Source organism: Argopecten irradians, chromosome 3 (assembly GCF_041381155.1).
Source record: "Argopecten irradians isolate NY chromosome 3, Ai_NY, whole genome shotgun sequence".
Classification (NCBI taxonomy): domain Eukaryota; kingdom Metazoa; phylum Mollusca; class Bivalvia; order Pectinida; family Pectinidae; genus Argopecten; species Argopecten irradians.
In genome coordinates, this window is record NC_091136.1 from 43494265 (window position 1) to 43633229 (window position 138965).

The 138965-nt window shown below is 36.5% G+C and overlaps 5 protein-coding genes and 1 pseudogene across 6 annotated transcripts; 2 read left to right on the forward strand and 4 right to left on the reverse strand.

Annotated features, from left to right (window-relative positions):
• Window positions 1-12406: 12406 nt before the first annotated feature.
• Window positions 12407-25228, reverse strand: LOC138318698 (sodium- and chloride-dependent GABA transporter 1-like; annotated as a pseudogene).
• An 11678-nt stretch (window positions 25229-36906) lies between these two features.
• Window positions 36907-55168, reverse strand: LOC138318700 (acylphosphatase-1-like). The gene is made up of 4 exons (XM_069261321.1): window positions 55034-55168; window positions 44117-44133; window positions 40881-40990; window positions 36907-37297 (listed from the first exon to the last, which is right to left on the reverse strand). Exons 1-4 carry the CDS (start codon window positions 55092-55094, stop codon window positions 37183-37185), a joined length of 303 nt encoding a protein of 100 aa, XP_069117422.1. The 5' UTR covers window positions 55095-55168; the 3' UTR covers window positions 36907-37182.
• Window positions 55169-55822: 654 nt separating this feature from the next.
• Window positions 55823-74070, reverse strand: LOC138318699 (adenylyltransferase and sulfurtransferase MOCS3-like). The gene is made up of 12 exons (XM_069261320.1): window positions 73894-74070; window positions 71167-71287; window positions 70620-70712; window positions 69897-70017; window positions 69735-69809; window positions 69318-69435; window positions 68955-69063; window positions 67814-67876; window positions 67316-67479; window positions 67005-67052; window positions 64606-64705; window positions 55823-57031 (listed from the first exon to the last, which is right to left on the reverse strand). The coding sequence occupies exons 1-12, from the start codon at window positions 73978-73980 to the stop codon at window positions 56796-56798; spliced, it is 1335 nt and encodes a 444-aa protein (XP_069117421.1). The 5' UTR covers window positions 73981-74070; the 3' UTR covers window positions 55823-56795.
• Window positions 74071-75164: 1094 nt separating this feature from the next.
• Window positions 75165-90135, reverse strand: LOC138318701 (transmembrane protein 62-like). Of its 2 annotated transcripts, XM_069261323.1 has the most exons (14): window positions 89740-90135; window positions 89404-89515; window positions 88967-89101; window positions 87624-87669; window positions 87108-87255; window positions 86133-86260; window positions 85777-85899; window positions 85243-85395; window positions 84644-84803; window positions 84416-84526; window positions 82439-82532; window positions 80457-80588; window positions 80066-80184; window positions 75165-79095 (listed from the first exon to the last, which is right to left on the reverse strand). In XM_069261323.1, exons 1-14 carry the CDS (start codon window positions 89974-89976, stop codon window positions 78811-78813), a joined length of 1983 nt encoding a protein of 660 aa, XP_069117424.1. In that variant the 5' UTR covers window positions 89977-90135; the 3' UTR covers window positions 75165-78810. The 2 variants fall into 2 exon arrangements, with proteins under 2 accessions (XP_069117424.1, XP_069117425.1); XM_069261324.1 differs by lacking the exon at window positions 89740-90135 and having other exon boundaries at window positions 87191-87255.
• Window positions 90136-90209: 74 nt separating this feature from the next.
• On the forward strand, window positions 90210-101962 carry LOC138318702 (JNK1/MAPK8-associated membrane protein-like). The gene is made up of 7 exons (XM_069261325.1): window positions 90210-90388; window positions 94842-94915; window positions 95070-95224; window positions 95514-95717; window positions 96248-96417; window positions 98722-98798; window positions 99351-101962. Exons 1-7 carry the CDS (start codon window positions 90292-90294, stop codon window positions 99570-99572), a joined length of 999 nt encoding a protein of 332 aa, XP_069117426.1. The 5' UTR covers window positions 90210-90291; the 3' UTR covers window positions 99573-101962.
• Window positions 101963-104102: 2140 nt separating this feature from the next.
• Window positions 104103-105790, forward strand: LOC138318703 (phosphatidate cytidylyltransferase, mitochondrial-like). The gene has a single exon (XM_069261326.1). It carries the CDS (start codon window positions 104205-104207, stop codon window positions 105195-105197), a length of 993 nt encoding a protein of 330 aa, XP_069117427.1. The 5' UTR covers window positions 104103-104204; the 3' UTR covers window positions 105198-105790.
• Window positions 105791-138965: the final 33175 nt, after the last annotated feature.

Below are 138965 nucleotides of genomic sequence, written 5' to 3' on the forward strand. Positions count from 1 at the left end.
TTGCTGCTCTTTATTCTTTTTCGAATTTTCTTCGCCAGTTTTAACATTTCATTTCGTGAAGTCCATCATAGGTAATGTGCATTCACTCCGGATATATACAGCGTAAAAGGAGAAGCAAACACGTGGCAGAACCCTATTAAGGCGTTATAATCTAATATGGAAATGAACACAATATATTTCCTTTACATTGCATCGTTACCGTAAAAATATAAATCCATGGATATCATACACATTGTACCTTGGGCAACATATCAAATTTATTGTATACACTACATAAGTAACTTTTACTAAATATACACTGGTTACATTTTAACCATGGACTAAGTTAAGATAGATGCCTGGCCAATATACAGTTTTGTTTCATCAACAGGTCAAAACTCCTTTCCCGAGGTGTTGGGAACCACCCCGATGAACTGGTTGATAAGGATCGTTTTCTAACACCGAGGGAAACAGTTTTCGACGGTTGACTGAATGGGCATAAAACCCAACTGTATTTGTTACCTGAAGCCGCAATCTTAAACTTATCACTAGAGCTTCTGGTAGAGAATACCGGGCATCTTGGGTCGATCCGGCGCGCCCGGTGTTTTTATGACGTCAAATAAAACTAATGAGCACAGTCAATAGGCGAAATTCTTCATTACAATTATAAGAGAGTCCAGGGTACATTGTAAGCAAGTAAATTAGAGTATTGAACATGGTTGGTGGGATTTTTTATATAGGTATAGACACGGTTGGTGGGATAGATTTTGTATAGTTTATAGACACAGGTTGGTGGGAGATTTTGTAAATATAGGTATAGACACGGTTGGTATCTTTGTATAGGTATAGACACGGTTGGTGGGATATTTTGTTTATAAGGTTATAAACAGGGGTTTGTAGTGGGAGATCTTGTAAAGGATATAGACACGGTTGGTGGGATATTTTGTTATAGGTATAAGACACGGTTGGTGGGAGATTTTGTATAGGTTATAGACTCGGTTGGTGGGAGATTTTGTTATAGGTTGGTGGGAGAATTTTGTACAGGATCCGTTGGTTGGGAAGTTTTTTGTATAGGTATAGACACGGTTGGTGGGAGATTTTGTATAGGTAATAAGACACGGTTGGTGGAGATTTTGTATAGGTATAACTAGGATTGGTGGGATATTTTGTATAGGTATAGACACGGTTGGGTGGGAGATTTTTGTATAGGTATAAACAGGGTTGGTGGGAGATTTTGTATAGGTATAGACACACGTTGGTGGGTGATTTGTATATGTATAAACAGGCTTGTTGGTTGGTGGGTTGGTTATTTTGTATAGGTATAGACACGGTTGGTGGGTGATTTTGTATAGGTATAAACAGGACTTGGTGGGATATTTTGTATAGGTCATAGACACGGTTGGTGGGATATTTTGTATAGGTATTAACATTTTGTTTAGGTATGGTTGGGAGAATTTTTTGTTTAAACAGATGGTGGGATATTTTGTATAGGTATAAGACACGGTTGGTGGGATATTTTGTATAGGTATAAACACGGTTGGTGGGAGATTTTGTATTGGTATAGACACGGTTGGTGGGATTTTGTATAGGTTGTATAGACAAGGTTGGTGGGGAGATTTTGTAGGTATGTACACGGTTGGTGGAGATTTTGTATAGGTATAGGACACGGTTTGGTGTATAGGTATAGACACGGTTTGGTGGGAGATATTGTTAGGTGTATAGGTATAGACAACGGTTGGTGGGATAGTTGTATGAGGTATAGACACGGTTGGTTGGATTATTTTTGTATAGGTATAGACACAGTTGGTGGGAGATTTTGTATAGGTTATAGACACGGTTGGTGGGAGATTTTGTATAGGTATAGAACAGGATTGGTGGGAGATTTTGTATAGGTATAGACACGGTTGGTGGGAGATTTTGTTTAGGTATAGACAATGGTTGGTGGGAGATTTTTGTTTATAGGTATATGACACGGTGTGGGTGGGAGATTTTGTATAGGTATAGACACGGTTGGTGGGAGATTTTTGTATAGGTATAGACACGGTTGGTGGGAGATTTTGTTTAGGTATAAATACATTGGGTTGGTGGGATATTTTTGTATAGGTATAAACAGGTTGGTGGGATATTTTGTATAGGTATAACACAGGTTGGTGGTGAGATTTTGTATAGGTATCAAACAGGGGTTGGTTCGGAGATAAACAGTATATGTATAAACATGGATTGGTGGGAGATTTTGTATAGGTATAGACACGGTTGGTGGGATATTTTATATAGGTATAGACACGGTTGGTGGGATATTTTGTGTTAGGTATAAACGTGATTGGTGGGATATTTTGTATAGGTATAGACACGGGTGGTGGGTTATATTTTGTATAGGTATAAACAGGCTTGGTGGGAGATCTTGTAAAGGTATAGACACGGTTGGTGGGAGATTTTGTATAGGTATAGACACCGTTGGTGGGAGATTTTGTATAGGTATAGACACCGTTGGTGGAAGATTATTGTATAGGTATTAAACAGGGTTGGTGGGAGATTTTGTATAGGTATAAACAGGGTTGGTGGGGAGATTTTGTATAGGTATAAACAGGATTGGTGGGAGATTTTGTATAGGTATAAACAGGGGTTGGTGGGAGATTTTGTATAGGTATAAACAGGATTGGTGGTATAGAGATTTTGTATAGGTAGTTAAACAGGGTTTGGTTCGGAGATTTTGTATAGGTATCAAATACAGGATTGGTGGGAGATTTTGAATAGTATAAAACACGGTTGGTGGGGATATTTTTGTATAGGTACTAGCGGACACGGTTGGTGGGATATTTTATATTTAGGTATAGACACGGTTGGTTGGGATTATTTTGTATAGGTATAGACGAGATTGGTGGGATATTTTGTATAGGTATAGTCACACGGTTGGTGGGATTTTTGTATAGGTATAAACAGGGTTGGCGGGAGATTTTGTATGGTATAGTAACGGTTGGTGGGTGATTTTGTATAGACACGGTTGGGGTTGGAGATTTTGTATTTGTATAGGTTATAGACACGGTTGGTGGGATATTTTGTAAAGGTATAGACACGGTTGGTGGGAGATTTTGTATAGAAACGGTTGGTTGGATATTTTGTATAGGTATAGACACAGTTGGTGGGAGATTTTGTATAGGTAATTATAGACACGGTTGGTGGGAGATTTTGTTTAGGTATAAACAGGACTTTTGGTGGGAGATTTTGTATAGGTATAGACACGGTTGGTGGGAGATTTTGTTTAGGTATAGAGACACGGTTGGTGGGAGATTTTGTTTAGGTATAAACAAGGGTTGGTGGGAGATTTTGTATAGGTATAAACAGGATTGGTGGGAGATTTTGTATAGGTATAAACAGGGTTGGTTTGGAGATTTTGTATACGGGTATAAACAAGGTTGGTGGGATATTTTTGTATAGGTATAGACACGGGTGGGTGGGATATTTATATATAGGTATAGACACGGTTGGTGGGGAGATTTTGTATAGGTATAGACACGGTTGGTGGGATATTTTATATGGTTTTAGACACGGTTGGTGGGAGATTTTGTTTAGGTATAGACACCGTTGGTGGGAGATTTGTATAGGTATAGACACGGTTGGTTGGAGATTTTGTATAGGTATAGGACACAGGTTGGTGGAGATATTTTGTATAGTTATAGACACGGTTGGTGGATATTTTGTATAGGTATAGACACGGTTGGTGGGATTTTTTTGTATTGGTATAGACACGGTTGGTGGGAGAGTTTTTGTATAGGTATAGACACAGGGTTGGTTGGAGATTTTGTATAGGTATAGACACAGTTGGTGGGTGATTTTATATATGAAAAAGAGTACACAGAAGTTGGTGAGGGATTTTTGTATAGGTATAGACACGGGTTGGTGGGAGATTTTGTATAGGTATTAGACACGGTTGGTGGGAGGAATTTTGTATAGGTATAAGACACGGTTGGTGGGAGATTTTGTATAGGTTATAGGACACGGTTGGTCGGGGATATTTTGTATAGGTATAGACACGGTTGGTGGGAGATTTTGTATAGGTATAGACACGGTTGGTTGGGATTCTTGTAAAGGTATAGACAGCCGGTTGGTTGGGATATTTTATATAGGATATAGACAACGGTTGGTGGGAGATTTTGTATAGGTATAGACACAGTTGGTGACGGATTACTGTATAGGTATTGACACGGTTGGTGGGAGATTTTGTTTAGGTTTAGACACGGTTGGTGGGAGATTTTGTATAGGTATAGAGCACGGTTGGTGGGAGATTTTGTATAGGTATAGACACGGTTGGTGGGAGTTTTGTATAGGTATAGACACGGTTGGTGGGAGATTTTGTATAGGTATAGACACGTTGGTTGGTGGGAGATTTTTTTGTATAGGTATAGACACGGTTGGTGGGAGATTTTGTATAGGTATAGTAGACACGGTTTGGGTGGATATTTTATATAGGTATAGACACGGTTGGTGGGAGATTTTGTATAGGTATAGACACGGTTGGTGGGAGATTTTAGGTATCAGACAACGGGTTATAGGCATATTTTTTATTACGGACACGGTTGGTGGGAGATTTTGTTATAGGTATAGACACGGTTGGTGAGGAGATTTTGTATAGGTATAGGACACGGTTGGTGGGAGATTTTGTATAGGTATAGACACGGTTGGTGGGAGATTTTGTATAGGTATAGACACGGTTGGTGGGAGATTTTGTATAAGGTATAACACGGTTGGTGGGTGATTTTGTATAGGTATAGAACACGCGTTGGTGGGATATTTTGTATAGGTATAGACACGTTGGTGATGGAGTTTTTGTAATAGGTATAGACACGGTTGGTGGGATATTTTGTATAGGTATAGACATAACGGTTGGTGGGATATTTTGTATTAGGTATAGACACGGTAGGTGGGAGATTTTGTATAGGTATATAAAACAGGATTGGTGGGAGATTTTGTTAGGTATAGACAACGGTTGGTGGGTAGATTATTGTATAGGTATAGACAGGGTTGGTGGGATATTTTGTATAGGTATAGACACGGTTGGTGGGAGATTTTGTTTAGGTATAGACACGGTTGGTGGTATATTTTATATAGGTATAGACACGGTTGGTGGGAGATTTTGTATAGGTATAGACACGGTTGGTGGGAGATTTTGTATAGGTATAGACACGGTTAGGTGGGATATTTTGTATAGGTATAGACACAGGGTTGGTGGGAGATTTTGTATAGGTATAGACCACGGTTGGTGGGAGATTTTGTATTTTGTATAGACACGGTTGGTGGGAGATTTTTGTTTAGTGTAGGTATTACCACTCGGTTGGTGGGAGATTTTGTTTAGGTCTTAGACACGGTTGGTGGGAGATTTTGTATAGGTATACAACACGGTTGGTGGGAGATTTTGTATAGGTATAGAACAGGTTGGTGGGAGATTTTGTATAGGTATAAACAGGTGGTGGGAGATTTTGTATAGGTATAAACAGGATTGGTGGGGGAGATTTTGTATAGGTATACGAACAGGGGTGTTGGTGGGAGATTTTGTATAGGTATAGGACACGGTTGGTGGGAGATTTTGTTTAGGTTTAAAACACAGGTTGGTGGGAGATTTTGTATAGGTATAGTACACGGTTGGTGGGAGATTTTGTATAGGTATAACACGGTTGGTGGATTTTGTATTGGTAACCAGATTTTTTCTTGTCAATTCGGATATTTTATATAGGTATAGACACGGTTGGTGGGATATTTTGTATTAGGTATAAACACGGTTTGGTGGGGATATTTTGTATAGGTATAGACACGGTTGGTGGGAGAATTTTGTATAGGTATAGACAGGGTTGGTGGTGGAGATTTTGTATAGGTATAGACACGGTTGGTGGGTGATTTTTGTATAGGTATAGACACCGGTTGGTGGGAGATTTTGTATAGGTATATAGGTATAAACACGGTTGGTGGGATTATTTTGTATAGGTATAGACACGGTTGGTGGGTGATTTTGTATAGGTTTTAACGGTATTGGTTGGCATATTTTTGTACTACGGTATTGACAGGGTTGGTGGGAGATTTTGTATTGGTATAAACAGGATTGGTGGGAGATTTTGAGGTATAGACATGGTGGGTAGGTTTAGACACGGTTGGTGGAGATTTTCTTTTTGTATAGGTATAAACAGGTTGGTGGGAGATTTTGTATAAGGTGATAGACACGGTTGGTGGGAGATTTTGTTTAGGTATAGACACGGTTGGTGGGTATTTTGTATAGGTATAAACACAGGTTGGTGGGAGATTTTGTATAGGTATAAATCACAGGTTGGTGGGAGATTTTGTATAGGTATAGATACACGGATTGGTGGGATATTTTGTATAGGTATAGACACGGTTGGTGGGAGATTTTGTATAGGTATAGACACGGTTGGTGGGAGATTTTGTTTAGGTATAGACACGGTTGGTGGGAGATTTTGTTTAGGTATAGACAAACAGTTGGTGGGAGATTTTGTATAGGTATAGACAACGGTTGGTGGGAGATTTTGTATAGGTATAGACCACGGTTGGTGGGATATTTTGTATAGGTATAGACACCGGTTGGTGGGATATTTTGTATAGGTATTAGGGACACGGTTGGTGGGAGATATTGTATAGGTATAGACACCGTTGGTGGGAGATTTTGTATAGGTATAGACACGGTTGGTGGGAGATTTTGTATAGGTATAGACACGGTTGGTGGGTGATTTTTATTATAGGTATAGACACGGTTGGTGATGGGGATTTTGTATAGGTATTAGACACGGTTGGTGGGAGATTTTGTATAGGTATAGACACGGTTGGTGGGATATTTTTGTATAGGTATAGACAACGGTTGGTGGAGATTTTGTATAGGTATAGACACGGTTGGTGGGAGATTTTGTATAGGTATAGACACGGTTGGTGGGAGATTTTGTATAGGTATAGACACGGGTTGGTGGGAGATTTTGTATAGGTATAGACACGGTTGGTGGGGAGATTTTGTATAGGTATAGGACACGGTTGGTGGGAGATTTTGTATAGGTATAGACACGGTTGGTGGGAGATTTTGTTTAGGTATAGACACGGTTGGTGGGTGATTTTGTATTAGGTATAGACACGGTTGGTGGGAGATTTTGTATAGGTATAGACACGGTTGGTGGGAGATTTTGTAGGTATAGGTATAGACACGGTTGGTTGGGAGATTTTGTATAGGTATAGACACGGGTTGGTGGGAGATTTTGTTTATGTATAGACACGGTTGGTGGGATGATTTTGTATAGGTATAGGACACGGTTGGTGGGAGATTTTGTATAGGTATAAACACAGGTTGGTGGGGAGATTTTGTATAGGTATAAACAGGGTTGGTGGGAGATTTTGTATAGGTATAAACACGGTTGGTGGGAGATTTTGTATAGGTATAGGAACACGGTTGGTGGGAGATTTTTGTATAGGTATAGACACGGTTGGTGGGATATTTTGTATTAGGGTATAACACAGGGTTGGTGGGATATTTTGTATAGGTATAAGACAGGGTTGGTGGGAGATTTTGTATAGGTATAAACAGGGTGGTGGGAGATTTTGTTTAGGTATAAACACGGTTGGTGGGCGATTTTGTATAGGTATAGTCAGGGTTGGTGGGATATTTTATATAGGTATAGACAGGGTTGGTGGGTGATTTTGTATAGGTATAGACACGGTTGGTGGGAGATTTTGTTTAGGTATAGACACGGTTGGTGGGAGATTTTGTATAGGTATAGACACGGTTGGTGGGAGATTTTGTATAGGTATAGACACGGTTGGTGGGAGATTTTGTATAGGTATAGACACGGTTGGTGGGAGATTTTGTATAGGTATAGACACGGTTGGTGGGAGATTTTGTATAGGTATAGACACAGTTGGTGGGAGATTTTGTATAGGTATAGACACAGTTGGTGGGAGATTTTGTATAGGTATAGACACAGTTGGTGGGAGATTTTGTATAGGTATAGACACGGTTGGTGGGAGATTTTGTATAGGTATAGACACGGTTGGTGGGAGATTTTGTATAGGTATAAGACACAGGTAAACATGGGTTGGTGGGAGATTTTGTATAGGTATAAACACGGTTGGTGGGAGATTTTGTATGTATAAACAGGGTATAGAACATGGTTGGTGGGAGATTTTTAGGTATAGGTATAAACAGGGTTGGTGGGAGATTTTGTATAGGTATAGACAGGATTGGTGGGAGATTTTGTATAGGTATAGACACAGTTGGTGGGAGATTTTGTATAGGTATAGACACGGTTGGTGGGAGATTTTGTATAGGTATAGACACGGTTGGTGGGAGATTTTGTATAGGTATAGACACAGTTGGTGGGAGATTTTGTATAGGTATAGACACGGTTGGTGGGATATTTTGTATAGGTATAAACGAGATTGGTGGGATATTTTGTATAGGTATAGACACGGTTGGTGGGATATTTTGTATAGGTATAAACAGGGTTGGTGGGAGATTTTGTATAGGTATAGACACGGTTGGTGGGGTTTGATTTTGTTTGTATAAACACGGTTGGTTGGAGATTATAGGTGTATAGGTATAGACACGGTTGGTGGGAGATTTTGTATAGGTATAGACACGGTTGGTGGGAGATTTTGTATAGGTATAGACACGGTTGGTGGGTGATTTTGTATAGGTATAGACACGGTTGGTGGGAGATTTTGTATAGGTATAGACACGGTTGGTGGGAGATTTTGTATAGGTATAGACACGGTTGGTGGGAGATTTTGTTTAGGTATAGACACGGTTGGTGGGAGATTTTGTTTAGGTATAGACACGGTTGGTGGGAGATTTTGTTTAGGTATAAACAGGGTTGGTGGGAGATTTTGTATAGGTATAAACACGGTTGGTGGGAGATTTTGTATAGGTATAAACAGGTTGGTTGGTGGGAGATTTTATATAGGTATAGACACGGTTGGTGGGGAGATTTTGTTTAGGTATAGACACCGTTGGTGGGAGATTTTGTATAGGTATAGACACGGTTGGTTGGAGATTTGTAGAGGTATAGACACAGTTGGTGGGATATTTGTATAGGTATAGACACGGTTGGTGGGAGATTTTGTTTAGGTATAGACACCGTTGGTGGGAGATTTTGTTTAGGTATAGACACGTTGGTGGGAGATTTTGTATAGGTATTAGACACGAGTTGGTAGTTAGACAGTTTTTTTGTATAGGTATAGACACGGTTGGTGGGAGATTTTGTATAGGTATAGACACGTTGGTGGGGAGATTTTGTATAGGTATAGACACGGTTGGTGGGAGATTTTGTATAGGTATAGACACGGTTGGTGGGGTGATTTTATATAGGTATAGACACGGTTGGTGGGGGATTTTGTATAGGTATAGACACGGTTGGTGGGAGATTTTGTATAGGTATAGACACGGTTGGTGGGAGATTTTGTATAGGTATAGACACGGTTGGTGAGAGATTTTTGTATATGTATAGACATGGTTGGTTGGGAGATTTTGTATAGGTATAGACACGGTTGGTGGGAGATTTTGTATAGGTATAGACACGGGTTGGTGAGGAATAGAATTTTTTATAGGTATAGACACGGTTGGTGATTGATGGAGATTGTCATTTGTTAGGTATAGACACGGTTGGTGGGAGATTTTGTTTAGGTATAGACACGGTTGGTGGGAGATTTTGTATAGGTATAGACACGGTTGGTGGGAGATTTTGTTTAGGTATAGACACGGTTGGTGGGAGATTTTGTATAGGTATAAACAGGGTTGGTGGGAGATTTTGTTTAGGTATAGACACGGTTGGTGGGAGATTTTGTATAGGTATAGACACGGTTGGTGGGAGATTTTGTATAGGTATAAACAGGGTTGGTGGGAGATTTTGTATAGGTATAGACACGGTTGGTGGGAGATTTTGTATAGGTATAGACACGGTTGGTGGGAGATTTTGTATAGGTATAGACACGGTTGGTGGGATATTTTGTATAGGTATAGACACGGTTGGTGGGAGATTTTGTATAGGTATAGACAGGGTTGGTGGGAGATTTTGTATAGGTATAGACACGGTTGGTGGGATATTTTGTATAGGTATAGACACGGTTGGTGGGAGATTTTGTATAGGTATAGACACGGTTGGTGGGAGATTTTGTATAGGTATAGACACGGTTGGTGGGAGATTTTGTATAGGTATAGACACGGTTGGTGGGAGATTTTGTATAGGTATAAACAGGGTTGGTGGGAGATTTTGTATAGGTATAGACACAGGTTGGTGGGTGATTTTGTAAGGTATAAACAGGATTGGTGGGAGATTTTGTATAGGTATAGAACACAGTTGGTGGGATATTTTGTATAGGTATAGACACGGTTGGTGGGAGATTTTGTTATAGGTATAAACAGGGTTGGTGGGAGATTTTGTATAGGTATAAACAGGGTTGGTGGGAGATTTTGTTTAGGTATAGACACGGTTGGTGGGAGATTTTGTATAGGTATAACACGGTTGGTGGGAGATTTTGTTTAGGTATAAACACGGTTGGTGGGAGATTTTGTTGTATAACAGATTTTGTTAGGTATAAACACGGTTGGTGGGAGATTTTGTATATAGGTATAGACACGGTTGGTGGGAGATTTTGTTTAGGTATAGACACGGTTGGTGGGAGATTTTGTTTAGGTATAGACACGGTTGGTGGGAGATTTTGTATAGGTATAGACACGGTTGGTGGGAGATTTTGTATAGGTATAGACACGGTTGGTGGGAGATTTTGTTTAGGTATAGACACGGTTGGTGGGAGATTTTGTTTAGGTATAGACACGGTTGGTGGGAGATTTTGTTTAGGTATAGACACGGTTGGTGGGAGATTTTGTTTAGGTATAGACACGGTTGGTGGGAGATTTTGTATAGGTATAGACACGGTTGGTGGGAGATTTTGTTTAGGTATAGACACGGTTGGTGGGAGATTTTGTATAGACACAGTTGGTGGGAGATTTTGTATAGGTATAGACACGGTTGGTGGGAGATTTTGTTTAGGTATAGACACGGTTGGTGGGAGATTTGGTTTAGGTATAGACACGGTTGGTGGGAGATTTTGTATAGGTATAGACACGGTTGGTGGGAGATTTTGTTTAGGTATAGACACGGTTGGTTGGAGATTTTGTTTAGGTATAGACACGGTTGGTGGGAGATTTTGTTTAGGTATAGACACGGTTGGTGGGAGATTTTGTTTATGTATAGACACGGTTGGTGGGAGATTTTGTATATGTATAGACACGGTTGGTGGGAGAGTATTTGTATACATGTAGGTATAGACACGGTTGTATGAGAGATTTTGTATAGACACGGTTGGTAGGAGATTTTGTTTATGTATAGACACAGTTGGTGGGAGATTTTGTATAGGTATAGACACGGTTGGTGGGAGATTTTGTATAGACACGGTTGGTGGGAGATTTTGTATAGACACGGTTGGTTGGAGATTTTGTATAGGTATAGACACGGTTGGTTGGAGATTTTGTATAGATATAGACACGGTTGGTGGGAGATTTTGTTTAGGTATAGACACGGTTGGTGGGAGATTTTGTATAGACACGGTTGGTGGGGGATTTTGTTTATGTATAGACACGGTTTGTGGGAGAGTTTGTATAGGTATAGACACGGTTGGTTGGAGATTTTGTATACATGTAGGTATAGACACGGTTGGTGGGGGATTTTGTTTATGTATAGACACGGTTTGTGGGAGAGTTTGTATAGGTATAGACACGGTTGGTTGGAGATTTTGTATACATGTAGGTATAGACACGGTTGATGGGAAATTTTGTATATAGACACGGTTGGTGGGAGATTTTTTTATAGGTATAGACACGGTTGGTGGAATTATTTGGTTTGATAAGTTTTACGTTCTCTTAACAACCATTTAAGGACGTGCCAGGTTTAGATCGGAAAGGAAAGCCGAATCACACAGAGAAAGAAATCACCATTCAACGGTCAGTACCTGGCAACTGCCGACATGGGATATCTCGGGACATCTTAACCATTCCGCCATCGCAGGATCTGAGGTAGAATTATCAGGAATCATCTTAAACGTTTCTCACGTTTATTTCAATGTTCATCTTCTGAAATGTTTCGAAATTCTTTGATAAGTAGGGATCTGTGTGTAAGACACAAATGACCCGATTGTAATGTATTTGATATATTTTTATGCACATATTTATTTGATGCACATATAACTTTGGCATTAGCATAGATTTGTCTGAAAATGTCCGCTTTCACCTTTCCTTAGAGCAAATGCAAACATCAATAAAGATGATCAAATCGAATTTTATTAATCAATAACAAATCGTTTTCTTGTCAAGAAAAAGCATTGCATATATATGCATATTTTACATTATAAATTTCTCATTTTCAAGTATTTTTACTCAATCTTATCGTCACAATAATTTAAATACATACAGTACATATGATAGATAGTTAATGTTATATATTCAATATTTAAAATATTTCGAAAAGTAAATTATTATGTATCGTAAAAATGTTTCTTATGAGCTTGATAGCAATGTCTTGATCATTTTTCTAATTTATTTTTATATATAAAAATATTATTTCTATTCAATGCAGACAAAAAAATAAAGATATGCATATACACATGTTTATAGTAGTGGTCAAAACATTTTTTTAGTCAAATTATATAACATGGTTTTTTCTCAAAAGCAACTTTTAACGAAATCTCAAAAACACTTAATAAAATACTTTTGAATGTGGTATACATTGGTTTACTGTTTAATAACCATATGGTGAATTTTACTGTATACAGAATATCTACCACAAATCAGGATTCCACAATATATTCAGTACAACCTGAGTAAGGTATATAACTCAATACATAAATATTTTGCACATCTTCTATGTAAAGAGTAAGATATAGCTTTGGAAGACAAAATTTCATATTTATTTTAGGCTGAACCAATTTTATGACCATGAAACATTTGGGGATCGATCCCGAAAATCCTTTTGGTAGAAGCACTGATGAAACATAGAAAAATTTCGGGATCGATTCCAAAATCAGTTTTAGCTGAAATAATTTAGGGACCAACAGACATTTTGGAAGAAATTTTGAAATAAATCCTGATTTTGGTGGCTTTCAAATCGTCAGTCCGAATGGTATATCAGATACATTATGGAATACAAAGCTATTGATAAAAAGTTATTTAACTTTTTGCACAAGCATCAATCACTTCTTAGCAAATGCATAATCCTTATCATACACGAAAAAGGGAACGCCATAATATTTCCCTCTTTATAAATAAATGTCATTTGTCATTCAGGACACGAGTTATGTCCTTGCGAAGCAAGGTTGATGGAGAGACGACCGGACGGAAGAACGGCGGACTTCACCGTATGGCACAAGCTGAGTTTAGTCCTTTAAACCAAGTAAGTTAAAGATAACACACACAATTCCGATATATTGATATGATAATCAATAATACACTCTACTTAGTTTGTCTCCTTAATCCAAGGTTAATGAGGATTTTCCGAGGGAAAGTTTCTTTTGTTTCCACAGGAAGAGCGAGGTAATCAGCTTTACCGACTACCGGGTGCCATTCCTCAGTCGGTCTTATAGAGTGACGTAGTTTCTGTATAACAAAACGGAATGTCAATATGATAATAGCATCATCGTCCCAACCCCAAAAATCAACAAGATAAACATTAACTAAGCGCTGATTTCAAAGCAAAATGTTTTTTAAACGAGTCATGTTTTGGTGAGAGATCATTTTAACAAACAGGATCCACGATCAACGAAAATGGTTTCAATGTTCGGTATAAATAAAACGCATTTTGCATAACTTGGTAAAGTGGATATTGACATTTGTAAGTCAGGTTTGGAAAATGCTATTCGAGAAATCAGTTTGACCCTTATTGGACATTTAATATGTAAATGGGAGTTGTTTCCTTTGTCAATTCACCATGCCTTTAGGTGTGATATAATATGACGTACAAAGTTTTTTCTAGTTCAAAGGTATTCAAGTAGTTAGGCAAATTCTGCAAAGATTATAAAGAAACTTTTCACAGTATTGCTATATTTCACCTGATAGATTGAATTTCCTGGCATGTAAAATACAATTCCGACACCTATGACGATGACTAGAACAATCGGCAACAGTGAAGCGGTCCAGCCAGTCACAGCAGCCCATTTCGGGTAGACGTAGTCCCCGTATGTAGGTGGGACATATGACACGAGACACGTGACCAGCAGGCTCTGTAACAATCGAATACATTAGTGCCTTCACTTTGCAGAATTTTTGTGAGAGTTTTATTTAACGATTAAAGGTTTGATATATTGCATTTATTGAAGATATAAATGCAATTTGTGTGGCAGATAAAAAGAATAGCGCCCGTTAGGGCGCTATGGATATTTATCTGCCACACAGATTGCATTTATATCTCCAATAAATGCAATCTAACAATCCTTTTATTGTTATATTTACATTTTACGTTCTAGTTCAAAGTAAAAAATAATTTAGATGCGAGTGAACATTTGAATTTCCCGCTTCAGCCATTTAACCTCAACAGCCAAGTTCAATGTGATAAAAAATAATCCCTATAAAAATTGAAAAGATAACATATTTTGAATGTTTTTCAATAGCTCCTTAGTTTACTTTAAATTATCCAGACATTTACAAGATTTTTTTTATAGTTTTATAACCTAATTTCTTCTTTCAACTACAATGCCAATTTTCCCGCGCGGACTAACACGGTGTCAGTAAACAAGACTCACATCCATTTATATAGATATTACTACACCATGTTTAGGCTGCATGTATTGACTCATAATGCAGATCAAGACTATCATTAGAGTAATGGGAGTCGGTGGTAAAATAAAAATATGTTACAATATAATATCTACATTCGGTTTCGTTTTACATCGTTACCAATCGCCGAACATCATGCAAATCAATACAATTTTCAGGTTGATAAAGATATGTATTCCTAAATTCAGGTGTTAAAATACGAACAAAAAAGGGTATCGAAATATCAAGGAAACAGAAACCAATACAATGATCAACAAAAGATAACTTATATTAAAACGATTTACGGAGATGTATGATGTATTTATATATTCTTACAAACAAGAGCAGAGGGGAGAGAAAAGACCAACAAAACTTGATATAGCTCGGTACTCTTCTGCCAATCATCATCTCAACATCTCGTGAAAACCGCTCGGCACCTGATGAACAAGATGTTAAAATAATGCCTACCAATGTCATTGAAAACTATTTAATAACTTAAGAGAGATTGTGTGTTTTGTGCAACAATGAAGTTGAAATCAAATCGAATATTAGTAACCTAGAATGTTACAATCTGGCCCTATATTATCATAGAAAAGAGAAAAGGACGTAAATCCTAACAAAATAGATTATAAAATATTTAAGTCAGTCTGATCTTCACCAAGATACACATGAAACAAACATGGTCACGTGATATAACATTAACAATGAAAAATGCAAGAAGACAATGGACACAAATATTAAAGTAAAGTTGAACGCAATATACCCTTCGGCGAGCGGAATCTAGCTGGATTTAGCCATGATGGTTCAAAAGAATGCTACAATGGAAACCGTTGAAATGACCGAGATGTTTGATAATATGGAAATATACTACTATAGACATATGTATTTTACTTACCATACAGCCAAGCTATCGAGAAACACTCGATCAGTGTGAAAACAATGGAGGAAGAGATCCTATATACCAATCAAACAGCTGATAGATATAAACTCCTGCCTGTAATTAATATAAATATATCGATAAATACTTAAATTTGAGGATATTCCTAGCATGTTTCGCTTTTGGAGAAAATTCATCAAAATGAACAGGAAACTTCATACAATGCTTAGATTTGCATGGACAAGCTTAATAACCAGATTATTATGTTACAGAATGACCTATTATACACATAAATCACTAGTATTTCATATAAATCTTACCTGTGTACAGAATGGCAAACTAAGCACAATGCCAATCATGGTTAAACATGCTCTAAAGAGAATTTGTTTCTTCAGCAAAAATGGGAAGGAGTCTTCCAAATACACAAATATTATTTCTGTTAAAACGAACTGAAAAGTAAAAAAATATGTTTAATGGGAATTAATTTAATGGAAACAAGTACACGTATAGTATTAAATAATACTTAATGCATTACCGTGATGTTGACATCAGTTTTGATTGATTTATAATACAACAGTTAATCCTTCTATTAATTCCATTAATTGTCTAATTCATCGTCATAGTGATATTTCCACCAAATCATATATCAAAATTTGCGATTTACGCGTGTAAACTGTCACAAAAAAAATCAACTTTTATTTCATTTATGTTTTGTATTATAATCATTGTACTTGACCGTCCACTCCCAGTGTAAGCATGGCAATGAAGAACAATACTGCCCAAAGGTTTGGAATGGGCATCTGTGCTAGAGCCATCGGGTAGGCCACGAATCCTAAACCGGGACCTGTACACACAAGATAATGATGATAAATAGCAACTATTAATAGGTTAGGAAAGGCCAACTGTGACAGAGCCGTGACAACTCTTGAACCGGGACCTGTAAACAAAATGACCGAAGACCAATACTCTCCATGAGGCATCTGTGCTGTACACGAGTCTTGACAAACTTTAAACGGAAAGCCAAAAACAACAAAATCCAATTATATTAATTGATATTCACGCCAAAGTCTTTTAAAGATGCTCCACCGCTGACAAATGGTATTTTTTAACTATCAAAAACAGGAATTTTTCTTCAGTTACAAAAGTTACTTACTTTACATCATTACCACCATTAGAAAGTTTGAGCTTCTAATTTTACTTCAAGATAAAAAATATTAGAAATAATTAACTGCATCCCGAAAAAATTCTATGGCACTATGTTCTATATAAAATGAAGTTCTGACTGCGCATGCACCAAAAGCAAAATATATTATTTCATATGATTTTTTGTGTTAATTAGACATATATACACGATTAAACACCAATTGTTGTTCAAATGATGAGTATCGTTTATGGTCTGTCGGCGATGGAGCATCTTTAAGTATACTTTACAATTATAGTTGATTATTTTACTTTGAAAATAATCTGTGAAACATTGATTAGAATAGCTGACCTGTCTTGGCGACTTCAGTGATGGGAACGTTCGCCTGGTGTGCCATGAATCCAAAAGCAGAGAATATAACAAACCCAGCAAACACACTAGTTCCTTCACTGGCGATGGTCATCATAAACGTGTCTCTTTGTGGATGACAAAAACAAGTGTCAATGTCTATCTATACAACCTTTTACAGCAAATGACTCTACAACTTATGGGATAAATAGTGCTTCTCTTTAAGCATGAAGTATTTTGGTAAACAAACGTAAGTGCTTTGTAATTATTTATCGAGAAGAGGTGAATCTCTGTCTGCCTTTCACTAACTGCTAGCATTGAAGGACATTGCATCTTTGACGAACTGTATACTATTACAGATCGAACAGTTCGTGTTGTCATGCATTTATCAATTTTATTCCATTTATTAAAATTCATACGGAGTTTGTTAGTATGCTTTGCTCGGAATTTTCAATACATAAATACATAGGTTTCTGAAATACAAAATTACAGCCGTCATTTGCAGGAGTATTACCTGAGACAGTCATTGTTGAATTTGTTGTATCTGGATAACGTTGTATGTATACCCCATCCGATACCCAAGGAGTAAAAAATTTGTATAGCTGCTTGTATCCACACCTATGATGAAAAGATACAAAACAGTAAATTAAATTTAACATCGTTTTATGTTTTGGGGGTTGTAGGCATATATGTAGCATCGTGCAAACAGACTAATTAAGATAGTATATATACATGATCATGGTTCAACACTCTGTCATACTCGAGTGTTATTTCCATGAATGCTATATACTTTTCTTTCGTGGAGATTATGAACCCCTCTATACAGTATACGTGATAAATGTTCATTGTAAAAGTATGTTAAACTCACCATGTATGGTATGTGCTGTACCTTTTAAGGAACAAACAAATCATCCAAACCATTCATGAATACAAAACAATAATAGTTACTCACTTGTATATCTAATAATGTCCTGAAGTCGGGTTTGATGAAGAACACAATTCCGTCTACAGATCCCGGTAAGGTGAGGTTGTGGATAAGTAAGGTGATTAGGAGTAGGTATGGAAGAGTAGCTGTCAAATATACCACCTAGTAACCAAGGGGAATACAGGTATGTATAATAAGGATATGGTATTGGAAGTCGTCACATATACCACCTAGTAACCAAGGGGAATACAGGTATGTATAATAAGGATATGGTATTGGAAGTCGTCACATATACCACCTGGTAACCAAGGGGAATACAGGTATGTATAATAAGGATATGGTATTGGAAGTCGTCACATATACCACCTGGTAACCAAGGGGAATACAGGTATGTATAATAAGGATATGGTAATGGAAGTCGTCACATACACCACCTGGTAACCCAGGGGAATACAGGTATGTATAATAAGGATATGGTCACATATACCACCTGGTAACCAAGGGGAATACAGGTACATGATGTATGTATAATAAGGATATGGTATTGGAAGTCGTCACATATACCACCTGGTAACCAAGGGGAATACAGGTATGTATAATAAGGATATGGTATTGGAAGTCGTCACATATACCACCTGGTAACCAAGGGGAATACAGGTATGTATAATAAGGATATGGTATTGGAAGTCGTCACATATACCACCTCATAACCAAGGGGAATACAGGTATGTATAATAAGGATATAGTATTGGAAGTCGTCACATATACCCCACCTCGTAACCAAGGGGAATACAGGTATGTATAATAAGGATATGGTATTGGAAGCCGTCACATATACCCCACCTCGTAACCAAGGGGAATACAGGTATGTATAATAAGGATATGGTATTGGAAGTCGTCACATATACCACCTGGTAACTAAGGGGAATAAAGGTATGTATAATAAGGATATAGTATTGGAAGTCGTCACATATACCACCTGGTAACCAAGGGGAATACAGGTATGTATAATAAGGATATAGTATTGGAAGCCGTCACATATACCCCACCTGGTAACCAAGGGGAATACAGGTATGTATAATAAGGATATGGTATTGGAAGCCGTCACATATACCCCACCTGGTAACCAAGGGGAATACAGGTATGTATAATAAGGATATGGTATTGGAAGCCGTCACATATACCCCACCTGGTAACCAAGGGGAATACAGGTATGTATAATAAGGATATGGTATTGGAAGTCGTCACATATACCACCTGGTAACCAAGGGGAATACAGGTATGTATAATAAGGATATGGTATTGGAAGTCGTCACATATACCACCTGGTAACCAAGGGGAATACAGGTATGTATAATAAGGATATAGTATTGGAAGCCGGCACATATACCCCACCTGGTAACCAAGGGGAATACAGGTATGTATAATAAGGATATGGTATTGGAAGTCGTCACATATACCACCTGGTAACCAAGGGGAATACAGGTATGTATAATAAGGATATGGTATTGGAAGCCGTCACATATACCCCACCTGGTAACCAAGGGGAATACAGGTATGTATAATAAGGATATGGTATTGGAAGTCGTCATATATACCCCACTTGGTAGCCAAGGGGAATACAGGTATGTATAATAAGAATATGGTATTGGAAGCCGTCACATATACCCCATCTGGTAACCCAGGGGAATGCGGGTATGTATAATAAGAATATGGTATTGGAAGTCGTCACACATACCACCTGGTAACCAAGGGGATTAATATTTCAAGCAATCTTATAGTTAAAAGGTGGGAAGTCAACACATATACATCCTAGTGAACTGAAATATGTTTTTTCTCGATTTTCAGTTTGGATTATTTATTCGATGTCTTTATTTCCTAATATCATTTCATAATTTATATTGCATTCAAAATTAGGCAAAAGAGAGGAAGGAAACGCATGTACATAATATATATATACTACATACTTTCTAACCATCGAAATTATGAAAACAAAATGTGTTTTTACTGAAAACGGTACTATCAGGAAGACAGCCTTTATTTTCTGTGAATATCCGGTATATTATTTATTTTTTATTATTATTTAGACCTGAGGGCACGGAAGGGCAAACCCCTCCTAAATCATTATCAGTCGTACTTGCTGGGCGTTATTCAAATTTACCCATATATCCCATAAAATGAATACTTTGGTGGTAAGGACCGAGTCAGTTCGTATTATTTCAAACTTTCAGAACCTATCTTGGCAAAAATGAAGATGACAGGTTTTTTGTTGATGGTGTTACCTTTCCTGATGATTTGATGCCTTTGATGATACACAGGTAAATGATAACCCAGGCCAAGATCAGACTTATTACCAGGTTTACGTTTAGGGAACCAACGTCTTCTAGTCCCGACGATATACCTAGAATCTGGTACCTAAATAAAGGAACATACATCATACGTACATGTACTTTAGTCTCATTTTAGACATTGTGTCATCTTCTTTCATATATTTACACAACAAGGTTAGCATTTAATGGATTAAATTTCTGTTTTGATATTATTTATCTGATTTACAGTTGATATACGATGATTTATCAGTTGCCTTTTTCATGTAAACTACATGGTTGCCATGAATTCATGTTTAATAGGTGGTGTAATATTAAAAAAGACATAAATTATGTTTGCTTGAAAAGACTTTATGCCAATGTATACATATATTACCAGTATTGCAATAGTCCATAATTACCCATATAGCAACTAAGCGATATAAACAAAATTTGTTTCGTCGAAACTAGAATGTTTCCCATCGTGTTTTACATTTGAACTGGATACTCAAGACAATTTATCATTAACGGTTAAATAAACTTACTACCAAAACTCTTCTGCTGCACTATGACCTGTTTTTGCGTGCAGTGTTATGCTGGTATTTAACAATTCTGACATGATATTACTACCGTTATCAGCTGAATGCTGGTCTTGGTCCGTGATGTTGCTACTCAAGGAGTTTGATACATTTGTCGTCAACCGTAAGCCTAAGTTGTCCACGACACTGAAACACTCGGGCGTGTTCCAACTGTTTCCACACGTGCTCCAGGGTAGAGGGGATTGGAAGGTGTAGTACATATAGTTTATCACCCACGTCATTAACATGATGTAGTAACATACAGTTGGAACCAGCATAACCGGCATACCGAAACCCATTCCTGTGTGGGAAGTAGAATTTATGAATGCGTGAAGACCCAAATGCTAATGAATATACGAGGAATCGGTCCAATGAATGGTACGATAAATAGCATCAATGGACAAGGCCAGTTTTGTGGCTGCGGTTTACATAGGTTATGTTGGATGATCTCGATTGAACCGAGGGCCTTACTATTTAGTAACACATTGTTTCTTTTAACGATATTTTTACTTTTTCCATTTCAATTATATTTTGTTATTGTTTAATCATTATACTAAGAATCTAGGCTTTTGATTTGGATATTAGATTTATTATAATTAGTTAATGATCTTCGCGTCATACAAAGGACGGAAGATATCCCATACATTAAAGAATATCTTACATAATGACAAAATGTCCTCTTATTGGATAGGTTATCAAATGAGTAATCAGAAGAAATAACAACTGTGCTTGCTAGTGCCTGCTTGCAGAATGATAATAGAAACCTTTGACGAGAGGACAGTAATTCCAAACATCCCTGATGGCTTTTCCGGTAAACTGTCCGAGTGACGCTTCAAGGAGGTAGACCGGGATGACCATGAGGAACAGGATCAGCACATAGGGGATCAGGAAGGCACCTGGAGATAAACATTCAAGTTCATATCAATTACATAACAGAAGTAAGTAGGACCTAAGTCTATGGGTAAATAATACAGCGCATTATTGTGATCAGCTGTCATAATATTTCTAGATTTGGCAGCCTCCTCGGAAATATTACAATGTTCACAGGAAATACATTTATGTATGATTATTGTTTATTCTTAAACCATTATACATTTTTTCAAAACAATGTTCTCTTTTCATAAGTATATATGTTCCTTTCATTCCAAGTGCTGCACTATTACAAATGTCCAGAGCTTGCAGTATGCTAAATTGAATACTTAAAAAAATACTAACGATAAGCATTAAACAGCCTTTGTTTGCCCGAACTGCTATACCGATAGACAGGTGAAACAAAGAACATCATCAAGAAATGTATTTTAGTTATGAAACAATTAAATGTTTCAAAGAGTCCAGAATACCATCTATCAGGATGGAAATTAGGATTTTTAAAAGAACCTCGGTGGGATGATGGATTAATTTTTTTTTCAAAACAATGAAACCATTGTAAATGCATCAAACTGTAGACTTCATTTTTTTTAAATTATAAAACCATTGTAAGATCACGATAATATTTTTAAGGCTCTGCGATTATACTATTCTTGGGTTGAGACAGCCATTTCTTCTCTTTTTTGCAGACGCATTGTACTGCATATATTAGACATAACATCTATACTGCCCATGAATTAAATTTTGTAATTAAATTTGAGCATATAGACATTTGTGTTAATTTTATAGAAGCAACATGGTTACTTTGTAACTCACGTTTATGATCTAAATGAAGATGGGCAATCATAAAATCAAAGTACCAAGGCCACTATTAGATGCTGTGAATGAAGGACTCAAACAAAGGAATAAAGAAATTGTTTTTCATTTAAATATAGAATTCATAAATGTGAATGAAGGACTCAAACAAAGGAATAAAGAAATTGGTTTTTCATTTAAATATAGAATTCATTACCTATACATAAGTGTGCAGTGTTGAATAAAAAATATTTACGATATACCGTATTTATTTTATGATATTTGAAGTTTTTCAAGAACAATAAGTTGAATATCTTATTATCCTGAAATAACTGTAATAAATTTTATTTCTAAATTATTTTTGAAATAACGATTTCAACACCAATGAAACCGTTCAGAATCTGAGTATGATTTTTTTTTATAATTCTTTATTAATTGCTAAATTATCAATTTCATCAATGTCTCTTCAAAGACAAAAAAATAATAAGTAAACATTTTCGTATCTGAATATCCACTTAACATTGAAGAACATTTTCGGAAAAATATAACATTAGAAATATTACCATTTCCGGATATGTTTTGGTTTCCTTTTTAGAAAACTAACATGGGTTGCTTTGACGACTTTTGACTAATAAATCATGGCCAGATACTTTTGCCAAATAAAAGGTACATTATTTCATTACGTATATCACTCGGATTTCTTTTAAATTCACAAGAACGCTAGCCGTTAACATCAAGAAAACTTCATGTAATGTATCGGACTTTAGCAAGTCTTCGTAAGCCTAACAGTAACTGGTTGGCGAGATATTATCGTGCAGAACATTTATCGTGAGTTTTGCTTTGCCGACTTTTGACTTATAATAAAACATGGCCATATACGTTTGTGAAGTAAAGGGTTCATTATTTGGTTACTTATAACAGTCAAATTTCTTTTGAATTCATAAGAACGCTATCACCAAGAAAACTTCCTGCAATACATCGGACTTTAGCAAGTCTTCATAAGGCTACCGTACATTACACGGCAATATAAGTTCATTTGTCACTTTAAGTTGCTCGTACATAAATAGAGATATCTATATTTTCATTATATTTTGTAAGTTTATGTTGATAGATTTGGTACTTTTTCCCTTTCAATATTCTGCATTTGTCGATAAACAAAAGACACAACTCCCAGTGACTGATCAAGAGAGGAAACACATGTATATACTCAAAACTATTAACTTTTACTGCGCAATAATAACTCAGATATAGTTCGTCAATACAACCAACACAAAAAAAATTATAAGCGTTATAATAACTTTCTTTTGCAGTTACCTTCCTAACATTTGATTACAATAATCGACCATTAGCATGAATTACGTAAAATTTAAATAAACATACACAATCCAAAATCCACCGAAAGTCTCTCGCGGAGGAAGACAGCGAAGAAGGCGTTGTTCGTGATTTTCGGGAGACCAGTGTTCTCGGAGTAATACAAATATAATAGAGTCCCAACTGAACACTTAAAACACTCCATCCGTGGTGTATACGTATGTACAAATTCTATGTCTGTGGTTTTGAATGTTGGGGTTTTATTTTTTCATACCATCAAGTATTACGTGAAATGAACAAAACAACTTTTTATTTTCATCGCGGAGTGGTTTCATTGTTTTGATGTGCACAGGCTAGGATCTCCGAGCGTACCTAAGAATGCTGTTTCACAGCATCAAACATACGAAACGTAATTTTCGTGTCTTAAAGCTCCACTACTTTTCCGTCACAAAAAAAAACATCAAAGTTTCTGAAAAGTGATAAATAATGATAACATCAGAAAAATCACATTGACGATTTAAGATAGAATGTCACAACAGCAAACAAAGGCAAGATATCCTGCGTAATCTATGTTAACATTTGTAAAGATTCATTTTGCTGTTTTGCCGTCTGGTGCAGTGATAGTCAACTAACGCGCGGTGATTAGGACGACGGCGGGAAACATATAATACGACCCGTGTTAGCAAAATTAACATTTCATTTATTTCAATAAGTTATTAAAAAGGGGATAATAATTGTAACGTAGTATTTACTGTTACGCTAATAACTTCCGTGACTCTGCAAAATTCTCAATCCTATTTTAAAATCAAAAACCTCTTCGGAAAGGTTGTAGGCCTTTAATAAAAGACACAATGCTTTACTGATTAGAGCCTTCATCACGCTTGAAAGGACTTGATTACTAACATAAATTCATTTTCTATTAAAACAGTATTACCTTATATTTTTATCAGACAGTGACAACAAAATATCTCACCTCCTCCATTTTTCATACAAATGTATGGGAATCTCCATACATTGCCGAAGCCTACTAAACAGCCAAGTATTGTTAGTATATAATCCAACTTTCTACTCCATTGTTCTTTCTTGGCAAGTTCTTTCTTTTCTGTATTCATTGTCGAATTTTCTTCGTCACTAGAAATACCGTTCATTGGATAGTCCATAATTGACGATGCGCGCATTTACATTTATACTATACGTTTTTGCTACCTGAGAGTGTGTGTGAACTACCAAGTAAATGTTGATGACACGCAGCTCGGAAAAAAAGATAAAAACACCTTTCAGGCATGAAGCATGAACCTGAAATCGAGGACATATACAGATACAGATACACTGAACAATTTTTACACATATCTGATAAGTGACCCATTTAAAACCTCCAACATTACTTTTACGTTAAATAAGCTTTGGTTGATTTAGGCGACATAAAGTCGCCTTATAACGAGCGAATTATGTTATCGTGTGGAGCATCAAAATGAGAAAGTATAGACATGGTTGATGGAATTCTTTTGTCGCCTATGAGATTCGTCTTAACATGATCGTCACGTTTTGATATTACTAACCTTCTTCTGAAATAATCAAATATATCAAATCCTTTAAACACTATAGATTTAATGTAAACGGAAAAAATCCCGTGCCACTTCATGTGTACATGTAATGCAGGTGCACTGCACGAAATTCGTCAAGATATCTTCCAACTGCGTTCTAATTATGAAGAACAAATATGCGTACATACTTCGACCACAGGCGTTTGGCTCTAAGAAATGTCTATAGAGCCAAACGCTCGTGCTTCCGACAACCAGAATCGGTTCTAATGAAAGTAACATCCTTTGTCAATTTCAGCAAGAATTCGTAGGCCATGATGTCCGCGAAAGGGTCTTTAATTAACTTGTCGGTATTTTCCATGCCCGTCTCAAATTATGACATTTATTTGCATTCTTCCGTCAAAATGATGACAGCGCATTTCAGTAATTTATGAAAAGATGTCCTGATGTCTGTTTGAGGGTGCAGACAGGTGTCAAATGCATTTTTTAGCCGAGCCGAGGGCGTTTAGCCTTCTACATTGTTGTATCATAAAACTGATTCTTGTGAACTTGAACTATGCGTAAATCTTTATACAAAAACAATACGGAATTTCAAACCGTATTTACATATATAGTTGATATCATACAGGCTCGCAACGTTTCCGAAACGACTTTTAATTCTTAAAACAAAACAAATGTTTCTTAAAGGCCCATTACCTTTCCAGAGCAAAATATAAAGGTTTCTTAAAAAACATTAATAACACCAGAAAATGCATACCGATGATCTAAAATAAGGTTACGACACCAAACATATGCAAGATTGCCTGCGTAATATATGAAAACAGTGGAGAGTCAACTCGCTGTTTTGCCGTCTGACGCAGTGATAATCAACTACCGCGCGGTATTTAGGACAACGGCGGGAAACATAATACGACCCGCGTTATGAAAATAAACATTTTATTTATTTTAATCAAATCGTTCAGAAGGTGATGATAAATGTAGTATTAACGGTAAGTTAATAATTTTTAGGACTCTACAAAATTATCGATCTTGTTTTACATTCCCATTTTAAAAATTAAAAGCCGTTTCGGAAAGGTAGTGGGCCTTTAAAAACCAAAATATAAGAATCAAAATGTAATCACGGAATTACGATCAAAACTGCGATGTGTTTTCGGAGGAAATTGCGTTTTCCCCTGTTTTTCCTGAAATATATCTCACAACTGTAACTTATATGATTAATTTGATTATTTATTTAATTACGGTTTCTCAATTCTATATCATTCGTAATTAGAAAGCGGCTAAAACATATCTTAAAATATGCATACACGAAATAGTTTTGTAAAGTCGCTTGTTACTTTACAGTATAGACGCTTGTTTTAATAAAAAAAAAACAAGGACATTGTCATTCAGAGATGGTGTGTAGGCTGTGGCTGACGACTCAAAAAATCATCAGTGGTCAAAAGGGAAATGGAGAAGCTGGGAATGTCGGGTAGACAAATAACAAGACCTAATTACCTAACGATCGTTGTTCGACTTCTATGTACCTATTCCTAATGTTAAACAGTGCCTTCTTAAAGCCTGGTATATATTTATCCAGGAAGACACAGCCGACTGATATCGACGACTATGAAATGACATTGGCCATTGGACATTGATAAAGAGTGCATGACCGTTTACATGAAGTAGATAAATGCACAACTACTTCAGAGTATATGGTCATGTACACTTCGTCAAGTTATAAATGTACAACTAGTTCTACTTCAATCAAAAGTAGTAATTTGACGGCTCAAATGGGCCACCGTACATTTGTAGTTTACCTGTACAGGATTTAAAATTGTGTAATGCAATTTTACGACACCCTAAGACAAACTTTCATGGAAGATATTCAATCTGAATTTGACCTTTCTATTTTCAATTTCATTGAAAATTTGGATCATTCCTCCTTCACCCGTAGCCTTTTAGGAGCCAGTACAGGAATCCCCTTCACCAGTGTTGCAGACTAAAGACAATTCTTTATAAAGTCAATCCAATATGTTGTACGCGTTACGCGATGCCTTTTGTGAACCATTGAAGTTAACCAACGTTACTGAACCGCGCGGCTATATAACTTATTCATAAGTTGTATATTCCAGCAGCGAGCTCCGACCTATTTAACTTTTATTTTCATTACTCTTTTCTTTATTTTTGTGTGGATTTGATTGTATTCAATATCCTCTAACGGGGGAAATAAAGCTTGATGATGTGTACCAATCTAAAGGTGTTAGTATTTGCAGAGATTTATATATTTATAGCTCTCGATTTCTTTAGCAAGGGCTTTAATTGCTTGACCGTTTATAAAGTTCTATTTTCTTTGAACATAAAATATGTAATTATGTGTCACGATCATACTAATTTGACATTCACTTTTGTGTAATCAGAAAAGATGTCTCAAAACAAAATTCTCACCATTATTGTCAAATTTTAATGGCGAGAGTATTTATAAACGGGACACCTTCGTGCGAATGTTACTCAACTGGTTTTTTTTTAATCGAGAATATGTAAGTGATACGTCATCTACGTCCTTGTTTTAACATAGTGTTCGGAGATGGCTTTATGCTGGCACTTTAAGAAAGTTTCCGTTTTTATTTCAGTAATATATCAAATCAGTCTTCATTTAAAAATCGCATGGTAGTTATTTCAAGTAGCGCTGCAAATCTAACAAATAGTTTTTAAACTATAAAATACGTTTTTAGCTGTATTCGCATTCACTGAAAGTTACATATCACACTTGCTGTGGTTTCACAAAGCATATATTGTATCGGTTATTCACGGTACATTTATTATACATCTACCTTGCATTTGGCACATACATTGCATACTTTATTATAGTTTTAATTAAAATTTATTTGTAATCGTAAATATTAAGGTAAATTTTGTATTGAATACAAAACAAAAACAAAAAAACGAACTACCATATTTCACACCCACAATCATATATACATTTTTCATATATCATTACAAATAATCCTTGTACACATCTGCAGTTAGAGGGCACAGGCGTTGGTAACGCGGAGAAAATTCTACACATAGCTATATACGTAATGATATCATTCAGATATATATTATATAAATTGACTGGATGAAAATAAAAAGAAGTAATTATTCTTAAACAGATTGACAATTAAAATATTTCTGACAAAATGAATTTTGACTCGAGTTTAAATGCTATAGTTATCTGCAGCTTTTGCGTGATTTCAATAGATCAAATTTCGATAGGTATACCACCAAAAAATAAAATACATGTATATAAATAAAAATTTATTTCACAGCTTATGATTGAATATTTATGTCTACAATATTAATGAAAAAACTATTAAGTCTCTGGTTTAAATATCGCCAAACACAAGGACGTACATTCTTGTAGATGACTTTTAGTATGCAAATTGGACTTATTATTTTTTTTAAGTGAGGGGATCATTCTGAAGATTACATAACGTAACCACCCACCCTAGAACGAATATACGTACCCGACCTAGTAACCTTTCGGCCGGGTACGAAATGGTGCCTATGTGTCGTAGTGAAGCACTACCTCAGAAATCACTCGGGCATAATTTTCTGTACTTTTTTTGTAGGTTTCTAATTATTTCAAACATACACATGCATTTAGATATTATTTTTGTGTCCAAAACAAACATAACGACCACCCTTACTATCTACTTTACCACTCATAATACATCAAATCATACTTTGTAGGCATGACGTATAATTTTCATTCGAAAAGAGCATCATATTTATTGTGAAAAATGTCTCGCTGTATATTATACGGTTATTGCCGAGTAGGTAAGTACGGCGGCGTATTAGGGCCACCATATAATTTAATTTATCTTGTACGTACAAGTTAGTATCTTGTACGTACAAGTTAGTATCTTGTACGTACAAGATAGTATCTTGTACGTACAACTTAGTATCTTGTACGTACAAGATAGTATCTTGTACGTACAACTTAGTATCTTGTACGTACAAGTTAGTATCTTGTACGTACAAGTTAGTATCTTGTACGTACAAGTTAGTATCTTGTACGTACAACTTAGCATCTTGTACGTACAAGATAGTATCTTGTACGTACAAGATAGTATCTTGTACGTACAACTTAGTATCTTGTACGTACAAGATAGTATCTTGTACGTACAAGTTACTATCTTGTACGTACAAGTTACTATCTTGTACGTACAACTTATAGTATCTTGTACGTACAAGATAGTATCTTGTACGTACAACTTAGTATTTTGTACATACAAGTTGAGTTGAACTGCTGTTCATCACCGCAGAATTGAGTCACCCGCCTGATATTTTTCGTAATTAAAGATAGTCGGTCTAATTTGCATTGCTTCAAGTACGATCACAGGTTTATAAACTTATTTGACAATATTAAAAATATAGATATATATTAATGAGGACAATATCTTTTTCACAATCGTAATATGAAATTGCCGGATTATGAGTTGAAACTGTATAGTCACTTGCATTATTTTGAAACTGACACTGTATAGTTCCTTTTATAACAAGATACATTTAGTGATAAAATGGATATGATACATCTCCGATGAATGATAAGTTTTATCTATTAAAAAGAGGAGCAAACAAATTCGTAATTTTCTTCAGTAATAAAAGTTAAATACTTCACACTTGTGCCATTATTGGAAAAGTTTGAGCATTTATTTTACTTCAGAATAGTAGTATTGAAAATAATTAAGTGCCTCCGAAAACAATTTTAGGCATTATGCCCTAATTCGAATGATTTACTGATTGCACAGACAACAAAAGCAAAACAAATTATTTCATATATGTTTTTGTGTTTATTAGACATATATACACACATCAATTATTGTCAAAATGATGATCATAGTTAATACTCTGTTATAAACATTTACATCTATATGTTCGGAAACTTATCACAGCATTACAACTCCACAACATGTCGCAAGATATTCTTTTTTCCCTTTGGCTTATACAAAGGGTACGTAATATACGTATAGCTTCATGCGATACCATGGTGACAGTAAATCAGCCACAGCCTTTAATACCGAGAGTTTCAACATTATACTATCTTGTACGTACAAGATAGTAACTTGTACGTACAAGATACTATCTTGTACGTACAAGATACTAAGTTGTACGTACAAGATACTAACTTGTACGTACAAGATACTAACTTGTACGTACAAGATACTAAGTTGTACGTACAAGATACTAACTTGTACGTACAAGATACTAACTTGTACGTACAATATAATAACTTGTACGTACAAGATACTAACTTGTACGTACAAGATACTATCTTGTACGTACAAGATACTAACTTGTACGTACAAGATACTAAGTTGTACGTACAAGATAATAACTTGTACATACAAGATACTAACTTGTACGTACAAGATACTAAGTTGTACGTACAAGATAATAACTTGTACGTACAAGATACTATCTTGTACGTACAAGATAATAACTTGTACGTACAAGATAAATAAAAGTTTGTAGTGGCCCTAATACGCCGCCGTAGAATTTCCTATACCGGAATTAGAATTCACGATAACAGAATTAGGATTAGACATATAAACAAATTAATCTTTTAAGAGACATTTTTTTTGATATAGTAGAATCCCTTTGTGGACATTTTAGTCTAGTTCATGTGTAGAGAATTTTTATTGTTAAAAGTTTAAACATTACGTGCTTGAACGTCTTAGAAATGAAGTACGAAAAATGTGCGGGAGGATCCTTTTTTCTTTCAAATGTGCGTTTTCAAAAGAGAACATTTCAGTCGGCAAATAAGCTGGGACAAAAAGACATTAGTCCCCCCCCCTTCATACGCCCCTGTGTAGAATTCCAAACGTCAAATTATAGTTTCTTGAACTACAATAACGGAACTTGTTTTTAAGACAACTTATCATAGATTCGAATACATATTTACATGCACACTTTCAAACATTATTACTATTACAATTCATACAACTAACAATGCATATTAGAGGGGTGGGATGTCTTCTTCCGGATGAAACATTTACATATATACAGCTACAACCGTGTATGTTCCAGGGAACGTTTTAAAAAGCTGTCAAGATATAAATAGTGTTGTTATTTTTCGGTGGTTATGTGGTACGATTAATTTTAAACCCTTTTGAAGGGTATGCTAACAAATCTTTGGTACAAAGGTGTGACCAAGTCAAATCAGTAGATCCCTTTGAAGTCAACATTGTTTGTGCTACACCACATGTAGAACGAATATACGTACCCGGCCTACTATACCTTCCGGCCGGGTACGAATTGGTCCCTATGTGTCGTAGTGGAGCAGCGCCACCGCCGAAAATCACCCGGGCACAATTTTCTTTACTTTGTTGTAGGTTTCCGATTAATTTACGCATATATACAAGCATTTACATAATGTTGTTATCCTAAACAAACATAACTACCATTCCTTAATATCTACCGTACCGCTCACAAGACGTCAAATTCATAATTTGAAGACTTCCGGTAAAAATTCTCTTCAGAAAGGCCTTCATATGTATATGTAAAAAAGTAACGTCTAGCTGAGAATTTGATATTTTATACGGTTCAATTTTTATCTCACCTGGCCCAAAGGGCCGGTGAGCTTATGTCATGGCGCGGCGTCCGTCGTCCGTCCGTCAATATTTCCTTTAAATCGCTACTAGTCATAGAGTTCTGCATGGATTGTTACCAAATTTGGCCACAAACATCCTTGGGGATAGGGGAACAGAACTTGTATAAATTTTGGCTCTGACCCCCCCCCCCCCCCCCCCCCGGGGGGCAGGAGGGGCGGGGCCCAATAGGGGAAATAGAGGTAAATCCTATAAATCGCTACTTGTCCTAGAGTTCTGCATGGATTGTAACCAAATTTGGCCACAAACATCCTTGGGGGAAGGGAAACAGAACTTGTATAAATTTTGACTCTGACACCCTGGGGGCAGGAGGGGCGGGGCCCAATAAGGGAAATAGAGGTAAATCCTATAAAACGCTACTTGTCCTAGAGTTCTGCATGGATTGTAACCAAATTTGGCCACAAACATCCTTGGGGGAAGGGGGGGAGAACTTGTATAAATTTTGGCTTTGACCCCCTGGGGGCAGGAGGGGCGGGGCCCAATAGGGGAAATGGAGGTAAATCCTATAAAACGCTACTTGACCTAGAGTTCTGCATGGATTGTAACCAAATTTGGCCACAAACATCCTTGGGGGGAGGGGGAAAGAACTTGTATAAATTTTGGCTCTGACCCCCTGGGGGCAGGAGGGGCGGGGCCCAATAGGGGAAATGGAGGTAAATCCTATAAAACGCTACTTGACCTAGAGTTCTGCATGGATTGTAACCAAATTTGGCCACAAACATCCTTGGGGGGAGGGGGAAAGAACTTGTATAAATTTTGGCTCTGACCCCCTGAGGGCAGGAGGGGCGGGGCCCAATAGGGGAAATGGAGGTAAATCCTATAAAACGCTACTTGACCTAGAGTTCTGCATGGATTGTAACCAAATTTGGCCACAAACATCCTTGGGGGGAGGGGGAAAGAACTTGTATAAATTTTGGCTCTGACCCCCTGTGGGCAGGAGGAGCGGGGCCCAATAGGGGAAATAGAGGTAAATCCTATAAATCGCTACTTGTCCTAGAGTTCTGCATGGATTGTAACCAAATTTGGCCACGAACATCCTTGGGGGAAGGGGGAAAGAACTTAAATTTTGGCTCTGACCCCCTGGGGGCAGGACGGGCGGGGCCCAATAGGGAAATAAGAGGTAAATATTAAAATTCCTTCAGAAAAGAAACAATGAACCTGTATTCAGAACATGACTTGACATTACAAACCAGGTGAGCGATACAGGCCCTCTGGGCCTCTTGTTTATGGTCTAGTAGGTAAACAATATAAAAAAAAATAAGATAAAATGCATGCAAACGTTTTAATAATGGTTTGCATAACTATTACTTTGCTCCATTAGCAGTAATAGGCACCAATTGTAGCTTTAAAGACGACATCATTATCTATCCAAGTCTTTTGAGCTACAATATTGCAGCTACTAGTGGAGCAAAGAAATGATTATGCCAACCATTATTAAACTGTTTGCTGGCATTTTATCATACTTGTTTGATATCGCCAACCTACTAGGCAATAAAACTGAACCACATAAAATATCAAATTCTCATCGAGGCATTATTTTTTACAGTCTGAAGGGTATTTATACAGCAAGTCCGCAAATTATGAATTTGACGTCTTGTGAGTGGTAGGTAGATATTAAGAATGGTAGTTATGTTTGTTTTGGACAAAAATAATATGTAAATGCATGTATACGCATAAAATAATTGGAAACCTACAAAAAAGTATAGAAAACTGTGCCCGAGTGATTTTCGGAGGCAGTGCTCCACTACGACACATAGGGACCAATTCGTACCCGGCCGAAAGGTATAGTAGGCCGAGTATGTATATTCGTTCTACACCACATGGAGTCTAACCAATCGAGGCAATTTCCCAGTTTTCATAGGCTGTCGTTACAGAAAGGGAGGAGTATTATCCGGACGCGTGAACGCAGTTCACTGCATCTCGGCAGATCGAGAAATTTTAATATTTTTTCTTTTACCATTCCATGTGAAAATCCTATGGTGGGTTATTCAATTCGATTTCGGCTTGTCCGACGGCAGAATCTTTCTCAAATCACTAGTCATGCATACTGTATCATATTCTAGGATTGGTCGCAAAGTAACATCTTGAATTTAGACTTTGTTTTAGCTATAATCTTATGTTTCAAGGGGACTGCAGTAGCCGAGTGGAAGAACCACAAGTCCACCTCTGGGTCGCGAGTTCGAATCCCATGTGGGGCAGTTGCCAGGTACTGACCACTGGTCGGTATTTTTTTCTCCGTTTACTCTGGCTTTCCTCCGCCAAAACCTTGGCAGGTTCATATATGACCCTGGTTGTTGATTGTATACTAGAAATTCTCCAAAAGTTGTAAATTACTGCTATATTTGACAGCTGTGAACTTAAATGGAGGTCAAGGTCATTCATTTGAATAAACTTGGTAGTCCTCATCCCAGCATGCTACAGGCCCAGTATCATGTCTGCATAAGTTGTTTAATTATTTTGGCCTTTTAGACCCCTGTGACCTTGAATGAAGGTAAGGTCATTCATTTGAACAACCTTGGTAGCCCTTCACCCCAACATGTCACACACCAAATATCAGGTGTCTAGGCCTCTTAGTTATTCATAAGAAGTTGTTTTAAAGATTTTAGCCATTTTGGCCCTTGTGACCTTTAATGAAGGTCAAGGTCATTTGTTTGAACAAACTTGGTAGTCCTTCATTTCAGCATGTCACAGGCCAAATATCAGTACCCTGGACCTTTCAGTTATCTGACCTTCGGGTCAGATGACCTAAAAATGTACATAATATTGATGAAGGTCAAAATTTAAAATCAGCTAGGTATCTGTAGGTCTTAAAAAGAAGCTGTCAGTGCAATGCATAACTCAATAGAAATTTTAGAGAAATAAAACATGTATATATTTTTGATAGCAGACCACCAAACTTGGGTCACAGGCTTTTGATTCTATATTAGGCCCGCCAAAAATGTCTGTTTAGGGTAACATTGGCAAACAAGAGGCCCATGGGCCTTAACGGTCACCTGAGTTCGGATACAGAATGAAATAAAGGCTTATAAACACTATAAATTGTATGTTGGCCCACCAGGCCCTTCAAGTCAGTCAGTGATTTTATAAATTTGACTTTTTAATCTATGAAAATTATTTAGTTCCATCAAATCTGTGAATTCAGAAGTTTTTCGAAATTTTAGCCATTTTCGACCCCTTATAGCCCCGCCCCTCTGGCCCCTAAAGGTCAGCTAGGACCAATATTGATAAGAAGTTAGCTGCAATATTGTAGCTCAAAAGACTTTTAGACAGAAAATGGTGTCGTCTTTAGAGCTACAATAGGTAACTATTACTGCTAGTGGAGTAGAACGAATATACGTACCCGGCCTACTATACCTTTCGGCCGGCCGAAAGAAGGTATAGTAGGCCGGATACGTATATTCGTTCTAATAAGATGTTATCTCAGGCTGATAATTCTAACCAAGTTTGACTAATTTCCTATGAAAACTAAGTTCATAAATGTGTCTTTCCTTTATAAACTATAGGAAACTTGCCCCCCCCCCCCCCGGGAGAAACTTGAAAAGGACCTTAAGACCTTAAGATGTGAAGAGTATTTGATTCTACCAGTTCCAGAATTTCAGAAGAAGAATTTTAAAGTTTTAGCCTATTTAACCCCTTATGGCCCCACCCCTAAGGCCCCTGGGGGTCAGTCATGGAAAATTTGTTAATAGGATTCAATGGCCATTTCATAGGGATATTTCTGACAACGTTTGACTAATTTCCTTTCACAAATGACCAAATAATGCTCAAAAATGTGTTTTCCCTATATAAACTATAGTAAACTTTATTCCCACCCCAGGGGAAAACCTGAGACCCCAGCGTCATATAATTCACAATTTTTGTAGAGGGCCTTAAGACCTTTCTATCCATGAAGAGTATTTAATTCTACTATATCTGTGAGTGGAGAAGAAGATTTTTGAAATTTTAGTCAATTTTATCCCTTTAGGCCCCTCCCACAGCCTCCTGGGGGGTGGGGGGTCATATAATTCACAATTTTAATTGGCTTTATGCCTTAGAAGGTTTGTGCAAAATTTCATTGAAATTGCTTCAGTGGTTTTGGAGAAGTCGAAAATGTAAACAGTTTATTGTCGCTCAATGGACGACAGACCACGACGGACGACAGGCGATTAGAATAGGTCACCATGAGACTTCGTCTTAGATAACCTAAAAAAGTAGAGTCGATGGTCGACAGGATTTAAATTTTTTTAGTGTCTTTCACTCTAAAATGACGGCTGGAACCGGAGTCCGATATCGAAATCCTGATTTTTTTTTGTAGAAAAGTGGAAAAAAAATTAAGTTCGGTCGGGTAACCCTAAATAGACATATTTTTGTTTGCCTTATAGACACCTATATGTGTAATACTGACCCAGTATCACACTTCTGGTATAATTATAGAATGATCAATCAAAAGCCTGTGGATTAGACAAGGAATTCACATAGAATATTATGAAGGGAGAAGACTCAAGCACATGACGTGTCATCCTGGATACTCCAGGGGTTCAGATTACTAACTATCTCTACTGAAGGCATCTCAAGGGAACTAATCCGAACCAGTCACAGGCTTGCAAAAAGTTTCTTTGAAGACTTTAGAGAGAGCAACACCCAGCTTCAAAGCCAGACAAGTCAAACTCAGTGTACCATTGTAAGGCTCTTTTGATGACTAAATTACCTGTTCTGTTCCGTTGCCCTCAGTTTGACTATGAGATAGTCCAGGGGTGTAGAGATCATAAGTGATCAGAACCCCTTGAGTATCAAAGATGATGAGGTGTTAAAAAGATAACAAACATAGTAACTAGTAACTATATATAGCATGGAGAATGATTTAATTCATTGTGTAACATAACGTATAACAGGGTTAACATATATATATGTGTACTTCATATCGTCATATAATCTCATCATTTCACTGATAGGTTGGAGGTCAAAATGGCACTGTACGTTGTCATTCATTTTTCATAACATTCAAAACATAACTGTTTCTGTGTACTATTATAGCCATGTCAGAAATCCATAGCCCTCAACATATATTTCTAAGCCATTAAGCTAACATCTTTGTCCATTAAGAGTCTGCTAATTTCAAAATCATCTGATGATATCAAAATTCTTAAATTCTTTATTTGGTATCGGTTTTTCGTCTTTAAAAATGCATCTTTCTATTCTTGACTTGGGACTCCCGGTTTTCTTTAGCCATCTTTTCCTGAAAAAAATAAAAATCAAAGTGTTCTTGCAATTTAATACTACCGGTATTTACAAATTTAGTTCTATGGTAATTTAACAGATTAACAAATTTTATGCAATGCATTATGCTACACGAATACAGTACCTAGAACAATTAATTTGTCAGACTAAATATTGTGCAATAATGCTTTCAGAACATATGGATATGCTCCATTTTATATATGGATCAATCACCACTGAAGTCAAAATTTAATAGTTACCAACAATCTCTAATTCATCAACCACAATTAATTATATCCCTTGTTTTTATAAATTGTAACATCTATGCCTGATAATGAGACACATCCCAGTGTCACTTATTTTTAATTATAGCACATTATACAAAGCATTTTATTGGTGTGCTCTCTTACATGATCAATGTCTCCTAAATGTATTCTTAGTGAATTTTTCAGAAACAAATGTATGCATGTCTCCTAAATTACCTACCTATTTGTCAGAGCCAAAGCTTTCTCTAATTGACCTGTCCCTCTTGCTTTTCCTAATCGACATATCCTCTAGCTTTCCCTAATTGACATGTCCCTCTAGTTTTCCCTAATTGACCTGTCCCTCTAGCTTTCCCTAATTGACATGTCCCTCTAGCTTTCCCTAATTGACATGTCCATCTAACTTTCCCTAATTGACATGTCCCTCTAGCTTTCCCTAATTGACATGTCCCTCTAGCTTTCCCTAATTGACATGTCCCTCTAGCTTTCCCTAATTGACCTGTCCCTCTAGCTTTCTCTAATTGACCTATCCCTCTAGCTTTCCCTAATTGACCTATCCCTCTAGCTTTCCCTAATTGACATGTCCCTCTAGCTTTCCCTAATTGACCTGTCCCTCTAGCTTTCCCTAATTGACTTATCTCTCTAGCTTTCCCTAATTGACCTGTTCCTCTTGTTTTCCCTAATCGACCTGTCCCTCTAGCTTTCCCTAATTGACCTGTTCCTCTAGCTTTCCCTAATTGACCTGTCCCTCTAGCTTTCCCTAATCGACCTATCTCTCTAGCTTTCCCTAATTGACTTATCTCTCTAGCTTTCCCTAATTGACCTGTTCCTCTTGTTTTCCCTAATCGACCTGTCCCTCTAGCTTTCCCTAATTGACCTGTTCCTCTAGCTTTCCCTAATTGACCTGTCCCTCTAGCTTTCCCTAATCGACCTATCTCTCTAGCTTTCCCTAATTGACCTGTTCCTCTAGCTTTCCCTAATCGACCTGTCCCTCTAGCTTTCCCTAATTGACCTGTTCCTCTAGCTTTCCCTAATTGACCTGTCCCTCTAGCTTTCCCTAATCGACCTATCCCTCTAGCTTTCCCTAATTGACCTGTCCCTCTAGCTTTCCCTAATTGACCTATTCCTCTAGCTTTCCCTAATTGACCTATCCCTCTAGCTTTCCCTAATTGACCTATCCCTCTAGCTTTCCCTAATTGACCTATCCCTCTAGCTTTCCCTAATTGACATGTCCCTCTAGCTTTCCCTAATTGACCTGTCCCTCTAGCTTTCCCTAATTGACCTATCTCTCTAGCTTTCCCTAATTGACCTGTTCCTCTTGCTTTCCCTAATCGACCTGTCCCTCTAGCTTTCCCTAATTGACATGTCCCTCTAGCTTTCCCTAATTGACCTGTCCCTCTAGCTTTCCCTAATCGACCTATCTCTCTAGCTTTCCCTAATTGACCTGTTCCTCTTGTTTTCCCTAATCGACCTGTCCCTCTAGCTTTCCCTAATTGACATGTCCCTCTAGCTTTCCCTAATTGACCTGTCCCTCTAGCTTTCCCTAATCGACCTGTCCCTCTAGCTTTCCCTAATTGACCTGTCTCTCTAGCTTTCCCTAATTGACCTGTCCCTCTAGCTTTCCCTAATCGACATGTCCCTCTAGCTTTCCCTAATCGACCTGTCTCTCTAGCTTTCCCTAATTGACCTGTTCCTCTTGTTTTCCCTAATTGACCAGTCCCTCTAGCTTTCCCTAATTGACCTGTCCCTCTAGCTTTCCCTAATTGACATGTCCCTCTACAGTAGCTTTCCCTAATTGACCTATCTCTCTAGCTTTTCCTAATTGACCTGTCCCTCTTGTTTTCCCTAATCGACCTGTCCCTCTAGCTTTCCCTAATTGACATGTCCCTCTAGCTTTTCCTAATTGACCTGTCCCTCTTGTTTTCCCTAATCGACCTGTCCCTCTAGCTTTCCCTAATTGACATGTCCCTCTAGCTTTCCCTAATTGACCTGTCCCTCTAGCTTTCCCTAATTGACCTATCCCTCTAGCTTTCCCTAATTGACCTATCCCTCTAGCTTTCCCTTATCGACCTGTTCCTCTAGCTTTCCCTAATACGCCGATTCCGGGATACAAAGAACTCTTCTAGGTAGGAGGTAGAAAAAGTTGGTTTGGTCATGTGACCGCGAAAAATTTAGGGCACATTTTTCCGTCATAGTGGTGACACTTACAGGCAGAGAATACCAATGTCCATGTAAAGGTCATTGTCGGTAATACTTGTTCGATAATGGAACTAAGATAAATTGTTATGATTTGTGTTTATTATTTGTTATTGATTTTTGGAAAAAAATAACGAGGTAAGCTATGAGATATTTGTGAGTGAGACGTCAGATACCGTTGATTTCCAACTGCTATGCGACAGCTCCATTTGATGCTGTAATTTACATGTCATTTCCTTGTGAAGTGTCTAAATTCAACTTCTGTGCATATCTAGATTGTATTTGATACAATGTGTTTTGATAATTAATTCTAAGTGTTCTGTCATATATGCAATTTTCCACCCGTGTTCAATCATTACATATGCCGACATTTTGTTTCAAATGTGCCCTAAATAAAGTCACGTGGTGATGAAAGTCACATGACTAAACTGACTGAATGTTGTATTCCGGAAACGGCATATTAACATGTCCCTCTAGCTTTCCCTAATTGACCTGTTTCTCTAGCTGACCTGCCTCTCTAGCTTTCCCTAATTGACCTATCCCTCTAGCTTTCCCTAATTGACATGCATGTCCCTCTAGCTTTCCCTAATTGACCTGTCCCTCTAGCTTTCCCTAATTGACTTGTCCCTCTAGTTTTCCCTAATTGACCTGTCCCTCTAGCATACCCTGGGGGAACTTTAACACAAAATTTGAGATAAATCACTTCATTACTAGCAGTAACAAACTTCAATTATCAAAATCCAAGATGGCAGCCTGTCGGCCATCTTTTTGACCGATGGGTCCAAAATGCAATATGAACAAACTAGGGCCCTAAGGGAATCTTCATGTGAAAGTTGAGAAGGATCCCTTCAGCACTTTCTTGGAAATAGTGGTAAAAAACTTCAACTATCAAAATCCAAGATGGGGGCCGGTCGGCCATCTTGTTGACTAATTAATCCCAAAATGCAATATGCACAACTAGGGCCCTAGGGGAATCTACATATGAAATTTGAGATGGATCCCTTGAGCCCTTTCTGAGAAATAGCGGTAACAAGAATTTTTAACGGAAGGACGGAACACGGACGAAAGGTGATTTAAATAGCCCACTGTCATATGATGGATGGTGGGCTAAAAATACCCATGAATATTAGCAACTATACTTACATGTCCTTGACCTCATTCTCTGGGCCCTGCATTATGCCCACCACTGAGCCTCGTTCTGTGTTCTGAACCCACCCTACAAGCCCTCGCTTCACTGCATTTCGATGTGTATACTGAAAAACAAGAGGCCCATGGGCCTTAACGGTCATCTGACTCATTGCACAAAACAACAAATTCACAGTATAAAGTATTGGTTAAAGATTAATATAAACAATACGAGGAACTCCTTAGTTGAATATGTAAGTTTCTGAAATAGGTAAATGTCATTTGTTGAACAAACTTGGTAGCCCTTCATCCATATATGGTTGTAACCCATTCATGGATTAATATAAGGAGGAGTCAGATTTTAAAGCCAAATTTCAGCAAAGCTTCCATTTTGGACGTCCGCCGTACTATCCCCAAGGGTCTTAGCTCGGTCCTTTATAAAATATGATTGTCCTCACCTGAAGTTCCCCCTTCTGAATCAATTAAAACCCCTATAGACCAATTTTCCTTGAGATCGGAGACTGAAACCTGAAAACAGGAAGTGGGTCAGCGGCCATCTTGGAATACCAAAATCTTTACGAAAATGTTTGCATGTTGTTCGGCATCAATTTAAACCCCTAAAGAATAATTTTTATTGAGAACAGAGACCGAAACCTGAAAACAGGAAGTGGGCAAGCTAAAATTAAGAAAATTTGCCCTTTTGGGGCCCAACCCCTCAGCCCCTAGGGGTCGGACCAGACTCATTTATATAAAATATGATTGTCCTTCCCCAATAACGTTTCACACCAAATATGAATGAAATTCATCCAAGGATGAAAAAGGAGTAGGATTTAAAAGCTTAAATTAAGAAAATTTGCCCTTTTGGGGCCCCACCCCTCAGCCCCTAGGGTTCAGACCTATCTCAAATATATAAAATATGAATGTCCTTACCTAATGATGTTTCACACTAAATATGGATGAAATCCATCCAAGGATGAAGGAGGAGTAGGATTTTAAAGCTAAAATAAGAAAATTTGCCCTTTTGGGGCCCCGCCCCTCTGACCTTAGGGGTCGGACCAGACTCATTTATATAAAAAGGATTGTCCTTCCCTAATGAAGTTTCACACCAAATATGGATGAAATCCATCCAAGGATGAAGGAGGAGTAGGATTTTAAAGCTAAAATTAAGAAAATTTGCCCTTTTGAGGCCCTGCCCCTCTGACCCTAGGGGTCGGACCAAGCTCATTTATATAAAATATGATTGTCCTTCCCTAATAAAGTTTCACACCAAATATGGATGAAATCTATCCAAGGATGAAGGAGGAGTAGGATTTTAAAGCTTAAAATAAGAAAATTTGCCCCTTTGGTGCCCCATTCCTCAGCCCCTAGGGGTCGGACCAGGCTCATTTATATAAAATATGATTGTCCTTCCCAAATGATGTTTCAAACCAAATATGGATGAAATCCATCAAAGGATGAAGGAGGAGTAGGCTTTTGTATAAATAGTCTTACGCTCGCACACGGCGGACGGCGGACGACGACGGACGAAACACGATGACAATAGGTCATCCTGACCTTCGGTCAGATGACCTAATAATTTTAATACAAAAGCATACAAGGAGGAAACTGCAAATTGGATACTAAATACATATAACCGAATTGTCTTACCTAAAGATAAAAGATCTTAGCAAGAGGCCCATGGGCCTTGACGGTCACCTGGGTGAGTTCGGATAGAGAATGAAACAAAGACATACAAGTATTAGCTTCCCAAAAAGCTTAGTGGGGTACACGAAAGCTTAACCCTTTGATTAGAAAGAATATGGAAAGTAAACAATGATATGGCGATAGTGCTTAGCGATTCTAATTGTTGTGTTGGAAGACATTTCATTATTTGTGAGATTATGTCAGTGCAAGGTAGCCAGGTCTAGTACAGATGAACAGTTTTAATAATACTTTTGTTACCAACAAAATAAAAAGGTTTTTATACAGAGCTCAGAAAAAAGCAAAGACAATATTTCATATGTTTCTGTGTTTTTCTAGGTTCCGTTTTCATTCCCCTTTTGGTATGTACTCTCATTCCGCATTCCGCTTTTTAGAATGTTCAGTGTTCCGTTAATATAAGTATCTATGCATTGTCTGATATTTATTGTTACACGATGGTGTTCTAAATAAGAAATATAATAGTAATGTCCCGAACATGGTATACTACTACAGATATATTTGTTCCATCAGTAAATGGAACCAGATTTCATTGAAAGTGCCTGATAAATTTCCATATTCAGAATATTTTTACCACAGATGCTTGTTCTACACTGAAATTTGAACAGATGCAAGCGCTGTGTGACCATGATTTATCAGAAAGATGGTGTTCGAATCCAGACAAATTCAAGTCTGTTTCTGTAATTTTGATTACTTCAACAGGCAATGCTTGTAACACACGGATCAGGCGTCTGCTTCAAGCGTTCTTGCTACTTGACTATCCTGCAAGATGGGTCATATAATTCAAAATTTTTATAAAGGACCTTTAGACCTTTCTATCTATGAAGAGTATTTGATTCGGTGAGTGGAGAAGAAGATTTTTGAATTTTTTGTCAATTTTACCATTTTGGCTCCTCCCACAGCCCCCTGGGAGGGGGGAATATAATTCACAATTTTGAAGGAGGACTTTGTCTCAGGTGACCTATAATGAGGTCATGATTCAAATACTGTTATGGAAAATAATTATTCATGAAAGTTTTGAAAGTGCAGGAGATCAATAACTTTCCATGAAATTTAAGACTTATTATGCTTGCAGGAAGGGGTGACATTTGCAGCTTTATGCAAAATGCTACACTTTGACGTCATCCCACGAGTACCAGCAGAAGTAATTAGATTGGGCTACCAAGCCTACAGGATCCTTAAAGATATAACACAATTACCAGGCAGACGAGATCTGGGAGGCTCAGTCGTATTGGAACTCATTTCATGCTAAAGGACTTAATATTGATATGTCATGAAGACGGAGTGTCATTATCAACACGTTTATCTTTCAGTGAATGCTGAAGTAACTACCGTATATCAACTGTAATAGCCAGGCATTTTTATCATCATGGCAGCACATCGCATTATTTTCTGATTTTAACATTTACAATATACACTTCCCCGTCTGTATACAGTATACAGCTATGAGATCAACTTGATTAGAGACATAGTAATAGACTTCATTGGGGATGTAATTTCCCATCTTAAATGTTTATAGATATTTTTAAAATGTACATATATCAGAAATTTCTTACCTTTCGGAAAAACACACCTGAAATATAGATAACATACATTTGTATTTTATTTTTCATTTTTGTAAAAATAATTTACTAGTAATCCATACATGGTTTAGCAGTTTATTACTAAAGTAAAGTAAATGTATGGTATCAACAGCATATAATTTTGATGAAGGTTATTATATATACCACATAATTATTTTACCAAGGCGTGTGTTGAAAACAAAGAAATTCACAGTATACTGTAAGTACATCAAAATAGGTTGCATTAAGGAAACAATTTCAGATAATATATAATGTAATTTCTAAAGTGTTAACAAACACATTTTTTTTATATTCAAAGTTGTAAACACTCGCTGTGGTTGATACTATTTCCATTCACATACTGGTATATATTCAATAATATGCAGTTGTCTATGTAACCCTTGTAACGGGTATATGTTTCAATGTTGATTCTCTTGCTGTTTACTACACACTAGTGACGTCAATGTACACATTAATTCTGAGTGGGCGACTGTTGTCAATCCACGCACTCCTCCCTGTAATATCAGACGTCTAATTGGATGGAGTAGATAACGGAAATGAAATCTTTTACAATGAGACTGAATCTTTCATCATGTTCCCTATTATACAGCATTGGGTATTAGGTTTTAATTTTTTGCATTAATTTTTTATTGTGTATTTGTACATGTAAACATCAGCTGGAGACATCTCTGTTTCTGTCGATTAAATTACATGTGTGGCCTGGTCAGACTAATGTGGTGCTAGTGAATGAGATTTTCTAGTCCATCAAATATTGATTTACCCCTGTTGAGGCTTCAGTGGGTAGGAAATAGATATTGCCTAAAGCCTCTATGTTTAGAGACATCACATTTTCCTTTTTTGGTAGGTGAGGTCTTACAAGGAATTACTTTTTAACCTTATTTTAAGAAGCATATAAAACTCTGCAAATTGAGTAGAACCTGCAAAATATAATTTTATTTGAAAATTGACTTTTCATTTTTTTCTATTACCAAATACAGGACCCCTTTGTAGCCTTACTGAGACAATACAGAAAATGTGTCTCGGTAAGGCTACATATCAAGGGCAGAGCTTCATTTTTTTTACCATAGGTTTCATTTTTTTTTTTTTTTACTAATTATTGTTTAGCAGATTATTATCAGTTAGTGACATTTTGTGTACAATATATCAGCACAACCTATATATAGCAGTATATTAACAGATACATGTACATCGAAAAACACATATAAAGTCTAAAATTGCCAATTGAACAATATCCTACCATAAAAAGGTTAAAGATCAATATAAGAAAAATTAAAGTACCTTAATCCACAGGTTCAGGTATAAGTAATGTCATAAACGAAAAGAGGCCTGGGGATCTGCAAGTATCAAGTTTTGATACAGTACAGTACCTTAGTAAAACCTGCTGCTTAAAGTAACAACCTCTGTACGAAGACTTAGACCACATACTTAGAGTAACAACCTCTGTATAAAGAGTTAGACCACATACTTGGAGTAACAACTTCTGTATAAAGAGTTAGACCACATACTTAGAGTAACAACCTCTGTATAAAGAGTTAGACCACATACTTGGAGTAACAACCTCTGTATAAAGAGTTAGACCACATACTTGGAGTAACAACCTCTGTATAAAGAGTTAGACCACATACTTCAGAGTAACAACCTCTGTATAAAGAGTTAGACCACATACTTGGAGTAACAACCTCTGTATAAAGAGTTAGACCAAAATACTTAGAGTAACAACCTCTGTATAAAGAGTTAGACCACATACTTGGAGTAACAACCTCTGTATAAAGAGTTAGACCACATACTTGGAGTAACAACCTCTGTATAAAGAGTTAGACCACATACTTGGAGTAACAACTTCTGTATAAAGAGTTAGACCACATACTTGGAGTAACAACCTCTGTATAAAGAGTTAGACCACATACTTAGAGTAACAACCTCTGTATAAAGAGTTAGACCACATACTTAGAGTAACAACCTCTGTATAAAGATTTAGACCACATACTTGGAGTAACAACCTCTGTATAAAGACTTAGACCACATACTCAGAGTAACAACCTCTGTATAAAGAGTTAGACCACATACTTAGAGTAACAACCTCTGTATAAAGACTTAGACCACATACTCAGAGTAACAACCTCTGTATAAAGAGTTAGACCACATACTTAGAGTAACAAACCTCTGTATAAAATTAGGCCATATGAGGCTAAAGGAGGGTCCCACATGCACCAGGGTCCCACATGACCCCCCCCCCAAACCTCCGAACCAATATTTTTCTGAAACCCTTATGACCCACTGATCACAAATCCAAATGTTAACATTGCATAAGTTGGGATGAACTTCCGGTTATGACGTCATCAAGATGGCCGCCATCTCGAATTTCACTAAAAATTGAAAAAATAGTCATAACATTAACATTTTTCAACCGAAGTAGACAAATGAGGTACCAAAATGACCACAATAGAACAACAAATACATATCAGGACCAAAAAATCCAATATATGTAGTGATTTCTACGCAGGAAATGAAAAAAATCGGATTTAAAGCTCAAAAATGGTGATTTTTCAGCAAATTTTTCATATTTTGTTTGACGCAGCAAAAATGTTTCCCAACATCAATCTATTATTTATAATAAGTTTTTTGACCACTTGTCAATCAGTTTAAGCAACAAAAACAACCAAAACCAATGTTAACATCGTATAAGTTCCGGTTATGACGTCATTAAGATGGCCACCATCTCGAAATTCACTGAAAAATGAAAAATAGTCATAACATTGGCATTTTTTCAACTGAAGTAGACAAATGAGGTATCAAAATGACCACAATAGAACAACAAATACATGTCGTGACCAAATTAGCCAATATATGTAGTGATTTGAACGCAGGAAATGAAAAAAAAAAAATATTTTAAGCTCAAAAATGGTAATTTTTCAGCATTTTTTCATATTTGGCTTGACGCAGCAAAATTGTTTCCCAACAACAAATTGTTATTCACAATCAGTTATTTGACCTCTTATCAATCTGTTAAAACAACAACATCAAAAATATATAGAAATGCAAAAAAAAGAATTATTGTTATACCCTCAATTTTATAGATTAGCAGCGTCTCAAAAATAACACAACACCTACTGATAGCGTAACAAATGTAACCTAAGCTAAGCCTGTGTTTCCGTTAATATCATTAACAGTTTCCCAAAGCGTTTGTGTCTTTGAAAATGAACACATTCATTGTTTATTTCCTATGCATAGCATAAGCAAAATGTCATATGGTTTACTACAATGTCACTAATATGTCTTTCACATGGTTCTCAATGATAACCATTATCATTGTGCGTGCTTTTCTCGCCTCACTGACCTATCCACTGAAGAGACTCGGCATATCTGGTAGCTGGTACATGCAGTCCGAATCAGAGTACTCGAAATATCAGTATCCAATTCGTCGAAAGCCAAATCGACGTCTTCGATGTCGATGAGCTCATGTGACACTGCATTACCAGTGTTGTTCTAGCCTTTTATGACCCATCCATGACCAGAGTTCATATCAGGAAACAACAGGTTTCAGGGATTGGGATCTCTTTCAGATTCTAACATATCGTACGTATATGCTGTTTCAGACTTCTCCGGCATAATGGAAATTACACCAGATGCACATTCTTCAATGGTGGAATATTGGTTCTCTTAAGCACATAACTCCATAATTCGTATGAAGTACTATTCAGTCAATCTTGTGGACCCTCGTGCAACCATTAAATGGCACTGGTGATACCATCGAGGTCATTAATGAGGGCATAAATGTTAAATGTTTTTCATTGGTCTGACTTTTCCCACTCCATTGAAGGTGCTGGTTGTGTCACATCTGGTGTATGCGCAAAGAGACCATTGAAGACTCTCCAGTAAAAAGTTCTCTAAAGTGCTTTCCAGACTTGGCAAAGAGTGAAACTTCACTGCAGACCTCATTTATGACCTCAAAGAATCCGCCTGTGCCACCTATGGTCACTGAGGTTCACACAGAATTAGGAATTGTGCTTCATACGAATTAAGGAGAACCAACTCAACCCTCGCAGAATGTTGATCTGGTGTCGTTTCCATCATGCCGGGGAAGTCTGGAACATCATATACGATATGTGAATCTAGGTGAAACTAGGTTGGAAACAGGAAGAGCTCCCACATCCCTGAAGCCGATGTTTCTGATCTTAACTCTGACCATGGACAGTTGACAAGTTAGAACCACGATGGTAACCCGGTAATGTAATGTCACATCAGGTCACCGAGGTCGAAGACGACACTCTGGCGAGAAAGCACGCACAACGAAAATGATTAGCATTAAGAACTAGTGAAAGAAATATGTGACACTGTAGTAACCATCTTATATCTTGCGTTATACACGGGAAATAAACAATGGATGTGCTCTTTCTAAAAGACACAATATGTTTCGAAAAGTGTCATGGTATTTACGGAACTTTAATTTGATACCCTATAGCTATTAGTTAGCGTTTTGCTGTAATAATTCAGTTTGAGAGGCTCCTAGTCTACAAAATTTCGAGCATGAAAATGGATTATTTTGAAGTCCCACTTAGATATTCAGCCAACTTTAAATTCAAATTTTGTTAAGATATAAATCGTCAATAGCCAATGTTATATTCAGTCATATGCCGCATCCAGTGATGTTTTGTAAACCAAATGATGGTATAACAAATCTCTGTTGCATTTCTATATATTTTTGTTGTTGTTGTTTTAACAGATTGATAAGAGGTCAAATAACTGATTGTGAATGAAACAATTTGTTGTTGGGAAACAATTTTGCTGCGTCAAGCCAAATATGAAAAAAAATGCTGAAAAATTACAATTTTTGAGCTTAAAATATTATTTTTTTTCATTTCCTGCGTTCAAATCACTACATATATTGGCTTTATTTGGTCATGACATGTATTTGTTGTTCTATTGTGGTCATTTTGATACCTCATTTGTCTACTTCAGTTGAAAAATAGCCAATGTTATGACTATTTTTCATTTTTTCAGTGAAATTCGAGATGGTGGCCATCTTGAGTGACGTCATAACCGGAACTTATACGATGTTAACATTGGATTTGGTTGTTTTTGTTGCTTAAACTGATTTGACAAGTGGTAAAAAAACATTATTAGAAATAATAGATTGCTGTTGGGTAACATTTTTGCTGCGTCAAACAAAATATGAAAAATTTGCTGAAAAATCACCCATTTTTTGAGCTTTAAATCCTAGAGTTAGACCACATACTTGGAGTAACAACCTCTGTATAAAGAGTTAGACCACATACTTGGAGTAACAACCTCTGTATAAAGAGTTAGACCACATACTTAGAGTAACAACCTCTGTATAAAGAGTTAGACCACATACTTAGAGTAACAACCTCTGTATAAAGAGTTAGACCACATACTGTATAAAGAGTTAGACCACATACTTAGTAGAGTAACAACCTCTGTATAAAGAGTTAGACCACATACTTGGAGTAACAACCTCTGTATAAAGAGTTAGACCACATACTTGGAGTAACAACCTCTGTATAAAGAGTTAGACCACATACTTGGAGTAACAACCTCTGTATAAAGAGTTAGACCACATACTTAGAGTAACAACCTCTGTATAAAGAGTTAGACCACATACTTGGAGTAACAACCTCTGTATAAAGAGTTAGACCACATACTTGGAGTAACAACCTCTGTATAAAGAGTTAGACCACATACTTGGAGTAACAACCTCTGTATAAAGAGTTAGACCACATACTTGGAGTAACAACCTCTGTATAAAAGAGTTAGACCACATACTTGGAGTAACAACCTCTGTATAAAGAGTTAGACCACATACTTGGAGTAACAACCTCTGTATAAAGAGTTAGACCACATACTTGGAGTAACAACCTCTGTATAAAGAGTTAGACCACATACTTGAGTAACAACCTCTGTATAAAGAGTTAGACCACATACTTGGAGTAACAACCTCTGTATAAAGAGTTAGACCACATACTTGGAGTAACAACCTCTGTATAAAGAGTTAGACCACATACTTGGAGTAACAACCTCTGTATAAAGAGTTAGACCACATACTTGGAGTAACAACCTCTGTATAAAGAGTTAGACCACATACTTGGAGTAACAACCTCTGTATAAAGAGTTAGACCACATACTTGGAGTAACAACCTCTGTATAAAGAGTTAGACCACATACTTGGAGTAACAACCTCTGTATAAAGAGTTAGACCACATACTTAGAGTAACAACCTCTGTATAAAGAGTTAGACCACATACTTAGAGTAACAACCTCTGTATAAAGAGTTAGACCACATACTTGGAGTAACAACCTCTGTATAAAGAGTTAGACCACATACTTGGAGTAACAACCTCTGTATAAAGAGTTAGACCACACATACTTAGAGTAACAAACCTCTGTATAAAGAGTTAGACCACATACTTGGAGTAACAACCTCTGTATAAAGAGTTAGACCACATACTTGGAGTAACAACCTCTGTATAAAGAGTTAGACCACATACTTGGAGTAACAACCTCTGTATAAAGAGTTAGACCACATACTTGAGACCTCTGTTAAAGAGTTAGACCACATACTTGGAGTAACAACCTCTGTATAAAGAGTTAGACCACATACTTGGAGTAACACTCTGTATAAAGAGTTAGACCACATACTTGGAGTAACAACCTCTGTATAAAGAGTTAGACCACATACTTGAGTAACAACCTCGAAAAGTATACTGAAAGAGTTAGACCACATACTTGGAGTAACAACCTCTGTATAAAGAGTTAGACCACATACTTGGAGTAACAACCTCTGTATAGACCCTAAGACCTCTGTTAAAGAGTTAGACCACATACTTGGAGTAACAACCTCTGTATAAAGAGTTAGACCACATACTTGGAGTAACAACCTCTGTATAAAGAGTTAGACCACATACTTGGAGTAACAACCTCTGTATAAAGAGTTAGACCACATACTTGGAGTAACAACCTCTGTATAAAGAGTTAGACCACATACTTGGAGTAACAACCTCTGTATAAAGAGTTAGACCACATACTTGGAGTAACAACCTCTGTATAAAGAGTTAGACCACAACTTGAGTAACAACCTCTGTATAAAGAGTTAGACCACATACTTGGAGTAACAACCTCTGTATAAAGAGTTAGACCACATACTTAGAGTAACAACCTCTGTATAAAGAGTTAGACCACATACTTGAGACCTCTGTAAAGATTAACCACATACTTGGAGTATAAAGAGTTAGACCACATACTTGGAGTAACAACCTCTGTATAAAGAGTTAGCCATACTTAGACCACATACTTGGAGTAACAACCTCTGTATAAAGAGTTAGACCACATACTTGGAGTAACAACCTCTGTATAAAGAGTTAGACCACATACTTGGAGTAACAACCTCTGTATAAAGAGTTAGACCACATACTTGGAGTAACAACCTCTGTATAAAGACTTAGACCACATTATTGGAGTAACAACCTCTAAAGAGTTAGACCACATACTTGGAGTAACAACCTCTGTATAAAGAGTTAGACCACATACTTGGAGTAACAACCTCTGTATAAAGACTTAGACCACATACTAGGAGTAACAACCTCTGTATAAAGAGTCAATTAGACCACATACTGGAGTAACAACCTCTGTATAAAGAGTTAGACCACATACTTGAGTAACACTCTAGTTAGACCACATACTTGGAGTAACAACCTCTGTATAAAGAGTTAGACCACATACTTAGAGTAACAACCTCTGTATAAAGAGTTAGACCACATACTTAGAGTAACAACTCGTATAAGAGTTAGACCACATACTTGAGTAACAACTCGTATAGAGTTAGACCCACATACTTGGAGTAACAACCTCTGTATAAAGAGTTAGACCACATACTTGGAGTAACAACCTCTGTATAAAGAGTTAGACCACATACTTGGAGTAACAACCTCTGTATAAAGAGTTAGACCACATACTTAGAGTAACAACCTCTGTATAAAGAGTTAGACCACATACTTAGAGTAACAACCTCTGTATAAAGATTTAGACCACATACTTGGAGTAACAACCTCTGTATAAAGAGTTAGACCAAATACTTAGAGTAACAACCCCTGTATAAAGACTATCTGCTTTAAGTAACCTCTGTACAAAGACCATCTATTTTCAGTAACAACCTCTGTATAAAAAACACGTTTTTTGAGTAACACCTTCTTTATAAAGACCACCTACTTTCAGTATCAATATCTGTATAATGACCACCTGCTTTGAGTAACAACCTCTGTAAAAAAACTATCTGTTTTGACAAATACCCTCTGTATAAGGCCAACTGCTTTGAGTAAACAAGCACTGAATAAAGACCATCTGCATTGAGTAAAACAACCTCTGTATAACAACCATCTACTTTGAGTAACAAACTCTGTATAAAGAACACCTGTTTTCAGTAACCTCTGTATAAAGTGTAAATACCACTTATTCTGAGCAACATCTGTATAAAGAAAACCTTCTTTGAGTAACAATTACTGAATAAAGACTATCTGCATCAAGTAAAACAAACTCTGTATAAAGACCATCTACTTTAAGTAAAAACCTCTGTATAATGACCATTTGCATTAGGTAAAACAACCTCTGTATACAGACCACCTGCTTCGAATAACATAGGCCTATCTCAGTCACTGCACTCTAGTCCACAAAGCTTTATATATAGTCTATTGCATGTCATGATGTATACATGAAACATGATGCTACCCAATTTGGAACGCTACCAAAAATGGAACATTTTTTAAAATATGTGATACAGAAATTTTCAGTTTACAATCTAAACTAACAAAAACTGTCCTGATCAAAAATTAAGGTGCTGAATGATAAAACTGTGAAAATTTATGTATGTCATTTTCTTTGCAGCTGCTTTATTGTTTGTATTTAAAAACCAAAATAATAAAATTGTAGAAAACTCCGGGAAATTGAATGGAACAAGGACATAGTCATTCAGATCCCCCGCCAATGGAGATATCAAAGCTGAAGTAAGTTTGATTGTGGAGACTTATGTGTATGAAAAAAAAAAAAAAAAAAAAAAAAAACAGGAAAAAGGAAGTTGAGCTAAAAAAAGATGGAGTATAATTCAAGTAGAGCGGGGCTGCAATTGTTGAATCAGGTATACAGCCTTGACATATATATTAGACTATATACACAAAGATGGGTGGAGTTTTGCAAAGTAACATTTACCATTTACCATGATATTTTCAGCAATGTTTCCATGGTAACGGAAAAAGTGCAAAAAATGAAAACCTAAAAATAGCAAAAGGTACTACTAGACCATAAAAAGAATGTGTCTATGAAGTTTCGTGGAAATATCTCTGCTGGTTTTAGAGTTATGCTCCGGAAATGAACCTGCTACAAAAATATTTTGTTTTCAGCAATGTTTCTATGGTTACAGAAAAAAGCACAAAAAGTGAAAACCTAAAAATATGAAAAAGGCACTACTAGACCATAAGAACAATGTGTCTATGAAGTTTCATGGAAATATCTCTGCTGGTTTTAGAGTTGTGCTCCGGAAACGATTCTTACACAAAAATCTGCCATTTTCAGCAATATTTCCATGGTTACAGAAAAAAGTACAAAAAGTGAAAACCTTAAAATAGCAAAAGGCACTACTAGACCATAAGACTAATGTGCCTATGGAGTTCCGTGCATAAATCTCAACCGGTTTTCCAGTTATGCTGCGGAAACGAACCTGGTACAAAAATATGATATTTTCAGCAATGTTTCTATGGTTACGGAAAAAGTGCAAAAAATGAAAACCTAAAAATAGCAAAAGGCACTACTAGACCATAAGAACAATGTGTCTATGAAGTTTCATAGAAATATCTCTGCTGGTTTTAGAGTTGTGCTCCGGAAATGATTCTTACACAAAAATCTGCCATTTTCAGCAATGTTTCCATGGTTACAGAAAAAAGGACAAAAAGTGAAAACCTTAAAATAGCAAAAGGCACTACTAGACCATAAGACCAATGTGTCAATGAAGTTTCGTGGAAATATCTCTTCTGGTTTTAGAGTTATGCTCCGGAAACGAACCTGGCACAAAAATATGATATTTTCAGCAATGTTTCCATGGTTACGGAAAAAATACAAAAAATGAAAACCTTGTCATTGTTGTTTTTTCCCTATATATTTTATGTATGTTTACACTTTTTCTTTTAATTCTCCTGATCTCATCTATTGATGGAGTTCAACCATATTTGGTATACTTATAGAAAATATTATATAATTTTCAGTACATAATATTTGCATAATTATCCGTTACCTACTTTTTGAGAAAACAGCGTTTTATTAGAAAGCAAAACTTTTCCGTTGTCATTTTGGTAAGAACAAAAAGGAAATGACATCATAAAAATTAAGCGGTGCACCAAAATAATGACATTTTGAAAATGAAGCATCGGAAAATTTTGAAAATATTATGAGCTGAAAGTGTAGAGAGTTCTCTATAAGTGTTCCAAATTTGGTGAATATCTAACAATAAATGAGACCAGGAAAACTAAAAAAAAGTGAAAATACATAGACTATATAGCGAAAAAACAGCAGTGGCGAATGTGTGGAATGTCAAGAGAGAAATCTGGATTCAAGCACACGCTAGAATTTTTTTACAATTATCTTAGTAGTGTTACGTTACATGCATGTACGTGGGGTCAATTGTGACATCCTTGACGGATTCGTATATAACATTTAGATTTGTGTTTCAATCTGGTTGACAAAAAGTGATAATGTAACTTGTTTTTTACAGTTCCAAACTTGTATCAGCGTACGTTACACAAACTTCAGTGTTTTTCGACCATTCTATAGTTAAACAAATGCGGATTATGTTTAACAATGATTCTGTAAAAGATGAACAGGCTACCTTACCTTGCACTTTCCCGATAACCTCAAATTCTACGGAGAGAAATGCTTCACCACCAGTAGCCATCTGTTTACATGTGCAACGGACGCCTCATGTGCCAACATATAACGAAGACGACGAATGGTGCAAAGTTCACGGGACGGACCAATCATATACCTCCTTTTAAGCATAAGTGTTTACCTTCTTATGTGCGTGGGCGTGGCACAACTTCACACAGCGTGCCATATGTATATTTTTTATATTCTGAAGTAAAATAAAATCTCATTTGTTTTCAATGATGGTAATAATGCAAACTAACCTTTGTTACCCTTCAAGATGACTTTATATGTCAGCTATTACATTAATTCAGCTTTTATAATCCTTTTTTAAAATCAATATTCAATAATCAAAAATCAATAATCAATGTTTACGAAACTGTCATTCGAATTAAACCACACAACAATACTAATAACATTAACACTTTATATGCTAAATAACCTTCTTTGATACATTATCTATTTTCAGCTTAATGATATATTAGCATCACTGTAGAAGACATTTTGAATGAGTTACATATAAAGACATCCTAGTAATCTCAGAATCCTCTCACACACTTCACCTGAATATAACTAGCGCAACTTCACAGACAGTGATGGACAAAGATTTAGCTTGATGGAAGCAGAAACATATTTAAGAAAGCTATGCATACCAGTACATTATATATATGTTTCTGATAGAAGGACACTGATGGGTGCTAGCTCATTGCCCTTTTACAAGTAATCACATGAATTAAAAAAATAACAACCAGATTTAAAATTAGTTTCTTATCATTTATTTGTTTTGAAGCATAATCAGTTCTAAGAAAATTAAAAGAATTGCAAATTTGAAGATATCACACGACTGAGTCTGTACTATTTAAGGAATAACTTGAATAGATTTTTTGTGGTATATGGAGATATAACACAAACATCTGAGTGTACTCTAAATAAACTGTTTCGCGTTTTATGATGAGAATCAATCCTTATAATACAATTTACTACGGATAATCTCTTCAAAATTTCAAATTTTTGACACTCTTTTTTTTTCTATGAAATTATCAAGCCCTTATTTTTTCCTGTTAGGGCTGATAAAGTTATTTCTTTAAGTCAACGAAAATGCTCCTTTTAAGCAAATTTAATTATAAAAAGATAAAAAGATGTGAGATTATGTGAGTGACTTATAATATACTGTTTAATATCTTAATATTTATATGAGAAATTACTACTTGGTATGTATATAGAGGTAAACATCACTGGTATTAAGAGAATTAGTAGCAGTATATATATGTACCTTTGTATTTTGTCAGCAACTGACTCAAATGTAAAACCTTATGCAAAGTTAAGGTTGATTTTTTCCCAAGTCTAGAAGTGTGAGTTTTCTCACTGAAAATACACAGAACCTGGAATGTAAGGCTAAATTTTTTAAAAGCAAAGAAATTAGTAATGAGTAAAAGATTAAGGCCACACATACATGTAGGCCTGATGCAATCACATATTATGCAGAAGTCTGCATATCACTATACAACATCCCTAACCCAAGTTCAAGAACTCTAACCTTTGTTCTCTGTAAACTGACTTACATTCACACTAAACCTCTTACCTATTGTTGCAGGCAAGACTTACATTTATGGTTTTATTTTAATGAACATTACCTATGCAGGTAATGGTTGTAAGCAAAAATGTTTTATAGATTAATTCACTGGATAAAATGAGGGATTAGATATGGTAAAAGTTGATAGACAATGCATCCTCAGTAGACAGGAAAGTTGGTATCTATGTGTTTAGCCCAGGCATGAAGTCCACCACGAATGTCTTTAATATCAATGTCAGAGTCTTTAAAACATTTCAATAGTTTCTCCACAGCAATTTGTGAGTCATTACCACGACGACACACCACAATAACTGCAGGTTTTTCCTCGGAGGTAGGAAGGAGGCTCCGTATCTTGGCTACACTCTCTTCCTGTCCAATGTTATTTATTGGAATATCTGTGGTCAAAATTAAGGATAATTTGGTGATTGAAGATATATAGAGGGTCTCACTTGAATAATTTGATATGCCACGAGCCTTAAGTTTGATAAATTTCACATCAAATAGTCATGAGTGTAAGATAATATTAGTGTAATCACATAACTTTTAATAATAGAAATATAAGTAAAACTTGAGATTTCGTCTCTTTAAAAAACCCAGCAGAAATCCTACTTGGATGCTATGTTTCCGCCTACTGAGACATTAATGTAACGTCATATAGATTATAACGTCAAAACTACCTATGATGTCACAAAAGTGTTACTGCATATGTGTCTTACGATAATTATGACATGGCCATATGACATGGCTGGATGGGCTAGTTATGTGATTAAACATAATTTTCCCTTAGATAACCAATTCTTTTACTTCCGGTAGACAAGTTCATTTAAATCATCTCTCTATTTAGCACCTTGTAAAGGTAATAATTTCTGTGTAGTAGCTGGTGGTTAACTAACAAAATACTTAAATCATAAGATATAGTGACAAAGTCTCAAATTTAGTATGACACCTTACAACTTCCAATTAACCCCAGGTTACCTTTATTGGAACACAAAATAGAGCAATCAGTAATTAATCCGCACTGAGATTATATGCACATGTTTGCCTATAATTTGAGATACAGACTGTAGTTATAAATCAACTGATACATAAATTATTTTGTTTTAACAAAAATAACTGCTAAAAATTATGACTTAAAATCCAATAAATTAATGGGAAGAAAACCAGACGGCTAAATGGACAATCAACCAGACAGAAGAACAAATCAAGGATGGATAATCAAGTCAGGACAACCTGATTACAATATGGCATTACATATGATGATGGGAAAGACATCTCCACTGACAACTGTTTCTTTTTATTCCATCTATTTGTTACATAAAATGTAAACATGTTTTTTTTTCTAGAGAACCAATATTGAAGTGAATTCTGGATGATTATGTATAACAGACACCACTCACACACCAGATATTGACACACATTCTGTCCCAGTCTCTATAAAAACACCAACAACACAACAGATATTGACACACATTCTGTCCCAGTCTCTATAAAAACACCAACCACACAACAGATATTGACACACATTCTGTCCCAGTCTCTATACAAACACCACCCACACACCAGATATTGACACACATTCTGTCCCAGTCTCTATACAAACACCACCCACACACCAGATATTGACACACATTCTGTCCCAGTCTCTATAAAAACACCACCCACACACAAGATATTGACACACATTCTGTCCCAGTCTCTATAAAAACACCACCCATACACCAGATATTGACACACATTCTGTCCCAGTCTCTATAAAAACACCATCCACACACCAGATATTGACACACATTCTGTCCAGTCTCTATACAATCACCACCCATACACCAGATATTGACACACATTCTGTCCCAGTCTCTATAAAAACACCACCCACACACCAGATATTGACAACACATTCTGTCCCAGTCTCTATAAAAACCCACACCCACACACCAGATATTGACACACATTCTGTCCCAGTCTCTATACAAACACCACACCACCACACACCAGATATTGACACACATTCTGTCCCAGTCTCTATACAAACACCACCCACACACCAGATATTGACACACATTCTGTCCAGTCTCTATACAAACACCACCACACACCAGATATTGACACACATTCTGTCCCAGTCTCTATACAAACACCATCCACACACCAGATATTGACACACATTCTGTCCCAGTCTCTATACAAACACCATCCACACACCAGATATTGACACACATTCTGTCCCAGTCTCTATACAAACACCACCCACACACCAGATATTGACACACATTCTGTCCCAGTCTCTATACAAACACCACCCACACACCAGATATTGACACACATGTGTCTCAGTCACTATACACACATTCCAGCTTACACACCACCACACACCAGATATTGACACACATTCTGTCCCAGTCTCATAAAACACAACACCAATATGCACACATCGTCATCTTAAACAAACACCACCACACACCAGATATTGACACACATTCTGTCCCAGTCTCTATAAAAACACCAACCACACACCAGATATTGACACACATTCTGTCCAGTCTCTATACAAACACCACCCACACACCAGATATTGACACACATTCTGTCTCCAGTCTCTATACAAACACCACCACACACCAATATTGACACACATTCTGTCCCAGTCTCTATAAACACCACCACACACCAGATATTGACACACATTCTGTCCCAGTCTCTATACAAACACACCACCCACACACCAGATATTGACACACATTCTGTCCCAGTCTCTATACAAACACCACCCACACACCAGATATTGACACACATTCTGTCCCAGTCTCTATACAACACCACCACCACCACACACCAGATATTGACACACATTCTGTCCCAGTCTCTATACAAAACCCCACCAACACCAGATATTGACACACATTCTGTCCCAGTCTCTATACAAACACCACCCACACACCAGATATTGACACACATTCTGTCCCAGTCTCTATACAAACACCACCCACACACCAGATATTGACACACATTCTGTCCCAGTCTCTATACAAACACCACTCACACACCAGATATTGACACACATTCTGTCCAGTCTCTATACAAACACCACCCACACACCAGATATTGACACACATTCTGTCCCAGTCTCTATACAAAACACCATCCACACACCAGATATTCACACACATTCTGTCCCAGTCTCTATACAAAACACCATCCACACACCAGATATTGACACACATTCTGTCCCAGTCTCTATACAAACACCATCCCACACACCAGATATTGACACACATTCTGTCCCAGTCTCTATCAAACAAACACACCCACCCACACACCAGATATCGACACACATTCTGTCCCAGTCTCTAACACACCAAACCACCATCCACACATCCACAACCAGATATTGACACACATTCTGTCCCAGTCTCTATACAAACACCACCCACACACCAGATATTGACACACATTCTGTCCCAGTCTCTATACAAACACCACCCACACACCAGATATTGACACACATTCTGTCCCAGTCTCTATACAAACACCACTCACACACCAGATATTGACACACATTTTGTCCCAGTCTCTATACAAACACCACTCACTCACCAGATATTGACACACATTCAGTTCCAGTCTCTATACAAACACCACCGACACACCAGATATTGACACACATTCTGTCCCAGTCTCTATACAAACACCACCCACACACCAGATATTGACACACATTCTGTCTCAGTCTCTATACAAACACCACCCACACACAAACACTGTGACAGGTCTCCAAACCTATGTCTCTTTAGCTCTGTAATCTTTCTTATTGGTTTTTCTTCTGAATCAAAGTCACATCAAAATAAAACTGCGTTAGGCGATGATAGCGTTTATGGATATGGGCTGCTGCATTAGATGTTTGTGTGTGATAACCTGACATTTATGAAGAAACAAGAACATGTCAATCGCTAGTGAACTCTCCATGTACTAACAGTAATTGTCACATTACCACTAATGATTTGTAGCAACACAATCACATAGAACTTGCCCATCACAACAAATGTGTTTTCACTGTACGGTAAAATCAATACAACTATGTAACCTTGCATATAGAAAATATAGGTTAAGGGGATACACAAAATGTAATTTTGTAATGGATGGCAGTCAGCTGTGACAAAGATATCATCATATAAACAATTAATACCTCACTCATAAATATCATTGAAGATCATTTGTTTTGTTGAATTGGTGCTGAAACTGCAACTTCATCATGTGTGTCAATATCTGGTGTGTGAGTGGTGTTTGCATAGAGACTGGGACAGAATGTGTGTCAATATCTGGTGTGTGGGTGGTGTTTGTATAGAGACTGGGACAGAATGTGTGTCAATATCTGGTGTGTGGGTGGTGTTTGTATAGAGACTGGGACAGAATGTGTGTCAATATCTGGTGTGTGGATGGTGTTTGTATAGAGACTGGGACAGAATGTGTGTCAATATCTGGTGTGTGAGTGGTGTTTGTATAGAGACTGGGACAGAATGTGTGTCAATATCTGGTGTGTGGGTGGTGTTTGTATAGAGACTGGGACAGAATGTGTGTCAATATCTGGTGTGTGGGTGGTGTTTGTATAGAGACTGGGACAGAATGTGTGTCAATATCTGGTGAGTGAGTGGTGTTTGTATAGAGACTGGGACAGAATGTGTGTCAATATCTGGTGTGTGGTGGTGTTTGTATAGAGACTGGGACAGAATGTGTGTCAATATCTGGTGTGTGGATGGTGTTTGTATAGAGACTGGGACAGAATGTGTGTCAATATCTGGTGTGTGGGTGGTGTTTGTATAGAGACTGGGACAGAATGTGTGTCAATATCTGGTGTGTGAGTGGTGTTTGTATAGAGACTGGGACAGAATGTGTGTCAATATCTGGTGTGTGGGTGGTGTTTGTATAGAGACTGGGACAGAATGTGTGTCAATATCTGGTGTGTGGGTGGTGTTTGTATAGAGACTGGGACAGAATGTGTGTCAATATCTGGTGTGTGAGTGGTGTTTGTATAGAGACTGGGACAGAATGTGTGTCAATATCTGGTGTGTGGGTTGTGTTTTTAGCCCACCATCATCAGAAATCTGTCCAATCTTTCATTCCATTCCTATACTCTATGTCTGAAATGAATAGTATTGGAATATATCCAGATCTAACTGGGTCCACTTCCATTAATATTCTTCATTTTAAGGAATTCTTTATTGGCTTAATTTTAATTTTTCTATAAGAAAGCATTATAGAAATTAAAAAAAAATCATGAAATGTACCTTGTACTAGTTTTAAACACTCAGCGGACTAACAGGTATGCACAATTTGTGTATCTTTGATATGTCTTGTCATATAAGATTGGTCTAGATTATTTCTTCACAGATTTTGTTAGGCCTCATCAAATGACCCCATAATCTATGACCTTCCACAAAGATCATGGTCATTATTTTTTACAAACTGTGAGGCCTCATTAAAGAAACTAACGCATCACCTACCAGGTATATATGTATGAACTCTGAAAGTCTTAAGCTTGATTGGCATTTGTCAAATCATTGTGCTACCACATTCATTGTAAATATTGGACTCCAATACAGTTGATTACATATTGCACATTCTAGTTAGAATCAGTTATGAACCTACTGCACAGCAAATGCTATGACATTGCTTTGAATTTAATCAGGTATCAGAAAAATTGGTTGTGATTTCTTTCATTTTTACAATGAGGAAAAACTCCACTAGTCACAATAAATTTTAGACACTCAACTCTTGTAGATATTATTTAAAAAAAACCAACAACAAACAAACAAACAAACAAACAAGAGGCCCATTGGCCTTAACGGTCACCTGAGTTAGAATATATAATGAAACAACTAATGAAACAAATTAAAGACATATAAACACTATATGCTGGGCCTTGAAGTTGGTCAGTGATTTATAAATTTGATCTTTTTAGACTATGAAGAGTATTTGCTTCCATCAAACCTATGAACTTAGAGGTATTTTTGAAATTTTAATCAATTTGACCCTGTTTGGTCCTGCCCCTCTGGTCCCCCAGGGGGTCATCGAGGATGGATATGGATGTTAAAATGCTATATCTTTGGTTAATAATTCTAATCATCAAGTTTGACTAATTTCCTACGAAAATTGGGCAAATAATGTTCACAAATATGTTTTTCCTATATAAACTTAAGTAAACTTGACCCCTCCCAAGGGGGTAACGTGAGACCCCAAGATCATATAATTCACAGAAGACCTTTCCATCGATAATTATTTGATTCTACTATATCCAGAATTTTAGAAGATTTTTGAAGTTTTAGCCTATTTGACCCTTTTTTAGCCCCCCCCCCCCCCTGCCCCCAGGGGGTTGGCCAGGACCAATGTGGATATGATATTAAAATGCTATCTCAGGCTAATAATTCTAACCAAGTTGACTCATTTCCTATGAAAATTGAGCAAAAAATGCTCATTAATGTGTTTATCCTATATAAACTATAGTAAACTTGACCCCCTCCCCAAGGGGAAACAGGAGACCCCAGGGTCATATAATTTACAATTTTTATAAACAAACTTTAAGACCTTTACATATCTATAGAGTGTATTTGATTATATCATTTCCAGAATTTTAAAAGAATATTTTTGAAGTTTTAGCCTATTTGACCTTTTTTGGCCCCGCCCCTCTGCCCCCAGGGGGTCGGCCTGGACCAATATGGATATGATATTAAAATGCTATCTCAGGCTAATAATTATAACCAAGTTTGACTCATTTCCAATGAAAATTGAGCAAAAAATGCTATGTGTTTTCCCTATATAAACTATAGTAAACTTGACCCCCTCCCCAAGGGGAAACAGGAGACCCCAGGGTCATATAATTCACAATTTTTGTAAAGGACCTTAAGACCTTTCTATTTATGAAAAGTATTTGTTTCTACCATTTCCAGAATTTCAGAAGAAGATTTTTGAAGTTTTAGCCTATTTGACCCTTTTTTAGCCCCGCCCCTCTGCCCCCAGGGGTTGGCCAGGACCAATGTGGATATGATATTAAAATGCTATCTCAGGCTAATAATTCTAACCAAGTTTGACTCGTTTCCAATGAAAATTGAGCAAAAAATGCTCATTAATGTGTTTTCCCTATATAAACTATAGTAAACTTGACCCCCTCCCCAGGGGGAAACGTGAGACCCCAGGGTCATATAATTCACAATTTTTGTAAAGGACCTTAAGACCTTTCTATTTATGAAAAGTATTTGATTCTACCATATCCAGAATTTCAGAAGAAGATTTTTGAAGTTTTAGCCTATTTGACCCCTTTTGACCCTGCCTCTAAGGCCCCTGGGGGTCAGTTATAGAAAATTTGTTAATAAGGATTAAATGGCCATCTCATACTGATAATTCTGACAACATTTGACTCATTTCCTATTACAAATGACCAAATAATGCGCAAAAATGTGTTTTCTCAATATAAAGTATAGTAAACTTAACCCCCTCCCCAGGAGGAAACTAGAGACCCCAGGGTCATATAATTCACAATTTTTGTAAAGGACCTTAAGACCTTTCTATCTATGAAGAGTATTTGATTCTACCACATCTGTGAGTAGAGAAGAAGATTTTTGAAATTTTACTCAATTTTACCCCTTTTTGCCCCTCCCACAGCCCCCTGAAGGGTGGGGACCATATAATTCACAATTTTGATTGGCCTTATGCCTTAGAAGGTTTGCGCAAAATTTCATTGAAATTGCTTCAGCAGTTTTGGAGAAGAAGTCGAAAATGTAAATTGTTTACGGACATACGACGGACGACGGACGACGCACGACGACGGACAAAAGGCGATTAGAATAGGTCACTTGAGACTTCGTCTCAGGTGACCTAACAAAAAAACAACAACAAAACCCATCTAAATGTATTTAAAATCCCTTTATATGGTATCTGCTTAAGAAACTGAGTAGGACATTCTTATCAGATAAAAGGATACTGATAGGTTTGTGAGGTAACTGACAAATCTGCATCTCTACTTCTGTTCTGACATCCACAAGGACATGTTGAGAACCTGTCTCCAGCATCCTGTTGTACTCCTGTCATATACAAATAATTCTTTTCTATATTTCAAAAATTAGGCACTGATAAGAAAGAATACACAAAATTAGTCACAGAATTTGATCAAGTATTCTTTCTGCAATGACAACTTATGTATTGAATGTTTCTTCTCAGTAATAAAGAAAAGAGTACAAATGAGTGGGTTGGCTCCCCTTGAAATATTTCATGTACATTGTCTTTGCAATATTTTTCTGTCTCCATCCCACATACTTAAAGGCCCACTACCTTTCCGAAATTACTTTTAATTCTTTAAATGGGAAAAATGTAAAACGAGATTTTTAATTTTGTAGAGTAGTAAAAGTTATTAGCTTACCGTTAATATTATACTTCTCATCTCCTTCTAAACCATTAAATTAATATAAATCAGATATTGATTTTCATAACGCGGGTTGTCTTATGTTTCGCGCCGTCCTAATTACCATGCGTTGGTTGACCATCACTGCGCCTGACGGCTAAACAGCGAAATGAATCTTCACTGGTAACATAGATTATGCGTGGAATCTAGGACATGTTAGGTGTTGTATTCTCATCTGAGGCCATCAATATATATTTCTTTGTGTTTAAAGAAACTTTTATTTCTTGTTTCAGAAAACTAGTGGGCCGTTAATGACAATATCAGTCAGGATTGGGGAAATAACTTAAGTAAACTGTGCTTAGTCTGTCCAGTGTTTAATTGAAAATCTTTTATTTAGACAAAATTATTTTGAACATATTTTTATTTGATATCACAATAACATTTCAAGCAAGCATTGCATATAACAAGAGATCCCAGAGGGATCTTGGCGCCCACCAAAGAATGATCTATATCTGACAAAGGAAAGATGGATCTTTTCTCTACTTTTTAAACTTTTTCAAACATACTACATATAAAATTTGAGACAGATCACTTCAGTACCTTTTTGAGAAATAGCGGTAACAAACTTCAACTATCAAAATCCAAGATGACTCCTTGGCGGCCATCTTGTTGATCAATTGGTCCCAAATCACAATATGCACAACTAGGGCCCAAGGGGAACCTACAAGTGAAATTTGAGAAAGATCCATTCAATACTTTCTGAGAAATAGCGATAACAAACTTTGAATATAAAAATCCAAGATGGCTGCCTGGCAGCAATTTTTTTGACCGATCGGTCCCAAATCACAATATGCACAACAAGGGCCCTAGGGGAACCTACATATGAATTTTGAGACAGATCACTTCAGTACTTTCTGAGAAATAGCGATAACAAACTTTGAATAACAAAATCCAAGATGGCTGCCAGGCGGCCATCTTGTTAACCGATCGGTCCCAAAAATGCAATATGCACAACTAGGTCCCTAAGGGAACCTACATATGAAATTGAGACAGATCCCTTCAGTACTATCTGAGAAATAGCGATAACAAACTTTAACTATCGAAATCCAAGATGGCGGCCTGGCGGCCATTTTGTTCACCGATTGGTCCAAAAATGCAATATGCACAACAAGGGCCCTAGGGGAACCTACATATTTAAATTTGAGAAAGATCCCTTCAGCACTTTTTGAGAAATGGGGATATCAAACCTTAACTATCAAAATCCAAGATGGCCGTCTGGCGGGCATCTTGTTTTTCCTATCAGCCTCAAAATCTGTATGGCACAACTAGGGACCAAGGGTAACCTCCATGTGAAGTTTGAACAAAATTCCTTCAGTAGTTCTCAAGAAATATCGATAACAAACTTCAACTGCCAAAATCAAAGATGGCTGCCTGGCGGCCATCTTGTTTTTCCGATCAGCCTCAAAATCTGTATGGCACAACTAGTGACCAAGGGTAACCTCCATGTGAAGTTTGAACAAAATCCCTTTAGTAGTTCTCAAGAAATATCGATAACAAACTTCAACTGCCAAAATCAAAGATGGCTGCCTGGCGGCCATCTTGTTTTTCCGATCAGCCTCAAAATCTGTATGGCACAATTAGGGACCAAGGGTAACCTCCATGTGAAGTTTGAACAAAATCTCTTCAGTAGTTCTCAAGAAATATCGATAACAAATTTCAACTGCCAAAATCAAAGATGGCTGCCTGGCGGCCATCTTGTTTTTCCGATCAGCCTCAAAATCTGTATGGCACAACTAGGGACCAAGGGGACCCTCCATGTGAAGTTTGAACAAAATCCCTGCAGCAGTTTTTAAGAAATACAGATAACAAGCATTGTTTACGGACGGACTACGGACGATGGACAACGGACGACGAACGAGGGACGCAGGGCGATTTGAATAGCCCACCATCTGATGATACTGGGCTAAAAACATACAACTTACATGCACTGTAATTCTATGTGTGGGGTCCAACACCTTCAGGCATTTGTCCTGTAATATAATCATGTAATGTTTTATGTTTTGCTGCTATACCATAACCATTTCCTGAAAACTCTATTCACCACTTTATGAATTTTTCATAAATATACACTGGGGACATGGCTTGCATTGAAAACAGCCTAGTCTTTAAAAGTACATGTGATTGGTGAATTGAACCTTCTTATCTAATTTCTTTTAAAATCCTATAAAATTGATCAATTAAATACGAATGAGTATTCTTATCAAATTGTAGCTACTTAATCTGCTAAATTTACCTTGTCGTCCGCTCTGGCCCCACAAAATTGTTCATAATCAATCAGCTGTGTGATAGAAGGGTCAGTGCCACATAAAGGACATGAGGATTGTCTCCCCCTCAGCTTGATCCTTCTAAATGTTCCGTCAATTCCATCAAACATTAGCATTACTTGGGAAAACGATGCTGACTCTGGTTAAGGCAAAATGTTTCAATCCTTTTCTAATTGATGATTTAGAATGCGCTAAAACTAAATTTCCATTGATAGATGTAATGATGTACATACATTGAAAACTCATGTATTGTGCATTGCCTATACTGTAGTACTCACTTTATTCATTCTCTATAATTGAATCATCCTCTGATCATTTTATCACACAGTAATTCAAATATCAAACAGTAATATGGGATATTGCAAAAAATGACAGAAAAGTAAGCTAATGTAACAGTAACTCGTGAAACATAATTCTACCTGTTCTCTTTACAGTATTTTTACTGCCATAACACATATAAAGGATACGTCCAATACCAGATGCTATTTTGAGGGCTTCCAAGGCCTGTAAGCATCCAATAATTCCAGGGACTATAATGTAAAAAACAAAAACAAGAGATCCCAGAGTGATCTTGGTGCCCACCAAAGAATGATTTATGTCTGAAATATGACAGAGGGATCTTTATTTCTGCTCTTCAAACTTTTAACAATCAAAATTTAAATGGCTGCCGGTCGGCCATCTTCTTGACCAATTGGTCCCAAAATGTAATATGAAATTTAAGACAGATCCCTTCAGTACTTACTGAGAAATAGCGGTAAACTAGAAATATGTCTGTTAGACATTAAGTGCTCGCTAAAACCTTGATTTCCGGTATGAAATCGTCCTCTACAACAGGTGTATGTAGCACTTTCGCTTATTATCCTTGGGACTATTGCAAGGAGATGGTTTACCCCCTTGGTTCATTGTAATAATTACTTTCCTTTACTTCATTAAAACTTTAAATGTAAAATTACTTTAAAGTTCTTTGTTTCATAAAAGTATGTTTATTATCTTATCGATATTGATACGATACACTTGTTTCGCTGTTCAATATAGTCGTCCGCTGAAATACCGTCCAGTTGGAATCTGCGCATAGCGATGTACACAGTCTCTACACCCGACAAGGATTTTAATAGTGCGAGTACGCTCGCACTAAAAACTTTTAACTATCAAAATCCAAGATGGGTGCCTGGGGGCTATCTTGTCAACATATCAGTCCTAAAATGCAATATGCACACCTTGGGCCCTAGCGGAACCTGTATATGAATATGATTCCTGAAGTACTTTCTGAGAAATAGCGGTAACAAGAATTGTTAACGGACAGACGGACCACAGACGAAAGGCGATTTGAATAGCCCACCTTCAGAAAGTGGGCTAACAAGCATTGCTAACTTTCACTCCATGATATGTTGTCTTTACTAATTTGATCATAAGCAGCTTTTCTAATTATCTAAACTTTTAAAAGAGGATACAATAGGAGCTGCTATTTAGACCCTTCATCTCTTTTACTGTCCTATCTTCAACTGACTAGAGGAATCACGTGGATTGTTCAAAGATGCAATAAGGAGCCTTAACAAGATTCAATGGAATGTATACCATGCCAATAAAGTAACAAGAATATCTTATTACCAACGCCCAGCACTCCTCCATTAGAACAGTTAGTGACAGTCTCGGGAGGGGGTGGTTTGGGGTACAGGCATCTGTAGCAGGGACCTCCTTTGTAATTGTACACTGTAAGCTAAACAACAATAGACAGTTTAACAATAGTTCAACAACTGCATTACAAACAACATTTTCAATAAATATTATTAAGCTAAAATATTGTTGGACCATGTTTTGTTTTAATATGACTCAAGTGGAAACATCAGATATATTACAGAACAGTTGCTCCTGTAAGACACTTGCTGTTAATGTATTATTCCAAACCAATAGGCAATACTAACAGATATATTTCTTTTCTTTGAAACACAGGAATATTAAGTCATGACTTACTTGTCCTTCAAACCTGAGAGCACTGCCGGAGACGAGTGGTTTGTTGGCTAAGATACAGGCATCGTTCAGTAGGTACCTGGTGGCTACATTGTCTGTGGCATCCAATACAATATCATATCTGTTGTATCTTATCAAGGAAGAATTATTCTCACCAGCTTCTTCAAGAAGGCCTAGCTTGCTTAATAGTCATTTTCCAGTAAACAGATACAAGGGTAAATCAACATCTTTCATAATATTTCACTTATTTTCTATGGTCTTACTCTACAGCTAATGTCCTTGGTTCCATGTATGGAAGATGCAATCATATATTGTAAAGTACTGAAGTATGCTATAGTAGGTTTGCTTGTGATAGCATGAATCTGAGACAATTTTTTTTAGCTCACTGAATCCTACTTCCATAGCCAATTAAAAGGATACTGTTGTATGAGCTGTAGAGCGTTGGAGCTGTTTAGCTGCAGATGGTAAGGTACACACTCCACATGTGAGTTTAAGCTGAAACAAAAGGTACAAATAATTCATTTCCTATATAGAAAGATTTGCAATATATGTTTATTAAAGGTTAGTCAAATGACATCCCACCTTTTACAAGCTTGTGCTGCGGAGGCTGATTTGGTCACACTGACTTTGGCCTCTGTGTGTAATATCTGTCTATGTAGATTGGTCAATTCCACCTCGTCATAGTCCACCAAACCTATCCTACCTACAGACATAGATTAAACGCTGATCAGAAACAAATCTACAATGTTCATGTTTCATACATGTATTGGCATTAAATTGGTACAGGTTCTGATTTATCACTTTTAAAAAACTTACAATGCACTGATCTCGGTATCAGTGAAAATTCACTTGAAAATACTTTATACTTTCAGCAACCATTGCATTTGAGATTTAAAACAGATTTTAAAATAAATTTAATGTCTTTAAAAAAAATATTGAACTCTTAGAAAACAAATACTGTAAATCAACTTATTTTTGCAGCGACTTGATTCTACATACATGCCCTAAGTCACAGTAATTTAATTTTGTGATTTAGACTTCAATGGTTTTACTTTATCTGTATTTAAAAAAAAAAATTTTATCAATTAAGCTTTGTGGTTTCTTATCTCTTGTGATATGCACAAGACTTAAATAGCATGCAGAAATTAGATGTAGTTGGTTTTACTAAAATATGTCAAAGTTATTAATCTTTGTTTAACATTGTTCAGGCTTCTTTTTAAAGAACAAACAAACAGGAGTTTATAAATGTCCATAATAAACATCTTATTGTTCCTCGTGTTACTCTATTCGTATTTAATACTGTACCTATTCCAGCAGCGGCTAAGTAAATACTAGATGGACATCCTAAACCACCCGCCCCGACAATCAACACGGATGTCGAGCCGATGGACAGCTGACCTGAAAGTAAAATCTCTTTGTTATCACATACACTTGACATACTAACCTGAACAGGTGGAGTACTGACCTTAATGTAACAAAAACAGTCTTCAATTCAAAAAATGAAGATTCAACACGTTCTTATCAATACTATATATTTTCAAGATACATTAGCAGCAAGAAATCCTTACTTCCAAGTCTGGCCTTTTTTCTATTCAAGCTTATAATTTAATTTAAACATAATTAATTTGAATATATAGAAATGAGATAAGACACAAGTTTAAGAACTTATGGTCTGTCTTATCTTATAATTATCAAAATATAAGGACATACACTTTGAATAATATATTTCTAATATTTCTTGTGAATAACATCAAATATTGTCTTTGATTTGTTCATATGTACTTTGAATAACATGTTCCTAACATTATTTAACATTATTTGTTAATAATATCTTCATTGACATGTTACATACCTTTGACCCCTATTTCTGGCAGAATGAGCTGACGGCTATAACGGGATATCTCAGCATTATTTAGCTTCTGTCTTGTTTCAGATTGGTTATGTTTACAAATACCCTTCTCTTCAATCACTGTCTAGGAAAAAAAGGAATGACATATGAGTTAATGTAGCTGATACTGGACAATAATTATAGGAAAATCTCAGACATGAAATTGTGAATAAAGAAAAAGTACACATAATTATATACGTGTGTCCATTTAGACACTATACACAAGATAAAAGTGTTCGATCAGCAATACTCAGTTATAAGTATACCATAATCAATAAATTGTCTAGGTAAGCAATTAAAGTTTTCTGAGACATTTTGAAAGCTTGTCAGATGGAGACGGCCTAGGGAGACTTTGTTGGCTTTTAACTGATATGTAACATTTTATTTTAAGCTTATTTTTGTTCAAAATAAAGTTTTCAACATAGATAATATGGCGATACATACTGTATAAAGTGTTTTTCGGCCAGTGTCTAATTTTCGCTATTTTTGCCATAACATAGTATAAACATAAATACAAATGTACTAGAGAATTATTTTATATAACATTATTATCATATAAGGAATTAGAAGAGGGAAAATGTCTGTGTGCTCCATAATTACTCATCAAAACAGATTGCAGAACTAGACATGCACACCCATGCACATAACATTACATATATGCTTCCAATGACACATACAAGTACTCCTTCTTCCCACATACAATCACACAATGTAACCTTTTACCGGTAGCAACAGTACAAAGCACAACACTCGAGGACTTCAAACTACACATCCCACATACAATCACACAATGTAACCTTTTACCGGTAGCAACAGTACAAAGCACAACACTCGAGGACTTCAAACTACACATCCCACATACAATCACACAATGTAACCTTTTACCGGTAGCAACAGTACAAAGCACAACACTCGAGGACTTCAAACTACACATCCCACATACAATCACACAATGTAACCTTTTACCGGTAGCAACAGTACAAAGCACAACACTCGAGGACTTCAAACTACACATCCCACATACAATCACACAATGTAACCTTTTACCGGTAGCAACAGTACAAAGCACAACACTCGAGGACTTCAAACTACACATCCCACATACAATCACACAATGGAACCTTTTACCGGTAGCAACAGTACAAAGCACAACACTCAAAGACTTTGAGGCACACATCCCATATACAGTCCCTTAAGCCTTCACAACAAACTAAATTCTATACACCTTTTATCCTTTTTATCTTAAAGCTGAACAAAAATGAACAAAAAAAGTCCATTATTTTCAGGCAATGTTGAATATAACCTGTCACACGCCACTGCGCAAATCCCCCATGAATAGATCACAAATCTTTATCATAGACGGCCTGATCTTATATGAAGAAGAAGGACCAATCTATGCTTTTGAAAAATCGCTTGACATTATGTACTATGTATGTCAGAGGTTAACATGATGAGATACTTTTTTTAACATTGCGTCCTCCAACCAATGAAATCAGGATGGAATAAGACCTCATACACGTGTAGGAGTATACTTAGCTGATACTTCGCTGATGGCGGCCTAGTTGAAAGCGTAAACACTTATGGATAGGCATTGATGATGTATTGAATCTTTGTGGCAATAGCTTTTTTTCCACCTCCTACACCAACTTTTGAGTTCAGGCTGCGCAGGCACGGTTTCTTATAATGTTATTTACAAATATTTAAAAGTATCACTATTAACAAATTGAAATTTTTTATATATTCCAGTCATAAGGACTGAAGATAAGTATCAATTTAATATATTTATGTCAAATGAATAAAGGGTACCCAATGTGTACTGGTTGTTAGCTTTATAGTTACATTATCATTTTGATATATCTATAGGGTAGATTAATAAAAATGCTATTTATTGGGGAACTGATACAAGTGGCGCGGCAATCCCCAAACATCTTGTACCTACTTCATGGTGTATGGGTCTAAATAAGGCTAGTGTTTAGAATTGGTCTTTAGACTTTATATAAGTGTATGATAAAGTCTTGTTTGCAGTTTCCTTGGATCTATCTCAAATACTTTCCAGTAGTTGATGACTCTATTGGAGAAGGCATTTTTTATTGTATTCAGCTTGACCTGTCTTTTGTACAGTTTGTGGGTATTTCCTCGAGTTGACTGGTATGGTCGGCTACAAAACATTGTGTCCGAGACTATTTTATCATGTTTATTAATAATCCTGTATAGTTGAATCAAATCATAACGTTTATGTCTATACTCCAGTGTTGGGAGACCCAGTGTTCTAAGTATGTCTTTATAGGACAGGTCTTTGATAGTTTAAATCCTCTTTGTATATCTACGTTGAACGCTTGCGATTTTAATGATATCTTTTTGTAGGAATGGTGACCAGATGGTATTCTACTAGTATAATTTAAATATAATAGGCATATACATGTACTTGGTAGGCTGGGATCGGAAGTAGAAAGGGAAAATTGAGAAATGAGAGAAACTTGCGTTGAAAAAATAGAACATAACACAATATTAACTAAAATTGTACTGGTCTGTGTAACAGTCAAAACACCACGAGTAATAGACCAAGACATAACGTTAAATACTGGAAAAGTGAAACTAGGGCACATGTGTACTGACGCCGAATAGTCAGCGACACGTTCTTGACACATTTTCCATAAAACATATCTATCTGTCTGTTTCCCGATCACATACCGTTATAGACAGAAGATTCTTAAGTCTTTCTATTTCTTCGTTCTTCTCTTGTAACTGCTTTTTCAAAGTTGATACTTCGCTTTCCATCTTTTGAATGTAGACTGGTTCCCTTCCCTTAGTTCTCTACTCTCCGCCAGGCTGCGCTCCGCTCACTAGGGTCCTCAGTGAAGCGTACGCAAGGGAGGTAACTGAGGCGGGAACCAGTCTAAGACTGGTTCCCGCCTCAGTTACCTCCCTTGCGTACGCTTCACTGAGTGAGCGTAGCGCAGCCTGGCGGAGAGCAGAGAACTAAGGGAAGGGAACCAGTCTACGTTGTTTACAGTCGCCGCATTGCACGTGGTTTGCAGACAGTAAAACCAAAACGAAAGTATTTTTTTTTCAACTTGAAAATGTCTTCAGATTATATCCAGAAATCATTGTGATAATAATACTATAATAAAAGAAATATTAATTTTTCTGATGTAAAGCCATCAATGAAAAATTATAACAAAAACAACGTTTATTAGTTTATACAGATCATTTTCTTTTGGTTGAAAAGTAAAATTTATACAATTCTGCTATATCACTGATTGTGTAAAACATTCAATATCAGCTGGGTCTTTAAAGGGCCACCACCTTTCCGAAACGGCTTTTAATTTTTAAAATAGGAATGTAAAACGAGATCAATAATTTGGAGAGTCGCAGAAGTTATTAACTATACGTTTACTAGCACATTTATCATCACCTTCAGAACTGTTTAATTAGAATTAAAAAAATGTTAATTTTCATAATGCAGGTCGTTTTACGTTTCCCGCCGTCGTCCTAAATGCCGCGCGGTAGTTGACTATCACTGCGCCATACGGCAAAACAGCGAAATGAATCTCCACTGTTATCGTACATAAGACAAGAAATCTTGCATATTTGGTGTTGTAACCTCATCTTAAGCCATCGATATATATTTTCTTTTGTTATTAATGTTGTTAAGAAACCTTTAAATTTTGCTCCGGAAAGGTAGTGGGCCTTTAAATGGACAAAATCTTTTGGCTAACGAATTATTGAAGCCATAAAAAATATCAAATAAAATATAAAAGGCAAGACAGGACACCAAAATAAGCAATCTTCTTGCAGATGAACTAAGATATTGCCTTCCCACCCATAATTTCTTCAACCAATTAAAGACAAATTCCATTACGTTTTAAGACATACAGTTTTGGACTTAAATTTTCAAATACCAATTAAGGTATAGAAAATGTTTCATATTTCTTTATGATAAGAAATAACACAATGCAAAATTATCCATTTAAAGTGCAATACATTTTATTAAACACATCTTCATATTTTGATTAACATTACAGTTAAACATATAAGCAGAATATGTAATTACCACAAATAAGAGACAATGATAACTTTAATCTTTGGTATACACTAGTCTGAATCTGCTTCAGTGTAAAATTCAAACTTCTGATGAGCTGAGTAAAATTATGAAGATCACATTTTTTATGCTATTAGTGAAAAAATTGAATTCCTACATAAATTATCTTGCTCCTGTTCTAAATATCATTTTACATGTAATTATATTACCTGACCATTTGTTTTATACATAAAAAGTTTCAGGCAATCGTAAGAATATGAAATAGTGAGTGTTAATAATTGTATCTGTGAATTCATTAAGAATAAAAATACTTGGTAACTGAGCAATGGGAACATTGAGTTAATGTTAAAGGATGTTATCAAATTTTACTCGGACCAAAATTTATTGATTTAAGAAAAAACATTTCTCGAATTACTGAAAATGAATACTAACAATTAAACTGATTTTCAAAACAAATGCATTGCAGATCATTTATAGCTCAAAGTATGATACAACCATGTCAAGGATAAAACATTTTCAGCTACCTGGTATGTGTACATTTGCGTGGAAGATTTTATATGTTTATGAGATAAAAAAAAAAATATTGAATGTAAAATTATATGGCAGTAAAATTTAAAGGGACTGGCCATAGATAAAAACATCAATACATTAGATTGTTACACTAAATAAAGCATTACTAATATTTGGTATATTACACTGCGTCATGAATGACAATATCAATATGCAATATTACAAGTGATCACCTAGTATGTCTATACATAGAATCAGACAACTACATTTTTTATTCATTATAAATAAATACCAGGTAAAAGTAAAGTACGTGTATACAAATTTAATACCCAGTGATCTTATTTGTCATAGTCATCTGGTAACACAGCAAATTGATAACGTTTTCCAACAATATCAGCATACAATAAGGTTACATAAAGATTAATATTCAATTCATTTATTTGCATTTTTACATCCACAAACAAGGATCGATAGCAAATTACAAAGATAACATTACATGTATAACACAATAACAATAAAACAAGAACAACTTATGCATTCAGCAAGCCCGCTTTCCTCAGTTCAAACGACTTTTTAATGAAGAGGCCCAAATCCTGCAGAAGTTGTGGTTCATTAGATGACAATAACTTTATTAAATTTTCATAGTCTGTGAACATAGAGTTAATGTTGTATTTAGATAGGAAACTTTTTCTTTCAGTAGAATTTACTGTACACTGGAGGATGAAGTGAGCTTCATCCTCTACAATATTGCAAAATTTGCATAACCGGTGCTGGCGAGGTATCTTTTTTGTCCTACCAGCTTCAATTTCTAGGTTGTGATTGCTGATCCGAAGTTTTGTCAACAATTTTCGATATTCAAAATTTTGCAAAGAGAGATAATATTCCTATTAATCAATGTACAGAGATATTCCTGAAATATCAAAAATAAAATTCTCCAAGTATGGAAATAAATGCTTTACATGATATTAAATGATACCGACAAGATAGACAATAGTTGTAGTCAGTTGATTTGTTTATTTCAAATATTGAGTTCATAGTTAAGTAATTTGAATTTTGAAGTGAACATTTACTTGCACAAATAGCATTACCTATTCCTTCTTCTATTTATAAATTATATGTGCTCTTTCCATAAAGTACTATCATTTATGCTTCAGCAGATAATTATAGTCATAGATCAACAAAGTTGGCCAGATGAATCTGTTTTACCTGAAGTATTCAGGGAAAAATAGACTGAAGATTGAGTAATACAGACTCACATTTTGATTAAAAGAGAAAGAAGAGTAACCAACACATAATTGTTATACAGTGTGATAATGATGAGTATTACTGAACATAATAACACATAGGCAAATACAACAAGTCAAATCTTACCAAAATAAAACACATGTTTAATATTGAAAGTGTACCAGTCAACCATTTCAAAACAACAAAATCACATTCAGCAATTATTATGACTATAATATATTAATGGAATGTTTTAGCAACATTTAATTAATTTAATTTCTTATGTATTACCATAAATATATAAAATTCTAATGTTCTGCAATGATTGTTCTATAAGAAATACATGATTACTTTAATATTATTGGTCGTAACACTATTGTCTCATGTCACTTAATATTAAATGAACACATATTTCAACTGATTGAAATTGATTGTCAAAGAAATTGAGACAGGAACATTAATCTGATAAACTGCCTGCTTGTTTTGTCTATCAATACTAGACTCTATTCCTGAAGCTCGTTAAACTGAGGTTGATTCAGAAATAAAACTGCTTTCTCTGTATCACAACATATGTATTTCTGTCGTCTGTTCTGTCCTAATACTGTATATATATATTCTTTAATATGTCTCGTAGGTAATGAATATTGATAACATATAAATCTAGAACTGTTTTTCAGGAGGTATCTTGTTCCAATCTATACTCTATAAGGATTATTGTCACCAAGTATCATTGAAATCCATCCAGTAGTGTAGCAGGAGTAGCCATTTAAACCTATAGTAACAAAGGGATATAACTCTGAAATAGGTGCAGGTATCTTGTTCCGACATATATTATCTACACTGTATATGGATTATTGCCATCGAGTTTCGTTGAAATTCCTCCAGTAGTTTTGGAGTACAGTGTAGTTTGTTGATCGTTTTGTAACAAAGATGCATAACTCAGAAAATAGTGGAGAGGAATTTAATTCCGATAAAAATTAGGCATGTCTACACTGTATAGGGATTATTGCCACAGAGTTTCGAAAAAAGTAAAATTCTTGCATGCTTTTGATAATTAATAAAAAATCAGGAAAATTATGTTTAAGCTATCTAAACACTATACGAACCTAATTATCAACCATGGTTTAGCACAGAATTATTGGAATATACATGTCATTCTATTACATGTATTTAAAACCTTAAAACATACCATTGAAACACGGAACATTTTTTTATTCTGGGTGGGAAAGGTATCAAGTCCCTGTGTTTGTATCTTGTGTCATGTGACCTTAGCTAACACCTAGATGATAAAGTAAACTATCACATATAGCAAAAACAACCAATTTAAAAGTGCTTGCCATAAGTACAAGTACAAAATTGGCAGGACAGTGATGAAACTTATAATAAAATATTTCAAATTAAAAAGCCTTTCAAGTACACAATTGCCAGTTAACAAGGTTCCACTGTGAGTTTTATCTAGCAAGCATCCATCTTGTTCAACTCGGAATGTCAATATGGACTAGACATGATATATCACATTGCTGCTTATTTTAACAGAGTTGACCTATCAAATAGGCCAAGTCTGTTAAATTAAGCAAACGATTCTGGATGCAATTTTCATGAAGTGGCAAAATAAGAACACAATATTACATGTGTGTAAAACATGTATAAGTATAAGTTATGCTTTAATTAAAAAAATAAATTCATACATGTCTTAGACAACTTAAGGATGTAAAGAACTGACACCTAGCTATTTAAAATCAACAACTCACCTTACAAAACAATGTGCATAAATAAACAAAACTTTCAAAATACTTAAATAATGAAGATTTTTCTGCTAACATTCATCAACATTAACTATACTGAATAGATAAAGCATGCTTCTTGGCTTGGAAGAATAGAACAATCATGAGAATTATTGAGCCTGTCCTCACAGGACCCATAATCATGGCGGTACTGCCGTAGGCGATCGGGAACTCTACCATAGCGATGTAACAGGATAGCACCAACAGGGCCGACAGAGGAACATAAATACGACACAACTTGTCACTGCCAGTCCTTTGTCCTTGGCGTTCCTCTCTCAGGAACTGAATCATATACCCCAGAAATAGCAATATTGGCACATTGAACACTACAATCTGAAAAAAAACAAGAGGCCCATGGGCCTTAACGGATATCTGACTATTAGTACAATACAACATAGTCGTTTAAAGATTTTAGCCTATTTGACCCCTATGACCTTGAATGAAGATCAAGGTCATTCATTTGAACAAACTTGGTAGCCCTTCATCCCAGCATCCTACTGGCCTAATATCAGGTCTCTAGGCCTATTAGTTATTCACAAGAAGTTGTTTAAAGGATTTTAGCCTATTTGACCCCTTTGACCTTGAATGAAGGTCAAGGTCATTCATTTGAACAAACTTGGTAGCCCTTCATCCCAGCATCCTACAGGCCCAATATCAGTACCCTAGGCCTTCTGGTTCTTGAGAAGAAGTTGTTTAAAGATTTTAGCCTTTTTGACCTCTTACTTGAATGAAGGTCAAGGTCATTCATTTGAACAAACTTGGTAGCCCTTCATCCCAGCATGCTACAGGCCAAATATCATGTCTCTAGGCCTCTTAGTTATTCACAAGAAGTTGTTTAAAGGATTTCAGCCTCTTAGTTATTCACAAGAAGTTGTTTAAAGGATTTCAGCCTATTTGACCCCTGTGACCTTGAATGAAAGTCAAGGTCATTTATTTGAACAAACTTGGTAGCCCTTCATCCCAGCATCCTACAGGCCCACTATCAGTACTTTGGGCCTTCTGGTTTTTGAGAAGAAGTCATTTGAATGAAAACTTTACGGATGGCGGACGGCGTTGAAGACGGACGGTGCATGATGACAATAATATGACACAATATAAAAACACAATATGTAGAGAAACATACAGAATAGCAATGTTTGACTGAATGCTAATGCAATGTACTGTATACTCATAAAATAATTTCTATTTACATATCAAGTAACCAAAATCAATTACCAGGGTACAAATTTCTTTATTATGAGGAAAGACAATTAAATTGTTATCGTGCATTCTGTACAAGCAAATAAACAAGCACAAATCTTACCTGAAATATACCATACAGGTAGGCTAATGAGCCTGGAATAAAAGCCCCTTTTACATACAACCCCCATATGAATACAACTCCAAGGTGACCTTCCAGAATTTCAGCCACAAACCAGGGACCTGTAAAATACAAGGGCATCACATAATATCAAGACTTCTATAAGGATTTTTGATAAATTTTAACAATCAGAAAATGACCTAATTGCAATGCACTGAACATGTTGATGTGATTCAACAGCACAGGTACATGTACAAAAAGTTTCATAATATCTACCTGTATGCATTAAAGTGTTTTAAATCTATTATCTTCACAAGAATTATTGACTAAGACCTATTAAAGAATAAAGATTTTAAGATTACAGTTTCTATTGCGGATAAAAATACTGACTTACCTATTCCAATATACAGTGTATAGCTGACTAATGGATAGAACAGTGAAGAGATGCGGGAGACAAGCCATAGCCTCAGTAGCCAACTGTTGATGAAGCTGACAAGTGGTCGACAAATTGGTGGGATATATCTTCCTACAGCCAGAGCAAATATTGAAATGTTACCTTACACATAAAAATTACAATTAGAACAAGAGGCCCATGGGCCTTAACGGTCAGCTGAGTTCAGATACAGAATGAAACAAAGACATGCATATTAACACTATATATTTGCCCATCAGGCCCTTGAAGTCAGTCAGTGATTTTATAAATTTGACTTTTTAATCTATGAATATTACATGTATTTGGTTCCATAAAATCTGTGAATTCAGAAGAAAGATTTTTGAAATGTTATTCATTTTGACCCCTTTTGGCCCCACCCCTCTGGCCCCTGGGGGTCGGCCAAGACCAATATGGATATGATGTTAAAATGCTATCTCAGGCTAATAATTATTATTCACAATTTTTGTAAAGGACATAAGACCTTTCCATCTATGCAGAGTATTTGATTCTACCAGTTCCAGAATTTCAGAAGATTTTTGAAGGTTTAGTCTATTTGACCCGTTTTGGCCCCGCCCCTAAGGCCCCTGGGGATCAGTCATGGAAAATTTGGTAATAAGATTCAATAACCATCACATAGGGATAATTCTGACTACAATTGAATAATTTCCTATTATAATGACTAAATAATCCTCAAAAATGTGTTTTCCCTATATAAACTACAGTAAACTTAACCCCCTCTCCAAGGGGAAACCTGAGATCCAAGGGTCATATAATTCACAACTTTCATTAAACACCTTAAGACCTGTCCATCTATGACGAGTATTTGATTCTACCATTTCCAGTATTTAAGAAAAAGATTTTTAAAGTTTTAGCCTATTTGCCCCTTTTGGCCCTGCCCCTCTGCCCAGAGGGGTTTGACCAGGACCAATGTAGATATAATATTAAAATGTTATCTCAGGCTAATAATTCTAAACAAGTTTGACTCATTTCCTATGAAAATTGAGCAAAAAATGCTCATAAATGTGTGTTCCCTATATAAACTATAGTAAACTTGACCCCCTCCCCAGGGGAAAACGTGAGACCCCAGGGTCATATAATTCACAATTTTCGCAAAGGACCTCAAGACCTTTCCATCTATGAAGAGCATATGATTCTACCATTTCCAGAATTTCAGAAGAAGATTTTTGAAGTTATAGCCTATTTGACCCATTTTGACCCCGCCCCTAAGGTCCCTTGGGGTCAGTCATTGAAAATTGGTTATAAGGATTCAATGGCCATCTCATACTGATAATTCTGACAATATTTGACTCATTTCCTTTTACAAATGATCAAATAAATAATGCTCAAAAATGTGTTTTCCCTATATAAACTATAGTAAACTTAAACCCCTCCCCAGGAAACCCGAGACCCCAGGGTCATATAATTCACAATTTTTGTAAAGGACCTTAGGCCCTTTCTATCTATGAAGAGTATTTAATTCCATCACATCTGTGAGTGGAGTAGAAGATTTTTGAAATTTTAGTCAATTTTACCCCTTTTGGCCCCTCCCATAGCTCCCTGGGGGGGGGTGGGGGGGGGTGGGGGGGGGTGGGGGACCATATAATTCACAATTTTGATTGGCCTTATGCCTTAGAAGGTTTGTGCAAAATTTCATTGAAATTGCTTCCGCAGTTTTGAAAAGAAGTCGAAAATGTAAATTGTTTACGGACATATGTCGGACGACGACGGACAAAAGGCGATTAGAATAGGTCAAGTCTCAAGTGACCTAAAAACCTACTTGTAACCATTGAAAATGAAATAAAAAACATGGTTATGTTGTTTCTTTTAGATAGCTAAATAATGGTTTCAATCAAGTCATCATCTTACTTTAGTTGAAGATAGCTTTTAAATTTTACTAGTTGAAGATAGCTTTTAAATTTTACAAGAAATAAAAACACACAAACCCCTGATGAAGATGATTCTGATATCATCACAACTCCTGAGAAGCAAAAGCACTCCAATGTATGTACAGGCCAAAAACCAGAACAGCAGTTTAGCCTGAAAAATAGGTACACAATAACCTAAAATATTGAAACAGGTGAAAAACCAAAAGAAGTTCCAAACATCTTAATTTTGACCAATCAGCAGCCTCCAGTATCTGTTATTGAAACATGTGATGTATCAACAATATTGGCAACCATATGTTACATCAACAGACAAAGTCTGAACAAAATTGATTCAAAAGATCATGGCAATCAAATTTCCTAAAGCCTTCTTACACCTCAATTTAAAATCTCTATAATTCCAGTATAGCTTCATTATGGTCTGTTGTGGAATTATCCAGACAAGATTTGTGGATGACAAACAATGTGAGAATTATTATGACGTCATAATAATGTGAGTGGCAGTCATGATCTAATGACTGCCAACTGTGTTTGATAAGATTACAAAGTGGGGCTGCAGTGAAAATATAATATAAACAAAAAATATGGGATGAAAAATGTTTCTTAACATTTGCAATACCAGTTTCATTATCTCATCTTCATTATTCTTTTTATTTTCACGAGGGTGTTTTGAAGGAAACCAAAAGATCACAGGAAAACTGAAACGGTTGAGTGGGGGGATTCCTATACTTATTCCAATCATTTTGGTGAAAGGCATGAGGGTTTACCAAACAGGTTATGGTCAAACCTAAAAAATCACAAGGACATAGTCATTCAGATCCCCCGCCAATGGAGATATCAAAACTGAAGTAAGTTTGATTGTGGAGACTTATGTGTATGAAAAAAACCCAGGAAAAAGGAAGTTGAGCTAAAGAAAGATGGAATATAATTCAAGTAGAGTGGGGCTGCAATTGTTGAATCAGGTATACAGCCTTGACATTTATATTAGACTATATACACAAAGATGGGTGGAGTTTTGCAAAGTAACATTTACCATTTACCATGATATTTTCAGCAATGTTTCCATGGTAACGGAAAAAGTGCAAAAAATGAAAACCTAAAAATAGCAAAAGGTACTACTAGACCATAAAAAGAATGTGTCTATGAAGTTTCGTGGAAATATCTCTGCTGGTTTTAGAGTTATGCTCCGGAAATGAACCTGCTACAAAAAAATGATATTTTCAGCAATGTTTCTATGGTTACAGAAAAAAGCACAAAAAGTGAAAACCTAAAAATAGCAAAAGGCACTACTAGACCATAAGAACATTGTGTCTATGAAGTTTCATGGAAATATCTCTGCTGGTTTTAGAGTTGTGCTCCGGAAACGATTCTTACACAAAAATCTGCCATTTTCAGCAATGTTTCCATGGTTACAGAAAAAGTACAAAAAGTGAAAACCTTAAAATAGCAAAAGGCACTACTAAACCATAATACTAATGTGCCTATGGAGTTCCGAGCATATATCTCAACCAGTTTTCCAGTTATGCTGCGGAAACGAACCTGGTACAAAAATATGATATTTTCAGCAATGTTTCCATGGTTACGGAAAAAGTGCAAAAAATGAAAACCTAAAAATAGCAAAAGGCACTACTAGACCATACGAACAATGTGTCTATGAAGTTTCATGGAAATATCTCTGCTAGTTTTAGAGTTGTGCTCCGGAAACGATTCTTACACAAAAATCTGCCATTTTCAGCAATGTTTCCATGGTTACAGAAAAAAGTACAAAAAGTGAAAACCTTAAAATAGCAAAAGGCACTACTAGACCATAAGACCAATGTGTGTATGAAGTTTCGTGGAAATATCTCTACTGGTTTTAGAGTTATGCTCCGGAAACCATTCGTACGGACGGACAGAAGGACGGACGGACGGACGAAACCCATTTGTATATCCCCCGCCAACTTCGTTGGGCGGGGTATAATAATGACTACATTGTACATATTAAAGATTTTAATATTTAAATTGTTCTTGTCTTGTTTATACTATTTCTGCACTTACCAAGTTGTGAACATTGATTATCAGTAAAAAGGCAGCAACGGATGGGAGTGCTTGTCCTTTTGTATCAATGGTAAATGGCTGGATGACCTCTCGACCTCTCTGAGCAGCATCCTGAAACAGGTACTGCAAAGCTTAGAGAACAATAGATTACCAATGTCCTCACTAGCTAGAAATATCAGAAAATAAAAATACAGTACAGTACTTTTAAAATAGCAGAAAATAAGATACCTGTACAACTACTCTCAACTTGTGGATACCCTTGCCATACTTCAGTGGTTGCCATGGCAAGGCAAATAGTGGTCCCTCAATGTGATGAGCTGATCCAACATACACATCATCTATGTATACGTCTGCTGTGGTGATTTCATCAGGAGAGAAAATCAGGATCCTGAAAAACAAATATACCTCTTTAAATAATTCTGATGTCTAAAAACAATAGCTAAAGGACATAGAATAAACAATTTTAAAAAGGAATAACAAAAGATGATGGAGGTCTACCTCAACTGTTGATTGTTTGTAGTTTAAATATGAATATGCCCATGTACTTTTCAATCCAATGTATTTTGTGTAAATGTATTCCATTTATAAAAGATTGCTGATGTACTCTCTCTCCAGAATTACCCAAATTGACAGGTTCTTTGAAATCCTTTTTTTATGATCAGAAATAAAAGCATTATATTGATTGATTCTCTTATATTACATATTGTATGTGTATTTGCAGTTCCTCTATTGCCACTAAAGAGAGTGCTATTTTTCCAAAATGCAAGCTCAAATCCAAATTTTATCTAAATTTTTCTGTCCATTTGTAGTAGCAGACAATACAGTACCTAATATGGGTTGAGTTAACAGGTCTATCCAATGCCTCTTTATCAGACATATACATGGCATGTTTTGGATTCGTCACCAAAATAACAGGCCAATTGTTGAAATGTTCATCAGTGAAGGAGATCATATCATGGTCTATTGCTAGCACTCGATAGCTGAAAATTTTTTACAAAACATCTACATGAAATAATGACAAAGACAATCAAGTAAAACAAAGAGGGAGTGATAACCTAAGTTTTATATGAGTGCAAGAATCAGCATATAAAATGTAATTAACTTTAACAAGGTCACTTTGTATCACAAATTATTACCGTGGTATTTAGGAAAACATGTGTTATGATCTACATAATAGATTAAAGAATGTGAAGATTTCAGGTGCAAATGTTTTGTATTCTTTGGTCAATAAAAGTATTAGTCAGTAAAAATCACATGTACAGTATTTAAGAAATACCGTAGACTTTAAGAACAACACCTGACATTGGTTAAGAAACATTTTATAGCTTTAAACTTAGAGGATATTGACTTGATAAACGTACAGTCGGTTATCCCTCCAGTCACCCAACTCTAGTTCTAGCATGCCCGTGTTATGTCGAGCATGCATCTTTGGAACAAGGCCAGCCAGGGTGTGAAGGTGCCCACACAGGTAGGCAGTGGCATTTCTGAAACAAAAACAAACATCAAACAAAGATCACAAATTGGGTATATAAATTCCCACTATATTTATAATTTTTGACAAAACCTTGAACGTTTAAATATCATCAAAAAGGGAATTTGTGCCCTTGCTGATTTTACTGTGAAATTAATATCAATAATCTATAAATTGCTAACATATTCATGAGATTTACTTTTTTTATAAACAGGAGTACATCCTGTAATCTAAACAAAAACTTACCTCATCAGGGATCTTATCCTGGTGCCATCCTCCAAGATTACCAATGAGGTAGGATAGTGACCAAACCAGACAGTCATATTGCTTCCATGTGTTTGTTTCTCATACTCCATCAAGCGTGTCATTTTCCTCTGTAACATGGATAGAGCCATATGTAATTAGAATACAGTGTTACTACTAAGTGCATACAGTCAAACCTGTCTCTAACGACCACTGAAGGGGTGGCAGAAAAACGGTCACTATAGACAGGTTGCCTTTATAGACAGGTTGGGGCTTTTGTGCCAATCTGCGAGCCAGTAAATAAAACTGAATTATATTAATGCAAAACAGACCTGCAATTGGATATTTATATATTTGTTGCCATGCATTATTTAAGAAATGATACTTGTGTTCGTTTTATTTTTTTAAGGTTTGGATGGGGCTTTCAAATCCAATCGGAAATTTCGGTCATAACAAAATCAACTCGTTTTGATATATAGTAGATTTTTTTCAGCTATGAACATAATCATTCCCTGATTACTGACTTCACATGGCTTGGAATTATCTGTGCAAGATTATTTTTAGACAATGTATGCATGTAATATTTTTACAACACATTCTCGCTGGCAAGATGCATGCAATGTTGATGTGTAAGGAGTTTTGACGGATTAATCTCGGAACACAAAAGATCGATTTGGAGGCGTTTTCTCACAGTATATAACTTCAAAACTATCAAAATCACAATGCAGGTAAACAAATTAACTTTCAGTAGCATTTCTACCAAGTAATGTGACCGTATTTTATTGATATTATCACATCGAATTACATCGAATTGTATCTCATTTTTATCCGAACTTCAAAAACCATTACCAATACTAGTGAACTAATTAAAAAAATGATCTTTTTCTGTTTGAAACAAGCGATATTAAGTTGTTTATTATTATTTTTTTTTGTTTTTGTAAAATCTGAGTTATTTGAATCACTAGAGATTAATCATACTTTATTCATATAGCCAAAGAAATTGAATGGTCTCCTTGGTCCTGGATCTGGACAAGCATCCATAGCAATAAAGGAATACCTGCCCCAGGGTTTGTTGTGATGGTACAGGTAGGAGTTCGGATGTTTAGGTCCCTGCATTGAGTAACTCCTGTATCAAATCAATGAATAGAGAAATGTTTGACTTGTAACATCTATGAATAGTGAGTTATTACATCACAGTATATGTTACGTTAATTAACAATACAAGAGGCTTATATATTGCAACTATGTTAACAATTAATAATATTAACATAAATTTCTGAAAATGGTTTCTGCAAAAACAATATGATATCATCAACATTTCATACCTTGACATTTAATTTTTTTTATATAATTGAGAAGTTTTGATTTATAGATTGCCAATGCTGTATTCCCCATGTTCATGTAAACCATTTCTTTATAAATGTTTTTAGAAGTTTTATTCTTCAATATATAATGAAAACAAAACAAGGAAATAAAAAATATTTTTAGAGTAACCTGAAATAATTCTTTTCGTGGTCTTCTCCTGGCACATCAAAATCATCTGAAATAAAAGAATCAAAAATCAATTACTGATAGTTATGCTGGAGTGACCTAATTCGTATGACAAAAATAGAAAAACAAGAGATCCCAGAGGGATCTTAACGCCCACCAAAAATTGATCTATGTCTGACAATGGAAAGAGGATTTTTTCTCTGCTTTTCAAACTTTAGTATCAAAATCCAAGATGGCGACAAGTCAGCTATATTGAAGACCAATGTCTCCAAAAATGCAATATGCATAACTATAGCTCAACAGGAACCTACATATAAAATTTGAGACATATTCCTAAGTAATTACTCAGAAATAGCGGTAATAAACTTCAAATACTAAAATCAAAGATGGCAGCTGGTCAACCATTTTGTTGACCGATCAGTCACAAAAAATGCAATATGAACAACAAGGGCCCTAGAGGAACCTACATATGAAATTTAAGACAGATCCCTTCAGTACACTTTGAGAAATAGTGGTAACAAACTTCAAAAACCAAAATCTAAGATGGTGGCCGGTTGGCCATCTTGTCGACCAATTTGTCCTAAAATACAATATGCTCAACAAGGTCCCTAAGAAAACCTACATATGATATTTGAGACAGATCCCTTCAGTACTTAATGAGAAACAGCGGTAATATACATCAACTGCCAAAATCCAAGATAGTTGCCTGGACAGCCTGGCGTCCATATTGTTTTTCCAATCAGCCTCAAAATCAGCAAGACACTCCTAGGGCCCTAGGGAAATCTACATCTGAAATTTGAAGCAGATCCCTGCAATACTTTCTGGGAAATAGCGATATAAACAAACATTAACTGCTAAAATCAAAGATGGCTGCCTGGCGACCATATTGTTTTTTTCTGATCAGTCTGAAAATCAACATGACTTCCTAAGGTCATAGGGGAACCTACATATGAAATTTGAGACAGATCCCTTCAGTACTTTCTGAGAAATGACGGTAGCAAACATCAAATACCAGAATACAAGATGGCTGCCTGGCAGCCATATTGTTTTTCCGATCAGTCTGAAAATCAGCATGACACTCCTAGGGCCCTAGGGGAACCTACATATAAAATTTGAGACAGATCCCTTTAGTACTTTCTGAGAAATAGCGGTAACAAGCATTGTCTGAGAAATAGCGGTAACAAGCATTGTTCACAGACGATCAATGGACGACAGACAAAAGAAAGGCAAAAAAAGAAAAATGTCATGGAAACATGCAAGTTTGGCAGTTTAGGGAACTTGACATACTTCTACAATAAATTTGATAGGGCATTAAATAGTAGATATTGTCATCAGGAAAACCTCACCATGATTTCCTCTGATATCAAGCCATGTATCAACAATGTCATGACATTTCTGCACAGTTTCCTTATATATTGTCCATTCTTCTATGTATTGCCTTGATCCTCTGGCATCTGGTAACTTTGCATCAGTTAAGTCTCCTGAAAATGCAATATTTTCATTCTATATGTAGAAAAAAACTGGAACTGGTCTTATGATAATGAAAAACAAATCATTTTTAGAACCTTTAATTTACATGAACAATTGTATTAAAATACAGGTAATCATATGTAAATTTATGGAGGATCCAAGTCAGATGTATGCCAGCTTATATTTTCTCAACTAGAAACTTAATGTTAATTCTATCAAACTTAATGTTAATTCTATCAAAAGGACACATTTAATTTATTCATAATAATAATACATTCTGGTTATTGTTTTAAAATTGTTTCGCATGGTTTACCTGATGCAATAACAAAATCTGGCTTGATAACGGTCAACTGCTCTTGGCAAAATTTCAGCAGATCAGGAGCTCTTTTGGCGTCATGGAATTTGCTTACATGGATGTCTGATACCTGTTTGTTTACAAGAAAAATAACCATGCAATTTCTTTTCTTCAGTTACCAGGGAATCCTCATTAATCATACTCTATGCATAGATTTGCATAAATGACATTGACCAGGACAGAATTTAATGCTTTAATATTAAACGTTGTACGTATTTCTATCAAAAGCAAATAACCTGTTCCTATTTTGCAATAAAAACAGATTGCATCTGCTGGTTAATTATAATTCCATACCTGTACAAACCAAAATAGTTTATCCATAGAAGTGCCTAGCGTTGCTTGGCTATGTTTCTTGTTAGAATAGTCATTTTCTTTTTCTTCAACAATATCGAATACATTTGGAGCAAATGAGAGCAGAAGGCCAAACACCATCAACACGAGCAAAATTGTTGTTATCGACTTCATTGCAATATATTTTACCCAGGCCCAACTCCTCAAACGAGTGGAGTGGACCACATCACTTATTTTCATAAATGATGGAATTTAATCCCGGATATTTTGACACGTTGGCACATAATCATTCAGCTTAGTCACGATTATTTTTAAATAATGCTGATGATGTCATCTTTCATCAGTGCCGATAAAATTCGATAGTATTTTCTATCATTTTCTTCCCACCGGATGTTGTTACCAAACATGACCTCCAAAACCAGAAGAGTTCTTACTAAAAACCTTGATCACACAGACGTTTTACTTAAAAGATGAAATATTAGAAAACAAACAAGCGTCTTTGTTACGTTTGAAGCTCATAAAAGGAAAAGATGAGGAAAGGAAGAAAATGACAAAATGTCACTTGAAACATCGGCAAGATCTAGGCCACACAACGAATTTATGAAATCATGTCTTTTTCTTGCAATATTTGGCATATCGTTTGCTGAGAAAGGTACCATTGTGTACAGTTAACAAAGCAATAGATCTAGTTATCGCTGCTTACTAGGATTTCCATACTCCAAATTAAAATCCAACACTGATCTAAAATGCTACTGTTAGGCCGTTTTCGATTATACAGTTTGACTTGTTGGACCTAGTTGTTCGTTTATTAATTTAAGACTTACCTGATGATTTTATATTGTTTTCAGACGAGCCTTGACAAAGCCCTCACAGGCCTGTATCAAATACTGCAGGTCCGTCAGGTTTTATACTTGAAATAATGACTTTAACCAACGGTCAAACCGGTTGTTCCGAATAAACGAAAACGGCCTAAGAGGTAACACCAGAAACAGGTGGAGGTGATTTCGTGTACGCCGTCCCCGATACCGTACCCGATCCCCATACCAGAAATTATGTTTATTACAGATTACTCGCATACATGCCATATTTTTCTAGGGGTGGAGAAGGAGATTGATAACCATTTAAAGGGATTTTGGTCTCAAAAGAGGGAGGTATACGCGCGACATATATGAATAAATTAAATATCTGCTTTTTTATGATGAAATTCTGCATTCATATTGAATTTTACTGAAATAAAGGAATGTGTGGTTTTGCAAAAGTAGTCACATCCCAGTTCTGGAGCAGTTTTATTGTTCGAAATATTAGACTGGGCTTTTTAATAATCTTTCACAATAACGGATAATTAACTTAAATAAAGTTCTAAATTTACAAGCACTAAATTAAAAAAAAAACACAGAATCGTTACAGAAGTATTCAAAATGTAATTTAATCTGAGAGAGAAAAAAAGTAAATTTCTTTTGAATTTTATTTATTTAAATTCAGTTACTACTGATAATTTTTTATTATTAATATATTTTTTTTTTTCTAAAAATAAATTCACACAGAAATTCTAAAAAAATAAATACTTTTTCCATTTTTAAAAACGTGGTTATTAGGAAATCCGGAAATTCTATAAAATCTGGATCATCTATTACAATTACCCAAAATGGCGGCCATTACGATTGCAAAGTTTGTGACATCCATCAAATACAGATAGGCCTATTTAACATTAAAAACGTGAGTAAATCATTCACAGTTGTAAGCAGTATTTGTTTTGTTGTAATACTCACTAGCTGTAGTCATACAATTTATTGAAAGGCCAGCTGATTGTTTCTAGGCGGCCCATCGGCTGCTTGACTTCAGTTTACGTAATACACAGACGTGAGTGAAAGTGACACCACAAGCCAAGGTGGAAATAGCCCAAGGCTGCTAATTAGGGGCACTTGGGTGTTGGTCAGTGGGTCAGGGAGTGGTTACTCTCGTGCTAAAATTAACCTAGCATGTACACAAATGTGGCAACGAAAATAAAACGGAGGGGTTTATAGAAATCGGGAATTTAGACTCTCCTGCCGGGAGACAATAAAAGGCTTTAAAATACGGGAGGTTTTGTCTCACGCCGGAAGGTATGGCATGTATGTACTCGACAATAAAACAAGCTACAGTAATGATTGTGGTACGGTTAGATTTGGAATCCAATTTTACATCACTGTGTCAAATATCAACACACAATTTACTTTAGTTTTCTCATAATTGCAAATATTAGTTTTTCAAGAGGTGATTTCTTGTACGCCGCAAACAACCGTGAAATTTCATTAATTTTGATGTATACTAGATCTAGCTATTTAAAGGCTTTTCATAATATTTGTTGTATTCTTGTAATCAATTATACATATATGATTGAAATTGCAAAGGAATTTTAAAGATTTCAGTAGTTACTTATGCAAAATCTTGCCTTTATCATGTATCACGACGATGGCGTACAAGAAGTCTCAAGATCCCCGAACCCGTACCACAGGAGCTAACTCTAATATACTTATATACATTTATATGTAGAACTTAACATGTATACAATGAGGAGGACCTGGTTCTACTCACAGGGATCTGAGAATTCATTACAGATTATATAACCATGGACCCACCAGAGTGCCCTAAGACCATTTTTAGACGTTTAAGAAGTCTAGATTAAAAAACGATAAAAATCATACTCTACATGGTACTATATACGAGAAGGGTGGAAAGCCTTAGACTCCAAATTTCTAACCCGCCTACCTTTAGTGACTATAAAAACACATTTCTAGTACATCATCATAAAAACAGTTACTATACCGTTGGAAAGAGCGATAATTTTCCTTTTAAAATCATCCTATATACATCTATACAAAGTGCCGTCATTAAGACGATATAAGCCCCATTATGACAAACATCTTGAAGCCATCTAATTAAAAATGCTTACTGGTTTTATGGCTGATATAATATGCATGAGCGAGGCTTCGGCTGCAATCCCATTGGCCGGCTATAAAAAGTCCACAGATGGTTCCACAATAGATGCGTTTCTGACGATTCCAACTTGCATTTAACTAGGGATAGCTTTGTTTGGAAATGTAGCAAATGCACCTAATCACACTCTTAGTAAAGCAAAACAGCTAGTAAAATAAGTAAAATACTGAAGGGATCTGTCTCAAATTCCATGTGCATGGTCCCCTAGGTCCCTGATTATGCATATTGTATTTTGGTAACGATCAGTGAACATGATGGCTGACAGGACGCCATCATAGATTTTGACAATTAAAGTTTGTTACCACTATTTCTCAGAAAGCACTGAAGTGATCTGTCACAAATTTTATATGTAAGTTCCCCTTGGACCTTAGTTGTGCATATTGCATTTTCGGACTGATCGGTCAAAAAGATGGCTGACAGCAGTAGCCATCTTGGATTTTGTTAATTGAAGTTGTTACTGTTATATATCTTAGAAAGTACTCAAAGGATCTTTCTCAAATTTCATAAGTAGTAATATGTAGTAAAAATTTGAAAAGCAGAGAAAAGATCCCTCTTTTGTTTGTCAGACATAGATCATTCTTTGGTGGGCGCCAAGATCCCTCTGGGATCTCTTGTTGAACAATCAGTCAACAAGATGACCCACCAGCCGCCATCTTGGATTTTGATAATTAAAGTTTGTTTCCGCAATTTCTTGAAAATTACTGAAGGGATCATCCTCTAGGAACCAAGTTACGCATACATATGTATTGTATTTTGGTACCGATCGGCCAACAAGAATAGCCATCTTGGATTTTGATAGTTAAAGTTTATTACAGCTATAAAGTATTTCTCAGAAAGTGCTAAAGGGATCTTTCTCAAATTCCATACATAGGTTCCCCTTATGCCCTAGTTGTGTATATTGCATTTTGGGACCGTTCTGTCAACAAGTTGGCCGCCAGGCCGCCAACTTGTATTTTATTGTTGAAAGTTGTTACCACTATTTCTCAGAAATTTTTAAAGGGATCTGTCTCAAATTTCATATGTATGTTCACCTTGGGCCCTAGTTGTGCATATTGCATTTAATAATTGATCGGTCAACAAGATGACCGACCGGCCGCCAACTTGAGTTTTGCTTGTTTTTGCTATTTCTCAGACATTACTGCAGGGATCTCTTTCAAATTCCTTATGTAGGTTCCCCTTGGGCCCTTGTTGTGCATAATGCCTTTTGGGACTGATCGGTCAACAAGCTTAAGTTGGCCAACCAGCCCCAATCTTAGATTTCATTGTTGAAGTTTGTTACGGTATTTTTGAAAAAGTTTGAAAAGCATGGAAAAGTTCTATCTTTCTATTGTCAGACATGGATTATTCTTTTGTGGATGCCAAGATCCCTCTGGGATCTCTTGTTAATGAAAATACTTAACTTTAAAGAAAATGTCTTTTGTGTCACTGTCAGGTTTTAATTCTTACAGTATTCCCTTAACATTAGGTGTCTTTTTATGCTCTACATTTGGAGAAACTGAGAATTAATTGTCTTCAGAATTGACCTTTGTGAAGGCCAATAGATAAGAACAGTTGTAACTGGGAAGAAGAATAGAGGTTTGGCCAGAAGTTGTGTATATTAGATATATTTAATCATCTAGCTTCATTTTCATTTAGAGAGCCTATTTAGTTTAATGTATAAGTTATAATTTGCACGTAACGGTATAGGTGTCAAGACCACAGTTAGGTAAGGTTAGAAAATTGTTAACTCAACTGTAACACTGCAAGAATTAGTCCCTTGAGTACCATACTCCACTGACTACATCAGGATTTGATTGGTCAGTGCAGTGAATAACCATCACATTGAAAGGCTCTTTACCACTGTCACTCAAGTACCATACCCCACTCCATCACCTTGGGGCAGGAGTGTCAATGTGGTAATAACCATCACCTCTAAGTGCAAAGTTCCCTGATTCAATCTCCCTTCCCTGGCATCGTCTAGGTAGGGGGTAGAAAGTGGGTGGTGTATACACTTATACTGATAGCTTATTTTACAACATAAACTTGGCTCCCATCCCCTATCTTGATAACGTATAAAAATATTAATACTTCCTTACGCATAAAAAACATAATTTGCAGTGAGTTTTATAATTTTGTGATTTTTATGTCAGTTTCAGTTGTAAAATGTCCTGGATTGTATTGTGGACGGAAGGACACAGGCAAGGGAACATACTCAGAATGTGGGGTAAGGCTTTAAAAAAGTTCTACCAGGTACATGTATAGCTGCTAAATTACACTTTGTTACATACAAGTATATGTAAGTGTGTGATGTCTTCTCTGAACATAACGCTTTAAAAATTTGGACCTGTAGATCTATTGTGTGAATCTTGTGTTTACAGGCTTGTCCTAGAGGTTACCAGCCTGACTCCAACACCATCTGTCAACAATGTGAGGACTCCCCAAAGTTCTATGACTGGCTGTACCTTGGCTATATGGCATTACTGTCACTAGTATTTCACTGGTTCTTTATCGACTTCACAAACAAACGCAAGAGGTACAACATGGACACATGATTTTGTCCTGTTCATCACAAGACAATAAGTTGTAAAATGTTTTGATTTTGAAGCAAGACATGTTCAAAAGTAAAAAGATGTTTTCAATGTAAATCTGGCAAACTAAATGTTTGTTCAAGTCTAAAAGGAATCCATATTGAAGCAGTTCAGAATACATTGTAATATCCTGGATAGAATTTCCTTTATTATCATTTATTCATGTTGTCTGTTTTACTGTTGTTAGTGTTGTACATATGATATAGAATATAAAAATGCTATTTTTCATAACAGGACCCTAATTATTCTGCATGTCAGTGCTTTGTTGGAGTGTATCTTAGCAGCCACACTGACTCTTTTTCTTGTGGATCCTGTGGGTTCTATCTTTATCCGATCATGTACTGTCCGTGAGCTGTCTGACTGGTATACCATGCTGTACAACCCTAGTCCAAACTACACTACCACCCTACACTGTACTCAGGAAATTGTCTACCCACTGTAAGAATCAGCTTCCAAAAGTTCTTAATTATGTTTATTTATTTGATTTGGTTTTGATTTTGTTAGTTTAATGTCTTATAATTAACAGTTAGGGTTATTTAAGGACATGCCAGGTTTGTTGGTGGAATAAAGCAGGAGTACTCAGAGAAAAGCAAGCTATCAGTGGTCAGTACTTGGCAACTGCGCCAAATAGGATTCAAACTCACAACCCAGAGGTGAAGGGCTTGTGGTAATATGTCGGGACACCTTAACCACTTGGCCACCAAGGACTCTATCTACAAAGAAGTCCTAATCTTCTAACTAGTCCTTACCTAACAATAATCATTCTTTGAATGTATTTTCAGCTATTAATACTAGTAATTAATCATTAAAAGAAATTATCTTTAAACTATGAAACACCAAAAAGTTATACTGCTTTGTGACGAAGGTTTTACAGGTTCTCAGATCAGTTTGTTAAAAAGTGTTGTTGTAATGTTGATTTTGTTGATTTAGAAAATTTAGAAAATAATTGTTGAGTGTTTCTCTCACAGCTACACCATCTCCATGATCTACTATGCCTTCTGTCTGGTACTGATGATGTTGGTCAGGCCGTTTGTGTCCTACAAGTTTGTCCAGAGTCGAGGCACAAAGTCGATCTATGCTGCTCTATACTTCCTCCCAATCCTTATTGTCCTCCAGGCAGTGTTTGGTGGCCTTCTTTGTAAGTATTGTAAAGTTTCTCAAATAAAAATAAAACTACAGAACTATTATTATTATCAATGGTTTGATAAATGCTCATTATATTAGATTTTTGAAATTACAGGGATTCTTGAGAAATAATTTTTTGGAAAACTTAGGTTTCCTGAACTAACCATGGAGGTGTCTTTAAAGAAATTGATTCGAAACTTTCAAACAATGAAAAAAAAGTTCATATGCTAAACAATGCCATATTTATATATTTTAAAACTGTATCATTTTTAACGTGTAGAGAATTGTTTATTAGGTAAATATGGTATATGATGAAAAAACTATTCACTGTTAAGTAAGATACTTTTACTTATATACTTATATCTGCAGTGAAACACTATATTTCAGCATATGATACATCTGTCTGTAAGATTTCCTACCCATATATACCATTAAATCTTCATTTTATTCTTAAACATGAAAAAGGGTCGAAAATCTTCTATAATATTGTAATAAGATCAGATGTGACACCATCAGGTACCAGAAAGTGGAAGGATATCTTTGAGACTATCAATAAAATAGCTTGGAGCAACATTTATAAAATTCCTTTCCATGTAACAAAAAACACAAAACTTCAGTGGTTCCAGTATAGAGTGGTTCATCATATTCTTACTACAAACTCATTTTTATACAAAATTGGAGTAGTTGCCTCCCCTTTATACATTCTGTGTAACTCTGAACCAGAAACTATAACCCACATTTTTTGGGATTGTCAAGAAACTAAAAAAAAAACTTCTAGATAGTCTCGAAACATTATTAACGGCACTGTTAATTTCATTCTCGATTAATAAAAAAACATTTCTTTTTGGATTCGTTCATCAGAATAGTTTGCCAAGTAATAGAGATGACAATGAAATTATTATCATTATCAAACAATACATCTATAGAATGAGATGTTTACATAGTTCACTGAATATTTACTCTCTAATTAAATAATAAAAGATAACTACAAGATACAGAAATACATATCTAATGGTAGAGATGCAAATACTATAAAGAAGTTTGAAATTGAATGGAAGAAATGGGACATACTGATTCAGCTATAATTAATTTAAAAAAAGAGTGTTTTATCATTATTATAATTAACATTGGCAATTTATGCATACATTGTATGTAGACATGCAAAATCTCATGTTGAGCAAACAAATTTGACTAATCTAGTGTCATTTGAGATACCCTGGATTATATTTTCCAGAAGAATTATCTCCCTTAAATCCTGTGATACAGCTGATAGCCCTTCACAAAGCCATATATATTTTGCAATACTATTAGAAAAAAATTTATATTTGCAAGTATTCATAGCTCTGCCATCGCACTTCAAATAAACATACTTAACTAATCTACTGTCTCTCTCCTACCAGCTGCTCTCTCTCTCTTTTTCTGTCTTCTTTTTCTCTTTCTACCAACCTCTTTCTTTCCATAAAGTCAATACATTATATTGGTAACATCAAATTTACTTAATTATAAATGCTTGCATTTGGTATTTTATTTAAATCATTTGTAATAATTGTATGTATTATAGTTTTCACACTTTGAAATCATGGTAAAATACATAATCTTCAATAACTTTAAAGTGAACAGTCGGGCAAGGATGGCTAAAGTCGGTAAAAATAATGTGAACGTATCTAGTATAATTTCTTATGGAATAGAAAAATGAAATTTCTAGTCAAAATCTGTCTGCGTACGTAAAAATTAATTTAAAGTATAGTAATCCTAAAACGTCCTCCTGGCTGACTATGTCCGTGGTTACATTTCCACGCAGCCTCGCTTTCAATGCTTTCAACTTTTCTTTATTTCAATGGTCAGAACTGGGAAACGTAAGAAGAACTTGACCGTCGCATTAATATGTGAGAGCTTTTGGAAGGCCAATTAACGCATTTAGACTGGTTTTCTTTGCCCGACTATTCACTTTAAACTAATATATGCTAATATAAACTAAACGCATTATGCAACCTGTTAGGAATAAATAGTAGATATATATATGTGTTTATGTGTGTTAGTATTGTATTTGATTACCATGTAAAATACTTTTTGAAAGAATATAAAAAATCAATATCTTTAAGTGGGTGCAAATGTATGAAAGATGAGTGCAAGCATTTTCATACATTGTATATATATTGTACATGTATTGATGAAAAACCTGAATAAAAAGTAAATTATAAAAAAAAAGATACTTTTACAGAAATGTAATTGTACAGAAATGTAATTCTTTTGAGAGAAAAAAAAGTTTTTATTTTGAAAAAAATAATTTATGTATTTCTTCTTGATTTTCTTTCAGATTATGCTTTTCCATACATAATCATTGTACTTTCTGTAATTACAAATGCAGTGTTTTTATCCAGCATATCAGAACAGGTAAGTTCAGTTATTATTACAAAATAGATATCATAGCAAATATTACATGTTGCTCATACTTTATTATTAAAATTGTCTGCCTTGAGACTTGATAATTTGGAAATTTTAGTTTCCTGTAAACTTCCAAAATTTGATTTGATACAATAGTACATTACCATATTCGTCGTAATTTGTACCCAGGGCGCTTCGAAAATTGTTGTTAAGGGGGGCACTTATTAGGGAACCAAAATGTAAGTCATGGAAAAAAAATTAAAAAAGGTCACCAATAATTGAACTCTTTCTGTACTCATGGCACTTTAATCTGTAACAATATACATGGATACACAGGGTATGCAATTTCCTGCAGTGTAATGAATATAATCCTGTTGATTTTGTTGATATCATTTCGATAATAATTGATTTCTGGTATTATATTCTAGCCTTTTGAGTGTTAGAAAATTGAAAAGGTAGACACTTTGATCATTAGGGTATTAAAATTGTCTTAATTGCATTTGATTTACTATAGTTAAGTTTAATATTATCTCAAGTGTTTCAATTAATTTTTCCCTTCAGAAATTAAAGCCTTTAGTGAAAGAAGCATTCCTGAATGTAAGAAACCTGACAATTCTAGCTGGACATTGGTTTCTCCATGCTTATGGTATTATTGCCATGACACAGCTCAATGACCCAAAGTACTATGGACCTCTTATTGCACTGGTACCATTCCCAGTCATGTTTTACATTCTGACGGTGAAATTCACGGATCCCGAACGAAACGCCTCAGACATGTCCTGACAAAATGCCTCAAGACCTGGGTATAGACCAATACCGCGACACAGACTACTAGGAAGGGGACTGGATGTCAACTGAGCAGCGCTTTGTGAGACATTAATTACTTAACAGTGGACCTGAGGACTAACACTTACACTCCGTAGTTGGTCTGAGACAAACTTGATTTGCTCTCTTCTCGGAACAGAAGTCTTCCCTGAAGATCTCAGAAGAAGCATTAGAGCTACAAACTGAGCAAACGGAAGTTAAATTCTAGAGGAAGAAGAGGGCAAATTGAGGACTTTAACTCTCAGGTCCATGGGGAAGTTGGCCTGAAGACTAACACTAGATCCCTCATTTTAGAGCTTAGGACTAACACATGTTCTCAAAGATAAGACCTGAGGAAGAACACCCATCCCTTAGGTGTAGGATTGAGGACAAGCACTAGCCACTGGACTTAGGCTTTCATCTCCATGTGGGAGTTGGCCTAAGGCTTACTTTAAATTTGATGTTCACTTCACTCAAACATAAACATTCCTTTTATTATTGTTTAGTAGAATTCGGTGGAATTTTCTGTATTATTGGAATTATATGTACTTGCAATTGAGATAAATTAATTATATTTTTAGTGGTAAATACCGATATAATGCACAACTACCTTTTCTGGATTTTAATGAATACACTCAGGATTAATTAACATAAAACTGTATTTCATCTCAAATTCTAAAGTTCATCAATATTTCAAATTCAAATGTAAGCTACATTTCTCTTTTGAAGTACTAACACATGGACTTGATTATTTTCAATTTTGATCTGTTTGCTTGTATTTTCTTTGATTAAAGTACAGAATTTGTGGATATGGATCTTTTGAAAAATTTAATTCACTGGTAAGTATTGTGATTCAATATGTAATTTACAACATAAACAACTTGTTTCACCTATATTGTTTTTATATTTTCATTCAGTTTATAATTAAATCCATATCGTGTGTATACTTCAATTATAATTTGACTTATCAATTTAACACTCAAAATCTATACAGTATATCATCAACTTTATTTTATTTCTGTATACAAATTTTACAAAGAGAAAAATGTATTATGAGATATGACATTTCCTTAATTTGTTTGCATTAATCTTCTTAAAGATTCGTAAGTTTGCCATTTGCTTTTTGTTTTTATTTTTCTCATTTTGTAACACAAAATTCAATATGGAAACAGAAAAAATGTCACAGGTTCTTAACTTTTAATCTACGCTAGTGTTTTTTGTTTCATAGAAATAAAACTAGAATTAAATTTAATAGCAAAACTTCCAATACTGATTTTATTTTACGATAATATTATAAAGAGTTTTGAGTCCAGACAGTGTTATAATAGAAAGTATTCTTTACTGAAATGGGGTACTTATTTATAAGCTCTCTGTCCTCTATGGTAGTGTTGGAGTGTGACAAAGAAAGTGTGTTGCTGGTTTGATCGAAGCATTGAAAATTAAATATACATATCTGCTATTTAAAATATATCATATGACTCTTTACAATTAGATCAATAGATTTCCCTTGTGAATATTTTCATTTGGTGCACGATAATTGTATCTTGGTGTGCTAGAATACAGCTATCTACATGATCATCTTTCATACTAAATTCATGAAAAAATGTATTGTAACTATGATAAGAAAGCCATTCATATGGGGAAAAAATCCAAGGTTTTATAAGAAAGATCACTCATAGATATTTCCACACAGATATGTATATTTAAATTGCATTGAATATCAATGCTGTACCCAGTGTCTTGAGGAGTTGAAAATACATTTATCATAATATTATGTCTTGTCGATTGAATAAATGTTCTTGTATATGATATGTTGTACAATTTGTTTGTAAACTTTGCACTTTATTTGAGCTTTATTAGCTATATGGTATAGATAGGATACAATGTGTTTTGGTATTCTTTATATTTGATAACTGTATGGCAATAAAACAGACCATGAAAGATTTGTTTTTAATTTAAACCGTAGTTGTAATCTTCTTTATATCATTTCTTCTTTCTATGTTTGTAAGCCCTGATATGCTTGCTTTTTAAGAATGATTAATCTTTTTATGCGTAACTATTACTTCAATGGGAAATATGTACAGCAAAGCTTATATATAATTCTCTAATTTATCAAACAAACAAAAAATCATTAGGTACTTGATTGTCTCATTAAGATTATTTTTCATTGTAAAGTGACCATGTGACCATTGCAAATATAACATTATGTTTATTATAAAGAATAGTGATTTTCCTTACAATTTTATTTCCATTTGTTGACTATAATGTATTTCTACAAGAAAGTCCGTGTATTATGAATGAAAGTACATGTAATGTATTTAAAGTGTATATACATGATCATTTTTATAAATAAACATTACTAAAATCTGTATTGCTTTTATGTTTGTCTCATTACATTGTTATGAAATAAAGTAGCCGACAGTCAGTGGCCATAATACAGAACACAAGTGAAAATTTGCTATATATAACAAGTAATTTTACATGTGTCTAATTGTTATTCCTATAGTCATTTTGCATTCAATCGTAACAAGATTTTACGTACCGACTAAAAAATTTTTTGCATCCTATATAAATTATCTAAAATATTTTCCATGCCATATTTAGTGAGAAATCGATCTTATGACCCCATTTTACTATAGACAAAGACGGAAATGGCAGTGTCATCAAACATATTATTTTGGATGTAATCGCTCACAACTCTTGACATATTGCAACGGAAGAACATTTACATTATTTCAAAATAAGCGCTAGTTCACTTGTTTACGTTTGCAATTGATTTCTGGAGAGAAGTTTTTTTAAAATGTAAAATTACTTAGAATATATATAGTGAAAAAAATATCTTGCGTACAGTACTACTATTATGGCCATTGACTGTGTGGTGGAAGATAATTGACGACTTCTAGTTATAGTTTAGCATTTGGAATGGATGGCATTAATTAACATAATTTCATTGAGATTCTGAAATTAAAAAAAATCCGTTTCAAATATGAAAACGAAAAAAATAAAGTAAAATTAAAATTCCGGAACTGGAAAAGCATTCCCAATCTATTATTAGGCACATCAATTTAAGAGTTACCTCCCTTAGAAGATCAGCAACACGCAGAAAAGCCAAAAGTAAGATTTTGTAGGTGCCTACTGCATGTCAAATGTTCATATTTGATTAGTTCTGAATTAGATAAACAGCGGAATGAATTGCGAAGAAAATATGATTTGAACAGGTCATAGTGACACCAGGTAAATCTACTAGGTACTAACTTATACAAAGTCTTTCATCGGCATGGTTGGTTACGAAATGACCTTTCATAATGTTAAGCTTAACGTTAAATTTATAAAATATTACTAGGCCCATTAGGCTAATACTCTTTAGACTTTTGTCGTCGATATCGTTGATTTTGGAAGTTTTAGTGGTATGACGTAAGAGAGTTACAATGTGGTTTATTTTATATCCCCGACTCGGTAGGAACACAGGGACATGGGAATCGCACAGTTTACTGGCCTAAGTAGTCTTAATCTTAAACAGTGAGAAACTAAAAAGGGTTAATTAAGCTAAGAAACCAAGCGGTTGAGTAGAAACTCAAATTTTACAAACAGCATATTGGTACTGATAAGTGATAATGTCGCAATTATTTTTTCCATTTCTTGAGATAATATTTTGGAATATCCCAGATTTTCAGTTAACAATTTTACCAGGAAAGATAATTTGAATGCTTTCACTTACCCCATAACCTGGATGTAAATGCAGACTGGAAATTTGAAAACAGCATGCAGGTTTCCTTATTATATTTCTTATGCAAATTGATGTATTAATATTGTGGCATTCTTTGTACTACAATAATTTTATGAAATGTTAGTGCAAATTTGGTTGTATTAGTGCCCCATATTTTTCATCTATTCTTTTTTGTACCCAGGGCAGTTACTTGGTCAAAAACAGTAATCGGAAAACCTGGTCATATTGACCAAATATACTGATCCCTGTGACATCCGGTTTAGAAAACTCCATATCCTGTAGAAATCCTGTAGAAATGCAAGGGAACAGATTTTATTTTAAGTAGACTGATATTCAACTGTCACGAAAATTGGATGGTTAGGGCTGATGATGCAAGTGTCTGTTTTATTGAGGGTCCACTGAATATCTTTTTATTAATTCACCAATTTGGAAACTCTAACACAAAATAGTTTTGATAATCATCATTTTATGCCTTTATTTCAGAGTTTGGTTTTGAAAACAAATCAACAGCAAATGGCCAGTATCAATGGGAAGACACAGTAAAATCCAGCTGCAGGTACTAGGCCTCTATAAGGAGTTTCTCCGAGTGTCAAAGCAGAAGCCCGGGCTGGACACCTACATTCGCAGTGAATTCAAGAAAAACGCTAAATCAATAGCCAAGACTGACATTCTCCATATAGAGCATACTTTACGACGTGGCCAGAGGCAGCTTAAAATGTTCCAAGGAGAACATGTAAAGGGTATGGGTGTGTTTACAGGAGTTCATGATTCTGATACAAAGTGAACTTTCGCTGATTAATGTAGTGTATGCGATCACAGATTTCTGGATTCAGAATAATTTCAGTGAAATTCTGAAGACAACAAAACATAAACAAAATTTCAAAATGGCTAAATTTATATACCCAAAATTTGGGCCTTTAAATCCAATTTACCAGAGAGTCTTGAACAGTTTCCCGGGTGGAGTGCAGATGGCGTTTGCTTATGGATCTGGTGTTTTTAAACAACAAGGACAAACTGATGTCAAACAAAATATGATGGACTTTATCTTTGTTGTTGACAGCCCTTATACATGGCATCAGGAGAATCTGAAACAAAATTCGCACCACTATTCTTCCTTGAAAAGGTTTGGACCAGCTGTTATATCGGCCATTCAGGAATCGTCAGCAGGGCTGTATTTTAATCCAATGGTTCCATTTGAAGACAGGCTTATTAAATACGGTGTTATTAGCAACAGATTAATGGCAGGTGATCTGATGCATTGGCAAAGCCTGTATGTCAGTGGTCGTCTTCATAAACCAGTGATGATGATAAAACATCCAGAGGATCCAGCGGCAAACGAAGCTCTAAAGGTCAATCTCCGAAGTGCTGTCCACATGTCGCTACTCCTTCTTCCAGATAAGTTCTCAGAGATGGAGCTATTCACAAAAATAGCCTCTCTGTCCTATACAGGCGATATTCGGATGTCATTTGGAGAAGACCAATATAAAGTGAACAACATTGTTAATGCTAGTCTAGACAATTTTAGAATTTTGTACAAGCCTATTTTGTCAGATATTGCCTACCTTCATTGGGATAATACAAAGAAATGTTTTGAGCAAGAATACAGCTATTCTGCTCGCCGTTATCATCTAGACTTTGTTCCAGTTACTGTACTGACAAAAATTACTCGCTATGATGTTGATACCTTAGATGGCATGAGAAATACTCTGGCAAAAGATACTGAATGTAATATTGCCTTACAGGAATCCCTTGAGGAAATTGTTAACAATTCCAGCAAGAAACAGAGTTTCAAAGGAATTTTTACAGGAGGTGTGTTCAGATCATCTAAATATGGTGCTAGCAAATTTAAAAAGTGGTTGAACAGTCGGAACAAATAACACACAAAGATAATTGGGTAATACTGAGACCCTGGTGTATGTGTTTGTTTTAGTGTTAGTGTTAGAGTTTGTGGTGAATAAAAATCTTTATTATAACAGAAGTAATGTTTAGATCATGTTAATGTTAAACACAATAGAAGAGAAAATAAAAAGTGAAATTTGCAATTATTTCTATAGGATATTTCTGATTTATTGGCTAGTTGGTTTATGTATATCTTATGTCATGTCAATGAATCATTTAATGACTCCTGTTGTTTGTAATGAAATGTCTCTGTTTTAAGATGTGCATTAAAATAGATATGTTGTGTTCTAAAAATCGTGTAATCAACATTTGCATAAAGAAGAACCCCATTTGGTTATCATGGTATTCATAGACTTGAAACCCATAAAAGTCATACCTATCCAAATTTGAGTATCGCTTATAAATTACAAATTTAGATTGAAAAAAAACCCACTTTTGTATAGGAAAGAAGCTGTGTTTACATATTTAAAGTGAACAGTCAGGCAAGGATGGCTAAAGTCGGTAAAAATGGTGTGAATGTATCCAGTATAATTTCTTATGAAATGGAAAAATAAAATCTCTTGTCAAAATCTGTCTGCGTACGAAGAAATTAATTTAAAGTATGGGAATTCTAAAACGTCCTCCCGGCTCACTATGTCCGTGGTTACATTTCCACACAGCCTCGCTTTCAATGCTTTCAACTTTTCTTTACTTTAATGGTCAGAACTGGAAATCTAAGCAGAACTTGACCGTCGTATTAATATGTGAGAACTTTTGGAAGGCCAATGAACGCATTTAGACTGGTTTTCTTTCCCGACTATTCACTTTAAAGCATGGGCCTAATTTTTCAGAACTTTACAAATTTACTGTAAACTGCTACCTGAAGAGTATAGTAGAAAACTTGTGCCAATTTGTGTAATGCTAATCATACTGAAGCATACCACCAAAGTCGCCAAATAGCACACCCCATCTGTTCACACTATATTGACAACTGGTCAAAACCAGTCCTCTTAGAAGTTCCCTTTATACTGACTGCTAAGGAGGAGCAAACATTACTGTGTTTCTATATGCGCAACCCAGAGCTTTCCTCATAGGGATAAACAATCAAGGCAAACCATCTGACAATGTCAAAGAGTGAGTCATTTATTTATGAAAAATAGAAAACGTATGATCACAAATTTTGTGACCTCTTGTGTTCATTCATCCTTCTTCAACCTACCTGAAATTTAGTATCAGTGGTGAAATGTTTTATTTTCATTCACAAATTCTGATTGCCTACACCTGAGTACAGTCTGTTGTCAAAGTGGTATTGAAATAGTCATTGTTATCCTCGTCCACACTCATCACCGTCTAAACAATTTTAAAAGTAATTAAATATTTATTTTCGTTTTGCGTTTCCCACCGTCGTCCTAATTACCACATGTTTCTGTTTATTATCACTGAGCCAGACGCAAAAGAATCTTCAATATTAACATAAACACTGTATAGTATTTTTTAAAATTTTGTAGTTGCGAGTTTGTATAGCGGTACTCAGTCACTTGCTGAGGCAAATGATACAATGGATAGTGGATATTTTTTGCCAATTTTATTTATTGAATACTTTTTTGTTGTAATCTTAAGTTAAAAACGGCGTCACAGATAGCAATTTGAGTTACCAGTGACTAATGAAATGTTGAGGGTTAACCAGCATTAACATTTCAGACACTTTTCATCAGTTGATCTGCTGTTCATCATTGAAGAATTGAGCCAACCGCCTAATATTTTGCACTATTTTAAGATATTCTTTCTGGCGTTCATTACTTCAAGCACCATCACAGGTTTATAAATGAATCCAACAATATAAAAACATAAATACATATTAATCGACACAATATCTTTTACTTAATTGTATTTTGAAGTTGTAGGATGATCAGTGAAAATTGTATAGTCACTTGCAATGTTTTGAAAATGGCGATGTATAGTTGCTTGCGAGGACACTAGTATATAGTCGCTTGTTATAAAGAGGAAATATATTCAGTGATAAAAGGCTCAGAAGCAGTCTAACAGAGGTATCAAATACACTTTCAATTTAGATGGAGTCAATGCAACTAAAATTCAATAGAATGCACAACGTTGTGATACTTCAGGTATAACTCGATCATTACTTTAAAAAATGTCAGAATTACGGAGAAAACAAATCCTTTTACAATCATAAACGAAAATTACTTGCGTCATTTCCATATTTCTTACGCCGGAAATGGCTGTTCACTTCAAATTATTTACATATTTTCGTGTCTAACATTATTCCACGGGGATTCAATTTCGTGATTTAAACTTTAGTTTTTACTGTGATGCCATTGTTGCGGCGATAGATTTTCACAATTTCTTATCACCAGCGAAATAAGTAAAATATGATCGCACGCCTAAATAAGCTGGTTGCAAATGTTCCTTATGGGGAAAAAAATAATTCCGTTAGTATTAACAAAAATAATGTCAAAGTTTCGAGGCAATCTGTCCCACTATCAAGACACAAAAAGAACAAACAATAGTTCATGTTAATGACGGTCAAATGTACACATACTCACATATTTTTTAGCCCACCATCATCAGATGGTGGGCTATTCAAATCGCCCTGCGTCCGTGGTCCGTCGTCCGTCGTCCGCCTTCCGTCGTCCGTCCGTAAACAATGCTTGTTATCTCTATTTCTTAAAAACTGCTGCAGGGATTTTGTTCAAACTTCACATGGAGGGTCCCCTTAGTCCATATTTGTGCCATACAGGTTTTGAGGCTGATCGGAAAAACAAGATGGCCGCCAGGCAGCCATCTTTGATTTTGGCAGTTGAAGTTTGTTATCGATATTTCTTGAGAACTACTGAAGGGATTTTGTTCAAACTTCACATGGAGGTTACCCTTGGTCCCTAGTTGTGCCATACAGATTTTGAGGCTGATCGGAAAAACAAGATGGCCGCCAGGCAGCCATCTTTGATTTTTGCAGTTGAAGTTTGTTATCGATATTTCTTGAAAACTACCAAAGGGATTTTGTTCAAACTTCACATGGAGGTTACCCTTGGTCCCTAGTTATGCCATACAGATTTTGAGGCTGAACGGAAAAACAAGATGGCCGCCAGGCAGCCATCTTTGATTTTGGCAGTTGAAGTTTGTTATTGATATTTCTTGAGAACTGCACAAGGGATTTTGTTCAAACTTCACATGGAGGTTACCCTTGGTCCCTAGTTGTGCCATACAGATTTTGAGGCTGATCGGAAAAACAAGATGGCCGCCAGGCAGCCATCTTTGATTTTGGCAGTTGAAGTTTGTTATCGATATTTCTTGAGAACTGCACAAGGGATTTTGTTCAAACTTCACAAGGAGGTTACCCTTGGTCCCTAGTTGTGCCATACAGATTTTGAGGCTGATCGGAAAAACAAGATGGCCGCCAGGCAGCCATCTTTGATTTTGGCAGTTGAAGTTTGTTATCAATATTTCTTGAGAACTACTGAAGGAATTTTGTTCAAACTTCACATGGAGGTTACCCTTTGTCCCTATTTGTGCCATACAGATTTTGAGGCTGATAGGAAAAACAAGATGGCCGCCAGACGGCCATCTTGGATTTTGATAGTTAAGGTTTGATATCCCCATTTCTCAAAAAGTGCTGAAGGAATCTTTCTCAAATTTAATATGTAGGTTCCCCTAGGGCCCTTGTTGTGCAAATTGCATTTTTGGACCAATCGATGAACAAGATGGCCGCCAGGCCGCCATCTTGGATTTCAATAGTTAAAGTTTGTTGTGGCTATTTCTCAGATAGTACTGAAGGGATCTGTCTCAAATTTCATATGTAGGTTCCCCTAGGGATCTAGTTGTGCATATTGCATTTTGGGACCGATCGGTTAACAAGATGGCCGCCAGGCAGCCATCTTGGATTTTGTTATTCAAAGTTTGTTATCGCTATTTCTCAGAAAGTACTGAAGGGATCTGTCTCAAAATTCATATGTAGGTTCCCCTAGGGCCCTAGTTGTGCATATTGTGATTTGGGACCGATCGGTCAAAAAAATTACTGCCAGGCAGCCATCTTGGATTTTTATATTCAAAGTTTGTTATCGCTATTTCTCAGAAAGTATTGAATGGATCTTTCTCAAATTTCACATGAAGGTTCCCCTAGGGCCCTAGTTGTGCATATTGTGATTTGGGACCGATTGATCAACAAGATGGCCGCCAAGGAGTCATCTTGGATTTTGATAGTTGAAGTTTGTTACTGCTATTTCTCAAAAGGTACTGAAGCGATCTGTCTCAAATTTTATATGTAGTATGTTTGAAAAAGTTTAAAAAGTAGAGGAAAGATCCATCTTTCCTTTGTCAGATATAGATCATTCTTTGGTGGGCGCCAAGATCCCACTGGGATCTCTTGTTTTTAAATAATAACACATATAGGCTGATTAATATTAGTGATGAGCATCTAATCTACCCTTGTGCGTCTGTATCGACTGGTATGTACATATTTAATATCGTTGTCGCCCGGGAATCACGTGATAAAAAAAGTGAGCTTTCCATAAATCGAATCATAAAAAAACAAGATTTTCGCAACTTTCCACTATTCAAATCGCTTTTTGTCTATGGTCCGTCCGTCCTTCCGTCTGTTGACAATTCTTGATACCGCTATTTCTCAGAAAGTACTGAAGGGATCATTCTCAAATTTCATATGTAGGTTCCCCTAGGGCCCTAGTTGTGCATATTGCATTTTGGGACCAATCCGTCAACGAAATGGCCGCCAGGCAGCCATCTTGGATTTTGATAATTAAAGTTTGTTACTGCTATTTCACAGAAAGCACGGAAAGGATCTCTCTCAAATTTCACATGTAGGTACCGCTAGGGGTCTAGTTCTGAATATTGCATTTTGGGACCAATCGGTCAACAAGATGGCCGACAGGCCGCCATCTTGGATTTGATAGTTAAAGTTTGTTACCGCTGCTTCTCAGAAAGTACCAAAGGGATTCTTCTCAAATTTCATGTGCATGTTCCTCTAGGGCCCTGGTTATGCATATTGTATTTTTGGACCGATCGGTGAACAAGATGGCTGACAGGATGCCATCTTGGATTTTGACAATTGAAGTTTGTTACCGCTATTTCTCAGAAAGTACTGAAGGGATCTGTCTCAAATTGCATGTGCATGTTCCCCTAGGGATCTAGTTGTGCATATTGCATTTTGGAACCGATTGGTGAACAAGATGGCCGACAGGACGCCATTTGGATTTTGACAATTGAAGTTTGTTACCGCTATTTCTCAGAAAGTACTGAAGAGATCTGTCTCAAATGTCATTTACAGGTTTCCCTAGGTCCCTGGCCATGGTTATGCATATTCATTTTGAGACCAATCGGTGAACAAGATGGGCGACAGGACGCCATCTTGAATTTTGACAATTGAAGTTTGTTTCCGCTATGTCTAAGAAAGTAGTCGATTCAAACATATTTTTTATTGTCAAAAATACAATAATGGATTAGGCACAAGTTATCACAACTTAATAATGCCTTCTCCATAATACATGTATATACAATACTTTGACAGCATACAATCATATAATTATGTATATATACAGAAAATATTGAAGAAGAAATAGAAAAGAAATCAAAATGAGTTTGTTGTTACAGACTTGACCTAAAATCTAGCACTATCTTTAATAAAGGTTTGTACCCATTGAAATATCATTTGGTTTTCCATGTTGGACAAGTGTGGAGCACCATAAAGCAAAATATTAATTGAAATATTACCATATTGTGAAAAGTTTTGGCGTAAAACTGTTGTAGATATCTGTCCATGCTATGTCTATGCAAAATTCAAGCATGTATGTTAAAGAGACAATTCACTCAGGCTAATTCTTTTACATAACCAAGAAGCCAAATATAGCATAAATGTATTGTTCTACATTTCTTATGAGATATATAACGTAAAACATTGACAAATTCCTCGACATTGTTAAGTATTTTAATTAATATCGTTCAAATATCAAATCGTTGATCAATACGATTAAGCAGGTACAATATGGACGCTGTACCCATACCCGAGTCAAAGACACGCACGTTAAACAAAGTAACTACATAACCACTGAGAAGGTGAAAAAATGATTTTTAGGCAAGACAATTCACCTAACAAGGTAAACACACTACCATCAGAGCGATTTGAGCAGTTCTAGACAAAAATTGCATTACTCTACGAGCAAGGGACAGGGTTCGGCATACAAGAAGTTTGACCACAGTGTGTAATGGCGGACAGCGAGCGAGTTTGAACATTTCACACACATGTCACCACCATGGGCATTTCATGCATATCACAGTAAAACCGACTGATCTAATTTCCATTAGAACTAGTTTTTTTCCGATATATGTACAAATTTTAATGTTCTCTTAGACAGAATTGTCCCTTTAAGTATTAAAGGCGTTGAAATCTTGTGCATATTTGGCGGGAAAATGGCAAAATCGCAGTTTTCCAAGGTCTATATCTCCGCCATTTTGGTTCCGATGAACTTTTCATTATATATTTCTGAGAGCATGCCCTTTCAAATCTATCTTTCAAAACTTTTCTGTGGCAATTTTCGCTTTTGGAATTTGTTTGACCCCGTAGCGAGCTCTTGACCTTGACATAATCTCTGATAACATGTGATGAACAAAAATCGCGCTTTGTCACGATCTACCTTAATGCCAAAACGGGGACAACGTACAGCGTACGGTTATGAAGTAAGGAACGTTTAAAATTTGGTCGAAAAAAAAAGTAGTTTTTTACGTCTGTGGCCTTGACCTTGAACATTTTTTTTGTAAAAAAAATCGAACGTACGTTTCAAGATCTCATGTACCTACATAATGTGTCAAAAGTTGAGCGTCGTACTGTGTTTCGTTCGTGAGACATCCTGCTAACAAGATTTATGGAAATAAGAAAAAAAAGGAATAATAACTCGATTTGATCGCGATCAAAACACGGGATTTCCACCTATGTAATGATATAAGTGATGTTAGCGAACAGACGATTGCTTTAATACTCTTTTCCTTCGCTTCAAGTCGAATGAATGAACGAACGGACGATCTCACTCAATATCAATCAGAAAGCGTTTCTTACGAAAGTAGGCTGGTCCAACCGTAAACAGATTTAGGGGCAGAAGATTTCATAGAGAGGTGAATATATCGGAGCCTGCTGATTGGATATATTAAGGGTACATCAGTTAATGGTTAATGTGCGGGTCGGGCAATACATGTACATGTAGATGTAAAATTTGTAAAGAATTTTGACGTGAATTTGTTTCAAAACTGCCGGGTATTTTCCCCAACATAGCACCGGTTTTGCTTAAACATACGGTGTCACATGTGACAGCTCTGCCACATACATAAAAGGTTTTAAACCTGTCAGTTATTGGGTTTGTGTATTATCTTTTTTGTTTGTTTGTTTGTTTGATTAAATGTACGTACTATTAATAGCTAGATTCACGTAAGGAAGGCCTCCCATGTAGCTACACATGTACATGTACGTTTATTAACGCAAACATGGCGATTTTGCACATTGTGCATGTAGAACATAAAAATCATGACAACATGTCAATGTCTACATTTACAAAAAATCAACACCCTTCACTAAATGATAAAGGCCCTACGAGCTCACTAAGTACGGAAAAAATAAGGAAATGGGACAAATTGCCAATTTGGAGAGCTATATTTCCGCCATTTTGCTATATAGCCCTTTAAAATCCATAAATTTTGAAGACAAAAGTTCATACAACATAGGTATGAAAAATCAACACTGTACATACAGGTTTAAAGGCGCTGAAACGCCTGCCGCAAAGACCAATATAAACTAAATTTCGATTTTTGATGTCCTTTATCTCCGCCATTTTGAATGATATGACCTTGAAATTGATCATTTTATGTGTCTGAGAGCATGCTCTCCCACATCCAATTCAAAACATTTCTCTTGGAAATTTCATAAATTACGGTAAAATTTAGGTTAAAAAAATGAACGGAACGCCATATTTGCAAGGCTATATTTCCGTCATTTTTAAAGCTTTGTCTTTGAAATTAAAACCCTTTACAGAATATATGCGAAGGTCTACTTTTACAAAAAGTCAAAGATAAAAAAATAAAAATTTCGATTTTTGATGTCCAATATCTCCGCCATTTTGAAGAATATGGCCTTGAAATTGGTTATTTTATGTGCTTAAGAGCATGTTCTTTCATGTGCGCTCTTCAAAACATTTCTATGGTAAAGTTCATTTTTGACCTTTGTTTGACCTCATTTGACCCTCTAGCGAACTCTTGACCTAGACACAATCTCTGATATCATGTACATGTAGTAAGAAAAAAACGTTCAACATCGCAATCAACCTAAATAATGAAACGCACAACCTGAACAGCGTACGGTTATGAAGTTATGAACGTTTAAAGTTTGTTCGAAAAAAGTCGTTTTTTACGTCTGTGACCTTGACCTTGAACATTTTTGTAAAAAATCGAACGTACATTTCAAGATCTTATGTACATTCATAACGTGTCCGAAGTTTAGCGTCGTACCTTATTCCGTTCGTGAGATATCCTACTAACAAGATTTGTGGAAATAAGAAAAAAAAAATAATAAGAATAACTAGATTTGATCGCGATCAAAACACGGGATTTCCACCTATGTAATGATATAAGTAATGTTAGCGAACAGACGATTGCATGAACGAACGGACGATCTCACTCAATATTAATCAGAAAACGTTTCTTACGAAAGCAGTCTTGTCCAACTGAAAAACAGATTTAATTAATTCGACTTAAAGATCGTCTGTTCACTAGCATTACTTATATCATTACATAGGTGGAAATCCCGTGTTTTGATCGCGATCAAATCTAGTTCTATATAATATTGTCAGACACATATATACATATCAAAACTATCAAAGAATTTGTGTCACGATTTTTGACTTTGCAATTGTTCACGCTAAAATGAAGTGTGTTCTCCTTTCAAGACCAAGATGCAGTCACTCGGAGTCATTAGTTACCGACACCTAAAGATATCTGCATTTCGTTATCAGGATATGTATTGCGGTAACGACTACGAGACATATTTGGTGCGTGACGTAATCGACCCTCTGCGAGGCAGCGCGCAGCGCAGCTCATCACTATCAATACTTGCATACAGCGCCGACACACCTACCTGTGATTTTCGAAAACCTACTTTTAGCGATCGGGGATGGTTGTTTCGTCAATGTTCTAATCCGACTGTGTTTTATTTTTGTTAACTTTTTTTTTTTCTATTAATAGAATAGTCTTTTAGACAGTTTAGATAAAAGGTGTCGTCTTTAGAACTACAGTTGGTGCCCATTGCTGCTAATGGAGCAAAGACATTTTGTGGAAACCATAAATTAAACGTCTGTATGCATTTTATTGTACTTGTTTTATATCACTTACCTCCAAGTATGTGGTCTAACTCTTTATACAGAGGTTGTTACTCCAAGTATGTGGTCTAACTCTTTATACAGAGGTTGTTACTCCAAGTATGTGGTCTAACTCTTTATACAGAGGTTGTTACTCTAAGTATGTGGTCTAACTCTTTATACAGAGGTTGTTACTCCAAGTATGTGGTCTAACTCTTTATACAGAGGTTGTTACTCTAAGTGTGGTCTAACTCTTTATACAGGAGGTTGTACTCCAAGTATGTGGTCTAACTCTTTATACAGAGGTTGTTACTCCAAGTATGTGGTCTAACTCTTTATACAGAGGTTGTTACTCCAAGTATGTGGTCTAACTCTTTATACAGAGGTTGTTACTCTAAGTATGTGGTCTAACTCTTTATACAGAGGTTGTTACTCCAAGTATGTGGTCTAACTCTTTATACAGAGGTTGTTACTCTAAGTATGTGGTCTAACTCTTTATACAGAGGTTGTTACTCCAAGTATGTGGTCTAACTCTTTATACAGAGGTTGTTACTCCAAGTATGTGGTCTAACTCTTTATACAGAGGTTGTTACTCTAATAAGTATGTGGTCTAACTCTTTATACAGAGGGTTTTACTACTAAGTATTAGTGCTAACTCTTATACAGAGGTTGTTACTCCAAGTATGTGGTCTAACTCTTTATACAGAGGTTGTTACTCCAAGTATGTGGTCTAACTCTTTATACAGAGGTTGTTACTCCAAGTATGTGGTCTAACTCTTTATACAGAGGTTGTTACTCCAAGTATGTGGTCTAACTCTTTATACAGAGGTTGTTACTCCAAGTATGTGGTCTAACTCTTTATACAGAGGTTGTTACTCCAAGTATGTGGTCTAACTCTTTATACAGAGGTTGTTACTCCAAGTATGTGGTCTAACTCTTTACCACAGAGGTTTTATACAGATGTGGTTGTTACTCTTTATACAGAGTAGTTGTTACTCAAGTATGTTGTCTAACTCTTTATACAGAGGTTGTTACTCCAAGTATGTGGTCTAACTCTTTATACAGAGGTTGTTACTCCAAGTATGTGGTCTAACTCTTTATGGTTGTTACTCTAAGTATGTGGTCTATACTCTTTATACAGAGGGTTGTTACTCCAAGTATGTGGTCTAACTCTTTATACAGAGGTTGTTACTCCAAGTATGTGGTCTAACTCTTTATACAGAGGTTGTTACTCCAAGTATGTGGTCTAACTCTTTATACAGAGGTTGTTACTCCAAGTATGTGGTCTAACTCTTTATACAGAGGTTGTTACTCCAAGTATGTGGTCTAACTCTTTATACAGAGGTTGTTACTCCAAGTATGTGGTCTACTACTCTTTTATACAGAGGTTGTTTACTCCAAGTATGTGGTCTAATCTTTATACAGAGGTTGTTACTCCTAAGTATGTGGTCTAACTCTTTATACTGAGGTTGTTACTCCAAGTATGTGGTCTAACTCTTTATACAGAGGTTGTTACTCCAAGTATGTGGTCTAACTCTTTATACAGAGGTTGTTACTCCAAGTATGTGGTCTAACTCTTTATACAGAGGTTGTTACTCCAAGTATGTGGTCTAACTCTTTATACAGAGGTTGTTACTCTAAGTATGTGGTCTAACTCTTTATACAGAGGTTGTTACTCCAAGTATGTGGTCTAACTCTTTATACAGAGGTTGTTACTCCAAGTAATGTGTGGTCTAACTCTTTATACAGAGGTTGTTACTCCTAAGTATGTGGTCTAACTCTTTATACAGAGGTTGTTACTCCAAGTATGTGGTCTAACTCTTTATACAGAGGTTGTTACTCTCAAGTATGTGGTCTAACTCTTTATACAGAGGTTGTTACTCCAAGTATGTGGTCTAACTCTTTATACAGAGGTTGTTACTCCAAGTATGTGGTCTAACTCTTTATACAGAGGTTGTTACTCCAAGTATGTGGTCTAACTCTTTATACAGAGGTTGTTACTCCAAGTATGTGGTCTAACTCTTTATACAGAGGTTGTTACTCCAAGTATGTGGTCTAACTCTTTATACAGAGGTTGTTACTCCAAGTATGTGGTCTAACTCTTTATACAGAGGTTGTTACTCCAAGTATGTGGTCTAACTCTTTATACAGAGGTTGTTACTCTCCAAGTATGTGGTCTAACTCTTTATACAGAGGTTGTTACTCCAAGTATGTGGTCTAACTCTTTATACAGAGGTTGTTACTCCAAGTATGTGGTCTAACTCTTTATACAGAGGTTGTTACTCCAAGTATGTGGTCTAACTCTTTATACAGAGGTTGTTACTCCAAGTATGTGGTCTAACTCTTTATACAGAGGTATGTGGTCTACTCTTTATAAGTATGTATGTGGTCTAACTCTTTATACAGAGGTTGTTACTCCAAGTATGTGGTCTAACTCTTTATACAGAGGTTGTTACTCCAAGTATGTGGTCTAACTCTTTATACAGAGGTTGTTACTCTAAGTATGTGGACTAACTCTTTATACAGAGGTTGTTACTCCAAGTATGTGGTCTAACTCTTTATACAGAGGTTGTTACTCCAAGTATGTGGTCTAACTCTTTATACAGAGGTTGTTACTCCAAGTATGTGGTCTTACTCTTTATACAGAGGTGTTGTTACTCCTAAGTATGTGGTCTAACTCTTTATACAGAGGTTGTTACTCCAAGTATGTGGTCTAACTCTTTATACAGAGGTTGTTACTCCAAGTATGTGGTCTAACTCTTTATACAGAGGTTGTTACTCCAAGTATGTGGTCTAACTCTTTATACAGAGGTTGTTACTCCAAGTATGTGGTCTAACTCTTTATACAGAGGTTTGTTACTCCAAGTATGTTGTCTAAGTCTTTATACAGAGGTTGTTACTCCAAGTATGTTGTCTACTTTAGAGCAGCAGGTTTTTACTAAGGTATACTGTACTGTATCTAACTCTTTATACTTGCAGTTTGATACTCCAAGTATGTGGTCTACACTCTTTTATACAGAGGTTGATACTCCTAAGTATTGTGGGTCTATAACTCTTTATACAGAGGTTGTTACTACCTGAAAGTGGATGTAAGGTACTTTAATTTTTCTTTATACAGAGGTTGTTACGCCCAGAGTATGTGGTCTAACTCTTTTTATGGTAGGATATTGTTCAAGTTGTGGTCTAACAATCTTTTATACAGAGGTTGATTACTCCACAGTATGTGGTCTAACTCTTCGATATACAGAAGTTGTTACTCAAGTATGTGGTCTACTGCTCATTTATACAGAGGTTGTTACTACTCAATATATTGTATACACAAATCTTCACTACAGACTGATAATAGATCTGCTAAACAATAATTAGTAAAAAAAAAAAAAACTCTTTATACATGAAACCTATGGTAAAAAAAAATGAAGCTCTGCCCTTGATATGTATGTAGCCTTACCGATGACAAACATTTTTCTGTATTGTCTCAGTAAGGGTTGCTAACAAAGGGGTCCTGTAATTTTTGGTAATAGAAAAAAATGAAAAGACCAATTTTCAAATAAACTCTTTATATATTTTGCAGGTTACTACTCAAGTTTGCAGAGTTTTCTTATATGCTTCTTAAAATAAGGTTAAAAAGTAAAATCCTTGTATAAGACCTCACCTACCAAAAAAGGAAAAAATGTGATGTCTCTAAACTAGAGGCTTTAGGCAAAATCTATTTTCCTACCCACTGAAGCCTCAACAGGGGTAAATCAATATTTGATGGACTAGAAAATCTCATTCACTAGCACCACATTAGTACTGACCAGGCCACACATGTAATTTAATCGTGGTCTAAGAAACAGAGATGTCTCCAGCTGATGTTTACATGTACAAAATACACAATAAGGTTGTTACTCAAGTAAAATTAATGCAAAAAATTAAAACCTAATACCCAATGCTGTATGGTCTTTAACATGATGAAAGATTCAGTCTCTCATTTGTAAAAGATTTCATTTCCGTTATCTACTCCATCCAATTAGACGTCTGATATTACAGGGAGGAGTGCGTGGATTGACAACAGTCGTCCCACTCAGAATTAATGTGTACATTGACGTCACTAGTGTGTAGTAAACAGCAAGAGAATCAACATTGAAACATATACCCGTTACAAGGGCTTACATAGACAAACTGCATATTTTGAATATGTACCAGTATTGTGAATGGAAATAGTATCAACAAGCGAGTGTTTACAACTTTGAATATAAAAAAAATGTGTTTGTTAACACTTTTTGAGAAATTATCATTATATATTATCTGAAATTCGATTCCATTAATGCACCCTATTTTGATGTACATACAGTATACTGTGACTTTCTTTGTTCTCAACACACGCCTTGGTATAAGATAATTATGGTGGTAATATATAATAAACCTTCTATCAAAATTATATGCAGTTGATACCTATACATTTACTTTACTTTAGTAATATAAGCTAAACAACATGCAATGGATTACTAGTAAATTATTTTTTACAAAAATGAAAAATATAATACAAATGTATGTTAAAATCTCATATTTCAGGTGTGTTTTTTTTTCCGAAAGGTAAGAAATTTCTTCTGATATAAGTACAGTTATAAAAATATCTATAAACATTTAAGATGGGAAATTACATCCCCAAGTGAAGCTCTTATTACTATTTCTCTAATCAAGTTGAATCTTCCATAGCTGTATACTGTATACCAGACGGGGGAAGTTGTAATATTGTAAATGTTTAACAATTCAGAAAATAATGCAATGTGCACTGCCATGATGATTAAAAAATGCTCGGCTATTACAGATGATATACGGGTTTTTTTTTTTTTTTAAGGGGTTTTTTTTAAAACTTCAGCAATTCACTGAAAAGATTAAACGTGTTGATAAAGACACTTCACCGTCTTCATGACAATATCAAATATTAAGTCCTTTAGCATGAACTGAGTTCCAATACGACTGAGACCTCCCAGATCTCGTCTGCCTGTGGTAATTGAGTTAATATCTTAAAGGATTCCTGTAGGCTTGGTTAGCCCAATTTAATTACTACTGCTGGTACTCGTGGGATGACGTCATAAGTGTAGCATTTTGCAATAAAGCTGCAAATGTCCACCCCCTTTCTGCAAGCATAATAAGTCTTAAATTTCATGGAAAGTTATTGATCTCCTGCACTTTCAAAATTTCCATAAATAATTATTTTCCATAACAGTATTTGAATCATGACCTCATTATAGGTCACCTGAGACAAAGTCTCGAGTTACCTATTCTAATCGCCTTTTGTCCATCGTCATGCATCGTGTGTCGGTAAACAATTTACATTTTCGACTTCTTCTGCAAAACTGTTGAAGCAAATTCAATGAAATTTTGCACAAATCTTCTAAGGCATAAGGCCAATCAAAATTGTGAATTATATTCCCCCCTCCCAGGGGGCCTTGTGGGAGGAGCCAAAAGAGTTAATATTGACAAAAAAAATTCCAAAAATTTCTTCTCCAAATCTCCACCCCCCCCCCCCCTCACCGACATCCAAAATACTCTTCATAGATAGAAAGGTCTAAGGTCCTTTCATAAAAATTTTGAATTACCAATATCAGACACCATGACCTGGGCTTATTCTCGTTTCCCCCTGAGGAGGGGGTGGGGTAAGTTTTACTTTAGTTTAATATAGGAAAAAACACATTTATTAAGTTAACACATATTGGAATTGCTCATAGGAAACTCTTGAGTCAAACTTGATTAGAATTATCTAGTCAGAGATATAGCATATTAATATCGAGGTTATTGGTCCTCCGGCTGACGCCCCTGGGGGACTAGAGGAGGGCGATTGCCCACAAGAGCGTCAAAATGATTAGATTTTAAAAAAAATCTTCTTCTAAGTTTCTACAGGTTTGATGGAAGCTCAATGCTCTTCATTGATTAAAAGTCAATTCTATAAAATCACTTGACCGGATATATAGTGTTTTATTGCATACATTGCTTGAAGCGAAGCAGTTTGTTTCCCCCTTAAGCAATTCATGCCATCTTGGCTGGACTCGTCAAGTAGCAAGAACACTTGAAGACAGGATCGCCTGATCCGTGTTGTTACAAGCAATGCCTGTTGAAGTTATACAACAATTACAGAAACTCAGACCTTGTAATTTGTCTGGATTCGAACACCATCTTTCTTGATAATAATTCATGGTAACTCAGCGACTTGCTTCTGTTCAAAATTTCAGTGATAGAACAAGCATCCAGTGCGTCAAAGAATATATCTGTATAATGAACATTTTTCAGTCTCTTTCATTGAAATCTGGTTCCATTTTACTGATGGTATCTCAAATTATATCTCGTGAGTAGTCTAGCTATGTTCGGGTCTTTACTATTATTTTGACTTCACCTTATTTAGACACACAATAGTGTTATAATAAATATCAGGACTTTGCATAAGATACTTATATTACCGGAACACTGAACCATTCTAAAAAAGCGGAATGCGGAATGAGAGTACATTACAAAGGGGCAATGGAAATACGGAACCTAGAAAAAACAAAGATAAAATAAGAAAATTATTGTCTTTGCTTTTTTCTGAAGCTCTGTATATAATCCTTTTTTTTTTGTTGGTACAAAAAGTATTATTAAAATCTGTTCATATGTTATTGACCTGGCTATCCTTGCACTGACTTAAATCTCTCAAATTAAGGAAATGATCTTCCAAACACAACAATTTGAATCGATAAGCACCTATCGGCCATATCATTGTTATTCTTTCCATATTCTTTCTAATCTAAGGGTTTAAGCTTTAGTTGTTACCCCACTAAGCTTTTTGGGAAGCTAATACTTGTAGTGTCTTTGTTTCATTCTCTATCCGATACTCACCCAGGTGAACGTCAAGGCCCATGGGCCTTCTTGCTAAAATCTTTTTATCTTTAGGTAAGGACAATTCGGTTATATGTATTTAGTATCCAATTTGCTTGTTTCCTCCTTGTATGCTTTTGTATTTAAAATTATTAGGTCATCTGACCCGAAGGTCAGGATTGACCTATTGTCATCGGGTTTCGTCCGTCGTCGTGCACCGTCGCCGCCGTCCGTTCTTTCCCGCCCGTGCGTCGTGCGTAGAAGTATTTATACAAAAAGCCTACTCCTCCTTCATCCTTTGATGGATTGTTCATCCATTATTTGGTTTGAAACATCATTTTGGATAGGGACAATCATATTTTATATAAATGAGCCTGGTCCGACCCTAGGGGGCTGAGGAATGGGGCACCAAAGGCGCAAAAAATTTTCTTATTTTAAGCTTTAAAATCCTACTCCTTCTCCTTCATCCTTGGATAGATTTCATTCATATTTGGTGTGAAAACTTTATTAGGGAAGGACAATCTTATTTTATATAAATGGGAGTTGGTCCGACCCTAAGGTCAGAGGGGCGGGGCCCCAAAAGGGAATTATCTTATTTTAGCTTTAAATCCTACTCCTCCTCCTTGGGATGGATTTCAATCATCCGACCCCTATAGAGTTGGGGCCACCAAAAGGGATGGATTTCACTTCTCCTTGGATGGATTTCATCCATATTTAGTGTGAAACATCATTAGGTAAGGACATTCGAATATTTTACTATATATGCGTTAGGTTTGATACCCCTAGGGGCTGAGAGTGGTGGGGCCCCAAAAGGGCATATTTTTCTTAATTTATGCTTTTTAAATACTAATCCTTTTTCATCCTTGGATGTATTTCATTCATAATTTGGTAGCTGAAATGTTTTTGGGAAAGACCAATATTATTTTATATAAATGAGTTGGGTTCGACCCTAGTGGGCTGAGGGTTGGGCCCCAAAAGGGCAATACTTTTCTTAATTTTAGCTTGCCCACTTCCTGTTTTCCGGTTTCGGGGGATCTCGGTTCTCAATGACTAATATTATTTCTTTAGTAACAAGGGTTTATATTGATGCCGAACATACATGCAAACATTTTGTAAAGATTTTGGTTATTCCAAAGATGCGTCTCAGCTGACTCCCCACTTCCTGTTTTCAGTTCAGCGTCTACGTTCTCAAGGAAAATTGGTCTAGGGGTTTTAAGTGATTCAGAAGGGGAACTTCAGGTGCGGGGACCAATCATTATTTTATAAAGGACCGCGCTAAGACCCTTGGGTCTTAGTACGGCGGAGTCCAAATGGGAAGCTTTGCTGAATTTGGTTTAAATCTGATTCCTCCTTATATTAATCACATAGATGGTTACAAACCAGATATGGATGAAGGGCTACCAAGTTTGTTACAACAAATGACATTTACCTATTTCAAGAATACTTACATATTCAACTAAGGAGTTCCTCGTATTGTTTATATTAATCTTTAACCAATACTTTATACTGTGAATTTGTTGTTTTGTGCAATGAGTCAGATGACCGTTAAGGCCCATGGGCCTCTTGTTTTTCAGTATACACATCGAAATGCAGTGAAGCGAGGGCTTGTAGGGTGGGTTCAGAACACAGAACGAGGCTCAGTGGTGGGCATAATGCAGGGCCCAGAGAATGAGGTCAAGGACATGTAAGTATAGTTGCTAATATTCATGGGTATTTTTAGCCCACCATCCATCATATGACAGTGGGCTATTTAAATCACCTTTCGTCCGTGTTCCGTCCTTCCGTTAAAAATTCTTGTTACCGCTATTTCTCAGAAAGGGCTCAAGGGATCCATCTCAAATTTCATATGTAGATTCCCCTAGGGCCCTAGTTGTGCATATTGCATTTTGGGATTAATTAGTCAACAAGATGGCCGACCGGCCCCCATCTTGGATTTTGATAGTTGAAGTTTTTTACCACTATTTCAAGAAATTGCTGAAGTGATCCTTCTCACTATCACTTTCACATGAAGATTCCCTTAGGCCCTAGTTTGTTCATTATTGCATTTTGGAACCACTCGAGTCAAAGGATGGCCGACAGTGCATCTTGGATTTTGATAATTGAAGTTTTTTACTGCTTGTAATGAAGTGATTTTATCTTCAAATTTTGTGTTAAAAGTTCCCCCAGGGTATGCTAGAGGGGACAGGTCAATTATGGAAAACTCGGGGGACGCAAGTCGCAATTAGGGTAAGCTAGAGGGACAGGTCAATTAGGGAAAAGCTAGAGTGGACATGCATGTCAATTAGGGAAAGCTAGAGGGATAGGTACAATTAGGAAAGCGAGAGTGTGCAAGGGCAAGCATAGAGAGAAAACTCGATTAGGGAAAATCTAGAGTAAACAGGTCAATTAGGGAAAGCTAGAGGGACATGTTAATATTGGACCGTTTCCGTAATACATCAATTCAGTCAGTATTAGGTCTCATGTGACTTACATCACCAACTGACTTCATTTAGGCGCACATATTAAACAAAATGTCGGCATATTGTAATGATGTAACCCGGGTGAAAACTTGTCATATAATGACAGAACCATTAGAATAGCTTATCTAAAGCACATTGTATCAAAAATATCATTATAGATAGTCAACTGAAGTATGAATTTAGAACAACATTCACTAAAGGAAATGACATGTAAATATACAGCTTCAAATGGAGCAGTCGCATATCATGGAAAATAAAACGGTATCCTGACGTCTCACAGCAAAAATACTCTCATGAGGCTTACCTCCGTTATTTTTTTATCAATAAATCACTAACAAATAATATACACAAAATCATATACTCAATTTTATACTTTGTTCCCATTAATGACACAAATAATTAACACGAACAAATGACCTTTAAATGGATCATATGGTATTCTCCCGATGCCTGTATGTCACTAACACTTCTGAGCGGAGAATAATGGTGCCCTAATTTTTTCACGGTCATGGCTCACATGACTCAAAACATAACCAACTTTTTCTCTCCTTACCTCAAGAAGAAGTTCTTTGTATCCCGAAATCGGGTATAGGGAAAGCTAGAGGGAACAGGTCGATAAGGGAAAGCTAGAGGGATAGGTCGTATTAGTGGAAAGCTAGGCAGGGAACAGGTACAATAAGGAAGAGCTAGAAAGGAATAGTTCATTTAGGGAAGCCAAGAGGGATATGTCAGATTAGGGAAAGTCTCAGGAGGGACATTAGTCAACTATAGTAAAGCATGAGGGCCACATTTCAATTTGGGTAAACAAGAGTGACATGTCAATTCAGGGAAAGCATATTAGGGACAGGTCAATTAGGGAAAGCTAGAGTGACATGTCCAATTAGGGAAAGCTAGAGGAACATGTCGATAGAGGGTAGCAAGCTTGAGGGATAGGTCGAATTAGGAAAACTATAGGGACAAGGTCAATAAGGGAAAAGCTAGAGGTGGGACAGGTCCCAATTAGGGAAAGCATAGAGGACACAGTCACACTTAGGGAAAACAACGAGGAGATAGGTCCAAATAGTCGTAAAGCTAGAGGACCATGTCAATTAGGGAAGAGGCTATAGGAGATAGGTCAATGTAGGGCAAGCGACCTAGACGGACATGTCCAATTAGGAGAAACAAAGAGGGTAGCAGGTCAATAAAATAGGGAAAACTAGAGGCGGACAGGTAAATTAGGGAAAACAAGAGCGAAAGGGTCAATTAGCGAGAAAGATGATGAGGAAACAGGTCACATGTAGGGAAAGATAGAGATGAGTAGGTTCAAGTACGGAAAGTGCAAGAGCGGACAGTCAATTAGGAAAGCTAATGGACATGTCAATTAGGGAAAGCTAGACGGATAGGTCGATTAGGGAAAACAAGAGGGAACATGTCAATTAGAAGCCTAGATGGACATTCAATGTCAATTAGGAAAGCTAGGACGGAACCATGCATTGTCAATATAGGCGAAAGCTAGAGAGACACAAGGTCGATTAGGGAAAACAAGAGGACACAAGGGTCAATTAGGTAAAGCTAGAGGGATAGGAGTCAATTAGGGAAAGCTTAGAGGATAGGTCAGATTAGGGAAAAACAAGAGGTACAAATGTCAATTTGGGAAACCTAGGAGAGGATAGGTCAATTAGGGAAAGACTAGAAGCCGACCAAGTACCAATTAGGGCACGCTAGAGGGAACCAGGTCAAATACGCGGAATGCTAGAGAGATAGCTCAATTAGGGAAAGCTAGAGGATGAGGTTCAATTAGGGTAAAGCTTAGAGGGCGAGACATGATCAATAAGGGAAAGCTAGCGGGCGCAGAGTACTAATTATGAACAGCAAGTAGGACAGAGATCAACTTACAGAAAGCTTAGAAGAGATAGGTACACATTGACGGCGCAAAGCTAGAAGTCTGACTAAGCGGACCATCATGTAGGAAAGCTAGAGGAGACTAGTCAATGTAAGAGAAAGGCAGAGAAAAATAGGTCGATTAGGGAAAGCATAGAGGCGACAAGTAAAGTCAACTTAGGGAAACGCATTGAGGCAGGCTATGTCAATTAGGGAAAGCGTAGAGAGACTAGCTCGATTAGGGAAAGCTAGGGGCCTAGTCGCGTAGGTTGAGTAAGGAAAGCTAGAGGGGTACAGAGTCCAATTAGGTCAAAGCTATGATGAACAGGTCAATTTAGGGAGAAAAACTAGATGGAGCAGTTCGAATTAGGAAAATCAATGAGCTAGAGAGACAGGATCAATTAAGGCCAAAGACATGAGACGAACAGGTCTATTAGTGGAAAGCTAGGAGGACAGGTCGAGGTTAGGAAAAAGCAAGCTATGGTATCACATTGCTTAGATTAGAGAAATCTAGAGGGACATAGCTTAGTCCTCATGTGAGGTGAAAGTCTATAGGAACCGGATGCAATGCATCAATGAGGGAAAGCTTAGAGCAGTGACATTCGCTGATCTATTAGGAGAACGACTAAGGGGACATTGCATGTCAATTAGAAGCTAGAGGGAACAGGTCAATTAAGGGAAAGCTAGCGGGACAGTCGAATTAGGGAAAGACTAGAGTCGCGAACAATATATATTAGGGAAAAGCTAGAGGGACAGGTCGATTAGGGAAAACAAGAACAACAGGTCCAATTAGGAAAAGCTAGAGAGGCATGTACACTTATGGGACAAGCTAGAGAGCACAGGGTCGATTATGGAAACCTAGAGGGACAAGGTCCGATTAGGGTAAGCAAGAGGAACAGGTCAAATTATAGAAACTATATAATGAGATTAGGTCAATTAGGGAAAGACTAGAGGTGACAGGTCAATTAGCGGAAAGCCTAGAGGAACATGTCATTTAGGGAAAGCTAGAGGACTGGTCGATTAAGGACAGCAACGAGGAACATGTCAACTTAGGAATAAGCTAGAGAGATAGGTCAATTAGGGAAAGCTAGATAGGGACCAACCAGTTCAATTAGGAAAGCCAGAGACACATGTCAATTTAGGGAAAGCTAGAGGGGATAGGTCAATTAGGGAAAGCTAGAGATATAGGTCAATTAGGGAAAGCCTAGAGGAATAGGTCAATTAGGGAAAAGCTAGAGGGATATGTCAATTAGGGAAAGCTAGCACTGCATACCAGGTCAATGACCCAAATATGCCACTAAAAGCCCTCAGAGGGATCTAGTCAATTAGAGAAAGCGAGAGGACAGGTCAATTATGGAAAGCTAGAGGCACATGTCAATTAGGGAAAGCTAGAGGGACCATGTCAATTAGGGAAAGCTAAGAGGGACAAGTCAATTATGGAAAGTTAGATGGACATGTCAATTAGTAAAGCCTAGAGGGACAATCATTTAGCTGGGAAAGCTAGAGGGACATGGAGTTCAATTAGGAAAACTAGAGGGACCTGTCAATTAGGAAAGCTAGAGGATATGTCGATTCGGGGAAACGAGCAAGAAGGTACAGGTCAATTAGGAAGAAAGCTTTTGCTCTGACAAATAGGTATGGTAATTTAGAGAAACATGCATACATTTGTTTCTGAAAAATTCACTAAGAAATACATTTAGGGCAGACATTGATCATGTAAGGAACAAGCACACGCAATAAAATGCTATGTATAATGTACTATAAATTAAAAAATAAGTGTACACTTAGGATTTTCCTCATTATCATGTATAGGATGTTACAATTTTCTAAAAACAAGGGATATAATTAAATTATGGTTAAATTGAATTAGGATTGTTTGGTAACTATTAAATTTTGACTTCATTGGTGATTGATCCATATATAAAATGGAGCATATCCATATTTTCTGAAAGCATTAATGCACAATATTTAGTCCGACAAATTAATTGTTCTAGGTACGGTATTCGTGTAACATAATGCATTGCATAAAATTGTTAATCTTTTAATTTACCATAGAAACTAAATTTGAAAATACCGGTAGTATTAAATTGGCAAGAACACTTTGATTTTTATTTTTTTCAAAAAATGTTAAAAAATAAAAATATTTTTAAAAAAATAAAAAATTCGGCTAAAAAAACGGAGTCCCAAGTCAAGAAATAGAAACAGATGCATTTTGAAAAGACGAAAGAACCACGATACCAAATAAAGAAATTAAGATTATTGATATCATCAGAAGATTTTGAAATTAGCATACACTTAAAGTACAAAGATGTAGCTGAATGGCTTAGAAATATATGTTGAGGGCTTATGGATTTCGGACATGGATCTATAAAGTACACAGAAACAGTTTATGTTTTGAATACTTATGCAAAATGAATGACAACGTACAGTGCCATATTTGACCTCCAAACATATCAGTGAAATGATGAGATAATAATGACGATATGAAGTAACACATATATATATGTTAACCCTGTTATACGTTATGTTACACAATGAACTAAATCATTCTCTCATGCTAAATATAGTTTACTAGTGTACTAAGTTTTGTTATCTTTTTTAACACCTCATCATCTTTATTACTCAAGGGTGTTTCTGATCACTTATGATCTCTACAACACCCCTGACTATCTCATAGTCAAACTGAGGGCAACGGAACAGAACAGGTAATCTTATCATCAAAAGAGTCCCCCTTACAATGGTACACTGATGTTTGACTTGTGTGGCTTTTGAGGCTGTTTGTTGCTCCGCATCTACAGTCTTCAAGCAAAGCTTTTTGCAAGCCAATTCGACTGGTACGGATTAGTTCCCTTGAGATGCCTTCAGTAGAGAATAGTTAGTAATCTGAACCCCGGGGATATCCAGGATGACACAGTCATGGTGCTTGAAGTCTTCTCCCTTCATAATACATGTATTTTCTATGTGTTTTCCATGTCTATATCACAGGCTCTTTGATTGATCATCTATAATCTATACCTGAAAGTGTGGTATACTGGTTCTGTATTACACATATAGGGTGTCCTATAAGCAAAACAAAAATATGTCTATTTAGGGTTATCCCCACCGAACTTAATTTTTTTTTTCCCACTTTCTACAAAAAAAAATCATGATTTCGATATCGGCCTCCTCAGTTCCCCAAGCCGTCATTATAGAGTGGAAAGACACTAAAAAAAATTTAAATCCTGTTGAACCAACGACTCGCTACTTTTTTTAGTCACCTAAGGACGAAGTCTCATGGTGACCTATTCTAATCGCCGGTCGTCTCCGTCGTGGTCCGTCTTCCATGAAAGGACAAATAAAACTGTTTACACATTTTCGATTTGCCCAAAAGCGCTACTCAGTAAGACTATTTTCACTGAAACATTTTGCACTTGTCATTACGAGTCTAACCTTTTCTATTAGTTTTGCATAAGTGTTTTATCATAGGGGGGGTTTGCCTGCGCAATTCAAAATTCGTGTCAATTATAGTGAACCTTCCCCACCTCTCAAATATCGAGCTGTGGTCAGTAGCCTTAAAGGTATATAAATGTCTCTATACAAATTCAAAAATGTCTTTCTTCTCCGCAATCACAATTTATATTAAGAAATTAAATAATCTTCCCATGGATAGAAAGGTCTTAAGCGCCCTCGTTACAAAAATTGTAGAATTAATATAACGCTAGCGAGCCCGAGTCTCGATTCTAATAATTCCCCCTGGGAGATGGAGTGGATAAAGTTTCACTATCAGTTAATAAATAAGAAGAAAAAAACTAACTAAAAATCAGATAACAAATACATATAATTTATCAACAAAACAAACATTTTAGTTAACCATTATTATAGGGTCAATTTGATGAAAATAAATTAGTACAAATAATATAGAACGAGTAGTCAGAACATATCCCTATGAAATGGCCATTGAATCCTATTATACAAATTATGTCCATGACTGGACCCCCAGGGCCTTAGGGGTGGGTGCCATAAGGGGTCAAATAGGCAAATACTTAAAAATCATTCTGAAAATTTCTGGAACTTGATAGAATTAAACCACTCTTCTACATCGCTTAAGAGTCCTTATTCAAGTTCTCTACTCTCAAACCGAGGAGGGGGGGGGGGGCGGGGTTTGCCTATCTATAACTAAGATTTCCTATAGTTTATAAAGGATATTGACACATTTATGACCTTAGTTTTTCATAGGAAAATTTCAGTCAAGCACATGTTAGACATTCTTACCATGATGATAACATCTTATAACGAAAACGAATATAACCATACCACCGCCTACTATACTTCTCTTTTAGGTCCGGCCGGAAAGGTAGAGTATGCGTGCGTACGTACTATTCCCGTATCTACACTCACTCACTAGCATTAATAGTTAGCCTATTGTTAGCGTCTAAAGACGACAACATTTTTCGGTCCTTAAATATAGTCTTTCTGAACGATCAATTTTGCAAGCTAAAACGTTCGTATATCCAATATTGAGTACAGAAGCTACCTTTAAGGGACAGAAAGGCGCGGCTATAAGGTCTCGCAAAAATAGCTAAAATTTCATAAAATCTTCTTAAATTCACAAGATTTGATGAACTAAATTATTCTTTCATAGATTGAAAGAGAGTCTAATTTTTTATAAAATCCACTCTGACTGACTGGAAGGGCCTGGTGGGCCATACATACAAATTAATAGTGTTTAACATATAGCCTTTCATTTACATTCTGTATCGGGAGAAGAGCCGAACACTAGATGACCGCATTAAGGCACATGCTCTCTTGTTTGCCAATGTTACCTCTAAACACTTTTACTTTTTTATGCGGACCAAATATAGATATTCGGCCTTACATGCTGAAATAGAAGAACTACCAAGTTTGTTCAAACAAATTGACACTTGACCACTAGTAAAAGGTAAATCAGCAAGCGGCCAATATGGCTAAAATCTTTAAACAACTTCTTATGTAATAACTAGATAGGCCTAGACAACCACTGATATTTTGTGTTGGTGATCTATGTTGCGGTGTGAAGGGCTACATAGGTTGTTCATAATGAAAGACCTCTTTACCTTTCATTCATAGGTCTATGCGACGGGTTCTAAAAGGCCAAAAATAATAAACAAATAGATGCAGTAACCAATATACTGGGCATGTATCAAGACTGGGATGAGGACTACCAAGTTTATGTCAAAATTGAAATCGACCTTTGAACCATCCATTTACAACTCTTCCCACAGCTTGACAATATAGAGCAATACTAACTTTACAAACTTTTGGATAATTTCTAGTAAACACTAATCTCTCACAACCAGGTCAGATAATTGATATCCTTCTGACACTACGGTTTGGTGGACGAGGAAAGACCAGAGTAAACGCGAAGACAAAAATATTTCACCCGACCAAGACTAAGTCAGTAACAATGGCAAACTGCACACACACACTGGGCATCGAACATCGCGACACCTAAGGTAGACTTGTGGTTTCTTACCACTTCGACTACTGCAGACACCCCTTGAAACATAAGATTATAGCTAAAAACAAAGTTCTAAATTCAAGATATTACTTTGCGACCAATCCTAGAATATGAGACAGTATGATCCAGGGGACTATGTGATTTGAGAAAGATTCTGCGGTCGGACAAGCCAAACTCGAATTGAATAACACCATATGATTTTCATCACATGGAAATGTAAAAGAAAAAATATACAAATTTCTATACACTCAGAGTCTAGTCCGAGCGTAGCAGTGAAATCTGCGTTATCAAACACTTGCGTCCGGATAATACTCCTCCCTTACTGTAATCGACGACCCTATGAAAAACTGGGAAATTGCCTCGATTGGTTAGCCGCCACACAGTAGAAGAAGGAATATACATACAGCCAGCCTACAATAGCCTTTCGGCCGGGTACGAATTTGTCCCTATAGAGGCACTGCCTCCAGAAAATCACTTCGGGCACAGTTTTCTATAAATTTTTTAGCTAGGTTTTCCAATTATTTTATGCGTATACATGCATTTACATATTATTTTTGTCAAAAACAAACATAACTACCATTCTTAATATCTACCTACCACTCACAAGACGTCAAATTCACAATTTGTGGAACTTGCTAATATAAATACCCTTCAGACTGTAAAACAAGAGGCCCAGAGGGCCTGTATCGCTCAACTCTGTTTGTAATGCCAAGTAATATTCTGGATACAGGTTCATGTTTTATTTTCTGAAGAAATTTGAATATTTACCTCTAAATTCCCCTATTGGGCCCCACCATTCCTGCCCCCTGGGGGTCAGAGCCAAAATTTATACAAGCTCTGTTCCCCTTCCCCCAAGGATGTTTGTGGCCAAAATTTGGTTATAATCCATGCAGAACTCTATGACTAGTTATAGCGATTTATAGGATTTTACCTTTATTTCCCCTATTGGGCCCCGCCCCTCCTGCCCCCAGGGGGTCAGAGCCATAAAAATTGATACAAGTTCTGTTCCCCTTCTCCCAAGGATGTTTGTGGCCAAATTTGGTCACAATCCATGCAGAACTCTAGGACAAGTAGCGATTTATAGGATTTACCTTTATTTCCCCTTTGGGCCCCGCCCCCTCCTGCCCCTGGGGGGTCAGAGCCAAAATTTATACAAGTTCTGTTCCCCCTTCCCCAAAGAATGTTTGTGGCTAAATTTGGTTACAATCCATGCAGAATTCTATGACTAGTAGCGATTTATAGGATTTACCTTTATTTCCCCTATTTGGCCCCGCCCCTCCTGCCTCCCGGGGGGTCAGAGCCAAAATTTATATAAGTTCTGTTCCCCTTCTCCAAAGGATGTTTGTGGCCAAATATTTGGTCACAATCCATGCAGAACTCTAGGTCAAGTAGCGATTTATAGGATTTACCTTTATTTCCCATTATTGGGCCCCGCCTCCTGCCCCCGGGGGTCAGAGTCAAATTTTATACACGTTCTAGGTTCCCCTTCCCCAAAGAATGTTTTGTGGTCAAATTTGGTTACAATCCATGCAGAACTCTCAGACAAGTAGTGATTTATAGGATTTTACCTTTATTTCCCCTATTGGGCCCGCCCCTCCTGCCCCCTGGGGCTCAGAGCCAAAAAATTTTTATTATACAAGTTCTGTTTCCCTTCCCCAAGGATGCTTTGTAGCCAAATTTGGTTACAATCCATGCAGAACTCTATGACTATTAGCGATTTATAGGATTTACCTTGTTATTTCCCCTATTGGGCCCCGCCCCTCACTGCCCCCAGGGGGTCAGAGCCAAATTTATACAAGTTCTGTTCCCCTTCCCAAAGAATGTTTGTGGCAAATTTGGTTACAATCCATGAAGAACTTTATGACTAGTAGCGATTTATAGGAGTTTACCCTTATTTCCTATATTGGAGGCCTCCGCCCCTCCTGTCCATCCCCAGGGGGCAGAGCCAAAATTTATAAACAAGTTCTGTTCCCCTTCTCATAAGGATGTTTGTGGCCAAAATTTGTCACAATCCATGCAGAACTCTAAGACAAGTAGCGATTTATAAGGATTTACCTTTATATTTCCCCTATTGGGACCCCCCCCCCCTGCCCAACCCGGGGGCTCAGAGCCAAAATTTATACAAGTTCTGTTCCCCTTCCCCCAAGGATGCTTTTGTGCCAACTTATTTGGTTACAATCCATGCAGAACTCTATGACTAGTAGCGATTTATAGGATTTACCTTTATTTCCCCTATTGCCCCGCCCGACTTCCTGCCCCCAGGGGCTCAGAGCCAAAATTTATACACAGTTCTGTTCCCCTTCCCCCAAGGATGTTTGTGGCCAAATTTGGTCACAATCCATGCAGAACTTCTATACTAGTAGCGATTAAAGAAATGTTGACGGACAGACAGAACGGACGGACGGACGGACGGACGACGACGACGAACGGACGCCGCGCCATGGCATCAAGCTCAACCGGCCCTTCGGGCCAGGTGAGCTAAAAATAATGCCTCGATAGAATTTGATATTTTATGGTGGTTCAGTTTTATTGCCTAGTAGGTTGGCGATATCAAACAAGTATGATAAAATGCCAGCAAACAAGTTAATAATGGTTGCATAATCATTTCTTTGCTCCAGCTAGTAGCTGCAATATTGTAGCTCAAGACTTAGATAGATAATGAGTCGTCTTAAGCTTAAAACGGGGGTGGGTTGGGAGGGGTAGGACAATTGGTGCCTATTACTGCGAATAGAAGCTAAGTAATAGTTATGCAAACTCAATATTAAAACGTTATGCAACAAGCTTTTATCACTTATTTGATATTTATATTGTTTACACTACTACAACAATAAACAAGAGGCCCAGAGGGCCTGTATCGCCACCTGGTTTGTAATGCCAAGTAATGTTCTGAATACAGGTTCATTTTTTCTTTTCTGAAGGAATTTATAGGATTTACCTCTATTTCCCCTATTGGGCCCCACCCGTCCTGCCCCCAGCGGGGTCAGAGCCAAAATTTAAGTTCTTTCCCCTTCCCCCAAGGATGTTCGTGGCCAAATTTGGTTACAATCCATGCAGCAGAACTCTAGGACAAGTAGCGATTTATAGGATTTACCTCTATTTCCCCTATTGGGCCCCGCTCCTCCTGCCCACAGGGGGCAGAGCCAAAATTTATACAAGTTTCTTTCCCCCTTCCCCCAAGGATGTTCGTGGCGCAAATTTGGTTACAATCCATGCAGAAACTCTAGGAACAAGTTAGCGCGTATTTATAGGATTTACCTCTATTTCCCCTATTGGGCCCGCTCCTCCTGCCCACTGTGGGGGGGTGATGGAAAGAGGGGAGATGTGTGTGTAGGGGGTCAGAGCCAAAATTTATACAAGTTCTTTCCCCTCCCCCCCAAGGGGGGGGGGGTGAACAAAAACAATGATGTTTTGTGGCCAAATTTTGGTTACAATCATGCAGAACTCTAGGTCAATGTAGCGTTTTATAGGATTTACCCTCCATTTGAAGCCCCTATTGGGCCCGCCCCTCCTGCTCCCAGGGGGTCAGAGCCAAATTTATACAAGTTCTTTCCCCCTCCCCCCAAGGATGTTTGTGGCCAAATTTGGTTACAATATTAATGCAGAACTCTAGGTCAAGTAGCGTTTTTATAGGATTTTACCTCATTTCCCCTATTGGGGCCCCGCCCCTCCTGCCCCCAGGGGATCAAAGCCAAAATTTATACAAGTTCTTCCCCCCTTCCCCCAAGGATGTTTGTGGCCAAATTTGGTTACAATCCATGCAGAAGTTTAGGACAAGTAGCGTTTTATAGGATTTACCTCTTATTTCCCTATTGGGCCCCGCCCCTCCTGCCCCCAGGGGTCAGAGCCAAAATTTATACAAGTTCTGTTCCCCTTCCCCCAAGGATGTTTGTGGCCAAATTTGGTTACAATCCATGCAGAACTCTAGGACAAGTAGCGATTTATAGGATTTACCTCTATTTCCCCTATTGGGCCCCGCCCCTCCTGCCCCCAGGGGGTCAGAGCCAAAATTTATACAAGTTCTGTTCCCCTTCCCCCAAGGATGTTTGTGGCCAAATTTGGTTACAATCCATGCAGAACTCTAGGACAAGTAGCGATTTATAGGATTTACCTCTATTTCCCCTATTGGGCCCCGCCCCTCATGCCCCCGGGGGGTCAGAGCCAAAATTTATACAAGTTCTGTTCCCCTTCCCCCAAGGATGTTTGTGGCCAAATTTGGTTACAATCCATGCAGAACTCTAGGACAAGTAGCGATTTATAGGATTTACCTCTATTTCCCCTATTGGGCCCCGCCCCTCCTGCCCCCGGGGGGGGGGGGGGGGTCAGAGCCAAAATTTATACAAGTTCTGTTCCCCTTCCCCCAAGGATGTTTGTGGCCAAATTTGGTTACAATCCATGCAGAACTCTATGACTAGTAGCGATTTAAAGGAAATGTTGACGGACGGACGACGGACGCCTCGCCATGACATAAGCTCACCGGCCCTTTGGGCCAGGTGAGATAAAAATTGAACCGTATAAAATATCAAATTCTCAGCTAGACGTCACTTTTTTACATATACATATGAAGGCCTTTCTGAAGAGAATTTTTACCGGAAGTCTTCAAATTATGAATTTGACGTCTTGTGAGCGGTACGGTAGATATTAAGGAATGGTAGTTATGTTTGTTTAGGATAACAACATTATGTAAATGCTTGTATATATGCGTAAATTAATCGGAAACCTACAACAAAGTAAAGAAAATTGTGCCCGGGTGATTTTCGGAGGCGCTGCTCCACCACGACACATAGGGACCAATTCGTACCCGGCCGAAAGGTATAGTAGGCCGGGTACGTATATTCGTTCTACATGTGGTGTAGCACAAACAATGTTGACTTCAAAGGGATCTACTGATTTGACTTGGTCACACCTTTGTACCAAAGATTTGTTAGCATACCCTTCAAAAGGTTTAAAAATTAATCGTACCCACATAACCACCGAAAAATAACAACACTATTTATATCTTGACAGCTTTTTAAAAACGTTCCCTGGAACATACACGGTTGTAGCTGTATATATGTAAATGTTTCATCCGGAAGAAGACATCCCACCCCTCTAATATGCATTGTTAGTTGTATGAATTGTAATAGTAATAATGTTTGAAAGTGTGCATGTAAATATGTATTCGAATCTATGATAAGTTGTCTTAAAAACAAGTTCCGCTATTGTAGTTCAAGAAACTATAATTTGACGTTTGGAATTCTACACAGGGGCGTATGTGGGGGGGGGGGGGGACTAATGTCTTTTTGTCCCAGCTTATTTGCCGACTGAAATGTTCTCTTTTGAAAACGCACATTTGAAAGAAAAAAAGGATCCTCCCGCACATTTTTCGTACTTCATTTCTAAAACGTTCAAGCACGTAATGTTCAAACTTTTAACAATAAAAATTTCTCTACACATGAACTAGACTAAAATGTCCACAAAGGGATTCTACTATATCAAAAAAAATGTCTCTTAAAAGATTAATTTGTTTATATGTCTTAGCAAGACAATTAATTCATTATTATTTTGAGTTATGCAACAATGTGCCGATAATGTGAAGCCGTATGATGACGACATCACAATTATCATTTCTAAATGCACGTAACTTTAAATCGAATTATTAAAGTTATTAGATCTATTACTAAGTCGCATTTTGCATTACTGGGGTGCATTCTTACTACATGGAGCCAATGCCGTTTTAGAATGCATTGTTACCGGCAAGGGAGACGAGAGTTACTTCCAGTTTATCAAAGTGTTGATTGGCCTTTTTTTTCGGCGTTTTAATGCCTTACCTTGAGTACCATTTTCATCTAGACAACCAAAACGTATGAAAATTTCTATGGATACTAGTAAAGTATGGCAAGCTAAGTTACTTAATATTCTATTAATTCCGCTATCGGAATTAAATTTGTGATATCGATATCGGGAATTCAAATTCCGATATCGGAAATCCTAATTCTGTTATCGTGAATTCTAATTCCGGTATAGGAAATTCTAATTCCGTTATCGGAAATTCTGTTTTTGGTATGAGGAAATAGAAAACAAAATTTCCATATCAGAAATTCTATCCAAAAATTTTAATTCTGATATGGAAATAGAATTTCCGAATCGGGAAATAGAATTGCCCATATCGGAATTAGGATTTCCGATATTGGAAATTCGGAATAAAAAATAACTTGACTTGCCATATTAAAGACAGGTACATAAAACTACCAGCCTCGGCCTCTTGCCTCCAACCGTTCCGATACTCTAGGGGTTACTATTACTGTCGATACCACTCCTGGACTATTTTATGCATATGGTAAAACTGGAGATAGAAGAACCAATCTGATTAAATCAAAATACAGATCACCATTATACACTAAGTTATGGAGTGTAAAATGGTGATCTGTATTTTAATCAGATTGAAACAGAACAGAACAGGTAATTTATTAATTTGATGTACATCAAAATAATGGTATAACGGTACACTGTTGTGGACTGTGTGGCTTTGGACGTTGCTCTCTCTGGTCTTCAAAGCAAATCTTTGCAAGCCTGTGATATGTCAGATTTTTTCTTTATAAATGCGTTCAGTTTTACAATGAGATAGTCTAGGGGTGGATATAACGTCAGTAATAGTAACTTTTGGAGTGTCGAGAATGGCCTCCAACCCAAATTAACAATGAATGGACGGATGACAACCCCCCCCCCTCGCACCCCCCCCCCCACCAAAGATATGCATTAACAGGCTTGAAAAACCATAAGATCTTAATTTGTTATAGGCATTTTTTAATTGGCCTGAATTGTTGGAACGCAAATCCTGTAGGATTTTATGCGAGAGTTCTAAACGTTATAGTATACAACATACAATTTTATGGATATCCTATAGTCTATTTTCATACGTTTCTAGATGCTTTAATTGGAATTGTCGTTGTATAAGGGTGTACTTTTACATGCATTATACCCGAAACCAGACTTACAAAAAAAGTCAACCTTTAGCACAATTAAATTACAGAACAAGTTTCATAATCTTCAAAAATGGCAATATTTTTATGCAATGTTACCAATGCCTCCTCGGTGTGACCAAATTACGGTTTCTGATCTGACGACTAATAAATAAAGTCACATATCAGAAAATAAATAAGTTCATGCAAATGGAAAACACATAACACAGACTATATAGTTTTGGTTGGTTTGGTTTATTAAGTTTTACTGCCATCTTTATGTAACTAAGGGCGCGCTCGGTTTGATGATGGAAGAAAACGGAGTATCGGCGGGGGGGGGGGGGGGGGGGGGGGGGGGGGATAGGGGCACAGACCATCAGTAAAATGTCGTACAAGAGGATGGGTGCACAGACCATCGGTAAAATATCGTACAAGAGGAGGGGGGCACAGACCATCGGTAAAAAGTCGTACAAGAGGAGGGGGGCACAGACCATCGGTAAAATGTCGTACAAGAGGAGGGGTGCACAGACCATCGGTAAAATGTCGTACAAGAGGAGGGGGGCACAGATCATCGGTAAAAAGTCGTACAAGAGAAGGGGGCACAGAACATCGGTAAAGTGTCGTACAAGAGGAGGGGGCACAGACCATCGGTAAAATGTCGTACAAGAGGCGGGGGGGGGGGGGCACAGACCATCAGTAAAATATCGTACAAGAGGAGGGGGCACAGACCATCGGGTAAAAAGTCGTACAAGAGGGGGGGGAGGGGGGGCACAGACCATCGGTAAAATGTCGTACAAGAGGAGGGGGGCACAGACCATCGGTAAAATGTCGTACA

Excerpts from the sequence above, each read along its gene's own strand:
- LOC138318700 (XM_069261321.1), bottom strand. The coding sequence starts at position 55,094 with ATGGCTACTGGTGGTGAAGCATTTCTCTCCGTAGAATTTGAGGTTATC. Across the intron at positions 37,298-40,880 it reads GAGAATGAGGTCAAGGACAT|GAAAAGATGGCTAAAGAAAA; the intron begins GTAAGTATAGTT and ends TATTTTTTTCAG.
- LOC138318699 (XM_069261320.1), bottom strand. The coding sequence starts at position 73,980 with ATGGAAAGCGAAGTATCAACTTTGAAAAAGCAGTTACAAGAGAAGAAC. Across the intron at positions 69,064-69,317 it reads CTCTCAGGTTTGAAGGACAA|CTTACAGTGTACAATTACAA; the intron begins GTAAGTCATGAC and ends ATTGTTGTTTAG. Across the intron at positions 57,032-64,605 it reads GTTACCTCACAAACCTATCA|ATATTCCAATAAATAACATT; the intron begins GTATCCTTTTAT and ends TTTTGACCACAG.
- LOC138318701 (XM_069261323.1), bottom strand. The coding sequence starts at position 89,976 with ATGAAAATAAGTGATGTGGTCCACTCCACTCGTTTGAGGAGTTGGGCC. Across the intron at positions 89,102-89,403 it reads AGATTTTGTTATTGCATCAG|GAGACTTAACTGATGCAAAG; the intron begins GTAAACCATGCG and ends TTGCATTTTCAG. Across the intron at positions 84,527-84,643 it reads AGTTGAGAGTAGTTGTACAG|GATGCTGCTCAGAGAGGTCG; the intron begins GTATCTTATTTT and ends TACCTGTTTCAG.
- LOC138318702 (XM_069261325.1), top strand. The coding sequence starts at position 90,292 with ATGTCACTTGAAACATCGGCAAGATCTAGGCCACACAACGAATTTATG. Across the intron at positions 90,389-94,841 it reads CATATCGTTTGCTGAGAAAG|TTTCAGTTGTAAAATGTCCT; the intron begins GTACCATTGTGT and ends TTTTTATGTCAG. Across the intron at positions 95,718-96,247 it reads CAGGAAATTGTCTACCCACT|CTACACCATCTCCATGATCT; the intron begins GTAAGAATCAGC and ends TTTCTCTCACAG.
- LOC138318703 (XM_069261326.1), top strand. The coding sequence starts at position 104,205 with ATGGCTAAATTTATATACCCAAAATTTGGGCCTTTAAATCCAATTTAC.